General features: G+C 38.0%; 8 protein-coding genes across 10 annotated transcripts; 4 read left to right on the top strand and 4 right to left on the bottom strand.

The window, feature by feature from the left end:
• The first annotated feature begins 59,375 nt into the window (after positions 1–59,375).
• On the top strand, positions 59,376–62,221 carry LOC124416750 (26S proteasome non-ATPase regulatory subunit 7). The gene is made up of 5 exons (XM_046898045.1): positions 59,376–59,641; positions 59,791–59,883; positions 60,786–60,964; positions 61,344–61,547; positions 61,636–62,221. Exons 1-5 carry the CDS (start codon positions 59,467–59,469, stop codon positions 61,939–61,941), a joined length of 957 nt encoding a protein of 318 aa, XP_046754001.1. The 5' UTR covers positions 59,376–59,466; the 3' UTR covers positions 61,942–62,221.
• A 755-nt stretch (positions 62,222–62,976) lies between these two features.
• On the bottom strand, positions 62,977–72,056 carry LOC124416749 (protein artichoke). Its single transcript, XM_046898044.1, has 10 exons — positions 71,704–72,056; positions 69,189–69,407; positions 67,918–69,085; positions 67,139–67,845; positions 66,410–66,734; positions 66,059–66,325; positions 65,388–65,541; positions 64,896–65,090; positions 63,606–64,817; positions 62,977–63,534 (listed from the first exon to the last, which is right to left on the bottom strand). Exons 2-10 carry the CDS (start codon positions 69,359–69,361, stop codon positions 63,014–63,016), a joined length of 4,722 nt encoding a protein of 1,573 aa, XP_046754000.1. The 5' UTR covers positions 69,362–69,407; positions 71,704–72,056; the 3' UTR covers positions 62,977–63,013.
• Positions 72,057–74,330: 2,274 nt separating this feature from the next.
• LOC124404891 (L-threonine 3-dehydrogenase, mitochondrial) lies at positions 74,331–78,086 on the top strand. Its single transcript, XM_046879374.1, has 6 exons — positions 74,331–74,537; positions 75,410–75,558; positions 75,678–75,941; positions 76,098–76,358; positions 76,813–77,079; positions 77,764–78,086. The coding sequence occupies exons 2-6, from the start codon at positions 75,429–75,431 to the stop codon at positions 77,922–77,924; spliced, it is 1,083 nt and encodes a 360-aa protein (XP_046735330.1). The 5' UTR covers positions 74,331–74,537; positions 75,410–75,428; the 3' UTR covers positions 77,925–78,086.
• On the bottom strand, positions 77,864–80,764 carry LOC124404892 (DNA primase large subunit-like). Its single transcript, XM_046879375.1, has 8 exons — positions 80,621–80,764; positions 80,316–80,472; positions 79,757–80,094; positions 79,354–79,587; positions 79,142–79,279; positions 78,614–78,992; positions 78,349–78,519; positions 77,864–78,246 (listed from the first exon to the last, which is right to left on the bottom strand). The coding sequence occupies exons 2-8, from the start codon at positions 80,464–80,466 to the stop codon at positions 78,140–78,142; spliced, it is 1,518 nt and encodes a 505-aa protein (XP_046735331.1). The 5' UTR covers positions 80,467–80,472; positions 80,621–80,764; the 3' UTR covers positions 77,864–78,139.
• A 1,592-nt stretch (positions 80,765–82,356) lies between these two features.
• Positions 82,357–93,030, top strand: LOC124404889 (beta-1,3-galactosyltransferase 1-like). 2 transcript variants are annotated; one of them, XM_046879372.1, is made up of 6 exons: positions 82,357–82,539; positions 86,657–86,798; positions 87,040–87,244; positions 90,818–91,080; positions 91,380–91,654; positions 92,491–93,030. In XM_046879372.1, exons 2-6 carry the CDS (start codon positions 86,775–86,777, stop codon positions 92,924–92,926), a joined length of 1,203 nt encoding a protein of 400 aa, XP_046735328.1. In that variant the 5' UTR covers positions 82,357–82,539; positions 86,657–86,774; the 3' UTR covers positions 92,927–93,030. The 2 variants fall into 2 exon arrangements, with proteins under 2 accessions (XP_046735328.1, XP_046735327.1); XM_046879371.1 differs by having other exon boundaries at positions 87,040–87,298.
• Positions 93,031–101,292: 8,262 nt separating this feature from the next.
• Positions 101,293–108,139, top strand: LOC124404890 (beta-1,3-galactosyltransferase 1-like). The gene is made up of 4 exons (XM_046879373.1): positions 101,293–101,540; positions 105,047–105,309; positions 105,609–105,883; positions 107,457–108,139. Exons 1-4 carry the CDS (start codon positions 101,300–101,302, stop codon positions 107,890–107,892), a joined length of 1,215 nt encoding a protein of 404 aa, XP_046735329.1. The 5' UTR covers positions 101,293–101,299; the 3' UTR covers positions 107,893–108,139.
• A 2,068-nt stretch (positions 108,140–110,207) lies between these two features.
• On the bottom strand, positions 110,208–116,384 carry LOC124404132 (tax1-binding protein 1 homolog). 2 transcript variants are annotated; one of them, XM_046878020.1, is made up of 8 exons: positions 116,127–116,384; positions 114,970–115,158; positions 113,795–114,037; positions 113,305–113,457; positions 112,815–113,223; positions 111,411–112,147; positions 111,115–111,329; positions 110,208–111,037 (listed from the first exon to the last, which is right to left on the bottom strand). In XM_046878020.1, the coding sequence occupies exons 2-8, from the start codon at positions 115,150–115,152 to the stop codon at positions 110,374–110,376; spliced, it is 2,604 nt and encodes an 867-aa protein (XP_046733976.1). In that variant the 5' UTR covers positions 115,153–115,158; positions 116,127–116,384; the 3' UTR covers positions 110,208–110,373. The 2 variants fall into 2 exon arrangements, with proteins under 2 accessions (XP_046733976.1, XP_046733978.1); XM_046878022.1 differs by lacking the exon at positions 116,127–116,384 and having other exon boundaries at positions 114,970–115,167.
• A 2,919-nt stretch (positions 116,385–119,303) lies between these two features.
• LOC124404133 (diuretic hormone 44) lies at positions 119,304–134,911 on the bottom strand. The gene is made up of 4 exons (XM_046878023.1): positions 134,547–134,911; positions 122,389–122,565; positions 120,923–121,369; positions 119,304–120,391 (listed from the first exon to the last, which is right to left on the bottom strand). The coding sequence occupies exons 2-4, from the start codon at positions 122,524–122,526 to the stop codon at positions 120,365–120,367; spliced, it is 612 nt and encodes a 203-aa protein (XP_046733979.1). The 5' UTR covers positions 122,527–122,565; positions 134,547–134,911; the 3' UTR covers positions 119,304–120,364.
• Between the last annotated feature and the right edge of the window lie 9,268 nt (positions 134,912–144,179).

Genomic DNA, 144,179 nt, shown 5'->3' with positions numbered 1-144,179 from the left:
AAAGTTACAGCCAAAAAACTGCAGAATCTCGTCGTCATTTCTCTGTTGATGATCCTACCCTTTTTTTTATGTGATTTTCGAGTTCCTGGGGTTCCAATCAGCCAAGAAACGGTCATACAAATCAATTCGGAGACCAGAAATTTTTGGCTCAAAAAATAGCAAAAAAAAGTAAGGCTAACCCCTTTGAATTTTTGGCGAAAATTTCGACGACTTTGAAAAGTGCTGCAATTAATTCGTTAGGGCACTATTCCGACGTAATTTTGCGAGAGAAATCGATTAAGCGCAGTCTCAATACGCTGCGAGCAACAGATCAAAAGTTACAGCCAAAAAACTGCAGAATCTCGTCGTCATTTCTCTGTTGATGATCCTACCCTTTTTTTTATGTGATTTTCGAGTTCCTGTGGTTCCAATTAGCCAAGAAACGGTCATACAAATCAATTCGGAGACCAGAAATTTTTGGCTCAAAAAATAGCAAAAAAAAGTAAGGCTAACCCCTTTGAATTTTTGGCGAAAATTTCGACGACTTTGAAAAGTGCTGCAATTAATTCGTTAGGGCACTATTTCGACGTAATTTTGCGAGAGAAATCGATTAAGCGCAGTCCCAATACGCTGCGAGCAACAGATCAAAAGTTACAGCCAAGAAACTGCAGAATCTCGTCGTCATTTCTCTGTTGATGGTCCTACGCTTTTTTTTATGTGATTTTCGAGTTCCTGGGGTTCCAATTGGCCAAGAAACGGTCATACAAATCAATTCGGAGACCAGAAATTTTCGGCTCCAAAAATAGCAAAAAAAGTAAGGCTAACCCCTTTGAATTTTTGGCGAAAATTTCGACGACTTTGAAAAGTGCTGCAATTAATCCGTTGGGGCACTATTCCGACGTAATTTTGCGAGAGAAATCGATTAAGCGCAGTCCCAATACGCTGCGAGCAACACATCAAAAGTTACAGCCAAAAAACTGCAGAATCTCGTCGTCATTTCTCTGTTGATGATCCTACGCTTTTTTTTATGTGATTTTCGAGTTCCTGGGGTTCTAATTGGCCAAGAAACGGTCATTCAAATCAATTCGGAGACCAGAAATTTTCAGCTCCAGAAATCGCAAAAAAAGTAAGGCTAACCCCTTTGAATTTTTGGCGAAAATTTCGACGACTTTGAAAAGTGCTGCAATTAATTCGTTAGGGCACTATTCCGACGTAATTTTGCGAGAGAAATCGATTAAGCGCAGTCCCAATACGCTGCGAGCAACACATCAAGAGTTACAGCCAAAAAACTGCAGAATCTCGTCGTCATTTCTCTGTTGATGATCCTACCCTTTTTTTTATGTGATTTTCGAGTTCCTGGGGTTCCAATTAGCCAAGAAACGGTCATACAAAACAATTCGGAGACCAGAAATTTTCGGCTCCAAAAATCGCAAAAGAAGTAAGGCTAACCCCTTTGAATTTTTGGCGAAAATTTCGACGACTTTGAAAAGTGCTGCAATTAATCCGTTAGGGCACTATTCCGACGTAATTTTGCGAGAGAAATCGATTAAGCGCAGTCTCAATACGCTGCGAGCAACAGATCAAAAGTTACAGCCAAAAAACTGCAGAATCTCGTCGTCATTTCTCTGTTGATGATCCTACCCTTTTTTTTATGTGATTTTCGAGTTCCTGGGGTTCCAATCAGCCAAGAAACGGTCATACAAATCAATTCGGAGACCAGAAATTTTTTGCTCAAAAAATAGCAAAAAAAAGTAAGGCTAACCCCTTTGAATTTTTGGCGAAAATTTCGACGACTTTGAAAAGTGCTGCAATTAATTCGTTAGGGCACTATTCCGACGTAATTTTGCGAGAGAAATCGATTAAGCGCAGTCTCAATACGCTGCGAGCAACAGATCAAAAGTTACAGCCAAAAAACTGCAGAATCTCGTCGTCATTTCTCTGTTGATGATCCTACCCTTTTTTTTATGTGATTTTCGAGTTCCTGGGGTTCCAATCAGCCAAGAAACGGTCATACAAATCAATTCGGAGACCAGAAATTTTTGGCTCAAAAAATAGCAAAAAAAAGTAAGGCTAACCCCTTTGAATTTTTGGCGAAAATTTCGACGACTTTGAAAAGTGCTGCAATTAATTCGTTAGGGCACTATTCCGACGTAATTTCGCGAGAGAAATCGATTAAGCGCAGTCTCAATACGCTGCGAGCAACAGATCAAAAGTTACAGCCAAAAAACTGCAGAATCTCGTCGTCATTTCTCTGTTGATGATCCTACCCTTTTTTTTATGTGATTTTCGAGTTCCTGGGGTTCCAATTAGCCAAGAAACGGTCATTTAAATCAATTCGGAGACCAGAAATTTTTGTCTCAAAAAATAGCAAAAAAAAAGTAAGGCTAACCCCTTTGAATTTTTGGCGAAAATTTCGACGACTTTGAAAAGTGCTGCAATTAATTCGTTAGGGCACTATTCCGACGTAATTTTGCGAGAGAAATCGATTAAGCGCAGTCTCAATACGCTGCGAGCAACAGATCAAAAGTTACAGCCAAAAAACTGCAGAATCTCGTCGTCATTTCTCTGTTGATGATCCTACCCTTTTTTTTATGTGATTTTCGAGTTCCTGGGGTTCCAATCAGCCAAGAAACGGTCATACAAATCAATTCGGAGACCAGAAATTTTTGGCTCAAAAAATAGCAAAAAAAAGTAAGGCTAACCCCTTTGAATTTTTGGCGAAAATTTCGACGACTTTGAAAAGTGCTGCAATTAATTCGTTAGGGCACTATTCCGACGTAATTTTGCGAGAGAAATCGATTAAGCGCAGTCTCAATACGCTGCGAGCAACAGATCAAAAGTTACAGCCAAAAAACTGCAGAATCTCGTCGTCATTTCTCTGTTGATGATCCTACCCTTTTTTTTATGTGATTTTCGAGTTTCTGGGGTTCCAATCAGCCAAGAAACGGTCATACAAATCAATTCGGAGACCAGAAATTTTTGGCTCAAAAAATAGCAAAAAAAAGTAAGGCTAACCCCTTTGAATTTTTGGCGAAAATTTCGACGACTTTGAAAAGTGCTGCAATTAATTCGTTCGGGCACTATTCCGACGTAATTTTGCGAAAGAAATCGATTAAGCGCAGTCTCAATACGCTGCGAGCAACAGATCAAAAGTTACAGCCAAAAAACTGCAGAATCTCGTCGTCATTTCTCTGTTGATGATCCTACCCTTTTTTTTATGTGATTTTCGAGTTCCTGGGGATCCAATCAGCCAAGAAACGGTCATACAAATCAATTCGGAGACCAGAAATTTTTGGCTCAAAAAATAGCAAAAAAAAGTAAGGCTAACCCCTTTGAATTTTTGGCGAAAATTTCGACGACTTTGAAAAGTGCTGCAATTAATTCGTTAGGGCACTATTCCGACGTAATTTTGCGAGAGAAATCGATTAAGCGCAGTCTCAATACGCTGCGAGCAACAGATCAAAAGTTACAGCCAAAAAACTGCAGAATCTCGTCGTCATTCCTCTGTTGATGATCCTACCCTTTTTTTTATGTGATTTTCGAGTTCCTGGGGTTCCAATTAGCCAAGAAGCGGTCATACAAATCAATTCGGAGACCAGAAATTTTTGGCTCAAAAAATAGCAAAAAAAAGTGAGGCTAACCCCTTTGAATTTTTGGCGAAAATTTCGACGACTTTGAAATGTGCTGCAATTAATTCGTTAGGGCACTATTCCGACGTAATTTTGCGAGAGAAATCGATTAAGCGCAGTCCCAATACGCTGCGAGCAACAGATCAAAAGTTACAGCCAAAAAACTGCAGAATCTCGTCGTCATTTCTCTGTTGATGGTCCTACGCTTTTTTTTATGTGATTTTCGAGTTCCTGGGGTTCCAATTGGCCAAGAAACGGTCATACAAATCAATTCGGAGACCAGAAATTTTCGGCTCCAAAAATACGAAAAAAAGGAAGGCTAACCCCTTTGAATTTTTGGCGAAAATTTCGACGACTTTGAAAAGTGCTGCAATTAATTCGTTGGGGCACTATTCCGACGTAATTTTGCGAGAGAAATCGATTAAGCGCAGTCCCAATACGCTGCGAGCAACACATCAAAAGTTACAGCCAAAAAACTGCAGAATCTCGTCGTCATTTCTCTGTTGATGATCCTACGCTTTTTTTTATGTGATTTTCGAGTTCCTGGGGTTCCAATTGGCCAAGAAACGGTCATACAAATCAATTCGGAGACCAGAAATTTTCGGCTCCAAAAATCGCAAAAAAAGTAAGGCTAACCCCTGTGAATTTTTGGCGAAAATTTCGACGACTTTGAAAAGTGCTGCAATTAATTCGTTGGGGCACCATTCCGACGTAATTTTGCGAGAGAAATCGATTCAGCGCAGTCCAAATACGCTGCGAGCAACACATCAAAAGTTACAGCCAAAAAACTGCAGAATCTCGTCGTCATTTCTCTGTTGATGATCCTACGCTTTTTTCATGTGATTCTCGAGTTCCTGGGGTTCCAATTGGCCAAGAAACGGTCATACAAATCAATTCGGAGACCAGAAATTTTCGGCTCCAAAAATCGCAAAAAAAGTAAGGCTAACCCCTTTGAATTTTTGGCGAAAATTTCGACGACTTTGAAAAGTGCTGCAATTGATTCGTTAGGGCACTATTCCGACGTAATTTTGCGAGAGAAATCGATTAAGCGCAGTCCCAATACGCTGCGAGCAACACATCAAGAGTTACAGCCAAAAAACTGCAGAATCTCGTCGTCATTTCTCTGTTGATGATCCAACCCTTTTTTTTATGTGATTTTCGAGTTCCTGGGGTTCCAATTAGCCAAGAAACGGTCATACAAATCAATTCGGAGACCAGAAATTTTCGGCTCCAAAAATCGCAAAAAAAGTAAGGCTAACCCCTTTGAATTTTTGGCGAAAATTTCGACGACTTTGAAAAGTGCTGCAATTAATTCGTTAGGGCACTATTCCGACGTAATTTTGCGAGAGAAATCGATTAAGCGCAGTCTCAATACGCTGCGAGCAACAGATCAAAAGTTACAGCCAAAAAACTGCAAAATCTCGTCGTCATTTCTCTGTTGATGATCCTACCCTTTTTTTTATGTGATTTTCAAGTTCCTGGGGTTCCAATCAGCCAAGAAACGGTCATACAAATCAATTCGGAGACCAGAAATTTTTGGCTCAAAAAATAGCAAAAAAAAGTAAGGCTAACCCCTTTGAATTTTTGGCGAAAATTTCGACGACTTTGAAAAGTGCTGCAATTAATTCGTTAGGGCACTATTCCGACGTAATTTTGCGAGAGAAATCGATTAAGCGCAGTCTCAATACGCTGCGAGCAACAGATCAAAAGTTACAGCCAAAAAACTGCAGAATCTCGTCGTCATTTCTCTGTTGATGATCCTACCCTTTTTTTTATGTGATTTTCGAGTTCCTGGGGTTCCAATCAGCCAAGAAACGGTCATACAAATCAATTCGGAGACCAGAAATTTTTGGCTCAAAAAATAGCAAAAAAAAGTAAGGCTAACCCCTTTGAATTTTTGGCGAAAATTTCGACGACTTTGAAAAGTGCTGCAATTAATTCGTTAGGGCACTATTCCGACGTAATTTTGCGAGAGAAATCGATTAAGCGCAGTCTCAATACGCTGCGAGCAACAGATCAAAAGTTACAGCCAAAAAACTGCAGAATCTCGTCGTCATTTCTCTGTTGATGATCCTACCCTTTTTTTTATGTGATTTTCGAGTTCCTGTGGTTCCAATTAGCCAAGAAACGGTCATACAAATCAATTCGGAGACCAGAAATTTTTGGCTCAAAAAATAGCAAAAAAAAGTAAGGCTAACCCCTTTGAATTTTTGGCGAAAATTTCGACGACTTTGAAAAGTGCTGCAATTAATTCGTTAGGGCACTATTTCGACGTAATTTTGCGAGAGAAATCGATTAAGCGCAGTCCCAATACGCTGCGAGCAACAGATCAAAAGTTACAGCCAAGAAACTGCAGAATCTCGTCGTCATTTCTCTGTTGATGGTCCTACGCTTTTTTTTATGTGATTTTCGAGTTCCTGGGGTTCCAATTGGCCAAGAAACGGTCATACAAATCAATTCGGAGACCAGAAATTTTCGGCTCCAAAAATAGCAAAAAAAGTAAGGCTAACCCCTTTGAATTTTTGGCGAAAATTTCGACGACTTTGAAAAGTGCTGCAATTAATCCGTTGGGGCACTATTCCGACGTAATTTTGCGAGAGAAATCGATTAAGCGCAGTCCCAATACGCTGCGAGCAACACATCAAAAGTTACAGCCAAAAAACTGCAGAATCTCGTCGTCATTTCTCTGTTGATGATCCTACGCTTTTTTTTATGTGATTTTCGAGTTCCTGGGGTTCTAATTGGCCAAGAAACGGTCATTCAAATCAATTCGGAGACCAGAAATTTTCAGCTCCAGAAATCGCAAAAAAAGTAAGGCTAACCCCTTTGAATTTTTGGCGAAAATTTCGACGACTTTGAAAAGTGCTGCAATTAATTCGTTAGGGCACTATTCCGACGTAATTTTGCGAGAGAAATCGATTAAGCGCAGTCCCAATACGCTGCGAGCAACACATCAAGAGTTACAGCCAAAAAACTGCAGAATCTCGTCGTCATTTCTCTGTTGATGATCCTACCCTTTTTTTTATGTGATTTTCGAGTTCCTGGGGTTCCAATTAGCCAAGAAACGGTCATACAAAACAATTCGGAGACCAGAAATTTTCGGCTCCAAAAATCGCAAAAGAAGTAAGGCTAACCCCTTTGAATTTTTGGCGAAAATTTCGACGACTTTGAAAAGTGCTGCAATTAATCCGTTAGGGCACTATTCCGACGTAATTTTGCGAGAGAAATCGATTAAGCGCAGTCTCAATACGCTGCGAGCAACAGATCAAAAGTTACAGCCAAAAAACTGCAGAATCTCGTCGTCATTTCTCTGTTGATGATCCTACCCTTTTTTTTATGTGATTTTCGAGTTCCTGGGGTTCCAATCAGCCAAGAAACGGTCATACAAATCAATTCGGAGACCAGAAATTTTTTGCTCAAAAAATAGCAAAAAAAAGTAAGGCTAACCCCTTTGAATTTTTGGCGAAAATTTCGACGACTTTGAAAAGTGCTGCAATTAATTCGTTAGGGCACTATTCCGACGTAATTTTGCGAGAGAAATCGATTAAGCGCAGTCTCAATACGCTGCGAGCAACAGATCAGAAGTTACAGCCAAAAAACTGCAGAATCTCGTCGTCATTTCTCTGTTGATGATCCTACCCTTTTTTTTATGTGATTTTCGAGTTCCTGGGGTTCCAATCAGCCAAGAAACGGTCATACAAATCAATTCGGAGACCAGAAATTTTTGGCTCAAAAAATAGCAAAAAAAAGTAAGGCTAACCCCTTTGAATTTTTGGCGAAAATTTCGACGACTTTGAAAAGTGCTGCAATTAATTCGTTAGGGCACTATTCCGACGTAATTTTGCGAGAGAAATCGATTAAGCGCAGTCTCAATACGCTGCGAGCAACAGATCAAAAGTTACAGCCAAAAAACTGCAGAATCTCGTCGTCATTTCTCTGTTGATGATCCTACCCTTTTTTTTATGTGATTTTCGAGTTCCTGGGGTTCCAATCAGCCAAGAAACGGTCATACAAATCAATTCGGAGACCAGAAATTTTTGGCTCAAAAAATAGCAAAAAAAAGTAAGGATAACCCCTTTGAATTTTTGGCGAAAATTTCGACGACTTTGAAAAGTGCTGCAATTAATTCGTTCGGGCACTATTCCGACGTAATTTTGCGAAAGAAATCGATTAAGCGCAGTCTCAATACGCTGCGAGCAACAGATCAAAAGTTACAGCCAAAAAACTGCAGAATCTCGTCGTCATTTCTCTGTTGATGATCCTACCCTTTTTTTTATGTGATTTTCGAGTTCCTGGGGATCCAATCAGCCAAGAAACGGTCATACAAATCAATTCGGAGACCAGAAATTTTTGGCTCAAAAAATAGCAAAAAAAAGTAAGGCTAACCCCTTTGAATTTTTGGCGAAAATTTCGACGACTTTGAAAAGTGCTGCAATTAATTCGTTAGGGCACTATTCCGACGTAATTTTGCGAGAGAAATCGATTAAGCGCAGTCTCAATACGCTGCGAGCAACAGATCAAAAGTTACAGCCAAAAAACTGCAGAATCTCGTCGTCATTTCTCTGTTGATGATCCTACCCTTTTTTTTATGTGATTTTCGAGTTCCTGGGGTTCCAATTAGCCAAGAAGCGGTCATACAAATCAATTCGGAGACCAGAAATTTTTGGCTCAAAAAATAGCAAAAAAAAGTGAGGCTAACCCCTTTGAATTTTTGGCGAAAATTTCGACGACTTTGAAATGTGCTGCAATTAATTCGTTAGGGCACTATTCCGACGTAATTTTGCGAGAGAAATCGATTAAGCGCAGTCCCAATACGCTGCGAGCAACAGATCAAAAGTTACAGCCAAAAAACTGCAGAATCTCGTCGTCATTTCTCTGTTGATGGTCCTACGCTTTTTTTTATGTGATTTTCGAGTTCCTGGGGTTCCAATTGGCCAAGAAACGGTCATACAAATCAATTCGGAGACCAGAAATTTTCGGCTCCAAAAATACGAAAAAAAGGAAGGCTAACCCCTTTGAATTTTTGGCGAAAATTTCGACGACTTTGAAAAGTGCTGCAATTAATTCGTTGGGGCACTATTCCGACGTAATTTTGCGAGAGAAATCGATTAAGCGCAGTCCCAATACGCTGCGAGCAACACATCAAAAGTTACAGCCAAAAAACTGCAGAATCTCGTCGTCATTTCTCTGTTGATGATCCTACGCTTTTTTTTATGTGATTTTCGAGTTCCTGGGGTTCCAATTGGCCAAGAAACGGTCATACAAATCAATTCGGAGACCAGAAATTTTCGGCTCCAAAAATCGCAAAAAAAGTAAGGCTAACCCCTTTGAATTTTTGGCGAAAATTTCGACGACTTTGAAAAGTGCTGCAATTAATTCGTTAGGGCACTATTCCGACGTAATTTTGCGAGAGAAATCGATTAAGCGCAGTCCCAATACGCTGCGAGCAACACATCAAGAGTTACAGCCAAAAAACTGCAGAATCTCGTCGTCATTTCTCTGTTGATGATCCTACCCTTTTTTTTATGTGATTTTCGAGTTCCTGGGGTTCCAATTAGCCAAGAAACGGTCATACAAATCAATTCGGAGACCAGAAATTTTCGGCTCCAAAAATCGCAAAAAAAGTAAGGCTAACCCCTTTAAATTTTTGGCGAAAATTTCGACGACTTTGAAAAGTGCTGCAATTAATTCGTTAGGGCACTATTCCGACGTAATTTTGCGAGAGAAATCGATTAAGCGCAGTCTCAATACGCTGCGAGCAACAGATCAAAAGTTACAGCCAAAAAACTGCAGAATCTCGTCGTCATTTCTCTGTTGATGATCCTACCCTTTTTTTTATGTGATTTTCGAGTTCCTGGGGTTCCAATCAGCCAAGAAACGGTCATACAAATCAATTCGGAGACCAGAAATTTTTGGCTCAAAAAATAGCAAAAAAAAGTAAGGCTAACCCCTTTGAATTTTTGGCGAAAATTTCGACGACTTTGAAAAGTGCTGCAATTAATTCGTTAGGGCACTATTCCGACGTAATTTTGCGAGAGAAATCGATTAAGCGCAGTCTCAATACGCTGCGAGCAACAGATCAGAAGTTACAGCCAAAAAACTGCAGAATCTCGTCGTCATTTCTCTGTTGATGATCCTACCCTTTTTTTTATGTGATTTTCGAGTTCCTGGGGTTCCAATCAGCCAAGAAACGGTCATACAAATCAATTCGGAGACCAGAAATTTTTGGCTCAAAAAATAGCAAAAAAAAGTAAGGCTAACCCCTTTGAATTTTTGGCGAAAATTTCGACGACTTTGAAAAGTGCTGCAATTAATTCGTTAGGGCACTATTCCGACGTAATTTTGCGAGAGAAATCGATTAAGCGCAGTCTCAATACGCTGCGAGCAACAGATCAAAAGTTACAGCCAAAAAACTGCAGAATCTCGTCGTCATTTCTCTGTTGATGATCCTACCCTTTTTTTTATGTGATTTTCGAGTTCCTGGGGTTTCAATCAGCCAAGAAACGGTCATACAAATCAATTCGGAGACCAGAAATTTTCGGCTCCAAAAATCGCAAAAAAAGTAAGGCTAACCCCTTTGAATTTTTGGCGAAAATTTCGACGACTTTGAAAAGTGCTGCAATTAATTCGTTAGGGCACTATTCCGACGTAATTTTGCGAGAGAAATCGATTAAGCGCAGTCCCAATACGCTGCGAGCAACACATCAAGAGTTACAGCCAAAAAACTGCAGAATCTCGTCGTCATTTCTCTGTTGATGATCCTACCCTTTTTTTTATGTGATTTTCGAGTTCCTGGGGATCCAATCAGCCAAGAAACGGTCATACAAATCAATTCGGAGACCAGAAATTTTTGGCTCAAAAAATAGCAAAAAAAAGTAAGGCTAACCCCTTTGAATTTTTGGCGAAAATTTCGACGACTTTGAAAAGTGCTGCAATTAATTCGTTAGGGCACTATTCCGACGTAATTTTGCGAGAGAAATCGATTAAGCGCAGTCTCAATACGCTGCGAGCAACAGATCAAAAGTTACAGCCAAAAAACTGCAGAATCTCGTCGTCATTTCTCTGTTGATGATCCTACCCTTTTTTTTATGTGATTTTCGAGTTCCTGGGGTTCCAATTAGCCAAGAAGCGGTCATACAAATCAATTCGGAGACCAGAAATTTTTGGCTCAAAAAATAGCAAAAAAAAGTAAGGCTAACCCCTTTGAATTTTTGGCGAAAATTTCGACGACTTTGAAAAGTGCTGCAATTAATTCGTTAGGGCACTATTCCGACGTAATTTTGCGAGAGAAATCGATTAAGCGCAGTCTCAATACGCTGCGAGCAACAGATCAAAAGTTACAGCCAAAAAACTGCAGAATCTCGTCGTCATTTCTCTGTTGATGGTCCTACGCTTTTTTTTATGTGATTTTCGAGTTCCTGGGGTTCCAATTGGCCAAGAAACGGTCATACAAATCAATTCGGAGACCAGAAATTTTCGGCTCCAAAAATACGAAAAAAAGGGTGGCTAACCCCTTTGAATTTTTGGCGAAAATTTCGACGACTTTGAAAAGTGCTGCAATTAATTCGTTGGGGCACTATTCCGACGTAATTTTGCGAGAGAAATCGATTAAGCGCAGTCCCAATACGCTGCGAGCAACACATCAAAAGTTACAGCCAAAAAACTGCAGAATCTCGTCGTCATTTCTCTGTTGATGATCCTACGCTTTTTTTTATGTGATTTTCGAGTTCCTGGGGTTCCAATTGGCCAAGAAACGGTCATACAAATCAATTCGGAGACCAGAAATTTTCGGCTCCAAAAATCGCAAAAAAAGTAAGGCTAACCCCTTTGAATTTTTGGCGAAAATTTCGACGACTTTGAAAAGTGCTGCAATTAATTCGTTAGGGCACTATTCCGACGTAATTTTGCGAGAGAAATCGATTAAGCGCAGTCCCAATACGCTGCGAGCAACACATCAAGAGTTACAGCCAAAAAACTGCAGAATCTCGTCGTCATTTCTCTGTTGATGATCCTACCCTTTTTTTTATGTGATTTTCGAGTTCCTGGGGTTGCAATTAGCCAAGAAACGGTCATACAAATCAATTCGGAGACCAGAAATTTTCGGCTCCAAAAATCGCAAAAAAAGTAAGGCTAACCCCTTTAAATTTTTGGCGAAAATTTCGACGACTTTGAAAAGTGCTGCAATTAATTCGTTAGGGCACTATTCCGACGTAATTTTGCGAGAGAAATCGATTAAGCGCAGTCTCAATACGCTGCGAGCAACAGATCAAAAGTTACAGCCAAAAAACTGCAGAATCTCGTCGTCATTTCTCTGTTGATGGTCCTACGCTTTTTTTTATGTGATTTTCGAGTTCCTGGGGTTCCAATTGGCCAAGAAACGGTCATACAAATCAATTCGGAGACCAGAAATTTTCGGCTCCAAAAATAGCAAAAAAAGTAAGGCTAACCCCTGTGAATTTTTGGCGAAAATTTCGACGACTTTGAAAAGTGCTGCAATTAATTCGTTGGGGCACCATTCCGACGTAATTTTGCGAGAGAAATCGATTCAGCGCAGTCCAAATACGCTGCGAGCAACACATCAAAAGTTACAGCCAAAAAACTGCAGAATCTCGTCGTCATTTCTCTGTTGATGATCCTACGCTTTTTTCATGTGATTCTCGAGTTCCTGGGGTTCCAATTGGCCAAGAAACGGTCATACAAATCAATTCGGAGACCAGAAATTTTCGGCTCCAAAAATCGCAAAAAAAGTAAGGCTAACCCCTTTGAATTTTTGGCGAAAATTTCGACGACTTTGAAAAGTGCTGCAATTGATTCGTTAGGGCACTATTCCGACGTAATTTTGCGAGAGAAATCGATTAAGCGCAGTCCCAATACGCTGCGAGCAACACATCAAGAGTTACAGCCAAAAAACTGCAGAATCTCGTCGTCATTTCTCTGTTGATGATCCAACCCTTTTTTTTATGTGATTTTCGAGTTCCTGGGGTTCCAATTAGCCAAGAAACGGTCATACAAATCAATTCGGAGACCAGAAATTTTCGGCTCCAAAAATCGCAAAAAAAGTAAGGCTAACCCCTTTGAATTTTTGGCGAAAATTTCGACGACTTTGAAAAGTGCTGCAATTAATTCGTTAGGGCACTATTCCGACGTAATTTTGCGAGAGAAATCGATTAAGCGCAGTCTCAATACGCTGCGAGCAACAGATCAAAAGTTACAGCCAAAAAACTGCAAAATCTCGTCGTCATTTCTCTGTTGATGATCCTACCCTTTTTTTTATGTGATTTTCAAGTTCCTGGGGTTCCAATCAGCCAAGAAACGGTCATACAAATCAATTCGGAGACCAGAAATTTTTGGCTCAAAAAATAGCAAAAAAAAGTAAGGCTAACCCCTTTGAATTTTTGGCGAAAATTTCGACGACTTTGAAAAGTGCTGCAATTAATTCGTTAGGGCACTATTCCGACGTAATTTTGCGAGAGAAATCGATTAAGCGCAGTCTCAATACGCTGCGAGCAACAGATCAAAAGTTACAGCCAAAAAACTGCAGAATCTCGTCGTCATTTCTCTGTTGATGATCCTACCCTTTTTTTTATGTGATTTTCGAGTTCCTGGGGTTCCAATCAGCCAAGAAACGGTCATACAAATCAATTCGGAGACCAGAAATTTTTGGCTCAAAAAATAGCAAAAAAAAGTAAGGCTAACCCCTTTGAATTTTTGGCGAAAATTTCGACGACTTTGAAAAGTGCTGCAATTAATTCGTTAGGGCACTATTCCGACGTAATTTTGCGAGAGAAATCGATTAAGCGCAGTCTCAATACGCTGCGAGCAACAGATCAAAAGTTACAGCCAAAAAACTGCAGAATCTCGTCGTCATTTCTCTGTTGATGATCCTACCCTTTTTTTTATGTGATTTTCGAGTTCCTGTGGTTCCAATTAGCCAAGAAACGGTCATACAAATCAATTCGGAGACCAGAAATTTTTGGCTCAAAAAATAGCAAAAAAAAGTAAGGCTAACCCCTTTGAATTTTTGGCGAAAATTTCGACGACTTTGAAAAGTGCTGCAATTAATTCGTTAGGGCACTATTTCGACGTAATTTTGCGAGAGAAATCGATTAAGCGCAGTCCCAATACGCTGCGAGCAACAGATCAAAAGTTACAGCCAAGAAACTGCAGAATCTCGTCGTCATTTCTCTGTTGATGGTCCTACGCTTTTTTTTATGTGATTTTCGAGTTCCTGGGGTTCCAATTGGCCAAGAAACGGTCATACAAATCAATTCGGAGACCAGAAATTTTCGGCTCCAAAAATAGCAAAAAAAGTAAGGCTAACCCCTTTGAATTTTTGGCGAAAATTTCGACGACTTTGAAAAGTGCTGCAATTAATCCGTTGGGGCACTATTCCGACGTAATTTTGCGAGAGAAATCGATTAAGCGCAGTCCCAATACGCTGCGAGCAACACATCAAAAGTTACAGCCAAAAAACTGCAGAATCTCGTCGTCATTTCTCTGTTGATGATCCTACGCTTTTTTTTATGTGATTTTCGAGTTCCTGGGGTTCTAATTGGCCAAGAAACGGTCATTCAAATCAATTCGGAGACCAGAAATTTTCAGCTCCAGAAATCGCAAAAAAAGTAAGGCTAACCCCTTTGAATTTTTGGCGAAAATTTCGACGACTTTGAAAAGTGCTGCAATTAATTCGTTAGGGCACTATTCCGACGTAATTTTGCGAGAGAAATCGATTAAGCGCAGTCCCAATACGCTGCGAGCAACACATCAAGAGTTACAGCCAAAAAACTGCAGAATCTCGTCGTCATTTCTCTGTTGATGATCCTACCCTTTTTTTTATGTGATTTTCGAGTTCCTGGGGTTCCAATTAGCCAAGAAACGGTCATACAAAACAATTCGGAGACCAGAAATTTTCGGCTCCAAAAATCGCAAAAGAAGTAAGGCTAACCCCTTTGAATTTTTGGCGAAAATTTCGACGACTTTGAAAAGTGCTGCAATTAATCCGTTAGGGCACTATTCCGACGTAATTTTGCGAGAGAAATCGATTAAGCGCAGTCTCAATACGCTGCGAGCAACAGATCAAAAGTTACAGCCAAAAAACTGCAGAATCTCGTCGTCATTTCTCTGTTGATGATCCTACCCTTTTTTTTATGTGATTTTCGAGTTCCTGGGGTTCCAATCAGCCAAGAAACGGTCATACAAATCAATTCGGAGACCAGAAATTTTTTGCTCAAAAAATAGCAAAAAAAAGTAAGGCTAACCCCTTTGAATTTTTGGCGAAAATTTCGACGACTTTGAAAAGTGCTGCAATTAATTCGTTAGGGCACTATTCCGACGTAATTTTGCGAGAGAAATCGATTAAGCGCAGTCTCAATACGCTGCGAGCAACAGATCAAAAGTTACAGCCAAAAAACTGCAGAATCTCGTCGTCATTTCTCTGTTGATGATCCTACCCTTTTTTTTATGTGATTTTCGAGTTCCTGGGGTTCCAATCAGCCAAGAAACGGTCATACAAATCAATTCGGAGACCAGAAATTTTTGGCTCAAAAAATAGCAAAAAAAAGTAAGGCTAACCCCTTTGAATTTTTGGCGAAAATTTCGACGACTTTGAAAAGTGCTGCAATTAATTCGTTAGGGCACTATTCCGACGTAATTTCGCGAGAGAAATCGATTAAGCGCAGTCTCAATACGCTGCGAGCAACAGATCAAAAGTTACAGCCAAAAAACTGCAGAATCTCGTCGTCATTTCTCTGTTGATGATCCTACCCTTTTTTTTATGTGATTTTCGAGTTCCTGGGGTTCCAATTAGCCAAGAAACGGTCATTTAAATCAATTCGGAGACCAGAAATTTTTGTCTCAAAAAATAGCAAAAAAAAAGTAAGGCTAACCCCTTTGAATTTTTGGCGAAAATTTCGACGACTTTGAAAAGTGCTGCAATTAATTCGTTAGGGCACTATTCCGACGTAATTTTGCGAGAGAAATCGATTAAGCGCAGTCTCAATACGCTGCGAGCAACAGATCAAAAGTTACAGCCAAAAAACTGCAGAATCTCGTCGTCATTTCTCTGTTGATGATCCTACCCTTTTTTTTATGTGATTTTCGAGTTCCTGGGGTTCCAATCAGCCAAGAAACGGTCATACAAATCAATTCGGAGACCAGAAATTTTTGGCTCAAAAAATAGCAAAAAAAAGTAAGGCTAACCCCTTTGAATTTTTGGCGAAAATTTCGACGACTTTGAAAAGTGCTGCAATTAATTCGTTAGGGCACTATTCCGACGTAATTTTGCGAGAGAAATCGATTAAGCGCAGTCTCAATACGCTGCGAGCAACAGATCAAAAGTTACAGCCAAAAAACTGCAGAATCTCGTCGTCATTTCTCTGTTGATGATCCTACCCTTTTTTTTATGTGATTTTCGAGTTTCTGGGGTTCCAATCAGCCAAGAAACGGTCATACAAATCAATTCGGAGACCAGAAATTTTTGGCTCAAAAAATAGCAAAAAAAAGTAAGGCTAACCCCTTTGAATTTTTGGCGAAAATTTCGACGACTTTGAAAAGTGCTGCAATTAATTCGTTCGGGCACTATTCCGACGTAATTTTGCGAAAGAAATCGATTAAGCGCAGTCTCAATACGCTGCGAGCAACAGATCAAAAGTTACAGCCAAAAAACTGCAGAATCTCGTCGTCATTTCTCTGTTGATGATCCTACCCTTTTTTTTATGTGATTTTCGAGTTCCTGGGGATCCAATCAGCCAAGAAACGGTCATACAAATCAATTCGGAGACCAGAAATTTTTGGCTCAAAAAATAGCAAAAAAAAGTAAGGCTAACCCCTTTGAATTTTTGGCGAAAATTTCGACGACTTTGAAAAGTGCTGCAATTAATTCGTTAGGGCACTATTCCGACGTAATTTTGCGAGAGAAATCGATTAAGCGCAGTCTCAATACGCTGCGAGCAACAGATCAAAAGTTACAGCCAAAAAACTGCAGAATCTCGTCGTCATTCCTCTGTTGATGATCCTACCCTTTTTTTTATGTGATTTTCGAGTTCCTGGGGTTCCAATTAGCCAAGAAGCGGTCATACAAATCAATTCGGAGACCAGAAATTTTTGGCTCAAAAAATAGCAAAAAAAAGTGAGGCTAACCCCTTTGAATTTTTGGCGAAAATTTCGACGACTTTGAAATGTGCTGCAATTAATTCGTTAGGGCACTATTCCGACGTAATTTTGCGAGAGAAATCGATTAAGCGCAGTCCCAATACGCTGCGAGCAACAGATCAAAAGTTACAGCCAAAAAACTGCAGAATCTCGTCGTCATTTCTCTGTTGATGGTCCTACGCTTTTTTTTATGTGATTTTCGAGTTCCTGGGGTTCCAATTGGCCAAGAAACGGTCATACAAATCAATTCGGAGACCAGAAATTTTCGGCTCCAAAAATACGAAAAAAAGGAAGGCTAACCCCTTTGAATTTTTGGCGAAAATTTCGACGACTTTGAAAAGTGCTGCAATTAATTCGTTGGGGCACTATTCCGACGTAATTTTGCGAGAGAAATCGATTAAGCGCAGTCCCAATACGCTGCGAGCAACACATCAAAAGTTACAGCCAAAAAACTGCAGAATCTCGTCGTCATTTCTCTGTTGATGATCCTACGCTTTTTTTTATGTGATTTTCGAGTTCCTGGGGTTCCAATTGGCCAAGAAACGGTCATACAAATCAATTCGGAGACCAGAAATTTTCGGCTCCAAAAATCGCAAAAAAAGTAAGGCTAACCCCTGTGAATTTTTGGCGAAAATTTCGACGACTTTGAAAAGTGCTGCAATTAATTCGTTGGGGCACCATTCCGACGTAATTTTGCGAGAGAAATCGATTCAGCGCAGTCCAAATACGCTGCGAGCAACACATCAAAAGTTACAGCCAAAAAACTGCAGAATCTCGTCGTCATTTCTCTGTTGATGATCCTACGCTTTTTTCATGTGATTCTCGAGTTCCTGGGGTTCCAATTGGCCAAGAAACGGTCATACAAATCAATTCGGAGACCAGAAATTTTCGGCTCCAAAAATCGCAAAAAAAGTAAGGCTAACCCCTTTGAATTTTTGGCGAAAATTTCGACGACTTTGAAAAGTGCTGCAATTGATTCGTTAGGGCACTATTCCGACGTAATTTTGCGAGAGAAATCGATTAAGCGCAGTCCCAATACGCTGCGAGCAACACATCAAGAGTTACAGCCAAAAAACTGCAGAATCTCGTCGTCATTTCTCTGTTGATGATCCAACCCTTTTTTTTATGTGATTTTCGAGTTCCTGGGGTTCCAATTAGCCAAGAAACGGTCATACAAATCAATTCGGAGACCAGAAATTTTCGGCTCCAAAAATCGCAAAAAAAGTAAGGCTAACCCCTTTGAATTTTTGGCGAAAATTTCGACGACTTTGAAAAGTGCTGCAATTAATTCGTTAGGGCACTATTCCGACGTAATTTTGCGAGAGAAATCGATTAAGCGCAGTCTCAATACGCTGCGAGCAACAGATCAAAAGTTACAGCCAAAAAACTGCAAAATCTCGTCGTCATTTCTCTGTTGATGATCCTACCCTTTTTTTTATGTGATTTTCAAGTTCCTGGGGTTCCAATCAGCCAAGAAACGGTCATACAAATCAATTCGGAGACCAGAAATTTTTGGCTCAAAAAATAGCAAAAAAAAGTAAGGCTAACCCCTTTGAATTTTTGGCGAAAATTTCGACGACTTTGAAAAGTGCTGCAATTAATTCGTTAGGGCACTATTCCGACGTAATTTTGCGAGAGAAATCGATTAAGCGCAGTCTCAATACGCTGCGAGCAACAGATCAAAAGTTACAGCCAAAAAACTGCAGAATCTCGTCGTCATTTCTCTGTTGATGATCCTACCCTTTTTTTTATGTGATTTTCGAGTTCCTGGGGTTCCAATCAGCCAAGAAACGGTCATACAAATCAATTCGGAGACCAGAAATTTTTGGCTCAAAAAATAGCAAAAAAAAGTAAGGCTAACCCCTTTGAATTTTTGGCGAAAATTTCGACGACTTTGAAAAGTGCTGCAATTAATTCGTTAGGGCACTATTCCGACGTAATTTTGCGAGAGAAATCGATTAAGCGCAGTCTCAATACGCTGCGAGCAACAGATCAAAAGTTACAGCCAAAAAACTGCAGAATCTCGTCGTCATTTCTCTGTTGATGATCCTACCCTTTTTTTTATGTGATTTTCGAGTTCCTGTGGTTCCAATTAGCCAAGAAACGGTCATACAAATCAATTCGGAGACCAGAAATTTTTGGCTCAAAAAATAGCAAAAAAAAGTAAGGCTAACCCCTTTGAATTTTTGGCGAAAATTTCGACGACTCTGAAAAGTGCTGCAATTAATTCGTTAGGGCACTATTTCGACGTAATTTTGCGAGAGAAATCGATTAAGCGCAGTCCCAATACGCTGCGAGCAACAGATCAAAAGTTACAGCCAAGAAACTGCAGAATCTCGTCGTCATTTCTCTGTTGATGGTCCTACGCTTTTTTTTATGTGATTTTCGAGTTCCTGGGGTTCCAATTGGCCAAGAAACGGTCATACAAATCAATTCGGAGACCAGAAATTTTCGGCTCCAAAAATAGCAAAAAAAGTAAGGCTAACCCCTTTGAATTTTTGGCGAAAATTTCGACGACTTTGAAAAGTGCTGCAATTAATCCGTTGGGGCACTATTCCGACGTAATTTTGCGAGAGAAATCGATTAAGCGCAGTCCCAATACGCTGCGAGCAACACATCAAAAGTTACAGCCAAAAAACTGCAGAATCTCGTCGTCATTTCTCTGTTGATGATCCTACGCTTTTTTTTATGTGATTTTCGAGTTCCTGGGGTTCTAATTGGCCAAGAAACGGTCATTCAAATCAATTCGGAGACCAGAAATTTTCAGCTCCAGAAATCGCAAAAAAAGTAAGGCTAACCCCTTTGAATTTTTGGCGAAAATTTCGACGACTTTGAAAAGTGCTGCAATTAATTCGTTAGGGCACTATTCCGACGTAATTTTGCGAGAGAAATCGATTAAGCGCAGTCCCAATACGCTGCGAGCAACACATCAAGAGTTACAGCCAAAAAACTGCAGAATCTCGTCGTCATTTCTCTGTTGATGATCCTACCCTTTTTTTTATGTGATTTTCGAGTTCCTGGGGTTCCAATTAGCCAAGAAACGGTCATACAAAACAATTCGGAGACCAGAAATTTTCGGCTCCAAAAATCGCAAAAGAAGTAAGGCTAACCCCTTTGAATTTTTGGCGAAAATTTCGACGACTTTGAAAAGTGCTGCAATTAATCCGTTAGGGCACTATTCCGACGTAATTTTGCGAGAGAAATCGATTAAGCGCAGTCTCAATACGCTGCGAGCAACAGATCAAAAGTTACAGCCAAAAAACTGCAGAATCTCGTCGTCATTTCTCTGTTGATGATCCTACCCTTTTTTTTATGTGATTTTCGAGTTCCTGGGGTTCCAATCAGCCAAGAAACGGTCATACAAATCAATTCGGAGACCAGAAATTTTTTGCTCAAAAAATAGCAAAAAAAAGTAAGGCTAACCCCTTTGAATTTTTGGCGAAAATTTCGACGACTTTGAAAAGTGCTGCAATTAATTCGTTAGGGCACTATTCCGACGTAATTTTGCGAGAGAAATCGATTAAGCGCAGTCTCAATACGCTGCGAGCAACAGATCAAAAGTTACAGCCAAAAAACTGCAGAATCTCGTCGTCATTTCTCTGTTGATGATCCTACCCTTTTTTTTATGTGATTTTCGAGTTCCTGGGGTTCCAATCAGCCAAGAAACGGTCATACAAATCAATTCGGAGACCAGAAATTTTTGGCTCAAAAAATAGCAAAAAAAAGTAAGGCTAACCCCTTTGAATTTTTGGCGAAAATTTCGACGACTTTGAAAAGTGCTGCAATTAATTCGTTAGGGCACTATTCCGACGTAATTTTGCGAGAGAAATCGATTAAGCGCAGTCTCAATACGCTGCGAGCAACAGATCAAAAGTTACAGCCAAAAAACTGCAGAATCTCGTCGTCATTTCTCTGTTGATGATCCTACCCTTTTTTTTATGTGATTTTCGAGTTTCTGGGGTTCCAATCAGCCAAGAAACGGTCATACAAATCAATTCGGAGACCAGAAATTTTTGGCTCAAAAAATAGCAAAAAAAAGTAAGGCTAACCCCTTTGAATTTTTGGCGAAAATTTCGACGACTTTGAAAAGTGCTGCAATTAATTCGTTCGGGCACTATTCCGACGTAATTTTGCGAAAGAAATCGATTAAGCGCAGTCTCAATACGCTGCGAGCAACAGATCAAAAGTTACAGCCAAAAAACTGCAGAATCTCGTCGTCATTTCTCTGTTGATGATCCTACCCTTTTTTTTATGTGATTTTCGAGTTCCTGGGGATCCAATCAGCCAAGAAACGGTCATACAAATCAATTCGGAGACCAGAAATTTTTGGCTCAAAAAATAGCAAAAAAAAGTAAGGCTAACCCCTTTGAATTTTTGGCGAAAATTTCGACGACTTTGAAAAGTGCTGCAATTAATTCGTTAGGGCACTATTCCGACGTAATTTTGCGAGAGAAATCGATTAAGCGCAGTCTCAATACGCTGCGAGCAACAGATCAAAAGTTACAGCCAAAAAACTGCAGAATCTCGTCGTCATTTCTCTGTTGATGATCCTACCCTTTTTTTTATGTGATTTTCGAGTTCCTGGGGTTCCAATTAGCCAAGAAGCGGTCATACAAATCAATTCGGAGACCAGAAATTTTTGGCTCAAAAAATAGCAAAAAAAAGTGAGGCTAACCCCTTTGAATTTTTGGCGAAAATTTCGACGACTTTGAAATGTGCTGCAATTAATTCGTTAGGGCACTATTCCGACGTAAATTTGCGAGAGAAATCGATTAAGCGCAGTCCCAATACGCTGCGAGCAACAGATCAAAAGTTACAGCCAAAAAACTGCAGAATCTCGTCGTCATTTCTCTGTTGATGGTCCTACGCTTTTTTTTATGTGATTTTCGAGTTCCTGGGGTTCCAATTGGCCAAGAAACGGTCATACAAATCAATTCGGAGACCAGAAATTTTCGGCTCCAAAAATACGAAAAAAAGGAAGGCTAACCCCTTTGAATTTTTGGCGAAAATTTCGACGACTTTGAAAAGTGCTGCAATTAATTCGTTGGGGCACTATTCCGACGTAATTTTGCGAGAGAAATCGATTAAGCGCAGTCCCAATACGCTGCGAGCAACACATCAAAAGTTACAGCCAAAAAACTGCAGAATCTCGTCGTCATTTCTCTGTTGATGATCCTACGCTTTTTTTTATGTGATTTTCGAGTTCCTGGGGTTCCAATTGGCCAAGAAACGGTCATACAAATCAATTCGGAGACCAGAAATTTTCGGCTCCAAAAATCGCAAAAAAAGTAAGGCTAACCCCTTTGAATTTTTGGCGAAAATTTCGACGACTTTGAAAAGTGCTGCAATTAATTCGTTAGGGCACTATTCCGACGTAATTTTGCGAGAGAAATCGATTAAGCGCAGTCCCAATACGCTGCGAGCAACACATCAAGAGTTACAGCCAAAAAACTGCAGAATCTCGTCGTCATTTCTCTGTTGATGATCCTACCCTTTTTTTTATGTGATTTTCGAGTTCCTGGGGTTCCAATTAGCCAAGAAACGGTCATACAAATCAATTCGGAGACCAGAAATTTTCGGCTCCAAAAATCGCAAAAAAAGTAAGGCTAACCCCTTTAAATTTTTGGCGAAAATTTCGACGACTTTGAAAAGTGCTGCAATTAATTCGTTAGGGCACTATTCCGACGTAATTTTGCGAGAGAAATCGATTAAGCGCAGTCTCAATACGCTGCGAGCAACAGATCAAAAGTTACAGCCAAAAAACTGCAGAATCTCGTCGTCATTTCTCTGTTGATGATCCTACCCTTTTTTTTATGTGATTTTCGAGTTCCTGGGGTTCCAATCAGCCAAGAAACGGTCATACAAATCAATTCGGAGACCAGAAATTTTTGGCTCAAAAAATAGCAAAAAAAAGTAAGGCTAACCCCTTTGAATTTTTGGCGAAAATTTCGACGACTTTGAAAAGTGCTGCAATTAATTCGTTAGGGCACTATTCCGACGTAATTTTGCGAGAGAAATCGATTAAGCGCAGTCTCAATACGCTGCGAGCAACAGATCAGAAGTTACAGCCAAAAAACTGCAGAATCTCGTCGTCATTTCTCTGTTGATGATCCTACCCTTTTTTTTATGTGATTTTCGAGTTCCTGGGGTTCCAATCAGCCAAGAAACGGTCATACAAATCAATTCGGAGACCAGAAATTTTTGGCTCAAAAAATAGCAAAAAAAAGTAAGGCTAACCCCTTTGAATTTTTGGCGAAAATTTCGACGACTTTGAAAAGTGCTGCAATTAATTCGTTAGGGCACTATTCCGACGTAATTTTGCGAGAGAAATCGATTAAGCGCAGTCTCAATACGCTGCGAGCAACAGATCAAAAGTTACAGCCAAAAAACTGCAGAATCTCGTCGTCATTTCTCTGTTGATGATCCTACCCTTTTTTTTATGTGATTTTCGAGTTCCTGGGGTTTCAATCAGCCAAGAAACGGTCATACAAATCAATTCGGAGACCAGAAATTTTCGGCTCCAAAAATCGCAAAAAAAGTAAGGCTAACCCCTTTGAATTTTTGGCGAAAATTTCGACGACTTTGAAAAGTGCTGCAATTAATTCGTTAGGGCACTATTCCGACGTAATTTTGCGAGAGAAATCGATTAAGCGCAGTCTCAATACGCTGCGAGCAACAGATCAAAAGTTACAGCCAAAAAACTGCAGAATCTCCTCGTCATTTCTCTGTTGATGATCCTACCCTTTTTTTTATGTGATTTTCGAGTTCCTGGGGTTCCAATCAGCCAAGAAACGGTCATACAAATCAATTCGGAGACCAGAAATTTTCGGCTCCAAAAATCGCAAAAAAAGTGAGGCTAACCCCTTTGAATTTTTGGCGAAAATTTCGACGACTTTGAAAAGTGCTGCAATTAATTCGTTGGGGCACTATTCCGACGTAATTTTGCGAGAGAAATCGATTAAGCGCAGTCTCAATACGCTGCGAGCAACAGATCAAAAGTTACAGCCAAAAAACTGCAGAATCTCGTCGTCATTTCTCTGTTGATGATCCTACCCTTTCTTTTATGTGATTTTCGAGTTCCTGGGGTTCCAATCAGCCAAGAAACGGTCATACAAATCAATTCGGAGACCAGAAATTTTTGGCTCAAAAAATAGCAAAAAAAAGTAAGGATAACCCCTTTGAATTTTTGGCGAAAATTTCGACGACTTTGAAAAGTGCTGCAATTAATTCGTTAGGGCACTATTCCGACGTAATTTTGCGAGAGAAATCGATTAAGCGCAGTCTCAATACGCTGCGAGCAACAGATCAAAAGTTACAGCCAAAAAACTGCAGAATCTCGTCGTCATTTCTCTGTTGATGATCCTACCCTTTTTTTTTTCGTGATTTTCGAGTTCCTGGGGTTCCAATTAGCCAAGAAGCGGTCATACAAATCAATTCGGAGACCAGAAATTTTTGGCTCAAAAAATAGCAAAAAAAAGTAAGGCTAACCCCTTTGAATTTTTGGCGAAAATTTCGACGACTTTGAAAAGTGCTGCAATTAATTCGTTAGGGCACTATTCCGACGTAATTTTGCGAGAGAAATCGATTAAGCGCAGTCTCAATACGCTGCGAGCAACAGATCAAAAGTTACAGCCAAAAAACTGCAGAATCTCGTCGTCATTTCTCTGTTGATGGTCCTACGCTTTTTTTTATGTGATTTTCGAGTTCCTGGGGTTCCAATTGGCCAAGAAACGGTCATACAAATCAATTCGGAGACCAGAAATTTTCGGCTCCAAAAATACGAAAAAAAGGGTGGCTAACCCCTTTGAATTTTTGGCGAAAATTTCGACGACTTTGAAAAGTGCTGCAATTAATTCGTTGGGGCACTATTCCGACGTAATTTTGCGAGAGAAATCGATTAAGCGCAGTCCCAATACGCTGCGAGCAACACATCAAAAGTTACAGCCAAAAAACTGCAGAATCTCGTCGTCATTTCTCTGTTGATGATCCTACGCTTTTTTTTATGTGATTTTCGAGTTCCTGGGGTTCCAATTGGCCAAGAAACGGTCATACAAATCAATTCGGAGACCAGAAATTTTCGGCTCCAAAAATCGCAAAAAAAGTAAGGCTAACCCCTTTGAATTTTTGGCGAAAATTTCGACGACTTTGAAAAGTGCTGCAATTAATTCGTTAGGGCACTATTCCGACGTAATTTTGCGAGAGAAATCGATTAAGCGCAGTCCCAATACGCTGCGAGCAACACATCAAGAGTTACAGCCAAAAAACTGCAGAATCTCGTCGTCATTTCTCTGTTGATGATCCTACCCTTTTTTTTATGTGATTTTCGAGTTCCTGGGGTTGCAATTAGCCAAGAAACGGTCATACAAATCAATTCGGAGACCAGAAATTTTCGGCTCCAAAAATCGCAAAAAAAGTAAGGCTAACCCCTTTAAATTTTTGGCGAAAATTTCGACGACTTTGAAAAGTGCTGCAATTAATTCGTTAGGGCACTATTCCGACGTAATTTTGCGAGAGAAATCGATTAAGCGCAGTCTCAATACGCTGCGAGCAACAGATCAAAAGTTACAGCCAAAAAACTGCAGAATCTCGTCGTCATTTCTCTGTTGATGATCCTACCCTTTTTTTTATGTGATTTTCGAGTTCCTGGGGTTCCAATCAGCCAAGAAACGGTCATACAAATCAATTCGGAGACCAGAAATTTTTGGCTCAAAAAATAGCAAAAAAAAGTAAGGCTAACCCCTTTGAATTTTTGGCGAAAATTTCGACGACTTTGAAAAGTGCTGCAATTAATTCGTTAGGGCACTATTCCGACGTAATTTTGCGAGAGAAATCGATTAAGCGCAGTCTCAATACGCTGCGAGCAACAGATCAGAAGTTACAGCCAAAAAACTGCAGAATCTCGTCGTCATTTCTCTGTTGATGATCCTACCCGTTTTTTTATGTGATTTTCGAGTTCCTGGGGTTCCAATCAGCCAAGAAACGGTCATACAAATCAATTCGGAGACCAGAAATTTTTGGCTCAAAAAATAGCAAAAAAAAGTAAGGCTAACCCCTTTGAATTTTTGGCGAAAATTTCGACGACTTTGAAAAGTGCTGCAATTAATTCGTTAGGGCACTATTCCGACGTAATTTTGCGAGAGAAATCGATTAAGCGCAGTCTCAATACGCTGCGAGCAACAGATCAAAAGTTACAGCCAAAAAACTGCAGAATCTTGTCGTCATTTCTCTGTTGATGATCCTACCCTTTTTTTTATGTGATTTTCGAGTTCCTGGGGTTCCAATCAGCCAAGAAACGGTCATACAAATCAATTCGGAGACCAGAAATTTTTGGCTCAAAAAATAGCAAAAAAAAGTAAGGCTAACCCCTTTGAATTTCTGGCGAAAATTTCGACGACTTTGAAAAGTGCTGCAATTAATTCGTTAGGGCACTATTCCGACGTAATTTTGCGAGAGAAATCGATTAAGCGCAGTCGCAATACGCTGCGAGCAACAGATCAAAAGTTACAGCCAAAAAACTGCAGAATCTCGTCGTCATTTCTCTGTTGATGATCCTACCCTTTTTTTCATGTGATTTTCGAGTTCCTGGGGTTCCAATTAGCCAAGAAACGGTCATACAAATCAATTCGGAGACCAGAAATTTTTGGCTCAAAAAATAGCAAAAAAAAGTGAGGCTAACCCCTTTGAATTTTTGGCGAAAATTTCGACGACTTTGAAAAGTGCTGCAATTAATTCGTTAGGGCACTATTCCGACGTAATTTTGCGAGAGAAATCGATTAAGCGCAGTCTCAATACGCTGCGAGCAACAGATCAAAAGTTACAGCCAAAAAACTGCAGAATCTCGTCGTCATTTCTCTGTTGATGATCCTACCCTTTTTTTTATGTGATTTTCGAGTTCCTGGGGTTTCAATCAGCCAAGAAACGGTCATACAAATCAATTCGGAGACCAGAAATTTTCGGCTCCAAAAATCGCAAAGAAAGTAAGGCTAACCCCTTTGAATTTTTGGCGAAAATTTCGACGACTTTGAAAAGTGCTGCAATTAATTCGTTAGGGCACTATTCCGACGTAATTTTGCGAGAGAAATCGATTAAGCGCAGTCTCAATACGCTGCGAGCAACAGATCAAAAGTTACAGCCAAAAAACTGCAGAATCTCCTCGTCATTTTTCTGTTGATGATCCTACCCTTTTTTTTATGTGATTTTTGAGTTCCTGGGGTTCCAATCAGCCAAGAAACGGTCATACAAATCAATTCGGAGACCAGAAATTTTCGGCTCCAAAAATCGCAAAAAAAGTGAGGCTAACCCCTTTGAATTTTTGGCGAAAATTTCGACGACTTTGAAAAGTGCTGCAATTAATTCGTTAGGGCACTATTCCGACGTAATTTTGCGAGAGAAATCGATTAAGCGCAGTCTCAATACGCTGCGAGCAACAGATCAAAAGTTACAGCCAAAAAACTGCAGAATCTCGTCGTCATTTCTCTGTTGATGATCCTACCCTTTTTTTTATGTGATTTTCGAGTTCCTGGGGTTCCAATCAGCCAAGAAACGGTCATACAAATCAATTCGGAGACCAGAAATTTTTGGCTCAAAAAATAGCAAAAAAAAGTAAGGATAACCCCTTTGAATTTTTGGCGAAAATTTCGACGACTTTGAAAAGTGCTGCAATTAATTCGTTAGGGCACTATTCCGACGTAATTTTGCGAGAGAAATCGATTAAGCGCAGTCTCAATACGCTGCGAGCAACAGATCAAAAGTTACAGCCAAAAAACTGCAGAATCTCGTCGTCATTTCTCTGTTGATGATCCTACCCTTTTTTTTTTCGTGATTTTCGAGTTCCTGGGGTTCCAATCAGCCAAGAAGCGGTCATACAAATCAATTCGGAGACCAGAAATTTTTGGCTCAAAAAATAGCAAAAAAAAGTAAGGCTAACCCCTTTGAATTTTTGGCGAAAATTTCGACGACTTTGAAAAGTGCTGCAATTAATTCGTTAGGGCACTATTCCGACGTAATTTTGCGAGAGAAATCGATTAAGCGCAGTCTCAATACGCTGCGAGCAACAGATCAAAAGTTACAGCCAAAAAACTGCAGAATCTCGTCGTCATTTCTCTGTTGATGATCCTACCCTTTTTTTTATGTGATTTTCGAGTTCCTGGGGTTCCAATCAGCCAAGAAACGGTCATACAAATCAATTCGGAGACCAGAAATTTTTGGCTCAAAAAATAGCAAAAAAAAGTAAGGCTAACCCCTTTGAATTTTTGGCGAAAATTTCGACGACTTTGAAAAGTGCTGCAATTAATTCGTTAGGGCACTATTCCGACGTAATTTTGCGAGAGAAATCGATTAAGCGCAGTCTCAATACGCTGCGAGCAACAGATCAGAAGTTACAGCCAAAAAACTGCAGAATCTCGTCGTCATTTCTCTGTTGATGATCCTACCCGTTTTTTTATGTGATTTTCGAGTTCCTGGGGTTCCAATCAGCCAAGAAACGGTCATACAAATCAATTCGGAGACCAGAAATTTTTGGCTCAAAAAATAGCAAAAAAAAGTAAGGCTAACCCCTTTGAATTTTTGGCGAAAATTTCGACGACTTTGAAAAGTGCTGCAATTAATTCGTTAGGGCACTATTCCGACGTAATTTTGCGAGAGAAATCGATTAAGCGCAGTCTCAATACGCTGCGAGCAACAGATCAAAAGTTACAGCCAAAAAACTGCAGAATCTCGTCGTCATTTCTCTGTTGATGATCCTACCCTTTTTTTTATGTGATTTTCGAGTTCCTGGGGTTCCAATCAGCCAAGAAACGGTCATACAAATCAATTCGGAGACCAGAAATTTTTGGCTCAAAAAATAGCAAAAAAAAGTAAGGCTAACCCCTTTGAATTTCTGGCGAAAATTTCGACGACTTTGAAAAGTGCTGCAATTAATTCGTTAGGGCACTATTCCGACGTAATTTTGCGAGAGAAATCGATTAAGCGCAGTCTCAATACGCTGCGAGCAACAGATCAAAAGTTACAGCCAAAAAACTGCAGAATCTCGTCGTCATTTCTCTGTTGATGATCCTACCCTTTTTTTTATGTGATTTTCGAGTTCCTGGGGTTCCAATTAGCCAAGAAACGGTCATACAAATCAATTCGGAGACCAGAAATTTTTGGCTCAAAAAATAGCAAAAAAAAGTGAGGCTAACCCCTTTGAATTTTTGGCGAAAATTTCGACGACTTTGAAAAGTGCTGCAATTAATTCGTTAGGGCACTATTCCGACGTAATTTTGCGAGAGAAATCGATTAAGCGCAGTCTCAATACGCTGCGAGCAACAGATCAAAAGTTACAGCCAAAAAACTGCAGAATCTCGTCGTCATTTCTCTGTTGATGATCCTACCCTTTTTTTTATGTGATTTTCGAGTTCCTGGGGTTTCAATCAGCCAAGAAACGGTCATACAAATCAATTCGGAGACCAGAAATTTTCGGCTCCAAAAATCGCAAAAAAAGTAAGGCTAACCCCTTTGAATTTTTGGCGAAAATTTCGACGACTTTGAAAAGTGCTGCAATTAATTCGTTAGGGCACTATTCCGACGTAATTTTGCGAGAGAAATCGATTAAGCGCAGTCTCAATACGCTGCGAGCAACAGATCAAAAGTTACAGCCAAAAAACTGCAGAATCTCCTCGTCATTTTTCTGTTGATGATCCTACCCTTTTTTTTATGTGATTTTCGAGTTCCTGGGGTTCCAATCAGCCAAGAAACGGTCATACAAATCAATTCGGAGACCAGAAATTTTCGGCTCCAAAAATCGCAAAAAAAGTGAGGCTAACCCCTTTGAATTTTTGGCGAAAATTTCGACGACTTTGAAAAGTGCTGCAATTAATTCGTTAGGGCACTATTCCGACGTAATTTTGCGAGAGAAATCGATTAAGCGCAGTCTCAATACGCTGCGAGCAACAGATCAAAAGTTACAGCCAAAAAACTGCAGAATCTCGTCGTCATTTCTCTGTTGATGATCCTACCCTTTTTTTTATGTGATTTTCGAGTTCCTGGGGTTCCAATCAGCCAAGAAACGGTCATACAAATCAATTCGGAGACCAGAAATTTTTGGCTCAAAAAATAGCGAAAAAAAGTAAGGATAACCCCTTTGAATTTTTGGCGAAAATTTCGACGACTTTGAAAAGTGCTGCAATTAATTCGTTAGGGCACTATTCCGACGTAATTTTGCGAGAGAAATCGATTAAGCGCAGTCTCAATACGCTGCGAGCAACAGATCAAAAGTTACAGCCAAAAAACTGCAGAATCTCGTCGTCATTTCTCTGTTGATGATCCTACCCTTTTTTTTTTCGTGATTTTCGAGTTCCTGGGGTTCCAATCAGCCAAGAAGCGGTCATACAAATCAATTCGGAGACCAGAAATTTTTGGCTCAAAAAATAGCAAAAAAAAGTAAGGCTAACCCCTTTGAATTTTTGGCGAAAATTTCGACGACTTTGAAAAGTGCTGCAATTATCTTGTTAGGGCACTATTCCGACGTAATTTTGCGAGAGAAATCGATTAAGCGCAGTCTCAATACGCTGCGAGCAACAGATCAAAAGTTACAGCCAAAAAACTGCAGAATCTCGTCGTCATTTCTCTGTTGATGATCCTACCCTTTTTTCTATGTGATTTTCGAGTTCCTGGGGTTCCAATTAGCCAAGAAGCGGTCATACAAATCAATTCGGAGACCAGAAATTTTTGGCTCAAAAAATAGCAAAAAAAAGTAAGGCTAACCCCTTTGAATTTTTGGCGAAAATTTCGACGACTTTGAAAAGTGCTGCAATTAATTCGTTAGGGCACTATTCCGACGTAATTTTGCGAGAGAAATCGATTAAGCGCAGTCTCAATACGCTGCGAGCAACAGATCAAAAGTTACAGCCAAAAAACTGCAGAATCTCGTCGTCATTTCTCTGTTGATGATCCTACCCTTTTTTTTATGTGATTTTCGAGTTCCTGGGGTTCCAATTAGCCAAGAAGCGGTCATACAAATCAATTCGGAGACCAGAAATTTTTGGCTCAAAAAATAGCAAAAAAAAGTAAGGCTAACCCCTTTGAATTTTTGGCGAAAATTTCGACGACTTTGAAATGTGCTGCAATTAATTCGTTAGGGCACTATTCCGACGTAATTTTGCGAGAGAAATCGATTAAGCGCAGTCCCAATACGCTGCGAGCAACAGATCAAAAGTTACAGCCAAAAAACTGCAGAATCTCGTCGTCATTTCTCTGTTGATGGTCCTACGCTTTTTTTTATGTGATTTTCGAGTTCCTGGGGTTCCAATTGGCCAAGAAACGGTCATACAAATCAATTCGGAGACCAGAAATTTTCGGCTCCAAAATACGAAAAAAAGGGTGGCTAACCCCTTTGAATTTTTGGCGAAAATTTCGACGACTTTGAAAAGTGCTGCAACTAATTCGTTGGGGCACTATTCCGACGTAATTTTGCGAGAGAAATCGATTAAGCGCAGTCCCAATACGCTGCGAGCAACACATCAAAAGTTACAGCCAAAAAACTGCAGAATCTCGTCGTCATTTCTCTGTTGATGATCCTACGCTTTTTTTTATGTGATTTTCGAAATCCTGGGGTTCCAATTGGCCAAGAAACGGTCATACAAATCAATTCGGAGACCAGAAATTTTCGGCTCCAAAAATCGCAAAAAAAGTAAGGCTAACCCCTTTGAATTTTTGGCGAAAATTTCGACGACTTTGAAAAGTGCTGCAATTAATTCGTTAGGGCACTATTCCGACGTAATTTTGCGAGAGAAATCGATTAAGCGCAGTCCCAATACGCTGCGAGCAACACATCAAGAGTTACAGCCAAAAAACTGCAGAATCTCGTCGTCATTTCTCTGTTGATGATCCTACCCTTTTTTTTATGTGATTTTCGAGTTCCTGGGGATCCAATCAGCCAAGAAACGGTCATACAAATCAATTCGGAGACCAGAAATTTTTGGCTCAAAAAATAGCAAAAAAAAGTAAGGCTAACCCCTTTGAATTTTTGGCGAAAATTTCGACGACTTTGAAAAGTGCTGCAATTAATTCGTTAGGGCACTATTCCGACGTAATTTTGCGAGAGAAATCGATTAAGCGCAGTCTCAATACGCTGCGAGCAACAGATCAAAAGTTACAGCCAAAAAACTGCAGAATCTCGTCGTCATTTCTCTGTTGATGATCCTACCCTTTTTTTTTTCGTGATTTTCGAGTTCCTGGGGTTCCAATTAGCCAAGAAGCGGTCATACAAATCAATTCGGAGACCAGAAATTTTTGGCTCAAAAAATAGCAAAAAAAAGTAAGGCTAACCCCTTTGAATTTTTGGCGAAAATTTCGACGACTTTGAAAAGTGCTGCAATTAATTCGTTAGGGCACTATTCCGACGTAATTTTGCGAGAGAAATCGATTAAGCGCAGTCTCAATACGCTGCGAGCAACAGATCAAAAGTTACAGCCAAAAAACTGCAGAATCTCGTCGTCATTTCTCTGTTGATGATCCTACCCTTTTTTTTATGTGATTTTCGAGTTCCTGGGGTTCCAATTAGCCAAGAAGCGGTCATACAAATCAATTCGGAGACCAGAAATTTTTGGCTCAAAAAATAGCAAAAAAAAGTAAGGCTAACCCCTTTGAATTTTTGGCGAAAATTTCGACGACTTTGAAAAGTGCTGCAATTAATTCGTTAGGGCACTATTCCGACGTAATTTTGCGAGAGAAATCGATTAAGCGCAGTCTCAATACGCTGCGAGCAACAGATCAAAAGTTACAGCCAAAAAACTGCAGAATCTCGTCGTCATTTCTCTGTTGATGGTCCTACGCTTTTTTTTATGTGATTTTCGAGTTCCTGGGGTTCCAATTGGCCAAGAAACGGTCATACAAATCAATTCGGAGACCAGAAATTTTCGGCTCCAAAAATACGAAAAAAAGGGTGGCTAACCCCTTTGAATTTTTGGCGAAAATTTCGACGACTTTGAAAAGTGCTGCAATTAATTCGTTGGGGCACTATTCCGACGTAATTTTGCGAGAGAAATCGATTAAGCGCAGTCCCAATACGCTGCGAGCAACACATCAAAAGTTACAGCCAAAAAACTGCAGAATCTCGTCGTCATTTCTCTGTTGATGATCCTACGCTTTTTTTTATGTGATTTTCGAGTTCCTGGGGTTCCAATTGGCCAAGAAACGGTCATACAAATCAATTCGGAGACCAGAAATTTTCGGCTCCAAAAATCGCAAAAAAAGTAAGGCTAACCCCTTTGAATTTTTGGCGAAAATTTCGACGACTTTGAAAAGTGCTGCAATTAATTCGTTAGGGCACTATTCCGACGTAATTTTGCGAGAGAAATCGATTAAGCGCAGTCCCAATACGCTGCGAGCAACACATCAAGAGTTACAGCCAAAAAACTGCAGAATCTCGTCGTCATTTCTCTGTTGATGATCCTACCCTTTTTTTTATGTGATTTTCGAGTTCCTGGGGTTGCAATTAGCCAAGAAACGGTCATACAAATCAATTCGGAGACCAGAAATTTTCGGCTCCAAAAATCGCAAAAAAAGTAAGGCTAACCCCTTTAAATTTTTGGCGAAAATTTCGACGACTTTGAAAAGTGCTGCAATTAATTCGTTAGGGCACTATTCCGACGTAATTTTGCGAGAGAAATCGATTAAGCGCAGTCTCAATACGCTGCGAGCAACAGATCAAAAGTTACAGCCAAAAAACTGCAGAATCTCGTCGTCATTTCTCTGTTGATGGTCCTACGCTTTTTTTTATGTGATTTTCGAGTTCCTGGGGTTCCAATTGGCCAAGAAACGGTCATACAAATCAATTCGGAGACCAGAAATTTTCGGCTCCAAAAATAGCAAAAAAAGTAAGGCTAACCCCTGTGAATTTTTGGCGAAAATTTCGACGACATTGAAAAGTGCTGCAATTAATTCGTTGGGGCACCATTCCGACGTAATTTTGCGAGAGAAATCGATTCAGCGCAGTCCAAATACGCTGCGAGCAACACATCAAAAGTTACAGCCAAAAAACTGCAGAATCTCGTCGTCATTTCTCTGTTGATGATCCTACGCTTTTTTCATGTGATTCTCGAGTTCCTGGGGTTCCAATTGGCCAAGAAACGGTCATACAAATCAATTCGGAGACCAGAAATTTTCGGCTCCAAAAATCGCAAAAAAAGTAAGGCTAACCCCTTTGAATTTTTGGCGAAAATTTCGACGACTTTGAAAAGTGCTGCAATTGATTCGTTAGGGCACTATTCCGACGTAATTTTGCGAGAGAAATCGATTAAGCGCAGTCCCAATACGCTGCGAGCAACACATCAAGAGTTACAGCCAAAAAACTGCAGAATCTCGTCGTCATTTCTCTGTTGATGATCCAACCCTTTTTTTTATGTGATTTTCGAGTTCCTGGGGTTCCAATTAGCCAAGAAACGGTCATACAAATCAATTCGGAGACCAGAAATTTTCGGCTCCAAAAATCGCAAAAAAAGTAAGGCTAACCCCTTTGAATTTTTGGCGAAAATTTCGACGACTTTGAAAAGTGCTGCAATTAATTCGTTAGGACACTATTCCGACGTAATTTTGCGAGAGAAATCGATTAAGCGCAGTCTCAATACGCTGCGAGCAACAGATCAAAAGTTACAGCCAAAAAACTGCAAAATCTCGTCGTCATTTCTCTGTTGATGATCCTACCCTTTTTTTTATGTGATTTTCAAGTTCCTGGGGTTCCAATCAGCCAAGAAACGGTCATACAAATCAATTCGGAGACCAGAAATTTTTGGCTCAAAAAATAGCAAAAAAAAGTAAGGCTAACCCCTTTGAATTTTTGGCGAAAATTTCGACGACTTTGAAAAGTGCTGCAATTAATTCGTTAGGGCACTATTCCGACGTAATTTTGCGAGAGAAATCGATTAAGCGCAGTCTCAATACGCTGCGAGCAACAGATCAAAAGTTACAGCCAAAAAACTGCAGAATCTCGTCGTCATTTCTCTGTTGATGATCCTACCCTTTTTTTTATGTGATTTTCGAGTTCCTGGGGTTCCAATCAGCCAAGAAACGGTCATACAAATCAATTCGGAGACCAGAAATTTTTGGCTCAAAAAATAGCAAAAAAAAGTAAGGCTAACCCCTTTGAATTTTTGGCGAAAATTTCGACGATTTTGAAAAGTGCTGCAATTAATTCGTTAGGGCACTATTCCGACGTAATTTTGCGAGAGAAATCGATTAAGCGCAGTCTCAATACGCTGCGAGCAACAGATCAAAAGTTACAGCCAAAAAACTGCAGAATCTCGTCGTCATTTCTCTGTTGATGATCCTACCCTTTTTTTTATGTGATTTTCGAGTTCCTGTGGTTCCAATTAGCCAAGAAACGGTCATACAAATCAATTCGGAGACCAGAAATTTTTGGCTCAAAAAATAGCAAAAAAAAGTAAGGCTAACCCCTTTGAATTTTTGGCGAAAATTTCGACGACTTTGAAAAGTGCTGCAATTAATTCGTTAGGGCACTATTTCGACGTAATTTTGCGAGAGAAATCGATTAAGCGCAGTCCCAATACGCTGCGAGCAACAGATCAAAAGTTACAGCCAAGAAACTGCAGAATCTCGTCGTCATTTCTCTGTTGATGGTCCTACGCTTTTTTTTATGTGATTTTCGAGTTCCTGGGGTTCCAATTGGCCAAGAAACGGTCATACAAATCAATTCGGAGACCAGAAATTTTCGGCTCCAAAAATAGCAAAAAAAGTAAGGCTAACCCCTTTGAATTTTTGGCGAAAATTTCGACGACTTTGAAAAGTGCTGCAATTAATCCGTTGGGGCACTATTCCGACGTAATTTTGCGAGAGAAATCGATTAAGCGCAGTCCCAATACGCTGCGAGCAACACATCAAAAGTTACAGCCAAAAAACTGCAGAATCTCGTCGTCATTTCTCTGTTGATGATCCTACGCTTTTTTTTATGTGATTTTCGAGTTCCTGGGGTTCTAATTGGCCAAGAAACGGTCATTCAAATCAATTCGGAGACCAGAAATTTTCAGCTCCAGAAATCGCAAAAAAAGTAAGGCTAACCCCTTTGAATTTTTGGCGAAAATTTCGACGACTTTGAAAAGTGCTGCAATTAATTCGTTAGGGCACTATTCCGACGTAATTTTGCGAGAGAAATCGATTAAGCGCAGTCCCAATACGCTGCGAGCAACACATCAAGAGTTACAGCCAAAAAACTGCAGAATCTCGTCGTCATTTCTCTGTTGATGATCCTACCCTTTTTTTTATGTGATTTTCGAGTTCCTGGGGTTCCAATTAGCCAAGAAACGGTCATACAAAACAATTCGGAGACCAGAAATTTTCGGCTCCAAAAATCGCAAAAGAAGTAAGGCTAACCCCTTTGAATTTTTGGCGAAAATTTCGACGACTTTGAAAAGTGCTGCAATTAATCCGTTAGGGCACTATTCCGACGTAATTTTGCGAGAGAAATCGATTAAGCGCAGTCTCAATACGCTGCGAGCAACAGATCAAAAGTTACAGCCAAAAAACTGCAGAATCTCGTCGTCATTTCTCTGTTGATGATCCTACCCTTTTTTTTATGTGATTTTCGAGTTCCTGGGGTTCCAATCAGCCAAGAAACGGTCATACAAATCAATTCGGAGACCAGAAATTTTTTGCTCAAAAAATAGCAAAAAAAAGTAAGGCTAACCCCTTTGAATTTTTGGCGAAAATTTCGACGACTTTGAAAAGTGCTGCAATTAATTCGTTAGGGCACTATTCCGACGTAATTTTGCGAGAGAAATCGATTAAGCGCAGTCTCAATACGCTGCGAGCAACAGATCAAAAGTTACAGCCAAAAAACTGCAGAATCTCGTCGTCATTTCTCTGTTGATGATCCTACCCTTTTTTTTATGTGATTTTCGAGTTCCTGGGGTTCCAATCAGCCAAGAAACGGTCATACAAATCAATTCGGAGACCAGAAATTTTTGGCTCAAAAAATAGCAAAAAAAAGTAAGGCTAACCCCTTTGAATTTTTGGCGAAAATTTCGACGACTTTGAAAAGTGCTGCAATTAATTCGTTAGGGCACTATTCCGACGTAATTTTGCGAGAGAAATCGATTAAGCGCAGTCTCAATACGCTGCGAGCAACAGATCAAAAGTTACAGCCAAAAAACTGCAGAATCTCGTCGTCATTTCTCTGTTGATGATCCTACCCTTTTTTTTATGTGATTTTCGAGTTCCTGGGGTTCCAATTAGCCAAGAAACGGTCATTTAAATCAATTCGGAGACCAGAAATTTTTGGCTCAAAAAATAGCAAAAAAAAAGTAAGGCTAACCCCTTTGAATTTTTGGCGAAAATTTCGACGACTTTGAAAAGTGCTGCAATTAATTCGTTAGGGCACTATTCCGACGTAATTTTGCGAGAGAAATCGATTAAGCGCAGTCTCAATACGCTGCGAGCAACAGATCAAAAGTTACAGCCAAAAAACTGCAGAATCTCGTCGTCATTTCTCTGTTGATGATCCTACCCTTTTTTTTATGTGATTTTCGAGTTCCTGGGGTTCCAATCAGCCAAGAAACGGTCATACAAATCAATTCGGAGACCAGAAATTTTTGGCTCAAAAAATAGCAAAAAAAAGTAAGGCTAACCCCTTTGAATTTTTGGCGAAAATTTCGACGACTTTGAAAAGTGCTGCAATTAATTCGTTAGGGCACTATTCCGACGTAATTTTGCGAGAGAAATTGATTAAGCGCAGTCTCAATACGCTGCGAGCAACAGATCAAAAGTTACAGCCAAAAAACTGCAGAATCTCGTCGTCATTTCTCTGTTGATGATCCTACCCTTTTTTTATGTGATTTTCGAGTTTCTGGGGTTCCAATCAGCCAAGAAACGGTCATACAAATCAATTCGGAGACCAGAAATTTTTGGCTCAAAAAATAGCAAAAAAAAGTAAGGCTAACCCCTTTGAATTTTTGGCGAAAATTTCGACGACTTTGAAAAGTGCTGCAATTAATTCGTTAGGGCACTATTCCGACGTAATTTTGCGAGAGAAATCGATTAAGCGCAGTCTCAATACGCTGCGAGCAACAGATCAAAAGTTACAGCCAAAAAACTGCAGAATCTCGTCGTCATTTCTCTGTTGACGATCCTACGCTTTTTTTTATGTGATTTTCGAGTTCCTGGGGTTCCAATTGGCCAAGAAACGGTCATACAAATCAATTCGGAGACCAGAAATTTTCGGCTCCAAAAATCGCAAAAAAAGTAAGGCTAACCCCTTTGAATTTTTGGCGAAAATTTCGACGACTTTGAAAAGTGCTGCAATTAATTCGTTAGGGCACTATTCCGACGTAATTTTGCGAGAGAAATCGATTAAGCGCAGTCCCAATACGCTGCGAGCAACACATCAAGAGTTACAGCCAAAAAACTGCAGAATCTCGTCGTCATTTCTCTGTTGATGATCCTACCCTTTTTTTTATGTGATTTTCGAGTTCCTGGGGTTCCAATTAGCCAAGAAACGGTCATACAAATCAATTCGGAGACCAGAAATTTTCGGCTCCAAAAATCGCAAAAAAAGTAAGGCTAACCTCTTTGAATTTCTGGCAAAAATTTCGACGACTTTGAAAAGTGCTGCAATTAATTTGTTAGGGCACTATTCCGACGTAATTTTGCGAGAGAAATCGATTAAGCGCAGTCTCAATACGCTGCGAGCAACAGATCAAAAGTTACAGCCAAAAAACTGCAGAATCTCGTCGTCATTTCTCTGTTGATGATCCTACCCTTTTTTTTATGTGATTTTCGAGTTTCTGGGGTTCCAATCAGCCAAGAAACGGTCATACAAATCAATTCGGAGACCAGAAATTTTTGGCTCAAAAAATAGCAAAAAAAAGTAAGGCTAACCCCTTTGAATTTTTGGCGAAAATTTCGACGACTCTGAAAAGTGCTGCAATTAATTCGTTAGGGCACTATTCCGACGTAATTTTGCGAGAGAAATCGATTAAGCGCAGTCTCAATACGCTGCGAGCAACAGATCAAAAGTTACAGCCAAAAAACTGCAGAATCTCGTCGTCATTTCTCTGTTGATGATCCTACCCTTTTTTTTATGTGATTTTCGAGTTCCTGGGGTTCCGATCAGCCATGGAACGGTCATGCAAATCAATTCGGAGACCAGAAATTTTCGGCTCCAAAAATCGCAAAAAAGTAAGGCTAACCCCTTTGGATTTTTGCTGAAAATTTCGACAACTCTGAAAAGTGCTGCGATAAATTCTTTGGGGCACTATGCCGACGTAATTTTGCGAGAGAAATCGATTAAGCGCAGTCCCAATACGCTGCGAGCAACTGATCAAAAGTTACAGCCAAAAAACTGCGGAATTTCATCGTCATTTCTCTGCTGTTGGTCCTACGCTTTTTTTTATGTGTTTTTTGAGTTCCTGGGGTTCCAATCAGCCTAGAAACGGTCATACAAATCAATTCGGAGACCACAAATTTTCTACTTCAAAAGTCGCAAAAAAAGTAAGGCTAACCCCTTTGAATTTTCGGCAAAAATTTCGACGACTTTGAAAAGTGCTGCAATTAATTCGTTGTGGCACTAATCCGACGTAACTTTGCGAGAGAAATCGATTAAGCGCAGTCTCAATACGCTGCGAGCAACAGATCAAAAGTTACAGCCAAAAAACTGCAGAATCTCGTCGTCATTTCTCTGTTGATGATCCTACCCTTTTTTTAATGTGATTTTCGAGTTCCTGGGGTTCCAATTAGCCAAGAAACGGTCATACAAATCAATTCGGAGACCAGAAATTTTTGGCTCAAAAAATAGCAAAAAAAAGTAAGGCTAACCCCTTTGAATTTTTGGCGAAAATTTCGACGACTTTGAAAAGTGCTGCAATTAATTCGTTAGGGCACTATTCCGACGTAGTTTTGCGAGAGAAATCGATTAAGCGCAGTCCCAATACGCTGCGAGCAACAGATCAAAAGTTACAGCCAAAAAACTGCAGAATCTCGTCGTCATTTCTCTGTTGATGGTCCTACGCTTTTTTCCATGTGATTTTCGAGTTCCTGGGGTTCCAATTGGCCAAGAAACGGTCATACAAATCAATTCGGAGACCAGAAATTTTCGGCTCCAACAATAGCAAAAAAAGTAAGGCTAACCCCTTTGAATTTTTGGCGAAAATTTCGACGACTTTGAAAAGTGCTGCAATTAATTCGTTGGGGCACTATTCCGACGTAATTTTGCGAGAGAAATCGATTCAGCGCAGTCCCAATACGCTGCGAGCAACACATCAAAAGTTACAGCCAAAAAACTGCAGAATCTCGTCGTCATTTCTCTGTTGATGATCCTACGCTTTTTTTTATGTGATTTTCGAGTTCCTGGGGTTCCAATTGGCCAAGAAACGGTCATACAAATCAATTCGGAGAACAGAAATTTTCGGCTCCAAAAATCGCAAAAAAAGTAAGGCTAACCCCTTTGAATTTTTGGCGAAAATTTCGACGACTTTGAAAAGTGCTGCAATTAATTCGTTGGGGCACTATTCCGACGTAATTTTGCGAGAGAAATCGATTAAGCGCAGTCCCAATACGCTGCGAGCAACACATCAAGAGTTACAGCCAAAAAACTGCAGAATCTCGTCGTCATTTCTCTGTTGATGATCCTACCCTTTTTTTTATGTGATTTCCGAGTTCCTGGGGTTCCAATTAGCCAAGAAACGGTCATACAAATCAATTCGGAGACCAGAAATTTCCGGCTCCAAAAATCGCAAAAGAAGTAAGGCTAACCCCTTTGAATTTTTGGCGAAAATTTCGACGACTTCGAAAAGTGCTGCAATTAATTCGTTAGGGCACTATTCCGACGTAATTTTGCGAGAGAAATCGATTAAGCGCAGTCTCAATACGCTGCGAGCAACAGATCAAAAGTTACAGCCAAAAAACTGCAGAATCTCGTCGTCATTTCTCTGTTGATGATCCTACCCTTTTTTTTATGTGATTTTCGAGTTCCTGGGGTTCCAATCAGCCAAGAAACGGTCATACAAATCAATTCGGAGACCAGAAATTTTTGGCTCAAAAAATAGCAAAAAAAAGTAAGGCTAACCCCTTTGAATTTTTGGCGAAAATTTCGACGACTTTGAAAAGTGCTGCAATTAATTTGTGAGGGCACTATTCCGACGTAATTTTGCGAGAGAAATCGATTAAGCGCAGTCTCAATACGCTGCGAGCAACAGATCAAAAGTTACAGCCAAAAAACTGCAGAATCTCGTCGTCATTTCTCTGTTGATGATCCTACCCTTTTTTTTATGTGATTTTCGAGTTCCTGGGGTTCCAATCAGCCAAGAAACGGTCATACAAATCAATTCGGAGACCAGAAATTTTCGGCTCCAAAAATAGCAAAAAAAGTAAGGCTAACCCCTTTGAATTTTTGGCGAAAATTTCGACGACTTTGAAAAGTGCTGCAATTAAATCGTTGGGGCACTATTCCGACGTAATTTTGCGAGAGAAATCGATTAAGCGCAGTCTCAATACGCTGCGAGCAACAGATCAAAAGTTACAGCCAAAAAACTGCAGAATCTCGTCGTCATTTCTCTGTTGATGGTCCTACGCTTTTTTTTATGTGATTTTCGAGTTCCTGGGGTTCCAATTGGCCAAGAAACGGTCATACAAATCAATTCGGAGACCAGAAATTTTCGGCTCTAAAAATAGCAAAAAAAGTAAGGCTAACCCCTTTGAATTTTTGGCGAAAATTTCGACGACTTTGAAAAGTGCTGCAATTAATTCGTTGGGGCACCATTCCGACGTAATTTTGCGAGAGAAATCGATTCAGCGCAGTCCAAATACGCTGCGAGCAACACATCAAAAGTTACAGCCAAAAAACTGCAGAATCTCGTCGTCATTTCTCTGTTGATGATCCTACGCTTTTTTCATGTGATTCTCGAGTTCCTGGGGTTCCAATTGGCCAAGAAACGGTCATACAAATCAATTCGGAGACCAGAAATTTTCGGCTCCAAAAATCGCAAAAAAAGTAAGGCTAACCCCTTTGAATTTTTGGCGAAAATTTCGACGACTTTGAAAAGTGCTGCAATTGATTCGTTAGGGCACTATTCCGACGTAATTTTGCGAGAGAAATCGATTAAGCGCAGTCCCAATACGCTGCGAGCAACACATCAAGAGTTACAGCCAAAAAACTGCAGAATCTCGTCGTCATTTCTCTGTTGATGATCCAACCCTTTTTTTTATGTGATTTTCGAGTTCCTGGGGTTCCAATTAGCCAAGAAACGGTCATACAAATCAATTCGGAGACCAGAAATTTTCGGCTCCAAAAATCGCAAAAAAAGTAAGGCTAACCCCTTTGAATTTTTGGCGAAAATTTCGACGACTTTGAAAAGTGCTGCAATTAATTCGTTAGGGCACTATTCCGACGTAATTTTGCGAGAGAAATCGATTAAGCGCAGTCTCAATACGCTGCGAGCAACAGATCAAAAGTTACAGCCAAAAAACTGCAAAATCTCGTCGTCATTTCTCTGTTGATGATCCTACCCTTTTTTTTATGTGATTTTCAAGTTCCTGGGGTTCCAATCAGCCAAGAAACGGTCATACAAATCAATTCGGAGACCAGAAATTTTTGGCTCAAAAAATAGCAAAAAAAAGTAAGGCTAACCCCTTTGAATTTTTGGCGAAAATTTCGACGACTTTGAAAAGTGCTGCAATTAATTCGTTAGGGCACTATTCCGACGTAATTTTGCGAGAGAAATCGATTAAGCGCAGTCTCAATACGCTGCGAGCAACAGATCAAAAGTTACAGCCAAAAAACTGCAGAATCTCGTCGTCATTTCTCTGTTGATGATCCTACCCTTTTTTTTATGTGATTTTCGAGTTCCTGGGGTTCCAATCAGCCAAGAAACGGTCATACAAATCAATTCGGAGACCAGAAATTTTTGGCTCAAAAAATAGCAAAAAAAAGTAAGGCTAACCCCTTTGAATTTTTGGCGAAAATTTCGACGACTTTGAAAAGTGCTGCAATTAATTCGTTAGGGCACTATTCCGACGTAATTTTGCGAGAGAAATCGATTAAGCGCAGTCTCAATACGCTGCGAGCAACAGATCAAAAGTTACAGCCAAAAAACTGCAGAATCTCGTCGTCATTTCTCTGTTGATGATCCTACCCTTTTTTTTATGTGATTTTCGAGTTCCTGTGGTTCCAATTAGCCAAGAAACGGTCATACAAATCAATTCGGAGACCAGAAATTTTTGGCTCAAAAAATAGCAAAAAAAAGTAAGGCTAACCCCTTTGAATTTTTGGCGAAAATTTCGACGACTTTGAAAAGTGCTGCAATTAATTCGTTAGGGCACTATTTCGACGTAATTTTGCGAGAGAAATCGATTAAGCGCAGTCCCAATACGCTGCGAGCAACAGATCAAAAGTTACAGCCAAGAAACTGCAGAATCTCGTCGTCATTTCTCTGTTGATGGTCCTACGCTTTTTTTTATGTGATTTTCGAGTTCCTGGGGTTCCAATTGGCCAAGAAACGGTCATACAAATCAATTCGGAGACCAGAAATTTTCGGCTCCAAAAATAGCAAAAAAAGTAAGGCTAACCCCTTTGAATTTTTGGCGAAAATTTCGACGACTTTGAAAAGTGCTGCAATTAATCCGTTGGGGCACTATTCCGACGTAATTTTGCGAGAGAAATCGATTAAGCGCAGTCCCAATACGCTGCGAGCAACACATCAAAAGTTACAGCCAAAAAACTGCAGAATCTCGTCGTCATTTCTCTGTTGATGATCCTACGCTTTTTTTTATGTGATTTTCGAGTTCCTGGGGTTCTAATTGGCCAAGAAACGGTCATTCAAATCAATTCGGAGACCAGAAATTTTCAGCTCCAGAAATCGCAAAAAAAGTAAGGCTAACCCCTTTGAATTTTTGGCGAAAATTTCGACGACTTTGAAAAATGCTGCAATTAATTCGTTAGGGCACTATTCCGACGTAATTTTGCGAGAGAAATCGATTAAGCGCAGTCCCAATACGCTGCGAGCAACACATCAAGAGTTACAGCCAAAAAACTGCAGAATCTCGTCGTCATTTCTCTGTTGATGATCCTACCCTTTTTTTTATGTGATTTTCGAGTTCCTGGGGTTCCAATTAGCCAAGAAACGGTCATACAAATCAATTCGGAGACCAGAAATTTTCGGCTCCAAAAATCGCAAAAGAAGTAAGGCTAACCCCTTTGAATTTTTGGCGAAAATTTCGACGACTTTGAAAAGTGCTGCAATTAATCCGTTAGGGCACTATTCCCACGTAATTTTGCGAGAGAAATCGATTAAGCGCAGTCTCAATACGCTGCGAGCAACAGATCAAAAGTTACAGCCAAAAAACTGCAGAATCTCGTCGTCATTTCTCTGTTGATGATCCTACCCTTTTTTTTATGTGATTTTCGAGTTCCTGGGGTTCCAATCAGCCAAGAAACGGTCATACAAATCAATTCGGAGACCAGAAATTTTTTGCTCAAAAAATAGCAAAAAAAAGTAAGGCTAACCCCTTTGAATTTTTGGCGAAAATTTCGACGACTTTGAAAAGTGCTGCAATTAATTCGTTAGGGCACTATTCCGACGTAATTTTGCGAGAGAAATCGATTAAGCGCAGTCTCAATACGCTGCGAGCAACAGATCAAAAGTTACAGCCAAAAAACTGCAGAATCTCGTCGTCATTTCTCTGTTGATGATCCTACCCTTTTTTTTATGTGATTTTCGAGTTCCTGGGGTTCCAATCAGCCAAGAAACGGTCATACAAATCAATTCGGAGACCAGAAATTTTTGGCTCAAAAAATAGCAAAAAAAAGTAAGGCTAACCCCTTTGAATTTTTGGCGAAAATTTCGACGACTTTGAAAAGTGCTGCAATTAATTCGTTAGGGCACTATTCCGACGTAATTTTGCGAGAGAAATCGATTAAGCGCAGTCTCAATACGCTGCGAGCAACAGATCAAAAGTTACAGCCAAAAAACTGCAGAATCTCGTCGTCATTTCTCTGTTGATGATCCTACCCTTTTTTTTATGTGATTTTCGAGTTCCTGGGGTTCCAATTAGCCAAGAAACGGTCATTTAAATCAATTCGGAGACCAGAAATTTTTGGCTCAAAAAATAGCAAAAAAAAAGTAAGGCTAACCCCTTTGAATTTTTGGCGAAAATTTCGACGACTTTGAAAAGTGCTGCAATTAATTCGTTAGGGCACTATTCCGACGTAATTTTGCGAGAGAAATCGATTAAGCGCAGTCTCAATACGCTGCGAGCAACAGATCAAAAGTTACAGCCAAAAAACTGCAGAATCTCGTCGTCATTTCTCTGTTGATGATCCTACCCTTTTTTTTATGTGATTTTCGAGTTCCTGGGGTTCCAATCAGCCAAGAAACGGTCATACAAATCAATTCGGAGACCAGAAATTTTTGGCTCAAAAAATAGCAAAAAAAAGTAAGGCTAACCCCTTTGAATTTTTGGCGAAAATTTCGACGACTTTGAAAAGTGCTGCAATTAATTCGTTAGGGCACTATTCCGACGTAATTTTGCGAGAGAAATCGATTAAGCGCAGTCTCAATACGCTGCGAGCAACAGATCAAAAGTTACAGCCAAAAAACTGCAGAATCTCGTCGTCATTTCTCTGTTGATGATCCTATCCTTTTTTTTATGTGATTTTCGAGTTTCTGGGGTTCCAATCAGCCAAGAAACGGTCATACAAATCAATTCGGAGACCAGAAATTTTTGGCTCAAAAAATAGCAAAAAAAAGTAAGGCTAACCCCTTCGAATTTTTGGCGAAAATTTCGACGACTTTGAAAAGTGCTGCAATTAATTCGTTAGGGCACTATTCCGACGTAATTTTGCGAGAGAAATCGATTAAGCGCAGTCTCAATACGCTGCGAGCAACAGATCAAAAGTTACAGCCAAAAAACTGCAGAATCTCGTCGTCATTTCTCTGTTGACGATCCTACGCTTTTTTTTATGTGATTTTCGAGTTCCTGGGGTTCCAATTGGCCAAGAAACGGTCATACAAATCAATTCGGAGACCAGAAATTTTCGGCTCCAAAAATCGCAAAAAAAGTAAGGCTAACCCCTTTGAATTTTTGGCGAAAATTTCGACGACTTTGAAAAGTGCTGCAATTAATTCGTTAGGGCACTATTCCGACGTAATTTTGCGAGAGAAATCGATTAAGCGCAGTCCCAATACGCTGCGAGCAACACATCAAGAGTTACAGCCAAAAAACTGCAGAATCTCGTCGTCATTTCTCTGTTGATGATCCTACCCTTTTTTTTATGTGATTTTCGAGTTCCTGGGGTTCCAATTAGCCAAGAAACGGTCATACAAATCAATTCGGAGACCAGAAATTTTCGGCTCCAAAAATCGCAAAAAAAGTAAGGCTAACCTCTTTGAATTTCTGGCAAAAATTTCGACGACTTTGAAAAGTGCTGCAATTAATTTGTTAGGGCACTATTCCGACGTAATTTTGCGAGAGAAATCGATTAAGCGCAGTCTCAATACGCTGCGAGCAACAGATCAAAAGTTACAGCCAAAAAACTGCAGAATCTCGTCGTCATTTCTCTGTTGATGATCCTACCCTTTTTTTTATGTGATTTTCGAGTTTCTGGGGTTCCAATCAGCCAAGAAACGGTCATACAAATCAATTCGGAGACCAGAAATTTTTGGCTCAAAAAATAGCAAAAAAAAGTAAGGCTAACCCCTTTGAATTTTTGGCGAAAATTTCGACGACTCTGAAAAGTGCTGCAATTAATTCGTTAGGGCACTATTCCGACGTAATTTTGCGAGAGAAATCGATTAAGCGCAGTCTCAATACGCTGCGAGCAACAGATCAAAAGTTACAGCCAAAAAACTGCAGAATCTCGTCGTCATTTCTCTGTTGATGATCCTACCCTTTTTTTTATGTGATTTTCGAGTTCCTGGGGTTCCAATCAGCCAAGAAACGGTCATACAAATCAATTCGGAGACCAGAAATTTTTTGCTCAAAAAATAGCAAAAAAAAGTAAGGCTAACCCCTTTGAATTTTTGGCGAAAATTTCGACGACTTTGAAAAGTGCTGCAATTAATTCGTTAGGGCACTATTCCGACGTAATTTTGCGAGAGAAATCGATTAAGCGCAGTCTCAATACGCTGCGAGCAACAGATCAAAAGTTACAGCCAAAAAACTGCAGAATCTCGTCGTCATTTCTCTGTTGATGATCCTACCCTTTTTTTTATGTGATTTTCGAGTTCCTGGGGTTCCAATCAGCCAAGAAACGGTCATACAAATCAATTCGGAGACCAGAAATTTTTGGCTCAAAAAATAGCAAAAAAAAGTAAGGCTAACCCCTTTGAATTTTTGGCGAAAATTTCGACGACTTTGAAAAGTGCTGCAATTAATTCGTTAGGGCACTATTCCGACGTAATTTTGCGAGAGAAATCGATTAAGCGCAGTCTCAATACGCTGCGAGCAACAGATCAAAAGTTACAGCCAAAAAACTGCAGAATCTCGTCGTCATTTCTCTGTTGATGATCCTACCCTTTTTTTTATGTGATTTTCGAGTTCCTGTGGTTCCAATTAGCCAAGAAACGGTCATACAAATCAATTCGGAGACCAGAAATTTTTGGCTCAAAAAATAGCAAAAAAAAGTAAGGCTAACCCCTTTGAATTTTTGGCGAAAATTTCGACGACTTTGAAAAGTGCTGCAATTAATTCGTTAGGGCACTATTTCGACGTAATTTTGCGAGAGAAATCGATTAAGCGCAGTCCCAATACGCTGCGAGCAACAGATCAAAAGTTACAGCCAAGAAACTGCAGAATCTCGTCGTCATTTCTCTGTTGATGGTCCTACGCTTTTTTTTATGTGATTTTCGAGTTCCTGGGGTTCCAATTGGCCAAGAAACGGTCATACAAATCAATTCGGAGACCAGAAATTTTCGGCTCCAAAAATAGCAAAAAAAGTAAGGCTAACCCCTTTGAATTTTTGGCGAAAATTTCGACGACTTTGAAAAGTGCTGCAATTAATCCGTTGGGGCACTATTCCGACGTAATTTTGCGAGAGAAATCGATTAAGCGCAGTCCCAATACGCTGCGAGCAACACATCAAAAGTTACAGCCAAAAAACTGCAGAATCTCGTCGTCATTTCTCTGTTGATGATCCTACGCTTTTTTTTATGTGATTTTCGAGTTCCTGGGGTTCTAATTGGCCAAGAAACGGTCATTCAAATCAATTCGGAGACCAGAAATTTTCAGCTCCAGAAATCGCAAAAAAAGTAAGGCTAACCCCTTTGAATTTTTGGCGAAAATTTCGACGACTTTGAAAAGTGCTGCAATTAATTCGTTAGGGCACTATTCCGACGTAATTTTGCGAGAGAAATCGATTAAGCGCAGTCCCAATACGCTGCGAGCAACACATCAAGAGTTACAGCCAAAAAACTGCAGAATCTCGTCGTCATTTCTCTGTTGATGATCCTACCCTTTTTTTTATGTGATTTTCGAGTTCCTGGGGTTCCAATTAGCCAAGAAACGGTCATACAAATCAATTCGGAGACCAGAAATTTTCGGCTCCAAAAATCGCAAAAGAAGTAAGGCTAACCCCTTTGAATTTTTGGCGAAAATTTCGACGACTTTGAAAAGTGCTGCAATTAATCCGTTAGGGCACTATTCCCACGTAATTTTGCGAGAGAAATCGATTAAGCGCAGTCTCAATACGCTGCGAGCAACAGATCAAAAGTTACAGCCAAAAAACTGCAGAATCTCGTCGTCATTTCTCTGTTGATGATCCTACCCTTTTTTTTATGTGATTTTCGAGTTCCTGGGGTTCCAATCAGCCAAGAAACGGTCATACAAATCAATTCGGAGACCAGAAATTTTTTGCTCAAAAAATAGCAAAAAAAAGTAAGGCTAACCCCTTTGAATTTTTGGCGAAAATTTCGACGACTTTGAAAAGTGCTGCAATTAATTCGTTAGGGCACTATTCCGACGTAATTTTGCGAGAGAAATCGATTAAGCGCAGTCTCAATACGCTGCGAGCAACAGATCAAAAGTTACAGCCAAAAAACTGCAGAATCTCGTCGTCATTTCTCTGTTGATGATCCTACCCTTTTTTTTATGTGATTTTCGAGTTCCTGGGGTTCCAATCAGCCAAGAAACGGTCATACAAATCAATTCGGAGACCAGAAATTTTTGGCTCAAAAAATAGCAAAAAAAAGTAAGGCTAACCCCTTTGAATTTTTGGCGAAAATTTCGACGACTTTGAAAAGTGCTGCAATTAATTCGTTAGGGCACTATTCCGACGTAATTTTGCGAGAGAAATCGATTAAGCGCAGTCTCAATACGCTGCGAGCAACAGATCAAAAGTTACAGCCAAAAAACTGCAGAATCTCGTCGTCATTTCTCTGTTGATGATCCTACCCTTTTTTTTATGTGATTTTCGAGTTCCTGGGGTTCCAATTAGCCAAGAAACGGTCATTTAAATCAATTCGGAGACCAGAAATTTTTGGCTCAAAAAATAGCAAAAAAAAAGTAAGGCTAACCCCTTTGAATTTTTGGCGAAAATTTCGACGACTTTGAAAAGTGCTGCAATTAATTCGTTAGGGCACTATTCCGACGTAATTTTGCGAGAGAAATCGATTAAGCGCAGTCTCAATACGCTGCGAGCAACAGATCAAAAGTTACAGCCAAAAAACTGCAGAATCTCGTCGTCATTTCTCTGTTGATGATCCTACCCTTTTTTTTATGTGATTTTCGAGTTCCTGGGGTTCCAATCAGCCAAGAAACGGTCATACAAATCAATTCGGAGACCAGAAATTTTTGGCTCAAAAAATAGCAAAAAAAAGTAAGGCTAACCCCTTTGAATTTTTGGCGAAAATTTCGACGACTTTGAAAAGTGCTGCAATTAATTCGTTAGGGCACTATTCCGACGTAATTTTGCGAGAGAAATCGATTAAGCGCAGTCTCAATACGCTGCGAGCAACAGATCAAAAGTTACAGCCAAAAAACTGCAGAATCTCGTCGTCATTTCTCTGTTGATGATCCTATCCTTTTTTTTATGTGATTTTCGAGTTTCTGGGGTTCCAATCAGCCAAGAAACGGTCATACAAATCAATTCGGAGACCAGAAATTTTTGGCTCAAAAAATAGCAAAAAAAAGTAAGGCTAACCCCTTCGAATTTTTGGCGAAAATTTCGACGACTTTGAAAAGTGCTGCAATTAATTCGTTAGGGCACTATTCCGACGTAATTTTGCGAGAGAAATCGATTAAGCGCAGTCTCAATACGCTGCGAGCAACAGATCAAAAGTTACAGCCAAAAAACTGCAGAATCTCGTCGTCATTTCTCTGTTGACGATCCTACGCTTTTTTTTATGTGATTTTCGAGTTCCTGGGGTTCCAATTGGCCAAGAAACGGTCATACAAATCAATTCGGAGACCAGAAATTTTCGGCTCCAAAAATCGCAAAAAAAGTAAGGCTAACCCCTTTGAATTTTTGGCGAAAATTTCGACGACTTTGAAAAGTGCTGCAATTAATTCGTTAGGGCACTATTCCGACGTAATTTTGCGAGAGAAATCGATTAAGCGCAGTCCCAATACGCTGCGAGCAACACATCAAGAGTTACAGCCAAAAAACTGCAGAATCTCGTCGTCATTTCTCTGTTGATGATCCTACCCTTTTTTTTATGTGATTTTCGAGTTCCTGGGGTTCCAATTAGCCAAGAAACGGTCATACAAATCAATTCGGAGACCAGAAATTTTCGGCTCCAAAAATCGCAAAAAAAGTAAGGCTAACCTCTTTGAATTTCTGGCAAAAATTTCGACGACTTTGAAAAGTGCTGCAATTAATTTGTTAGGGCACTATTCCGACGTAATTTTGCGAGAGAAATCGATTAAGCGCAGTCTCAATACGCTGCGAGCAACAGATCAAAAGTTACAGCCAAAAAACTGCAGAATCTCGTCGTCATTTCTCTGTTGATGATCCTACCCTTTTTTTTATGTGATTTTCGAGTTTCTGGGGTTCCAATCAGCCAAGAAACGGTCATACAAATCAATTCGGAGACCAGAAATTTTTGGCTCAAAAAATAGCAAAAAAAAGTAAGGCTAACCCCTTTGAATTTTTGGCGAAAATTTCGACGACTCTGAAAAGTGCTGCAATTAATTCGTTAGGGCACTATTCCGACGTAATTTTGCGAGAGAAATCGATTAAGCGCAGTCTCAATACGCTGCGAGCAACAGATCAAAAGTTACAGCCAAAAAACTGCAGAATCTCGTCGTCATTTCTCTGTTGATGATCCTACCCTTTTTTTTATGTGATTTTCGAGTTCCTGGGGTTCCAATCAGCCAAGAAACGGTCATACAAATCAATTCGGAGACCAGAAATTTTTTGCTCAAAAAATAGCAAAAAAAAGTAAGGCTAACCCCTTTGAATTTTTGGCGAAAATTTCGACGACTTTGAAAAGTGCTGCAATTAATTCGTTAGGGCACTATTCCGACGTAATTTTGCGAGAGAAATCGATTAAGCGCAGTCTCAATACGCTGCGAGCAACAGATCAAAAGTTACAGCCAAAAAACTGCAGAATCTCGTCGTCATTTCTCTGTTGATGATCCTACCCTTTTTTTTATGTGATTTTCGAGTTCCTGGGGTTCCAATCAGCCAAGAAACGGTCATACAAATCAATTCGGAGACCAGAAATTTTTGGCTCAAAAAATAGCAAAAAAAAGTAAGGCTAACCCCTTTGAATTTTTGGCGAAAATTTCGACGACTTTGAAAAGTGCTGCAATTAATTCGTTAGGGCACTATTCCGACGTAATTTTGCGAGAGAAATCGATTAAGCGCAGTCTCAATACGCTGCGAGCAACAGATCAAAAGTTACAGCCAAAAAACTGCAGAATCTCGTCGTCATTTCTCTGTTGATGATCCTACCCTTTTTTTTATGTGATTTTCGAGTTCCTGGGGTTCCAATTAGCCAAGAAACGGTCATTTAAATCAATTCGGAGACCAGAAATTTTTGGCTCAAAAAATAGCAAAAAAAAAGTAAGGCTAACCCCTTTGAATTTTTGGCGAAAATTTCGACGACTTTGAAAAGTGCTGCAATTAATTCGTTAGGGCACTATTCCGACGTAATTTTGCGAGAGAAATCGATTAAGCGCAGTCTCAATACGCTGCGAGCAACAGATCAAAAGTTACAGCCAAAAAACTGCAGAATCTCGTCGTCATTTCTCTGTTGATGATCCTACCCTTTTTTTTATGTGATTTTCGAGTTCCTGGGGTTCCAATCAGCCAAGAAACGGTCATACAAATCAATTCGGAGACCAGAAATTTTTGGCTCAAAAAATAGCAAAAAAAAGTAAGGCTAACCCCTTTGAATTTTTGGCGAAAATTTCGACGACTTTGAAAAGTGCTGCAATTAATTCGTTAGGGCACTATTCCGACGTAATTTTGCGAGAGAAATCGATTAAGCGCAGTCTCAATACGCTGCGAGCAACAGATCAAAAGTTACAGCCAAAAAACTGCAGAATCTCGTCGTCATTTCTCTGTTGATGATCCTATCCTTTTTTTTATGTGATTTTCGAGTTTCTGGGGTTCCAATCAGCCAAGAAACGGTCATACAAATCAATTCGGAGACCAGAAATTTTTGGCTCAAAAAATAGCAAAAAAAAGTAAGGCTAACCCCTTCGAATTTTTGGCGAAAATTTCGACGACTTTGAAAAGTGCTGCAATTAATTCGTTAGGGCACTATTCCGACGTAATTTTGCGAGAGAAATCGATTAAGCGCAGTCTCAATACGCTGCGAGCAACAGATCAAAAGTTACAGCCAAAAAACTGCAGAATCTCGTCGTCATTTCTCTGTTGACGATCCTACGCTTTTTTTTATGTGATTTTCGAGTTCCTGGGGTTCCAATTGGCCAAGAAACGGTCATACAAATCAATTCGGAGACCAGAAATTTTCGGCTCCAAAAATCGCAAAAAAAGTAAGGCTAACCCCTTTGAATTTTTGGCGAAAATTTCGACGACTTTGAAAAGTGCTGCAATTAATTCGTTAGGGCACTATTCCGACGTAATTTTGCGAGAGAAATCGATTAAGCGCAGTCCCAATACGCTGCGAGCAACACATCAAGAGTTACAGCCAAAAAACTGCAGAATCTCGTCGTCATTTCTCTGTTGATGATCCTACCCTTTTTTTTATGTGATTTTCGAGTTCCTGGGGTTCCAATTAGCCAAGAAACGGTCATACAAATCAATTCGGAGACCAGAAATTTTCGGCTCCAAAAATCGCAAAAAAAGTAAGGCTAACCTCTTTGAATTTCTGGCAAAAATTTCGACGACTTTGAAAAGTGCTGCAATTAATTTGTTAGGGCACTATTCCGACGTAATTTTGCGAGAGAAATCGATTAAGCGCAGTCTCAATACGCTGCGAGCAACAGATCAAAAGTTACAGCCAAAAAACTGCAGAATCTCGTCGTCATTTCTCTGTTGATGATCCTACCCTTTTTTTTATGTGATTTTCGAGTTTCTGGGGTTCCAATCAGCCAAGAAACGGTCATACAAATCAATTCGGAGACCAGAAATTTTTGGCTCAAAAAATAGCAAAAAAAAGTAAGGCTAACCCCTTTGAATTTTTGGCGAAAATTTCGACGACTCTGAAAAGTGCTGCAATTAATTCGTTAGGGCACTATTCCGACGTAATTTTGCGAGAGAAATCGATTAAGCGCAGTCTCAATACGCTGCGAGCAACAGATCAAAAGTTACAGCCAAAAAACTGCAGAATCTCGTCGTCATTTCTCTGTTGATGATCCTACCCTTTTTTTTATGTGATTTTCGAGTTCCTGGGGTTCCGATCAGCCATGGAACGGTCATGCAAATCAATTCGGAGACCAGAAATTTTCGGCTCCAAAAATCGCAAAAAAGTAAGGCTAACCCCTTTGGATTTTTGCTGAAAATTTCGACAACTCTGAAAAGTGCTGCGATAAATTCTTTGGGGCACTATGCCGACGTAATTTTGCGAGAGAAATCGATTAAGCGCAGTCCCAATACGCTGCGAGCAACTGATCAAAAGTTACAGCCAAAAAACTGCGGAATTTCATCGTCATTTCTCTGCTGTTGGTCCTACGCTTTTTTTTATGTGTTTTTTGAGTTCCTGGGGTTCCAATCAGCCTAGAAACGGTCATACAAATCAATTCGGAGACCACAAATTTTCTACTTCAAAAGTCGCAAAAAAAGTAAGGCTAACCCCTTTGAATTTTCGGCAAAAATTTCGACGACTTTGAAAAGTGCTGCAATTAATTCGTTGTGGCACTAATCCGACGTAACTTTGCGAGAGAAATCGATTAAGCGCAGTCTCAATACGCTGCGAGCAACAGATCAAAAGTTACAGCCAAAAAACTGCAGAATCTCGTCGTCATTTCTCTGTTGATGATCCTACCCTTTTTTTAATGTGATTTTCGAGTTCCTGGGGTTCCAATTAGCCAAGAAACGGTCATACAAATCAATTCGGAGACCAGAAATTTTCGGCTCAAAAAATAGCAAAAAAAAGTAAGGCTAACCCCTTTGAATTTTTGGCGAAAATTTCGACGACTTTGAAAAGTGCTGCAATTAATTCGTTAGGGCACTATTCCGACGTAATTTTGCTAGAGAAATCGATTAAGCGCAGTCCCAATACGCTGCGAGCGACAGATCAAAAGTTACAGCCAAAAAACTGCAGAATCTCGTCGTCATTTCTCTGTTGATGATCCTACGCTTTTTTTTATGTGATTTTCGAGTTCCTGGGGTTCCAATTAGCCAAGAAACGGTCATACAAATCAATTCGGAGACCAGAAATTTTTGGCTCTAAAAATAGCAAAAAAAAGTAAGGCTAACCCCTTTGAATTTTTGGCGAAAATTTCGACGACTTGGAAAAATGCTGCAATTAATTCGTTGGGGCACTATTCCGACGTAATTTTGCGAGAGAAATCGATTAAGCGCAGTCCCAATACGCTGCGAGCAACAGATCAAAAGTTACAGCCAAAAAACTGCAGAATATCGTCGTCATTTCTCTGTTGATGATCCTACGCTTTTTTTTATGTGATTTTCGAGTTCCTGGGGTTCCAATTAGCCAAGAAACGGTCATACAAATTAATTCGGAGACCAGAAATCTTCAACTCCAAAAATCGCAAAAAAGGTAAGGCTAACACCTTTGGATTTTTGCTGAAAATTTCGACGACTTTGAAAAGTGCTGCAATCAATTCTATGGGGCTCTTTTCCGACGTAATTTTGCGAGAGAAATCGATTAAGCGCAGTCCCAATACGCTGCGAGCAACAGATCAAAAGTGACAGCCAAAAAACTGCAGAATCTCGTCGTCATTTCTCTGTTGATGATCCTACGCATTTTTTTATGTGATTCTCGAGTTCCTGGGGTTCCAATTAGCCAAGAAACGTTCATACAAATCAATTCGGAGACCAGAAATTTTCGGCTCCAAAAATAGCAAAAAAAGTAAGGCTAACCCCTTTGAATTTTTGGCGAAAATTTCGACGACTTTGAAAAGTGCTGCAATTAATTCGTTGGGGCACTATTCCGACGTAATTTTGCGAGAGAAATCGATTAAGCGCAGTCCCAATACGCTGCGAGCAACAGATCAAAAGTTACAGCCAAAAAACTGCAGAATATCGTCGTCATTTCTCTGTTGATGATCCTACGCTTTTTTTTATGTGATTTTCGAGTTCCTGGGGTTCCAATTAGCCAAGAAACGGTCATACAAATTAATTCGGAGACCAGAAATCTTCAACTCCAAAAATCGCAAAAAAGGTAAGGCTAACACCTTTGGATTTTTGCTGAAAATTTCAACGACTTTGAAAAGTGCTGCAATCAATTCTATGGGGCACTTTTCCGACGTAATTTTGCGAGAGAAATCGATTAAGCGCAGTCCCAATACGCTGCGAGCAACAGATCAAAAGTGACAGCCAAAAAACTGCAGAATCTCGTCGTCATTTCTCTGTTGATGATCCTACGCATTTTTTTATGTGATTCTCGAGTTCCTGGGGTTCCAATTAGCCAAGAAACGGTCATACAAATCAATTCGGAGACCAGAAATTTTCGGCTCCAAAAATAGCAAAAAAAGTAAGGCTAACCCCTTTGAATTTTTGGCGAAAATTTTGACGACTTTGAAAAGTGCTGCAAATAATTCGTTGGGGCACTATTCCGACGTAATTTTGCGAGAGAAATCGATTAAGCGCAGTCCCAATACGCTGCGAGCAACAGATCAAAAGTTACAGCCAAAAAACTGCAGAATCTCGTCGTCATTTCTCTGTTGATGATCACACGCTTTTTTTTATGTGATTTTCGAGTTCCTGGGGTCCCAATTGGCCAAGTAACGGTCATACAAATCAATTCGGAGACCAGAAATTTTCGGCTCCAAAAATCGCAAAAAGAGTAAGGCTAACACCTTTGAATTTTTGGCGAACATTTCGACGACTTTGAAAAGTGCTGCAATTAATTCGTTGGGGCACTATTCCCACGTAATTTTGCGAGAGAAATCGATTAAGCGCAGTCCCAATACGCTGCGCGCAACTGATCAAAAGTTACAGCCAAAAAACTGCAGAATTTCATCGTCATTTCTCTGCTGTTGGTCCTACGCTTTTTTTTATGTGTTTTTTGAGTTCCTGGGGTTCCAATTAGCCAAGGAACGGTCATACAAATCAATTCGGAGACCAGAAATTTTCGGCCCCAAAAATCAGGAAAAAGTAAGGATAAACCCTTTGGATTTTCGGCAAAAATTTCGACAATTTTGAAAAGTGCTGCAATCAATTCTTCGGGGCACTATTCCGACGTAATTTTGCGAGAGAAATCGATTGAGCGCAGTCTCAATACGCTGCGAGCAACTGATCAAAAGTTACAGCCAAAAAACTGCAGAATCTCGTCGTCATTTCTCTGTTGATGGTCCTACGCTTTTTTTGATGTGATTCTCGAGTTCTTGGGGTTCCAATTAGCCAAGGAACGGTCATGCGAATCAATTCGGAGACCAGAAATTTTCAGCTCTAAAAATCGCAAAAAAGTAAGGCTAACCCCTTTGAATTTTTGGCGCAAATTTCGACGACTTTGAAAAGTGCTGCAATCAATTTTTTGGGGCACCATTCTGACGTAATTTTGCGAGAGACATCGATTGATCGCAGTCCGAATGCGCTCCGAGCAACGGATCAAAACTTACAGACAAAAAACGAAAGACGCATTTACTTAATTTCTCTCCTGTTGGTCATACGCTTTTTTCCTTGTGTATTCTGAGTTCCTGGGGGTCGAATTACTCCAGAGATGGTCATACAAATCGATTCCGAGACGAGAAATGTTCGGCTTCAAAAATGACTGAAAAAGTCAGTCTATCCCCTTTGGATTTCTCGCGAAAATTTTGACGATTCCGAAAAGTGCTGCAGTGAATTCTTCCAGGCACTATTCCGACGTAATTTTGCGAGAGAATTCGACTGACCGCAGTCTTAACACGCTGCAAGCAACGGATCGAGAGTTACAGCCGCAAAACAAAGGAATTTTTTAGTATTCTCACAGCTGGTGGTCCCCTGATATCTACCAATTTTACATTAGGAACCGTCCGATTTGTTTTTAAAAATCGCAATACTAGGTAGTTTTACTTCATGATCATTGGATCCTAAGTTACGGCTGAAATACATGAAATATGCTACAGATTCTGGAAACGGTGGGAAATCTAAATCATGAACTCACAGCTCAAGGTTCCAATTTATTTAATATGCACCTATCGTAGTACAAGTTATTGGGTCATAGTGTGTAGTCATTCAACAAATTGACAAATAGAATCAGAGTTCAAGACACAAGACATTAAAAATGTTATTTAACATTTCATTAGAAGTCGAATTATCATAAGTACAAATTAGTGTGCAGTATACATTGTCTTGAACAGAATACGAACCATACATATCCTCAGTCAACGCATACTACATTAGCTAGTTATTCTATCTTAGTCTTAAAACGTAGCTTAAGGTTTGGCGATCGTCTTCAGGGTACGATATATGATGTACGATATTGTATTGTCTGTATTTTACGTAACCTGTATTACAATAAATAAAAACATCATTTTTACTGAATTTTTTTTCTCTGCATTTCCTGAACTGTTGTTTCTCCGAAGTGTCCAAATAGTCTGGAAATGATCATACAAATCGATATCAGTCAAAAAAGTCAGGCGAACCCTTCCGGATTTATGCTAAAGTCTGAACGGTTTCGGATAATGCTAAAATCTATTTCCTGATGCATCATACCGATGTAATTTTGCGTTTCCTATAATTCCGACTAAAAAATATGGTCAAAATTCGCTAGGTGTCCACGAATCACCAGTGAGTATGGGGCTTCTTGATACAAAAAGTTTCTTGATGATAGCATAGTTATCTATCGCAAAACCACATTCCAGGCATTTAAATTACTACACAATTTTATCCTCCGGGTAATATTCTCATTGGGGATTACTGGAAAAGTGCTTATATTCCGGGTAAAAGAGTATCGACTTTGTCAGGAATATATATTCTCAAACTTGAAATTCCCAATAGTGAACACGAAAACTACCTCAGGTGCACAATAAAGAAGAGAAATATGAGTAATTCTTTGTGCCATTTAGCAATAAATTTTTTAACAATCTTGTATTTGAAGGTCAGTAACCGATTTCTCCATTCAATCAAGTGATAGTGTAGGCGAAAAAACAGCCTCATTATTTTGAAAATTGTTTTTCTATCAATTTGGTGATAATGATTGCCGAATGTTCTCCGGGTTTTGTTGCAACATGGACTCAAGTATTGAAACCAATCGTGCATTATTTTAATTTCAAACACATATGTGCAAATACTACTTTCGTGTGAAAAAGCCTCAGTTGGCCGATAAAAATGCACCGGCGTTAAATAAGCGTCGAAAATTTAACACAAATTGAAGCATGAAAAATTGATTTTCTGTATCAGCCCCCTTTTTACTGGCTATGAAAATATTAGTCAAGTATCTTAGACTTATAAGTACACAAATTACACGTAAGTACCACCATTTAATTTTATTCTTTTGTTATATCAACTCCTTCTGCTATTTTCGTATTATTTACATCAAGAAATAACATTATTTTTGTCGATATGACTGAGATGCAGTTGCTTAAGATTAACGTTGCTGAATTTGGCTGAAATGAATAGTCTCAAATAAATTTGCAGAGGTGTGGAGGGTAGACAGTGTCTATGCGGCCATAGACGAAAATTCAAATCAGTGGTCATTTCATAGTCATAATAATATCCGTCACTTAACTATCTATCTGGCTACTTGGGATGGTAGCATTAGTACTTGTCGTCTTTATGTACCCATTGTTTACCGAATTGAGTTGCGCGACGCAGAGGGTGCCGTTTCACGATACATTTTCGGTTACGGAAAGCGTTGATGACACACAGTACGTTTCTGTTCTAGGGGTTCTAGGGAAAATGAGAACATGAAGCAACAAATGAGGCACTTGCAACTCGGTTCGGAATGCGGCCATTATTCTCAATTCAGCAAGCACTCTCTGATATTGGCTTCCAGTGCTGTTAACAATCTTTTATCCTTCTTCCGCTGCCGAGTTCGTGACTAGCTCTGCCTCTGTCCTAGGGAGTTTTTACCGCTGTCAACTAATTTCAGAACGCACGGTTAATCACACTCTCGCCCACTCTCGCCGTTCTATGTCACCTGTGGTCTGTGTTGACTGTCGAGTGCAAGCGGCGAATTCATCTATTTTCGACGTTTAAGAAATAGCTGGTCAAAAAATGCCGAGTCAAGAGGTCTCCACAGCAAAAGTAGTGGTTCATCCACTAGTTTTATTGAGTGTAGTTGATCATTTTAATCGCATGGGAAAAATTGGTAATCAGAAAAGAGTCGTCGGCGTATTATTGGGCTGTTGGAGAGCCAAGGGAGTATTGGACGTGTCCAACAGTTTTGCAGGTTAGATTTTATCCTTCAGTCATATATATTATTTTACTGCGTCAGGCTGCTCAAGCAGCTGAACAAAATACTCCGCAACGTGTTATTGAACTCATTTTGGAGCAGTTTTTGTAATGTAATGTATATATATAATGTTTTGCATCTTCTAGTCCCATTTGACGAGGATGACAAGGATAAATCTGTGTGGTTCCTCGACCATGACTATCTGGAAAACATGTACAGCATGTTCAAAAAAGTTAATGGTAAAGATTTTTATTGAACATAATTCATATCCCTTTTGATTTGATCGAACAAAGAATTATCATCAATCTCTAGTGATATGGGTGAATAGTCACCAATGAGAAAAGTGAGCGTTGCCAAGTCTCATACTATGGAGTAGTGATATTTGCAGGATCAATAGACTGCTTATTATAAAATTAATTTAAAAAAAACATGGATTCTATAGAATATTTATATGATAAGTATTCATTATTCTTTTTCTGCAAGTTTATACAATGGATGTTGCAACAACGTTGTGCCAAAAAAAATACACCTTTTCATAGTATTTTTAACACCACTAAGTATTATGATTATTGATTGTTACGAATAGTATCTGACTAATATAAACTGCAGTCACAATATTCTACCGATGAGGATGCAGTAATGGTGCATTTCCCATCTCCAACATTCCAAACAAGCAGAATTGATTTCTTGTCTGATCCACAGACATTGACATAAAACTGAAAATCTGTTTATGTTAGTGATAAACGAGTGCCAAGTGTTCTTGCCATAAATTTCTAATTCTTGAAACACTATATCTATGAATACTTTTCTTTGTGAAAGCAATTATGGCTGCTCCAAAGTCACTTATTGTTAGATAATGGATTTGGCAGTGGCAACACCAAAAAACGGTATACTGCCATATTTTTGCAATAATTTAGACTATTCTGACATAGTTTCGCAAGAATAATCAATTGCGCAAGTCACTGGAGGGCAAAAATTTTATAAATACTGATACTTATTTGAATCGCCTTTTAAGCGTTATTGATGTCTTTGTTCGATTAAAAACAATTTGGCTAGAGTCCCATTGATTATGGGATGCATTCGAAAGATAACCCCACATCGCCATACAACGTGTACCCAACAATATTTTAATTTATTTCAGCTCGTGAAAAAGTGGTGGGCTGGTATCATACAGGGCCAAAATTACATCAAAACGACGTCGCGATCAACGAATTGATTCGTAGGTATTGTCCCAACTCAGTACTGGTCATCATCGACGCCAAACCCAAGGACTTGGGTCTTCCCACAGAGGCGTATCAAGCCGTTGAAGAAGTCCATGACGTAAGTGCCTTACTCTAGATATATCATAATTTATGATTTTCTTAAATCTTCGTCACTTATAGATTTTCCTACATCAACTGAACCAACACTGTCTATAGTCGTAGCTACTTTTACTGTGACCAAAAGTTTCTTATAGCGCTTTCAAAGAAAGTAATCTGTCATTACTTTGTATGCAGCAATAACGAAATATTTTGTATCCAAGATTTATATTGTCATTTACCACCACTGTCAAAAGTCTCAATACAACTACCAATTCACTGTGAAATATACTGAATTTTGCAAACCACATGGTATGAACGTAAATGAAAGGTGGCTCAGTTGATGTAAAGGCCTAATATAAATGAAAAACTTAATTATACATGCTGTTTGCTTAAACCAGGATGGATCACCAACTTCCAAAACCTTTGAACATATTCCAAGTGAAATCGGAGCAGAGGAAGCTGAAGAAGTTGGAGTCGAACATTTGCTCAGGGACATCAAAGACACCACTGTCGGTACACTCAGTCAAAGAATAACGAACCAATTACTTGGATTAAAAGGACTTCATGCCCAAATTCGAGAAATTAGGGATTACCTTATCCAGGTTCGTTCGATCTATGTTTCTACTACATTTTCCTGACGCATAGCTCATAGCCAATAACGCCCGATTATATCTTCATTGCAAATAACAGGTTGGCAATGGAAAACTACCGATCAATCATCAAATCGTTTATCAGCTACAAGATATCTTCAACTTGTTACCTGATATGTCACAAAACACATTTGTGGATTCACTCTACGTCAAAACAAATGATCAAATGCTGGTAGTTTACTTAGCTGCTCTCGTCAGGTCAATCGTAGCACTGCACAATTTGATAAACAACAAATTAACGAATCGTGATGCAGAGAAAAAGGAGACTGATAAGAAAGAGACGAAAAAAGATGAAAAGAAAGAAGATGAGAAGAAGGATGAGAAGGAGAAGGCAAAAGTTAAATGATTTATAGATAATACATGGTGTTGAATACTGATAAATTATTTCACTGATATACAATGAGCAATTTGATTTCGTCGCCTACTTTATTTTAAACCAAGCCGAACTCATTCACGACCTAGACGGAATGACGCCACAACTTAATCTATTTTCAATATTAATATTATTACTTTCCTTGTCGCGATGAAAGTGATCAAAATGAGATGATGGGACATTGTAATTTCTTGCAGAAATACGCTCGTAATATTACATCGTTAGACTCTGATGTATTTAGAACAGCGATTACCCAGAAGGTGTAAACAGAACTTGTTTTTTCCTTTGTTTCTCGAACTAAATGTACTAGTATCTATGAGAGTAACTTCAAACTCGAGGATTCTCGAACGCTTTGAAATTTATGCAGAAGAAATATCAAATTTTACTAATTGTACTTTTATTACTACTAGTTTGAAATAAACCTAAATGTTCATTATACGCTTAGTTCATGTACATATTCCTCCTGATCCGCGAATTACTTTACTTAATTATCGAATGATTTATACACTTTGATTCTAAAAGCCTTTAAACATTCTTTAGCAGTATTGTAACAAGAATAAATAGAACGATACCATCCATATAACCGTACTGTTGTGACTCACAACCAGTACACATGCCCTACGAAAAAAAGCATTTACAGTTTTACCCTCATTAAAAATGCTTTTCCACTGAAACGCAAGCGGACCTTGACTAACTTTGTATTTTATAATAAACCTAACTTTCTTGAAAAATCCATTATTTTTCTATCATTTCCTTCTCCGAATCCAAGGTGATACGCATTTCTTAACCTCATATTCGTTAAGAAAGACATGAAAATTAAATTGCAGCAGACATAACTCCTCGAAGAAAGTTATACCGTTATGGCAGACTCATACCAATCTTGCTACTTTAGCCAAGCAATCCATTGACTGACTCATAAATTGTACGCACGGAATATGTATTTCAATGCTAAATATAACATTTATGAGAGTATAAACGTGATGTCAAAACAGGATTCCGGCAAAAGTCTGCAGTTGCCGTTAAAATATGTTCCGTAATAATACACTCACACTAATCTACATATTATTAAATAAGTTACAGGTGACAATGTGATAAAGATTTTACCGTGGTCAGCACCACTGTCGACTAATCCTAAATAGGGTTCCAAATTCGTGTCATTGTAGTGTTGAAAATACCAATTGAAAGAACTGTCCTCTATTATTCTTACATTATCGTCCTTGCTACTGATTTGTTCCATCAACTTTGGCGCCGTGTCGTCTTTCGACAATTTATCTCTGTCGGTTTCCTTCTCGTTATTGTTGAGCAAAAATTCTGGTAATAGTTTTCCAAGATCTGGTGACATTTGATTATTTTGATACTGTTCCGCTATAGGAGTGAGGCTGGGCGAGGAAACTTTGGTGATTGTCGATCGGCCAAACGGTCGATAAGGTGGTATTTGTCCACCAGGTACCAATAACGCAGACAAAGGTGATGCTTCTTTGTCTCGAGTGATAGAAGTCATGTACGGCATTTCGGGATCGATCGTTGTCAGGATTGACACATGTTCAGTTGTAGTTACCAGAGAACCTGTGAAGTAACATTTGATGTAGAAGGTCATGAGATTAACGACAGATTTTTATTAACTATGTTAGACTAACCGGTGGCTGCAAGATCGTCAGGCATAACGGTGGTTGCCAGACCAGATTGCACAGGTTGCTTGGGTTTCAACCAATCACGGAAATTCCAGAAGCTGCTTTTATCCCTAATGCTGGCAATGGATGCTCGAACCGTAGTCGGTGCTTTATCTTCCGCGGAAGATATATTCAGTAACTGGGTTGTATTGGAACTTGGAGTGGTCCAGACTATCTTACTGGCGACTTCACCGTTGGCAGCATTTTCGTTAGTCATTGAGTGTAGATTTTCCTCTTCGTTGGTTTCCGACGGTACCGACGATTGATCGATTTTCAATTTCTTCGTAATTTTTTCAGAAGAAGATGTTACGTTTACATCCTTCGTAACATTGACCGAAAATCCTCTAAAGTCCTTTGACGTCAATAAGGAGGGAGACGTTACATTTGATTGTTCTTTAACGGAAAGCGTGAGACCCTGTACCTTCGGCGTATTTTTTTCACTCCTGTTCCGATCAGGTAATTTCTCCGTTCGATTCTGTGGTCGATAAAATTCATCTGACGAGGTCGAATAGTTCGCCGTCTGCGTTTGCGACAATTGACTGCCGCTATTCTGACTCACTTTTTGTACGGTAACATTTTTATTCGAGAAATACGAGGACCTGTTCGTTTCCATCTGATACCTCAGCTGTGGGTCAACTATGGGAATAAATCCGCTCTGACCGCGAGGCAACGGGACGAAGCCGCCTCTGTGTATTTCCGGTTCGGTCGGCGGAAATAAGTGTATACGACCTCTCCCAGGCTGGTTGAAGGAGTCGCTTTTTCTGTCTGCTTTTCTTCCCGAATTCCCCCACAGATTAAAGCTCAGACTGGGTAGCGGCACACCAAAGAACGTGAATCCAGAACTACTCGGCGACGGGGGCACATCTTTGGTTGGAATAAGTGTCGTTTTGTTGATTATATTTCCGGGACCAGAACCAGTGGCTGCGTATATCGTTGGCGTTCCACCGGTGACCACAGAAGGCGTTTCGGAGGTCATTTGAAGACTTGCCATGTCCTCTGCCGACGCAGTGGTTGTCACAGTATCAGAGGAATTGTCTGGGGTCATGGTACTAGCGTTTTCATATGGATAATCCACGTATTCGTCGTAGAAATATTCTGACTCGTTGGGAAGAGGGTGCAGCGGTGTCGTACTGTCCTGTAGGTTCATCCAGGCAGAATTAACCTGTGACGTCCCAAACACTGTGGCAAGAAAACTGGTTTAAAAAGTGTTACGTTATGAACTTTATAATCAGGAGACGACAATCACGATTCACTCACACGAGGTGGCATCAATCATTTCGGCTTCACATCCGGGCACCGTAGGTTCGATTTGTCTCTCCCTCTGGCAATCTTGTCGGGATAATCTGACCTCTCTGAAGAGTGATCCATCAGCACACCGCGGCCCTTCAGCTGATGCTTGCTGCAGCCACCCTCTCAGCCACAACATTCCACAAGCGCAAGACAATGGGTTACCTGTATGTTGGATGAAAATTGTTTTAGCCAACCATATCAGGCATCGTGAGGAATACTACCGGACGAAATTAATTCTATATGGACAGAGAAAGGATTAGTTGAAGCCACCATATATAGAGAATTAGATGTTTTTTCGGTTCAAGCAAATGCTAATTACCTCAACGAAAATGAGATTAGAACAAGCATTTGTGTTATCAAGTGAAACCACATTTATTTGAATTAAGAGAACATTTCTATCGCCATATTTGATAAATTCAACCGTTTTATTGTTGCGTGTAGCATCAATTGTAACCATACCATCGATGTCTAGAACGGCGATATTAGATCTCAATCGTTTGAATGCACTTTCCGCCACAGAAGCCATCCTATTATGACGAAGACTAAGCACCCGCAATCGTGGCATGTCATCGAAAGGTGAACCTTGAATGGCACAAATCCTATTGTTGTCGATCTGCAATTCGAAAATCAAAACCTATCAGTAGGTGATTCGATGCGTGGAAATGACGATGGCTATCATTCACGTGCTGTAAAGTATTTTTAATCAGCGGAAATAAAGTAATCAATCATTGTGTACTTTATTATGTAGTTCTCGAAAGCTGATTAGTACGAAAACGAAAACGCATTAGTCGAATTGAAAATATAAAAGGTTTGGAATAGATATCTAAAACTGCAACTACATGAGGAATATTAAAAGGATCATTTCAGACTCGCGTCGTTAACAATCTCGATACTGCTTGATTCACTCTAATTGTAAGTACTTTCAAGAACTCAGTCGTCAAACGTCGGAAAACACGACTGTATACTCCGTGACATTTCTCCGTATTTGGAAACTGTTCGACTCATTCTCTTTGAGGCGGTGGCAACGTCTGGACATCGTTAACAAGCATAGTAAGAAGCTGCTATTAAAATAATGAATTATAATTGCATATTGAAACAGTCCGGGATTGTGAAAGTATACTTAAACACACCTTCAGTTCAACCAACCATTCCATGGCTGCTAAACTCTTACTCGATACACGTGCCACACGATTATGACTGAGGTCCAACACTTCTAATGAGTTTAGGTTTTCTAGCCCTGAATTTTCAAGACTAGGTAGCAAGTTGTGGCTTAAATTGAGGAACAACAGTTGAGGAACATTGATGAATGCATTGTCAGATATCTCTTCGATGCGATTTTCTTGGAGCTCGGCACTTTGAAGTCGAGGTAGTTCCACAAAAGCACCGTTTGGTATCATCTGCAAATTATTTTAGTTTTCATAGAATCGTGACCATGTGAAGATAATAGTAATAATTATTGATTGAGGTATGTGACTCAATACCTGGAGACGATTTTGTCCCAATCGCAATGCTATGAGCTCCGGAAGAGCCCTTATGGCGTTTCTCTCGACAATCTGCAAGTCATTGTTCTCCAGGTCGATAAGAGACAGTCTCGGAAGTCTGTTGAACGCACCTTCCCTCAACTCTTGAATTTTATTCTTTACCAACCGCAGTTCAAGCAATGAAGTCAGACTGCTGAGAGTTTCCGGTGATAGAATGTTCAACTTGTTGAAACTCAAGTCCAGGACTTGGAGGGCTGTCAACCCGTGCAGCGACCTTGGGAGTTCTGTCAGTGCGTTGTGCGAAGCGTACACCTCACGAAGGTCTCTGCAAATTAATTTCAGAGTTAACAGCTGAGTACGAATTCATGTAGGCCGGGCGTAAAGCTGACTTGAGACCCTCTTCAATATGCGAAGTAGCTTCGAATACCGAGCAGAAAATTTCTTTATCTCAGTCATGGTTCGGTTACGCACCTGTAAAGAAGGCGTCACGCCACCTGCCCCTCGAGGAGGTAGCGTCGCGACGCACAACTCGCTCCACACTTTCTAGGTGCTGAATTTTCAGTGACGTAACCTTCCCACTCGGTTAAGTTGTGAGTGAAACCAATTTTCTACCATTACGAATTACTAGAATGCCTTGACCGCAGCTTTTTCAAATAGCTACTGTTTCTCGAGTGAAAGCTTAAAACTATTTCAATTCACCTAATAAAAATATTAGTCAGTCCCACCTACCGAGTATTAGCAAATGCCGTATGAGGTATTTGCGCCAATTTGTTCCTGGTGAGATCCAACCGCTGCAGGCGAACATTACTTTCAAATAAATCCGGTCTGATTAATTCTAGTCGATTGCCTCTCAAGTTCAAGTCAACCAACATTCTCAGACCTCGCAGGCAACCACCGTGCAGAGAAACCAGCCGGTTGTCCCTCAAGTCCAACTGTTCCATCCGTGAGAGACCATTGAAAGCTCCGTCCTCCACGTGTTGAAGAGCATTATAGCCGAGCTTCAGTCTCTTCAGATTAGGCAAGGTACTCAGCGAGCCTGGCGGTAATCTCTTTATGCCGTTGGCACTGAGGTCCAGTAATCTCAGGGCAGGAAGTGCCAAGTATGGAGACGGCGGAATCGGCAGGTTCAAAATTTGGTTCATAGGCATGTAAAGGTACTCGAGATTACGTGGCAGCCCTGGTACCACTTCAAATAATCTATTCCAACCCAAGTCCAACTCGTACAAATTAACAAGGTGGCCAAAAGTCCGAGGGTGAATCGTCACCAGGGCATTACCAGAGAGGTTGACATGCTCGAGGGCTGGATTAGCGAGGAAAGAAGCTGGGTCGACAATACCGATGGCGTTTCCGCTGATATCTAGCCGTCGCAGACTTGGTAGATTGGCCAACAACCGTGGCTCCAACATTCGGAAATAGTTATCGGCCAAATCCAAGCCCTGAAAATAATTTTGAGGGTGACAATGGTATATATTGATTGCGTACATTCTTTCTCAGAAAGGGTATTTCACCTTCAAGGCTGGTAAGTTCCAAAGAGGTCCTTCTAGCATATTAGACAACGAATTGTTGCGCAATCTGAGCTCCCGTAGAGCTGGCAGAGCAACAAACGCCTCCATTTGAACCATGTTGATTCTGTTGTGATCCAAGTGCAATCTCTCGAGAGTAGAATGTCCTCTGATAGCCCCAAACGGAATTTCTTCAAGCTGGTTGTAGCTCATATCCAAGAACTTTAGACTTGGTAATGAATCCAAAATTGTACGCAGCTCAGTGATATGGCCCAAATCGTTGTTTATAAGCCAAAGCTCTTCTAAACCACCGTTTCTCTGGATGAAAAACTCAGGGTGGATTCTGTGAATCGCATTGTGATTCAGGTCAATGGTCCGCAGCATCGGGACTCTATGGAAAGCCCCAGGGAATATTTCTGATATCCTGTTTCTAGATAGGTACAGCTCACTAAGTGTCGGTAACTCGACAAAGGAAGCCTCGCCCAAACGACTGATGTGATTTCGGTCTAATCGCAAAATGGATAACCTCGGCAAATCTATTATTGTGCGTCCAACCATCGTAGCATCCGCGATGGCGTTGCCGACTAAGGAAATTTCCTTCAATTCCGGAAGTCCTATCACTGCTCTCGGGTGGATCCAGTTTATTGCACATTCGCTTATATTCACCAAACTCAAACTTTGTAGACCCTGCAGCAATCCAGACTCCAGTCTAGTCAACCGTTGACTTCCGAATATGTGAAGCTGTTCAAGATTTGGTAAATTTCTAAAGTACCCTGGCGTCAGTTCCGCCAGAGATGGGGAATTAATTTGCAAGTATCTTAGCTTCGGGAGTCCCGAGAATTTTGGCAGCCTTTTCATCGACCTGCTTTGCAATGTTATGGCCTCAAGACCACTCAAATTATCGAGACTGTCGACCGGTAGCGATCTTAAGTCTGGTTCGACGATGAACAGCTCGAGAAGAGAGTCGTGCAGGCCGTCGAGCCAGCCCGAAGAAACTCTCTCAAGTCTATTATTTCGTAACATTAACCGTAGGACTCGTAAATTGGCAAAAACTTTCCCTGGCAGGCTTGGCAAGTTGTTGTTTTCTAAGATAATCTCGTCGATTGGCCGCGCCACGTAATGACTGACAGCATCCAGGCCTTCAAGAACTTTGGGCAACTCGCTGTGACTGCACCTACAAATCGACCGAGTAATCTTTGTAGATTGTCAATTAAATGTGTTTTATAACAGCGTTTCTGTTAAGATTCATGTTAAAAAATAATTCAAGCCATGTATACCATATCTGAAACTCCATATCCCTCGTCGAACACCTACAAGGCAAGATTTTTTCTTGGGGAGGACAACCATATTCGCTATCCAATAATTGTCCGATCGTGCCAGTCGATCCCAGACCCAGAAAACACACCACGAGTAGGAATTGATATTTCCTTTTCTCCGGAGGTTTGCCCATCGTTCATATGGATGGTCACCTCACCCTGGTTTGAGGACCCATTAATCTACAAAATCAAACGACTTCATGCCATCAGAGCTATTTTGGCACACTGCACCCAAGATTTGGAGAACCGTACAAATTCATTTTGTTACACGCCTTCGTCCATAGTAAAATATTACACATCTTAGGATTAATGCAATAACGTGGCCCTCGAGTGTCACAGGATTGTAAAGCATATTGCGTCACGGTCACAAGCGACAAAATTGTCGCTGGATACCGGAAGGCCCGACTTGGAGCGAAACATGGACCGCTACGACAATCTTCTTACCGCAATTATTATCACGCGTGCTTGCTTGCCACGATGTTATTTCGACATCGTTACACCTATTTCGCTTTGAATATCCCACACACTACCACAGGTATGATTGAATTTACCCTGAAAGCTAACACTCTTCATTAAGATAATTACGAAGATTAACGGTTGAAGGATGCGCCGTCAAACAGCCTCTTCAATTTACAATTTCTCATAACACAATGTCGTCTTTTTCCATCGTCCAGACAAGCTTTGATTAAAAAACAAAGTAAACTTTTATAACTTTAGCTACCAACTACCTCGCCTTATTATGCCACATTGTAATTGATTCCCGTTTATTGCATATAACTGAATAATATTGACAGATCAAAAATTTCCAAAATCTGTGATTATCAATATTCAACTAAGTAAATTGTATTGATACCACAGTGATTCCAACTTTCTAAGGTGGGAATAAATGGATTTCGTAACACCGTCGCCGAGCCCTAAGGTGAGCCGGCCTCAAAACGCAACCGAACGTAAAAAGTTCCGGGCTCCGAGTAGCTGAGAGTTACAATAAGACTCCTCCGATGTGTTCCTATCTCAGATCTATTTCGCGATGAAATTTATCCGGTAGGTACCAAAGTATCTATACTGCATACAGTCTCCGGTTTGGCAATATACAGCATCGGCGACTTTCCCGGAAATGATATATACGCACGGTTGATCGTTGATCAGTGCGAAAATCCCAATTAGAATACCACGCGGAGAATGTGGTGCAAAAATTTCACCAATAGTGACACGTGACATTGGGCCCAAAACAAAAAATTCCCTTTCACAGGAACTGATGCTTTCATCCTGTAGAGTGCACTGTGTTATTCGCGGTAGGTAATTCCATGTATCAGTTAACCTCATTAATAGCCATTTTTTTTTTCGAAATTGAGTTTGAAATAAACAAAGTATTTTTATAATTGGATAAAATTTTCGAACTTTCATATTTCTTTTTAGTAATCACGTCTCATATCCATTAATTCGTGTTCTTCAACATTATCGTATAACTCATCAGATTACTGTACAGTTTTAGCAACCCAGAAGACGACGCATTATTTGAGCAAAAATTGTCGTATTTTTGGATTGTATTAAATGTATTATTGATGACGCTTAGAATATTTTATATGTTATTATCGTAACTATATATTGCAATTTATTTTTTATTTTACGGTCTTCTCTCCCCCCGGTCACCCATAATGGCGCGAAAACTTGCAGATAGAAAATATATTTTTTTTTTAATCAAAGTAGATCCAATTTCAAATAATCCGTTGTTTATTGAGATGAATATTAAAATTATAATAAATATGTATCGCAGATCATCCATCGTTGTCTACTTCTTTTTAATACATAATTATAGACACCAGTCGGAAATATTTCTGGGCTCACGATTTTAACTAAACTTCATTTTATTTCAATTTTTTTGTTAGATACTCACAATCATCGTATACCTACTTGCGTACGATATTGTGACGCGATTGTACATCGTATGTTAACATGTAACTGTCGTAGTTGAACGATACTTATCTGCATGGTTGAAATATCATTGTTCAATTGTTTTTTGCCAGCGAAACGTGTATACGAATCATGATTGCCAACATTAAATTATAAACGAACAATATACACAAATAATTCTTTATTTCAGTACCGATAAGGGAGTTTGAAGGACCTAAGAATGGCGCTTGAATTACTCCAGTCGTAACTTGCTATATGTAACGGTTTTGCAGCATGTCACATGAGTATATGTTATATATGCATTTATAATGATGATGATACATACAATATAGTTTTGACTGAAAATTTCTATTCGTAAAAATTGTCACAATTCTTTGAAACAACTGACACAAGCTAGTAGAGTGACTTTTTTTAGAAACCTCTGTGCTGTATAGGCATTTGGACACACTCCTTAATTTTCTCTGAAAATCTTTCAACCACATAAATAATCGGAATTTCTCTACAAATTTCTTTCGGCTATCAAACCAACCAGAAATATTGTTCATTTGGATAATTCAGGGTTTACCTGTGTGCCTGAAGAGTGTATCCAACGTCAGATTGTATTTAACGGGGATGAAGCCTCAGCACAACTGTAGGAATCCTCGTTAGATCAGATTCTTCGTGAATTATTGCAGAACGCGAAACACAATGTCACTGTGAAATTGACCCAAGTAACGAGAGACGTTCTGACGCGTGCTTCTCGAGTTAAACTAGTGCGAAATAGAAATACGGTAAAGAAAAAAGAACACCGAGTGTAGTAGGCGGAGGAGGAGAAGGATTGCGAAGTGGATATGCATCCACCGTAAAGAGACGCTTCCAGGAAATCTTCCCTTTCTCTAAAAGCATCGTTTAGGTTGTTAAGAACCTAAATCTAGTTATTTTTCTTCCATCGTTTGACGATAGACTCTTATCTCGATCGTTACAGAAGGGTGAATTGTCAGGTAACGCAGCTAATAATTGACACTCCAGAAATATTTTGAAATTACTATTTTGTAACACGCGCATAGATGACACCACTATCGCTCATGTTTATTCCCAACTTCTCACAAAGCGCTGACATCAACCATGTTTCGATGTGCAGTTACACATCGTTGCACCCTTAATATTCATAGAATAAATTTGTATAATCTACTTCTGAAATCTAAGTATTTCAGCCGAAGAATATTGACGAGACATGACAGTTACACGTTCTCGTAAAATGTAACCAACTGACTAGTGGAGAGGGGGCGGGCAACACGGGGGGGGGGGGTACCATTAAAATTTTATAAAAAAAATCTCGTTCTTCAAAATGTTTTTTAAATGGTCAAAAATGACTTGGATAAACATTATTGAGCAATCCCTTTGAATTTTCAAAAAGTTTCAAAAATTTTTTATCCCCTGAGATCTGAAAATTGTTTTTATTTTCTTTGCTTATAATAAAAAAAAATATATATTTAGCGTATTTGAGTCCTGGAAAACTAAGTATTTCCTTAAGTACCCCGTTTTGCCCCTCCCTCCCCTACATGCAAGTGTTGATATAGTTATGATGATGAGTTATTTCTGGAACATTTCTATAAATTTTATCCTGGAATATTGGTAACATATTGGTAGAGTATTTCTTTACTTCTCTTTATTGTATTCACCGATAATAAAATGGATTATGGGTTCTAAGAATGTACCAGCATTGTTATGGGTGTTTTGATATTATGATAAATTACGCCACAAAAAAAATCTGATACTCAGGCACAAACAGTTCTGTGTTTACGTAAGACTGTTATGTTGTTATGTTACATATACAATGGCTCTCCAGGCAATACATGATATCCTTGAGAGTTTGAGACTTTTGCAAAGCGGCACAGCTGTGCCTATGATAAGTTTTTACGTCGAGTTCCTTTCACTTGTCTGAATTAAAAGTGGTGCGTACTTATATACACAAGGCCCATTCAATCGTATGAGTTCAACCAACCAATCAGGCATCATTCGCAGATTAATGCTTTCGTCGAGCCTCCGCCGAGCCTCCGGATTAACGATATGAGACTATTTTTCTCCTCTGGATACCGCGTAGCTATTCGATCAACATAATCATTAGAAAATGTGCGTCACAACGTTTAGCTAGACATATTATTTATTTTCATCACCGATTGAATTTGGAACGCAATTTCTAACCGCCAACAAGGAGAGGGTAAAATATTATAATGCAAAAGCGAACGGCGGAAAACACACTCTATTACCTTAGAACTGTCACAGCCGTTTGGTAAACAACGTGATAGATGTTGATTCTTTGATCAACAAACGGTTGCAAGGATGAATCAATCTACTTGAAAATTCATAATGAAAATATCAATATATTCCCGGAAGCACATGTAATATAATGTGATTCAGCAGATCAATATTGATTAGACTGAAGCTGTTTTGTATAATTTCGCACATGAGTAGCTTTTATTTACCATTATGCAAAAAACTCCAAGGTCTCATGGAGATTGGGTTTTTATAGTATGCATTTACTATTTATAAACATTATTCTTGATTAACATTGGAAATTCCAAGATCATAAATTTTGTGGACTAACTACGAAATTTTGCAGGATATTTTTTTTTTTTTTTTTTTACAACTATAAGTACCAGCAGATGCGATTCTCAGAACTATGATCATAAAATTGAACGCCTCCTATTCACTAATTATGTTAACGTCAACCAACATAACTCGAAAAAATAAACAACACATCAAAAAATTCAAATTATCCCACTTCTCTTTTTCTGCTAACCAATCACGAGATGTGTACGAATTCATTATTTAAACGAGTATCTTACATTCCCTACCACCAATCTGACCTATAAGCCTATGTCGAAGCGATGTGAGCTACCCGGCAATGGCATGCGCGCATGTAATTCATACTTGTGCCAAACCGGTCCCTCCGTCAGCCAACTCACATAAAACATAATCCTGAATACAGTTACCTGCTTGTTTAGTATTGCGAAAAATTGAAATTATCAGTTGCGCTTAAGAGAGCGTCGAAGTCGGTTCACCCTTTCCGCTGCATTGACTCGAGTTAAACATCTCGGGATACACGCAAATTTTTCTACCTCGTTCGTTGTAATCCATCACTCAACACGCCTATTGCGAAGTGAATACAGGACACGACAGCTCTACTGTCATAAGACGTTGAAGCATCCTGTTGAGAGTGTTGTTAAAAAAGAGGTTTCGCATAATTCACTTTGCTTATCATATGCAACTCAGGGCACTGCGAAACATACAATGAAGAGATAATGGTTACATATAAATTTTATATCGTGCTGTTGTAATATAGTTTTGCAAATATTCCTATAACGGGTTACCTACCTGTCTTCGCTCGGTTGAATTTTAAGATTCACTTGTTTGAAGGTATATTGAAACTGACGGTGTGTATACTGTACAAGTTTAGAACGTTGCAGTACCTGAGATCTGGGCAAAGTGGGGCCCTTAAGGGGTTGCATGGGCTTCCAAGGTTAAAAAACAGTACATTTTTGCTCATTTTTTTAAAAACATAATGAAAGAATTATTTGAATCAAACTTTAGGCATTTGAAAGAATAATATTTGAGACATTTCACAAAATTTTCATCCTAAAATTTCAAAAGTTCAGCCGTTTAGAACTGGTTTTCACAAAGCCAATGTTTTTGCGGTGGACACGATAGGTGATGCTAGTTTTATCTGATATCAAACAACCAAATGTTTTTTGTGAGTACGTGAATATAGCTAGCACCTGGACGAAGGATTAGAAAAAAAATTGAAATTTGAATTTTTAGCAGCGTTGTATGCAAATAAGTAGAATTTTAAGATAAATTGTGATCGAAGAAAAAAAAAAAAACCTTCGTCCAAGTACTAGTTAACTCCAACTAGAAGAAGTGCATTTACCTGCGACGCTGGCATTTACCGGCGGCTGGTCGAGTCCAACGAGTGGAAGTTCTCTCTCTCCTAGATTTTTACTCCAATTGTCTTGAAACTTTGGAAAATATTCTTGGCATGTTGTACTATTAGATAAAAAAAAAATTTAAAAAAAAAGTTTTTATTCAAATTTCCAAACCCATGTAACCCCTTATGAAAAGAATAATGTTAGAGCAATTTTGACACAACAATTTTTTTTTGTCTTTGGCTTAAAAATACATTTCAGACGCTATCGACATTTTTTTAAATGCCATTCGATTGTACAGTGGGCCCACTATGCCCGGCTCGCCCCCACATTATAAGGTTAATGCAATATTTTAATCTTTAGTAGTATTCAGATCTTGGAAAAAATGTACGTTGGGCAATTGCTGACCCTGCAAGCCCGCAAGATCGCCCTCAGGAGCTTCAGTACAACCTCGAAGCTGAAGCAAATTGGAAGCTACCAAAACCATAACAAAATACCGAAGATTCTTATTACTGGTAAGTTGATTCGAACCATCGCTTAGCGAAAATAGATAAAGTGCTGATACATGACCTTCAGCACGGCGTTTTTGGTATCTACCACTCCAATGTGTTCAATCATGGAATTTATATTCTAGGTGGATTAGGTCAGCTCGGCAGTGACTGTGCGAAACTCTTGCGCAGCAAGTACGGAAGTGAAAATGTAATACTTTCCGACATCATCAAACCCACTGACGAGGGTCTACGGAATGGGCCCTTTATTTTCGCCGACATACTTGACTTCAAGGGTCTTCAAAAAATAATAGTTAATAATCGGATAGACTGGCTTATACATTTCAGCGCGCTTCTCAGTGCCGTTGGGGAGCAGAACGTACCCTTGGCTGTCAGAGTTAACATAGAAGGTGAGAGGTCCATTACAAAAAAAATCGGAAAGCTTGGATGTGCCCCAGCATGATATTTCTCTAATATAACCCGATTAATTTTCTGCTACTCATTATAGTACAACAATTAAGATATCATTTCATAAGAACGTTACAATTTTTTGTGCTCTACTGCAGGAATGCACAATGTCATCGAACTAGCGAGACAGTACAACCTTCGGATATTCGTTCCTTCAACTATTGGCGCCTTTGGGCCGGATTCTCCGCGCAACCCGACACCGAACGTTACAATTCAGCGTCCACGAACCATCTACGGAGTAAGCAAAGTTCACGCAGAACTCCTTGGGGAATATTATCATCATAGGTTTGGCCTTGACTTCCGATGTCTCAGGTTCCCGGGCGTAATCAGCAGCGACCTTCCCAGCGGCGGCACCACAGGTAAATAACATTGCTTTTCCAAGACTTAATAATCTGCATTACTATAGTCAATTTGAGAATTTCATTTAGAAGACGTCGATTTTGCATGACCTGTATACAGTAACAGTACAAATTAGAATTCATCCGTATAGTAATGGGTAGGCACATAGATAATCAAGTGCTCATCTATGATTTACAATAATTCGTTGTAAAATACATAATAGTGCTTTTATTCCGTTGTATAGCAGCAACTTGACGGTCCTTTTCTTAGCAACTAGACCGCGTACAAGTAAACTATGCGGTTATACTCTAATGAGGTATAATGCGTTGGGGATTTGAGCGGAAAATCTGAATAAATATAGGTCGAAGAATCCCATCGCGACGTGATGAATAAGCATCAATTTACAAGCAGAAAGTAATTTAATACGACGATCTCCGATAATAATTGAAGATTTGACTGTTGCGATATTTTCAGATTATGCAATATCGGTCTTTCACGAGGGTATGCGTCACGGAAAGTACGAATGTTATCTTGAACCCCACACAAGGATGCCTATGATGTACATCGAGGACTGTCTCAATGCACTCTTTCAGTTCTTAAACGCACCAAACGAAGCCTTAGGCAGACGAGTTTATAATGTGACTGCAATGAGCTTTACTCCGGAAGAACTCTTCGCAGAGATAAAGAATTACATTCCTGATTTACAGATCACCTATAAGCCAGACAGTCGGCAGCTCATCGGTAAGTTAGACAAGGAAAAATCCTTCCATGATCAAAGGACACGTTTCAAAGTTTCATAGGACATGTCTAGGGGCCATTCAATCGGAAATCAAATGAATCATTCCAAATCATTAACAATGAGCCAAAATGATTTTTACCGGTTTCTACCTTATCTACCTTGTGATTTTCGTAGATTCCCAGTGTAACAAGTCATTTTCATTGATTTCCAATAGACCCTTGATTTCCGAGCGTTTAGGCGATTGTCAGTGATTTTCGATTCGGATGGAATCAAATGATATCGCAATCAATCATCTAGAACGCTGGGAGATCATCGGAAATCATTTGATAAATTCGAAATCAGCAAAAGCACATGCCTAAAGATGGAGCCAATAGAATGTTAATGAATTAAAATCATTTGGCGTTTACCGCAAGGCTAATTATAATGATTTCTATTTTTTGAACGCTTGTCGCGCGATTTCTTCAGCGCCATCGTGATTTCAAGCGATTCGCAATAATTTCAGCTATCTCGATTGAATCCTCGTTATCTCAAGGAATACTCAAGTCATTAAAGTTTTTATGATTCACAATTTCTTGCATTTCCAACAGTTAAATTTATTACTGCCCTGAGTGAATTACCCTTGGGATGTTTTAATGGAGTTGATGCGAAAGCAAAATATTTATGACGAATGCTACATCATGTTTTAGCCGATGCCTGGCCCCAAGTCTTTGACGACAGCGAGGCACGACGCGATTGGGGATGGAAACACAAATACGGTATGGAGGGCCTCGTTGCTGCCATGATCAGAGACGTGAACGAAAATTTACTACTTAAAAATACCCAGCAACAAGTGAATAGCTACGTATAACCAATCCAGTACTCAAATTTGAAAGTCTTCATTAGTGTAACTGCCCTTGTGTTCGAGTCATACACTGCAACAGCGGTATGAAAAACAGAAACTCTGTTACACTGGTTGAACTTTTTGGAAAGGTGGTATAAGTTTTCAAAGATGCCTATTTATGTTTGTTGTGAAAAAGTAATTATAAGTGTGTTAGTTTTGATATAAGAAACATCGATGAATGATTATAATATGGCTGTGCTAAGCACAATATCCATGTCATCTGCATCATCCATCACTGGGTCAGGTTTCGTTTGTTTCCCTTCGTTCTTTTCACCATTCATTGACTGTCCTGAAAGAGAAGAATAAAAAGGAATAAAAAAAAATAATTTTTGGGAATTGAACACAACATCTGGCTCAAGAAATTATAAACATGATTTTTCGCTACACCAACCTGTCCCGATTGACGAGTTTCCATTTGTCAGTACACTTTGGCTGTCTCTAAAGTAGACGTTTGGATGTACTACCGCGTGTGGTGGTGGGCATTTGTGCACAGCCTCAAAATACTTTCCACAAGCTATTTGATAATGGCCACTTTCAACGTATCCTACGATATTGTGGATAGCTGGAAAATTAGATCACGATGCTACATGATACTATTTACCGAAACTGTAAAGTACAAGTCAGAATCAAATGCTAAAAAGAATTAGTTACCATACCAGTAGAATTTAGACCATAGCTCAACATTTTTTGCTTGAGAATCTTTATGTCTGTCTCTTTGAATGCGCAACCATGGATTTGTTCAGGGCCAACATTAGACTGGATGATTTTCAGACAACCGTAAGGGGTGTAATTTGTACGTTTTCCCGCCTTCCCGTAGTTGTGTTTTATATTGTATAAGTGGTTCTTTTCGAATTTCTCAGGTTCCATTTTTTGACAAAATTCTTCACGCCAGAAACGAACTGCGTCATCGTATAACACACCAATTCCTTTGAGGAATAGCCCGTACTGCTGTCGACCATCATGCTTCAAATGATGTTTCGCCCTCAGTGCGTCGTGCATGAATCTCATACATAGCGGGTATGAGGACTTTGAAAGCTGAGAAACATGTTTTCCAATTATTTGACTGTTAACCGTACACCATTTTCATTGCAAATATCTTTGTGAATATATTATTCGAAGGTTACGCAGCCAAGTACTATACTTGTCATTAGTTGTATGTAGGTATGTGCAAAAAATATTCTTACCGCATCTAAACTTTCAATGGGAACAGCTGCACCATCTGAAATGGTAAAGTCGTCACCAGTATAAGTATTGTGAAGGCTGTTCAATAAAGTGAAAAGTCTATCATCTGTGTTTAAAATTGGCATTCCGCGTTTGGTGTACTAAACAGAAAAATATTCATACTGTTATTTAAATAATTGTGGTGCACATAGCATTTTCATACTTTCGTACTTACTGCCAATGCTGAAGCCAGCTGCATTCTCAAAATTGTTACAAATACGGATATGAGCTCTTTGTCTGGAATATAAGCAAAGCCAGAGTGGACGTAAACTCTTCTATTTCTGACTAAATCGGTCACCTTGCAAAATGATACTTTATAAAAATCGTGAACCTCTATGTAAGTATCTGAGTATCCAAATGTTGATTGAGTGAGGTATTCTTTGATTGCTTCTTTCTCATTCTGCGATATCTAATTAAAAGTAAAGTCATTTCGATAAGTGACTGTTATTTTAAAAATGAAAAAGAACATAATACTAGGAGGAATATTAAAAATTTCAAAAATAAATACATCAGAGAACTATTATCGAACTTTTAAGCTTTGATAAATGGAACTAGGTATGAAATCAGACTATACTTACAGGCACGAAATTCATATTACTTATTTTTAGGAATTGCTGTAGACCCTCAGAATTTAAGCTACTGTATCGTAACTTGAATAGTTCAATTTCTCTACTGATGAACCATTTTTTCAACTCATCACTTGAACAGTATGCCAGCTGTAATATGAAGTGGGAAATATGATCCTTTCTTCTCGCTTTCAAATCCGATTCACTGTGAGTACTGCATCCAGTCCCCTGCAGAAGTTTAATGTAGTATGACAAACTATTGTCATCTCTCAATTCACTCAATACTGTTGATAGACGCTTATCTGGCTCTATTTCAGTTTGGACATATACAGACTCAACTATCCGCAGAACTGCAACAGATATAACATTCGCCTCAGCACTTAATATTTTGCCTGCAGCGACAAATAATATTATCATGTCAACCTGAGCCTTAACCGAAATACCAACTTTAGCATAGCATTACGTGAAACATCTGGGTAATTTGTTTTTACCAAGTTATAGTCTCATTGAGCCGAATAAATTTATAAGATTCTCAGAGTGCATGCGACTCTGCTCAAAACTTCATAATTACCTTTCAATCTTTCGAGTGCTAGTTCTTGAAACTCAGCCAAGCTAATATCACCAGAAGGTGGTGTACAGTATAATTGTAGATCATGTGGATAGGTTTCCTTGAGGCTGGACACCTCAGGTTTGATTCGTGATATTCTCCTTACATAGTCCATTTTCCACTTGAAAAAGATAAATAGATTCAGAGTATTACACAGGTACAAATTGCAAATCAGCTGCTACAGACTGAAGTTTCACGACATGAGTGTGCAACAGCGTACGATTAACTTTTCCCGCTAAAACTGAATAAGTATAACCTGTTCAACATACCACTAAACGTCAAACCCGCCGATAGATACAAAGATAATTCAGCTTGGTATCATTAATCAGCCGAAACTGCCTTTCTGAATAGTAACAAAAAGTATACACTCGGTTAGAAAACAAGGATAAATATTTTAAGTATTAATATTTTAAGTATATTTAAGTAAAGCCATCCTTCCTACAACATTGGGTGCGTTCCGAAATACGTTCCGAATTCTGTCGACGATCTCTTATCTCTTTTGAACTGCCTAATTCATGGGTAGCTTTGCCTCTGTTCTAGGGACTCTGAACAATGCCAGCTAGTTTCGGAACGCAGGGAAGAGCTAGTCACAAACTCGGTAGCGCGAAATAGATAAGAGATTGCTGATAGCACTATCGGACATCGATATTTGGGAGGAAATCCCAATTTCTAGTTGATAGTGACTGGCGTCGCCAAAAATAACGCGCAAGATCTACATCTTAAGCGGGCGCGTTTTACCCCGTTTCATACCGTTCGTATGAAAGCTGTCTTAAAAATACAGAACGCTGTATACAATAGCCTTATAGAAATAGACTGCGCAGTCCATACACCAAGCTGAAGCCTTAATTAAAAAGAAGCAACAGCGGGAGCCTGACCTCTCACTTTAATCAATGACTTGGCGGGGGATAAATTTAACTTCACAAGTGTACTTCCCCGCCTGCCTTATTGCTTTCCGCGGCTGACGCTGTTTCCCACTTTTTCAACCGTGCAACAAGAGTTCAGATTCCGGCTGTTGATTTCTCTTTTTACATGGGTATAATAGATATACAATTGGTTATTAATATTTCAGTATTATAATATAGAAAAGAAATATTCATGGATGTATATATAATTATAATATAAGCATTCAATGTATGTATAATACTCGCGGGTATAGATGCTGGTCGTGTCTACGGTGTCGTTACCTGCAGAACTACTCTGTGTCAAGTGGAGTTGCTTATAATGCGGCGTTAGTCTCAGAAAACCTCCTTTCGGGTTTTCAGATGATTCTAATATATAGATCAGTGTGAATGATACTAGAATGGGTTAGATATTGAAACGTTGGTGCGTTTCGTAAGGTATTTTAGAGTTCGTGAGTCTAATGGCTAGAAATCAAAGGCGACACAAACGCAAGAAAATGTTGAGAAAAAGGCTTTTAATGAGAAATATTCGTGTGCTTCAGTTAGAGTCCGAAACAAGACTGCGTTTTACAACAATATCTGTCTACACAGCAACCTTATTCTTTTTTTAACATCTAAGGGTTCCAAGATGCTGGCTACTAGATCATTACAAAAGGGGGGTAGAGCGGGTCATTTCACCCTTTGTAACAATATAATTGTGGTGATACTAAAAATTCTGTACAGAGGATCTCACTACTTCACAGCTTCTCAATTAGTGATACAGGTAATACAAATAACTAATTGTTATAGTATAGTAACTTTCGGTTTATCGCAAGATTCTCGTACTGAAGTTACGCGCGGTTAGTCGGGGCTATGAAATAGAAAGGAGATAAATGTTGCAAGGAGATAAATATAGTGGGTGGATCGGGTGTTACACTGTTCCATGCGGAAGGCAGGCTAGTCATATCTGCGGAAGGTCCCTAGGCTAGCAGTTTTCAATCTTATACATTTTATACATTTTCAGTCAACGGCTGCAGTGCTTCTTATAGGAGCGTTCAGTCTGTTTTATGAGTCTGTTACTGTCTCACGTCTTGAATCTATGATTTGCACATCCCATGCCAGATCACGTTTAGGTTGAGTTGACAACACGGAGTAGTAAATTTCCATCATTCAAGGCGTGTGTGTTCCACCTTATCGTAATGCGGATGGTGGCCGTGGCCGTGGTCCGTGGATGGTGACAAATGGCAGTTCTTCGAGTGCCAGATGATCCGTGTTGATAACAGTGCAGATCAAACGCCGAACAAATGAAGGTAAATTAAAGTGCGATCCGCAGAATCCAAAGATGCATCGTCAACAGGTATCCCGAAAAAGCACCTCAGGTGTATAACTCTTGCGCCAAGTACATTAAAGTGAAAAGCATCAACAAAAATTTACTTTACAACATAGAAACCACCAAAATGACAATGTACATTCAAATGAGTATCAGCAACAATACCTTTACTTACAAAAAATATTTAAATCAAAATTTTCACTGTCAGGTATGTAACTACTACGCAATAATAAGAAATATATTCTTCAGTCAATATAAAAAATCAACATGAAAAATAAAAAATTAAGGACAAAATGAAAATTTTGGAGCTAGTTGAACTTGGCTATAGGTCAACGAGCTCGATCATAACTTCAGTGCGAGTAAACCGTTGAACTTGCTACAATATAGTTTTTAAATTGGAATATTTTCACCATTGCTTGCTGAATACATTTGAAGTTGAGCGCCAAAATTAGATTCGATATCATAAAACCACTTTCCACATTATACCAAAAACAAGATTGGTACGGCAAAAGGCTCCCAAGTTTTCATTATATTACTCGTGTCAGCGTAGTATTTAAGCGAGTTGCTTGTGCGAAAACTAATAATTACTATTTGGTCACTATTTAAATCTTACATCTTTTACAAATGGAATAATTTTTTTGCCATACAGGCCATAGGCTTCTCTTCACAGTAAAAAAAAGGTATTGGCTTGCGCGCAAGTTTTTTCTTTTGGTTCTTTGTTGAATGTATTTGAAATCAGACTTAATGAGTCTCTTGATCAACCATTTGCATTGCATTACCCATTAGGGGGTTACGTGAGTTTTAAACTTTCCAAAAATCCATTGTTTCTGCATTTTTTTTCAATAAAATAAAATAATTATTTTGAACAAACTTAAGGTATATGAGAAAACAATATTTGAACTACATTTTGTGAAATTTCTATCCAAAAATGTTGAAAATTCAGTTGTTCCGAACTAGTTTTTGGAAACGCAGTGTTTCCGGGGTAGACGCAATAACTCCTGCCAGCTTCATCCGACATCAAAAAACTAAATATCTTCTATTAGTAGGTGAGTATAGCTACTGAATGAACGAAGGATTTTTTTTTTCTTTTATCACAACTTATTTTACAAGGCATTACCTGGTGGAAAGTGTACCGAAAATCATACTTTTTTGCAAAAAGCTCTGCCAAAAAATTTAAATTACAATTAAAAAAAAAATCCTTCGTTCCTTCATTAGCTATACTAGTCTACTAACAGCAAATATTTGATTTTTTGATTTCAGATGAAGCTAGCTAGAGTTATCGTGTCTACCGTGGAAATTCTGGGTCTCTGAAAACCAGTTCAGAACAACTGAATTTACGACATATCGGGATAAAAATTTTACGAAATAAAGTTCAAATATTGTTTTCTCGTATACCTTAAGTTTGATTAAAATAATTTCATTATTACAATATAAGAAAAATTGAAGAAAAAATGGATTTTTTGAAAGTTCAAGATCCACGTAACTTCTTTAGTCATGCTTGCATGTTTTTTAGTCAAACATATTACGCTCATACTCTGTGATATTCTAGCTAGTGGAAATATTTCTATACGAGTACGTGTCTTTATACATCAACAATAAGATGAAAAATACGTGTGTTTGTGACCATTTATGCTTTTGCTGACGAATACAATACCACCATGTGTTTTGCTTTTTTATCTTGTACGATTCATTCGATACATAGTTAGAGCCAAGACGGATGGTGATAAATTTTTCTTAAAATGAAAAAACAGTTTTGTGGAATTGTAGGCATAAAACACACGTTGATTTTCAGCATCAGATAATTTGAGCAATGAAGATTCGTGTCTCTTAGTTCTGTCATTTCCGGCATGAGCACATAATTACACAGATTATGGTAACGATTCTAATGCATACCATCCGGCACTTTTCAGCAAGCATCTGCAAGTACAGGAGAATCTCGATTAGCCGCACCTCCCTTATCCGAACTATCTTGTTTGAGTTAAACATTCTATTCTCCAAAATAAGGGCCAAGATTTTTAAATAAACGAACATGCTGTTTAAAAAAATATATGTGAGAAGAACCGTTCACAATCATATTTTACAATTAACGATATTTTAATTTACCTGTAAAGATAGTTAGAATGATGTGTCGTATGTTGAAGCTGCACGTTATATGTGTGAAAACGATATAAAAATATATGAGAGATATGTTTTGAATATTCTTTATCATGCAGTATCAATTCATCTATCATGAGAGTTCCATTATCCAAACTTTTGCTAATTCGATTTAGGTCTGGTCCCAATTGATTGGGATAATCGAGATTCTACTGTACATGCGTATCCAATGTCCATACATACCAAAGTGGCAGATGCAGCAAATGTGACTTGCAGTAATTATACTATTCTGGTTATACAACCTGGAAGTTTAATGGCAGACATTCGGGAAAAAAATTACGACAGTGCACTTTCAACAAACATTTTTCATTGTGTTGAATTTGTTGTCAACGGTTCTCTTGAACTGCCGTCTGGCGTTGCATGAAACGTATTATTTCGTTAGCAGTAATAATTGGCTGCTTTTCGTAATTGAGACACTACAATCTGCGTATACCTAGAGAAACCACAAAACAGTTACAGTTACATTTCTGCTAATTACTATTCGACATCGTAATACGCTAAATACTAATGTTTTTGACATGTAAATTTTGTTCTACTTCAGGATTGACTAGAATTTTGAAAGAAACCTGAAAGTATTGAGAATTTCACGTGATGCATAGTTGAGATTGAGATTCGTAATGTTAACGCGACAATGAATTTTTAGAAAAATTGTCATTTCGTGACTCTGTGGTTGTTTGAAGTTCAGTAACCCGTAATGAGGCAAAACACTGATATTTTGGAAACTTAACTCCTTTCAAGGTATACCAAAATTACAAAAAAATGGTTTTTGTTTCGGTGTTTACGTTGTGTTCACGTTTGTTCTAATAACCCTTCTAGATAAATTTGGTCAGAAAATTGATGTTAATTTTGTTGGAGAAGCCGATATTAATTGAGTGTTTTAAAGAAAAACTTGAAACAGTAAAAAACATTAACGAATGCCAAAGTCTCTTTAAGAAAGTCATATTCCAAACGTAAACATCTGTTGAATGTGATAGGCAATAGCTCATAAGTTGAGAATCAGTGTAATACAAAATCTACAAGGTCTTTTTTTTTTTTTTTTTTGAAGGTGGACAGTATGTAACAAGAATTAAAAATTGTTTAGCGATATCCTGAAATAATCTGAGATGATTGTTTGGGTGCAAATCCGTTTCTTTTTTTCTTTTTCTAAGACATAGCCAAATCTAAGACTTACACTAATTCGCAGTTACGCCATCGGGCCCTCCCTCCTCCGCTTCTCTTGTGTCCATAATTTACGTATTATTTAAATATTTTGTTTAAAAAGAAAAAAACAATATATATATATTATAGATTCTTCCTCGTGAGGTTTTCTGAATAGAAGGTATATGATTATTTCTGATGAGTATTTAATAAATGTGCATATTATACAATTATGTAAAACGTGTACCCCAACTTACGTTTTTTCGACTTACGCCGTCAATGCTGGAACGACTCATGGCGTAACTTCGGGGTATTACTGTAAAGAAGTTTAGAGAGTAAGTAAATTATTAGGAAACTTCACACGTTTCACTCCAAACAATCAGACATGGATTCGTTGCATACTTATTTGTGTCATGAACAGAAAGGTATATTGGAATGGACAGCTATGACCTTGAACGATTAGTAAAAGTTTTTTTCTTCATTCTACCTTACGATTAGTAATAGCCTCCAAACTGCATTTTGCGGTAGATAAGACTTTTCATTTGAGACTTGCAATTAGCAATTCGGAAGGTTGATACCTACTAATTCAGCGTGATTTTATCATTTTAATTGATAATTCTCGTTATCATTTTGATTGATAATGAAAAAGATGTTAGAATAATAAAACTAATAACTATGGTCAACAAATTTTGAAATAACTACAACAAAATTCTCTAGGAGTGATTACAAAAAACATTGTGGTTTCACATATTTCGGTTTAGCACTCTAGTTCGACCAGCATTTTTGATCTTGGTGAAATGTTACAGGTTCTGGAAAAAACGTAAAGTTTCGGAAACTCCAATCTTATGTCTCTGGTTTCTTCTTTCAATTACACACAAATATTGAAGGATGCTCTAGCAGCGTGAATGGATTACCAATACAAAAATGATGTATTGTGTTGAAAGAAGGGTAAGACTGTACTGTTAATTTCTCACATCTGTTTTCTATTATGAATCAAAGTCATTTTGTAGAAAGGACCGTTTTTTTCTTTTGCTTCCTTTAACATAACTCACGGTTTTCATTATTCCAAATTAAGGTGCCTATTGGGCTGAAACACTGAGAAAAATTTTATTCGAATAACATACCAACATTGAGCGAAACTGAAAATTATCATTCCGACGTGTAAAATGTTAATCATTCCATTTCTTAGTGGGCTCTTGATAGGCAGATGGACAGAGAATATTTGATGCCATTGAAGCTGCCGTCGGCAAGTAGCATAAACAGTCATGGATCAAAAAAGGGAAGGTCAACATTTCTCAAACGCTTGTTCCTGGTCTTTGCTGCAATTCTAACGTTACTGGCCTTGTTGTACGTCCCGGTTTATCACTCCGCCCAAGGGCCCCTCCAAGGCGTAGGTGAGATTCCTATTCCGAGCTCTGCTGGGGGCTCGAAGTCCGTGACCTCCGTAGGTATGCATCTGCTTACTCATGCATGCTCAAATTAAATAACTAACTGTAATCGAAAATGGTGGGAATACTTTGGACGAATTCGTAAAAAGCCAGGTGAAAAATCTACTTTTTTGGTAGATCGAGTATGATTTGCTTAATTAGAAATGAATTTACTGGATTGCTAATAATGAATAATACAATATTCAATCAGAATCCCACTATTTTGTACCTTCAAATAGCGAACTGTGGTTCATTCGCTTATCAAAAATTCATCATCCATACCCAAGATTAGTGACAACTGAAGTTTTTATGTTAGTTAGATCGATCAGGCCTTCATTTACAGCGTATGTAATCCCTCCTTCGTTCAGTCTCTTATTAAGACCAATACTGAACTCAAGTATTATTTGTGAAAATCTGGAGGAAAAATTCTCAAGTAAAAAGCATCTCAGAAGGATAAAACAGGTTGGCAATAATCCGGGAAATCAGGAGATTACGTTGTTCCACGAAGAAATGCATTATCTTCCTGTTTTTTCCCCCCAATCATTTAGGAACTCTAATTGTTCTTCCCGAATACAACCAACCTTGCTTTTGAAAATAATACTGTTCAAGATTCGTGCTCTTCCCTTCTGTACACAATATAAGGTGCCAGTGATCACAAAAGCTAGTCCGCATTTTGTAAATTAGGAAATACTGAAATTTTTTGCGTGAAAAATTGGAAAATAATCAGAAAATATTATTTACCAATAAGGAGAATTCTTGCCGTTCTGTCAAGTATTTTCATGGTTTTTTATTTATCGCATGACCTAGGTTGGATAAAAAAAAGCTGAAATGAAATAGCCCACCAAAGTGTTCAAAGACCAACCATAGATGTTGTGTACATACGACATGTTCTCAGCAAATATTATGAAATAACGCTGTTGCGTATGTTAATTGAAGAAATAAATATTTATAAAATTAAATTTTAATGGTCCATTTACTGTATTCCGTCTAATTATCGGTCCATCACAATATGTTGTAATGGGTAGTTACAACGAGGTTGGAGTTAGTGATGTTAACTGAACGACACGTTAGCATCAAAATCATTATTTCGCAATTTTAAAATGACTGCAAAGAATTTAGGTGTCTAAATATAATGATCGCACAAATATTGTGAGCTCATTAATCCAGTTTTCAAATTAAGACTGTGAAGCCAACGAACGGCAGGCGAGAGACTTAATTCGGAATTATTCCAAATCAATATCAATTACGTTCTCATATTGTGTGGATAAGAACCTGAAAGCGTTTGTTTCTATTCCAATCGGAAATCGATGTTCAGAATTTCTCATGAAAACTTCCCACTGATCATATCATAACTATATCATTGAGTTTGCTTTTAATACGAAATTAACGAGGTGATTCTCCAAGGAAGCAGAACTCGCAATTCAAGGTACAACAAAAACATGCAACTTACCGCTTATGCTACAAGTCTGGATTATTATTGTTAATTAACAATTTTTCTACTTTCCTCACTGCTGCTATTACACTGTTCTGCAACGAAATCCTCCTTCAAACAAAAATATGATCGAAATGAAAGTATAGAAGTGCCGAATCTAGATCAGCTTTTCATTTTATGCTATTACGTATATATTACGTGATATGATTGTTTTTTTTTTTTTATCGAAAACTTAGGATTTCCCACATTTAGGAGATTCTTTTGAAGAAGATGAAAACGCTTAAATCAATTCGCGTTCGAAGGCTTTATTATTTATAGTTTCAGAAAGATTTTCAAAAATTTTCATTTTAAAATTAATGACAAAATGGCGGCATGACGGATACAAGTAGCAAACGATATGCGCCATTTCCGCCATTTTGTCATTAACTTCAATGAAAATCTTTGAAAATGTTCCTCAAACTATAAATAATAAAGCCCTTGAACTAGAATTGCTTTAAGCGTTTTTATTGACTTCAAAAAAAAATCTCCTAAAAATGACAAATTCTGAATCTTGAACAATAAAAAAAAATCATATTACGTTATACATACGTGATGACATAAAATGGAAATCTGATCTAGATTTGGCAATTCTATACCTTCATTTCTGTTGTATTTTGGTTTGAAGGAGGATTTCGTTGCAGAATAGTGTTATCTTTCACTGACATTTGATATATGTCATAAACTCATTGTCACCTCACACTCAGATCTGAGTAGCAGTGTTCTACTGAAAACTCTCTCGCTTAAAGATAGAGTCAAACGCATTCTTCGTCTCACAATATAGAATCCTTCATAAATGAACTATACATGAAATATTTTACTCAATAAATATTGATAAACCAACCATACGGTTGGCCAATCTACTGTTACACAAGGATTTTCACCTCCATTTCGATAACAATCTTGTACTTCAATCATTCCTCACAATGGTTTTTTCGTAAGTTGTTGTCTGATTTCTTCCTCTTTTGCAATGTTGATTTCTTTTGAGAGTGACAATCTCGTTACCGTTACAGTTTGACGACGATCTGCTTTTCTTCTGACTTGACTTTTCATAACAGTTTTTCTACTTTTCTGATAATTTACAATTTTCGAAGTTTATTATGATTTTTGATGATAAATCATGTGGTTGCTGTAAGTATTAGGATTGCAAATTTTTTTCTTGTATAATTTATATCTTTATAAGAATATTATTAGCTTTAGAGGGCTCCCCTCAAGGGCCAAATCGTCCAGTAATTGGCAGTATTTCATTTGGATCTAAGTCACTGAGGACTTTCATTCACATATATTGGATAAAGTGGGAAAAACACATGAAAAATTGCTTTCAATCCTCACTTTCTAATTGCTATCATATTGACATTCTGAAATTTAGTTTACTGAGCTAAAAGCTTTTAGTCATTTGCCAAATCTAAGTATAAAGATAATTAGTTTTTGATTTCCTGCAATTCAGAGCTTGTACCAAAGTTGATCCTTGTGTTAGGAATGCGAATCTTGTGTTACTGAATGACATTACAAAGAAAATATAGCTTGGCATGAAATGCATTTAAGAAGGATCACCGGCTTGTACTCCGTTTATTTCTCATAAAAACTTCCATTTTATTTATCAGAAGTTTCATTTTTGACAATCACTTCTCCGAGCTTCAAATATTTTCAAATAAAAAACATAATTTATTCAATCGTTCATCACGATGCCTTTGACTCTTTGACGACTGACCACATTCGTAACGTAAAATATGAATGTTTTTTTATAAGCATTTTTAAGACAAGCATGTTAATTTTTAGAGAATGCTTATACACCGAAGCAGAGTTCAAACTTTTTACAATCATTGGGTAATGATATCAGAATTCACCTTGACTGTTTTTAAATATTAATACAATCATAATAATGTAACATGTTTGTACCGAACTGGCATTGTATGCATTGGAACTAACTTTTGGTAGAAAAATCTCACTCAATTTGAAGCGAAATATTTCGGATTTCACAACGCAGTTTTGAGTTATAAATTTTTTCAATATTTTCAATAAACAATATTTAGCAACAGGTTCTAATATTGATAAGAGGTGTTATATTTTAGCTCAACTTTCGGGCTGGGCAGACAATATTACAAGAGACGTACGTATCTACGTGCAGCCAGAAAATAATACGACAATAATTTCTCCTGTCGAAATCTGCTCCACTCCCCCAATTCTAATCATAGTTGTCTGCTCGTCAATATCGAATCAGAAAGCACGGGACGCTATAAGGGATACTTGGGCAAACAAAACTAATTTAGAGAATTATAACGCAACGGTAGAAGTAGCATTTCTTGTGGGAGAAAGCAGCAACGACACTTTAAACGTAAGTTGAGCTTTAATTTTTCTATATGGGATCTTTTTTGCCGCTCATTCATTCTTCTAGATTCAAGAATACAAAAAGTTTTCCTCATAGATACCTGATAAAGCAGTTGTGTAAGTTGCTCAGCTTCATAGAAATTCTCAAATTTTAAGCTGGTGTCTATTCGTGAATTTCTTTTATATCTTTGATAAATGAAATAGCATATTTACATCACTATAATCATCGCGGATCTGCCCATATGATTAACCAATCTCTACCGATGAATATCAATACCAATAATATGCCTTAATATTTTGTTTCAGGAGAATATAGAAAATGAAAGCTTGCAATACAAAGATATAATCCAGGAAAAATTCCTCGACACTTACAATAATTTAACAATAAAATCGATCATGATGTTGAAGTGGGTTACGTCGAATTGTGGACAGGCACAATATCTCATGAAAACTGACGACGACATGTTTGTCAACGTACCGGTATTAATAAAACTCTTGCAAGCGAGACCTAAGGCCAACGGAGCTCTGATAGGATCTCTGATTTGCCATGCCAAGCCTATTACTGATCCGAAGAACAAGTGGTGAGCATTTGTTATACTGACATGACGTCATTTCTCACTCACCACATAACCTAAGTTCTTAATTTTAACCGAGAAAAACCGTAATCATTTATGTCACAAAATAATTATGTCACATAAATTAATTAAATATAAGCAATGATATACCTCTGCTGCCATCCACACGCGGAAAAAATACGGTTCACGATCAGATGTCTGCCTGCTTGCATTAGTTACATTTTTTTCCACCAGATGATTTTTTTTTTCACCAGATGACGCATTGCAAAGTGACAACCCCAATAATTGACAATTTCTCGTCATTAGCAATTCACTCTGTGTATTTTCAGTCAATAATAATTATTTCATAGCTGGTATTGCGTTGCTGGAAATACAAATGCATGCACATTAGGCTATTTAGTTATCTGTATAACAGGTTGACTGACGGTAGGCATGAAGAATGCCCCAATCTACATTGGACGGGGTGATTGTCGACTACTAATTTTGCATCTTGTTTCTCCAACAATATCAATCCACTACAAACATTTTGCAACCTATGAGTCGAGTATTATATTGTGTACACTCATATTTTTTTCTGGACATCTAGGTTGCCTGAGGTGTAAAATATCTTTAAAACGTGAAGCAGTGGAAAATACGATTTGCATGCTTAAAGAAAATTTTCAGAAAAATAGAACAATCTTCAGCGTGTGTCCAAACTTTTGATGAATGAAATTGAGCACTTCTATTGCGCAATCAATTATTACAAATAAAAAAACTGAAATAGTAAAATTATTTTCCTCCTTGACATGTAGTCAGGAGTAACAATGCAGATCACAAGTACAATTTACTATGTTACCAAACAGGTTCATGCCAAAATATATGTATGCCGAAAGAACATATCCAAACTATCTTTCTGGTACTGGATACGTAATGAGCTTGGATGTGGCTTCCAAGCTGTATGCGACTGCATTGGATACACAATTGATATATTTGGAGGACGTTTACCTGACTGGAATTTGCGCGAGGCGCGCCAAGTTACAGCCAACTAATCATCCGGGGTTCAGCTTTGTCGCCAGGAAGCTAGATCCTTGTGTGTTTCGCGATGTTATTACTGCACACAGGGTTTCGGCATCGAATTTGTACGCTATGTGGAAACGTGTGAATAACTCGACTTTGAAATGCGTAGCCCCAACAGCCTCATCAGCCTCTGTTAAAAAGCAACCTCGTTTGAGTAGAAAAGAAAGAATTGCTAGGTATAATCTCAATCATGGCAGATCAGTGGTGGCTAAATGCGTTTGACTAACGATAAGTTAAACTCATGATCAGTTTTGATTTTAAGTTAATTATTGATGGATATTCATTGTTCATCATTCGGGTGTTTACAACATTAATATCGTAAAATGAACATTTATTCAACGAACACATCACGAATGATATTCAATTATCATACTTTAATATTCCTTTTTTTATTTATTAAGCAACTCTAGTGATTTTATATTTATTGGCCTACTAATTGGCCTGCTACATGATCGAAAACTATAATATTTCTTCATAAATACTGCTTTGACTCTGAATTGAACTCGATTCTAAGTAATTTTAGACCTTTCAAGGGACTCTTAAATCTTCTCAACAACATTCAGCGTTATTTAACAACAAATAACAAGGATATTTGACTATCAACAGTATTAGAACCTGGACATATTAGTATCCCATTAAAGAAAATTTCTAGCTTTGGCTAAGTGAGACTGGTGACACTGAATTGATGTGTTTTTGTTAAAGGAGAGTGTTCAATATATATATGTATATAAGTATGCATATTTACGTATCTTTTCAAGGCATTTCATGCCAAATAGATTGTCTAAGCAAGTTCCTTTTCTTATCTTCAGCATTAGTCCAAGCAAGGATAATGTCGACTCAAAAGTTGGTTAATTTAGTGTGGAGTGACCTATATGAGAGCCATTCCATGGAAAATCAATTAATATTCAAGTCGCCATTTTTGATTTTGTAAAAATTTTTACAGATATTAGTAGCATTTCTAAGCCCCGTGATTTATTTATTTTTTACCAATTTCCCGCTAATCTGTTTTCAGATAAACAAGTGATTCTGAAAAGTTATTATAATCACCCTGCAAATTCAAAATTTAGTTTCTACCAGAACTTTACGTTCTGAGATCTAGCGAATCACATATAATTCAAATAATATCTTAAGAGCAGATTATCAGATTTTTGTGATTTCGATCTCAATCGAAGCACTACTTTAAATTTAGAACTGATTATATTTCGAATATTATCGGCCCGGTAAGTTTCGAGTTATTTGGATAACAAAATGAAATGAAAAAAAATCCAAATGCCGTCTAGATAACGAATCAGATAAGATTAAGCATATTAAAAAATATAAATATAGAAAATTAAACCCTTCAGGAGGTTAAACGTAAATTAATTGAAATAGAGAATATAATTTCTATGAAGATTAAAAACATTTGAATACAATGTTATTGTTTTTAAACAAACTCCTTTGTAATTTTGATAAAAATCAGTAAAAAAAAGTAATTTCACATTGTACGTAATTTCAATGTGCTTGTCATAGAGTGAAAAATGTTAAACGTCGGTTTTAATAGTTCCAAAATTTTTAGTGGTGAAAAAAAAAAAAAAAAAAATGCGTTCATTCGTGAGACCAATCATAAAATCGTCAGAACAGAAATTAAAATAATTGAAAATCTTTTGAAAATATTAAAAAAGGTCGAAAGTGTTATACTATTTCTAACCGAAAGCAACGACATTGAAAAAGAAAATAAATGAATGAATGGTAAGCTGTAAAAATGCTAACTAATGCTACCCAAAAATTTTTTTAACAAAATTAAGAATGTTGAGGATAAAAATTGTTTGATAAGTAAAAACCAGTGATCTTTCAAAATACGTTTGTTAGGTAATTTTTAATATAGACAAACGATACAAATGATTGCATATAGATACGTAATCAAACGTGAATTGGAAACATGACGAGAAAAAAAAAAAAATTTATATGAAATATATCATAATTTATATGATACGTTTATTAAAGTTCTAGGGCCAACGGATTGGAATGCAAGTGCCGTTGTTGGCACTCAGCGTTGTGAACTCAATCCGAATGCCGTTAATCAAAGTTCCGCTGTATTATATAACAAGACATTTCATTTATAGAAATGAAATTGTATTTTTCCATTGAGATTAGGCATTGAAGTATAGTCAATTGGAAAAATTTTATTTTGAATATCTTTTACCCGGTGTGTTTATAGCGTCAATTTTATAGAATTAATTTTTGTCAGATTTAATTTGCGTTGATCGAGATTTTGAGTCAAGACATAAAATTTTGGAATCTCAGAACGAACATTGAAATCGTATGACTTTAGATATGAGGTACCAAAAATGTATAATATTCTTATCGGTGTTAAATCAAATATTTGACATTAAAAATATCACAAACCCTGGCCATTAATAACTTCTTGTATAAAAACGTATAATTTAGAAATGAACCACAAACATTGTACGCACATTATTCCATTATACATACTCTGTAACAGATTACGATTTCCTTGTGTTACTGCAGTGCTTTTTCATGTGCACACATATTAATGACAGTGTTGATGATATCCATCATTGCTGCAGCAATGCAATGGAATCGAGTCTGCCGGCCTCTGCATTCATACACACCTCAGGAAAGGATTGACAGGAGACTATCAATTATAGACATCGAGGGCAGTCAAAATTATTAACTCTGATTCCCGACAGTAGGGATGTCTCATATATTCTGCATACATTTCTTAATAATCGTTAAGTTGATATATAGTACCTTCCGTTCTCGACTGCTTTGTATAAGTGCTTTTATGAGCACTTGTGCTTATAAAAGCTACACAATATCTGCGCATCTAAGAATTTTCTGTGCACCTACTAGAAAATAACTATTAAATGTATGTATGATAACCATTAGAACGTTTCAGGACGTAAGTACATTTATTGTAAATAAGCATGAAACCAATTGTGGTTCCTATGTAATATAGGTGTGTACATTATTTTTAGGATGATCTATTTTTTTCAAATACCCTAGGTGCGAGGAGATATTTATTTATTCATTTATAGGACGATGAGTTGTGGTTATCTTTTTCCGAATTCCGATTATAAATTCAAAGATTTAGAAAGTTTTAACTGAAGCAAAGCTTTTATATTATACAAAGATATCAGTTTTATACTTTATGTATTTTATTTTTGTGAATTGGCGATTCATTCTATTTATAAGCTGGTGAAAAAGGTAATGAGATATAATTTTATATTTACAGAAGTAACGATTCATCTATTCTCATGCAGTTCCATAGGTGCCAGTTTCGTTTACTGATTGTTTGCGCTTTGCACAGGCCCTATGTCACAGAAATGAACTTGTGGCATTTACATTTCAACGCGGTTTTGCCATGAACAGTATTCTCATATTGAACCCATAAACCCTAGTGGCCTTAGAAAATTAATTTTAGCCCGTCGAAATAAAAAAGTGTATGGCGAATTGCAAATTATGGTCATGACATTTCACAAAAGAATTCGCAAGTCGGTGCTATTATAAAAATTATGTATAGGATTACTCTGATAGATTAAAAAAAGATTTAAATATTAATCAAAGTCTCAATATAGATTATACGACTTCAATGTAAAAAAGTTATTCGATTTAAGTAACGCGATTTAGGCACTGTGTGAAATAAAATATGCCTATAAAAAAACTACTCCAACACTGTGTAACGAATCTTCTAAGCAAGCAAAATAACATTAAAAATAATTGTTAACGATCCTGCAGTGTAGATACAAGAATATCATTGCATGTTGACTGATATTTGTAATTTCTTTACATACTTTGGTATTGCCTGAGATGATGAAAATAATAAAATATATTATTTTGAAGATCAGTATTTTTTATTATACCATTTAGATTTTCAAAAATTAACATGTTCCAAAACTCTAGGAGTAATTCGACTTTCGTATACGGCACGAATTAAAAAACTGCGCGTAACCCACTACGCCCAGAAGAAACGGTAAGTCCACGGGAAACGGCGAAATTTGGCAGATTGAGTGCTTTGTAGGATTTTCATACAGGCTAGCCGCCTCACGATCTAACCGGCGTTGTTCTTGGTGTTCCTGCAACAAACTAAAAAGCTGCTGCTGTTGTTGAGCAGCCGCTTCTTGTTGATCTTGTAAGATTTTTAGCAGGTTTGCGGCGAAGACAGTGGTTGCATGAGATGTTACGACGGGGGTCTCCGGAGGCTTGTGGAGCTGCAAGAACTCCCGGGAGCTCGGCATCACCGCTGCTCTCTCGCCGACGAGAGCGGGTGCAACGGCTCACGCTCATTTTCAAACGGTCGCGCACTGATTCTAAACCGTCAAACTCAAAGATCACACTTCTGACGCTACTGAAACGTTGGTGTGTTTCGTGAGGTATTAGAATTCGTGAGTCTAATGGCTAGAAATCAAAGGCGACACGAATGCGAGAAAATGTTGAGAAAAAGGCTTTTAATGAGAAATATTCGTGTTCTTCAGTTACAGTCCGAAACAAGACTGCGTTTTACAACAATATCTGTCTACACAGCAACCTTATTCTTTTTTTAACATCTGAGGGTTCCAAGATGCTGGCTACTAGATCATTACAAAAGGGGGGTAGAGCGGGTCATTTCACCCTTTGTAACAATATAATTGTGGTGATACTAAAAATTCTGTACAGAGGATCTCACTATTTCACAGCTTCTCAATTAGTGATACAGGTGATACATAATAACTAATTGTTATAGTATAGTAAGTTTCGGTTTATCGCAAGATTCTCGTACTGAAGTTACGCGCGGTTAGTCGGGGCTATGAAATAGAAAGGAGATAAATGTTGCAAGGAGATAAATGTAGTGGGTGGATCGGGTGTTACACTGTTCCATGCGGAAGGCAGGCTAGTCATATCTGCGGAAGGTCCCTAGGCTAGCAGTATTCAATCTTATACATTTTATAGATTTTCAGTTGACAACACGGAGTAGTAAATTTCCATCATTCAAGGCGTGTGTGTTCCACCTTATCGTAATGCGGATGGTGGCCGTGGCCGTGGTCCGTGGATGGTGACAAATGGCAGTTCTTCGAGTGCCAGATGATCCGTGTTGATAACAGTGCAGATCAAACGCCGAACAAATGAAGGTAAATTAAAGTGCGATCCGCAGAATCCAAAGATGCATCGTCAACAGGTATCCCGAAAAAGCACCTCAGGTGTATAACTCTTGCGCCAAGTACATTAAAGTGAAAAGCATCAACAAAAATTTACTTTACAACATAGAAACCACCAAAATGACAATGTACATTCAAATGAGTATCAGCAACAATACCTTTACTTACAAAAAATATTTAAATCAAAATTTTCACTGTCAGGTATGTAACTACTACGCAATAATAAGAAATATATTCTTCAGTCAATATAAAAAATCAACATGAAAAATGAAAAATTAAGGACAAAATGAAAATTTCGGAGCTAATTGAACTTGGCTATAGGTCAACGAGGTCGATCATAACTGCAGTGCGAGTAAGCCGTTGAACTTGCTATAATATAGTTTTTAAATTAGAATATTTTCACCATTGCTTCCTGAATACATTTGAAGATAGGCGCCAAGGATAGATTCGATATCATAAAGCTACTTTCCATTATATTAAAAACAAGATTGGTACGGCAGAAGGCTCCAAAGTTTTCATTATATTACTCGTGTCAGCGTAGTATTTAAGCGAGTCGCTTGTGCGAAAACTAATAATAATTAATATTTGGCCACTATTTAAATCTTACATCTCGTACAAATGGAACAATTTTTTCACCATACAGGCTACAGGCTTCTATTCACAGTAAAAAAAATGTGTTGGCTTGTGTGCACTAGTTTTCGGAGACGCAGTGTTTCCGGGATAGATACGATAACTCCTGCCAGCTTCATCCGGCATCAAAAAACTAAATATCTTCTGTTAGTAGGTGAGTATCACTACTGAATGAACGAAGGATTTTTTTTTCTTTTATCACAACTTATTTTACAAGGCAATACCTGGTGTAAAGTGTACCGGAAATCATACTTTTTTGCAAAAAGCTCTGCCAAAAAATTCAAGTCACAATTAAAAAAAAAACCCTCCCTTCATTCATTAGCTATACTAATCTTCTAACAGCAAATATTTGGCTTTTTGATTTCAGATGAAGCTAGCTAGAGTTATCGTGTCTACCGTGGAAATGCTGGGTCTCTGAAAACCAGTTCAGAACAACTGAATTTTCGACATATGGGGATGAAAATTTTACGAAGTATATTTCGAATATTGTTTTCTCATATACCTAAAGTTTGATTAAAATATTTTCATTATTACAATATAAGAAAAATTATACAAAAAATGGATTTTTTGAAAGTTCAAGATCCACCTAACTCCTTAAGTCAAGCCTGCATGTTTTTAATAAAACATATTACGCTCATACTCTGTGATATTCCAGCTAGTGTAAATATTTCTGCACGAGTACGTGTCTTTATACAGCAACAGTAAGATAAAAAATACGTGTGTTTGTGACCATTTATGCTTTTGCTGACGAATACAATACCACCATGTGTTTTGCTTTTTTATCTTGTACGATTCATTCGATACATAGTTAGAGCCAAGACAGATGGTGATAAATATTTCTTAAAATGAAATAACAGTTTTGTGGAATTGTAGGCATAAAACACACGTTGGATTTCATCATCAGAATTTGAGCTGAGGATTCGTGTCTTTTAGTTCTGTCATTTCCGGCATGAGCACATAATTACACAGATTACGGTAAAGATTCTAATGCATACCGTCCGGCAGTTTTCAGCAAGCATCTGCAAGTACAGGAGAATCTCGATTAGCCGCACCTCCCTTATCCGAACTATCTTGTTTGAGTTAAACATTCTATTCTCCAAAATAAGGGCCAAGATTTTTAAATAAACGAACATGCTGTTTAAAAAAATATATGTGAGAAGAACCGTTCACAATCATATTTTACAATTAACGATATTTTAATTTACCTGTAAAGATAGTTAGAATGATGTGTCGTATGTTGAAGCTGCACGTTATATGTGTGAAAACGATATAAAAATATATGAGAGATATGTTTTGAATATTCTTTATCATGCAGTATCAATTCATCTATCATGAGAGTTCCATTATCCAAACTTTTGCTAATTCGATTTAGGTCTGGTCCCAATTGATTGGGATAATCGAGATTCTACTGTACATGCGTATCCAATGTCCATACATACCAAAGTGGCAGATGCAGCAAATGTGACTTGCAGTAATTATACTATTCTGGTTATACAACCTGGAAGTTTAATGGCAGACATTCGGGAAAAAAATTACAACAGTGCACTTTCAACAAACATTTTTCATTGTGTTGAATTTGGTATCAACGGTTCTCTTGAACTGCCGACTCTAGCGTTGCACGAATCGTATTATTTCGTTGGCAGTATTCATTGGCTGCTTTTTGTAATTGAGACACCACAATCTGCGTATACCTAGAGAAACCACAAAACAGTTAGTTACATCTCTGCTAATTACTATTCGACATCGTAATATGCTAAATACTAATGTTTTTGACATGTAAATTTTATTCTACTTCAGGATTGACTAGAATTTTGAAAGAAACCTGAAAGTATTGAGAATTTCACGTGATGCATAGTTGAGATTGAGATTCGTAATGTTAACGCGACAATGAATTTTTAGAAAAATTGTCATTTCGTGACTCTGTGGTTGTTTGAAGTTCAGTAACCCGTAATGAGGCAAAGCACTCACATTTTGGAAACTTGACTCCTTTCAAGGTATACCAGAATTATAAAAAAGTGGTTTTTGTTTCGATGTTTACGTTGTGTTCACGTTTCTTCTAACAACTGTTCTAAATAAATTTGGTCAGAAAATTGATGTTAATTTCGTTGGAGAAGCCGATATTAATTGAGTGTTTTAAATAAAAACTTGAAACAGTAAAAAACATTAACGAATGCCAAAGCCTCTTTCAGAAAATCATATTCCAAACGTAAACATCTGTTGAATGTAATAGGCAATAGCTCATAAGTTGAGAATCAGTGTAATACAAAATCTATCAGGTCCATTTCTTTTTTTGAAGGTGGACAGTATGTGACAAGAATTTGAAAATTGTTTAGCGATATCCTGAAATAAGCTGAGATGATTGATTGGGTGCTAATCCGTTTTTTTCTTCTCTTTCTGAGGCATAGCCAAATCTAAGACTTACGCCAATTCGCAGTTACGCCATCGGGCCCTGCCTCTTCCGCTTCTCTTGTGTCTCTGGTTTCTTCTTTCAATTACCACGGATATTGAAGGATGCTCTAGCTGCATGAATGGATTATCAATACAAAAACGATGTATTGTGTTGAAAAAAGAGTAAGACTGTACTGTTTATTTCTCGCATATGTTTTCTCTTATGAATCAAAGTCATTTTGTAGAAAGAACCGTTTTTTTCTTTTGCCCATTTTAACATACCTCACGGTTTTCATTATTCCAAATTGAGGTGCCTATTGGGCTGAAACACTAAGAAAAATTTTATTAGAATAACGTACCCACATTTAGCGAAACTGAAAATTATCATTCCGACGCGTAAAATGTTAATCATTCCATTTCTTAGTGGGATCTTGATAGGCAGATGGACAGAGAATATTTGATGCCATTGAAGCTGCCGTCGGCAAGTAGCATAAACAGTCATGGATCAAAAAAGGGGAGGTCAACATTTTTCAAACGCTTGTGCCTAGTCTTTGCTGCAGTTCCAACGTTACTGGCCTTGTTGTACGTCCCGGTTTATCACTCCGCCCAAGGGCCCTTCCAAAGCGTATGTGAGATTCCTATCCCGAGCTCTACTGGGGGCTCGAAGTCCGTGACCTCCGTAGGTATGCATCTGCTTACTCATGCATGCTCAAATTAAATAACTAACTGTAATCGAAAATGGTGGGAATACTTTGGACGAATTTGTAAAAAGCAAGTTGAAAAATCTACTTTTTTGGTAGATCGAGTATGTTTTGCTTCATTAGAAATGAATTTACTGGATTGCTAATAATGAATAATACAATATTCAATCAGAATCCCACTATTTTGTACCTTCAAATAGCGAACTGCGGTTCATTCGCTTATCAAAAATTCATTGTCCATACCCAAGATTAGTGACAACTGAAGTCTTTATGTTAGTTAGATCGATCAGGCCTTCATTTACAGTGCATGTAATCCCTCCTTCGTTCAGTTTCTTATCAAGACCAATACTGAACTCAAGTATTATTTGTGAAAATCTGGAGAAAAAATTTTCAAGTAAAAAGCATCTCAGAAGGATAAAACAGGTTGGCAACAATCCGGGAAGTCAGAGAATTACATTGTTCCACGGAGAAATGCATGATCTTCTTGTTTTTTGCCCGAATCATTGAGGAACTCTAATTGTTCTTCCCGAATTCAACCAACCTTGCTTTTGAAAATAATACTGTTCAAGATTCGTGCTCTTCCTTTCTGTACACAATTTAAGGTGCCAGTGATCACAAAAGCTACTCTGCATTTTGTAAATGATGAATTGTGAAATTTTTTGCGTGAAAAATTGGAAAATAATCAGAAAATATTATTTACCAATAAGGAGAATTCTTGCCGTTCTGTCAAGTATTTTCATGGTTTTTCATTTATCGCATGACCTAGGTTGGATAAAAAAAAAGCTGAAATGAAATAGCCCACCAAAGTGTTCAAAGACCAACCATAGATGTTGTGTACATACGACATGTTCTCAGCAAATATTATGAAATAACGCTGTTGCGTATGTTAATTGAAGAGATAAATATTCATAAAATTAAATGGTCCATTTACTGTATACCGTCTAATTATCGGTCCATCACAATATGTTGTAATGGGTAGTTACAACGAGGTTGGAGTTAGTAATGTTAACTGAACGACACATTAGCATTAAAATCACTATTTCGCAATTTTAAAATGACTGCAAAGAATTTAGGTGTCTAAATATAATGATCGCACAAATATTGTGAGCTCATTAATCCAGTTTTCAAATTGAGACTGTGAAGCCAACGAACGGCAGGCGAGAGACTTAATTCGGAATTATTCCAAATCAATATCAATTACGTTCTCATATTGTGTGGATAAGAACCTGAAAGCGTTTGTTTCTATTCCAATCGGAAATCGATGTTCAGAATTTCTCATGAAAACTTCCCACTGATCATATCATAACTATATCATTGAGTTTGCTTTTAATACGAAATTAACGAGGTGATTCTCCAAGGAAGCAGAACTCGCAATTCAAGGTACAACAAAAACATGCAACTTACCGCTTATGCTACAAGTCTGGATTATTATTGTTAATTAACAATTTTTCTACTTTCCTCACTGCTGCTATTACACTGTTCTGCAACGAAATCCTCCTTCACACAATAATATTATCGAAATGAAAGTATAGAAGTGCCGAATCTAGATCAGCTTTTCATTTATGCTATTACGTATATATTACATGATATGATAGTTTTTTTTTGTCGAAAACCTAGGATTTCCCACATTTAGGAGATTCTTTTGAAGAAGATGAAAACGCTTAAATCAATTCGCGTTCAAAGGCTTTATTATTTATAGTTTCAGAAAGATTTTCAAAAATTTTCGTTTTAAAATTAATGACAAAATGGCGGCATGACGGATACAAGTAGCAAACGATATGCGCCATTTCCGCCATTTTGTCATTAACTTCAATGAAAATCTTTGAAAATGTTCCTCAAACTATAAATAATAAAGCCCTTGAACTAGAATTGCTTTAAGCGTTTTCATTGTCTTCAAAAAAAAATCTCTTAAAAATGACAAATTCTGAATCTTGAACAATAAAAAAAATCATATTACGTTATACATACGTGATGACATAAAATGGAAATCTGATTTAGATTCGGCAATTCTATACCTTCATTTCTGTTGTATTTTTGTTCGAAGGAGGATTTCGTTGCAGAACAGTGTTATCTTTCACTGACATTTGATATATGTCATAAACTCATTGTCACCTCACACTCAGATCTGAGTAGCAGTGTTCTACTGAAAACTCTCTCGCTTAAAGATAGAGTCAAACGCATTCTTCGTCTCACAATATAGAATCCTTTATAAATGAACTATACATAAAATGTTTTACTCAATAAATATTGATTAACCAACCATACGGTTGGCCAATCTACTGATACACAAGGATTTTCACCTCCATTTCGATAACAATCTTGTACTTCAATCATTCCTCACAATGATTTTTTCGTAAGTTGTTGTCTGATTTCTTCCTCCTTTGCAATGTTGATTTCTCTTGAGAGTGACAATCTCGTTGACGTTACAGTTTGACGACGATCTGCTCTTCTTCTGACTTGACTTTTCATAACAGTTTTTCTACTTTTCTGATAATTTAGAATATTCGAAGTTTATTATGATTTTCGATGATGAATCATGTATTTGCTGTAAGTATTAGGATTGCAAATTTTTTTCTTGTATAATTTATATCTTTATAAGAATATTATTAGCTTTAGAGGGCTCCCCTCAAGGGCCAAATCGTCCAGTAATTGGCAGTATTTCATTTGGATCTAAGTCACTGAGGACTTTCATTCACATATATTGGATAAAGTGGGAAAAACACATGAAAAATTGCTTTCAATCCTCACTTTCTAATTGCTATCATATTGACATTCTGAAATTTAGTTTACTGAGCTAAAAGCTTTTAGGCATTTGCCAAATCTAAGTATAAAGATAATTAGTTTTTGATTTCCTGCAATTCAGAGCTTGTACCAAAGTTGATCCTTGTGTTAGGAATGCGAATCTTGTGTTACTGAATGACATTACAAAGAAAATATAGCTTGGCATGAAATGCATTTACGAAGGATCACCGGCTTGTACTCCGTTTATTTCTCATAAAAACTTCCATTTTATTTATCAGAAGTTTCATTTTTGACAATCACTTCTCCGAGCTTCAAATATTTTCAAATAAAAAACATAATTTATTCAATCGTTCATCACGATGCCTTTGACTCTTTGACGACTGACCACATTCGTAACGTAAAATATGAATGTTTTTTTACAAGCATTTTTAAGACAAGCATGTTAATTTTTAGAGAATGCTTATACACCGAAGCAGAGTTCAAACTTTTTACAATCATTGGGTAATGATATCAGAATTCACCTTGACTGTTTTTAAATATTAATACAATCATAATAATGTAACATGTTTGTACCAAACTGGCATTGTATGCATTAGAACTAACTTTTGGTAGAAAAATCTCACTCAATTTGAAGCGAAATATTTCGGATTTCACAACGCAGTTTTGAGTTATAAATTTTTTCAATATTTTCAATAAACAATATTTAGCAACAGGTTCTAATATTGATGAGAGGTGTTATATTTTAGCTCAACTTTCGGGCTGGGCAGACAATATTACAAGAGACGTACGTATCTACGTGCAGCCAGAAAATAATACGACAATAATTTCTCCTGTCGAAATCTGCTCCACTCCCCCAATTCTAATCATAGTTGTCTGCTCGTCAATATCGAATCAGAAAGCACGGGACGCTATAAGGGATACTTGGGCAAACAAAACTAATTTAGAGAATTATAACGCAACGGTAGAAGTAGCATTTCTTGTGGGAGAAAGCAGCAACGACACTTTAAACGTAAGTTGAGCTTTAATTTTTCTATATGGGATCTTTTTTGCCGCTCATTCATTCTTCTAGATTCAAGAATACAAAAAGTTTTCCTCATAGATACCTGATAAAGCAGTTGTGTAAGTTGCTCAGCTTCATAGAAATTCTCAAATTTTAAGCTGGTGTCTATTCGTGAATTTCTTTTATATCTTTGATAAATGAAATAGCATATTTACATCACTATAATCATCGCGGATCTGCCCATATGATTAACCAATCTCTACCGATGAATATCAATACCAATAATATGCCTTAATATTTTGTTTCAGGAGAATATAGAAAATGAAAGCTTGCAATACAAAGATATAATCCAGGAAAAATTCCTCGACACTTACAATAATTTAACAATAAAATCGATCATGATGTTGAAGTGGGTTACGTCGAATTGTGGACAGGCACAATATCTCATGAAAACTGACGACGACATGTTTGTCAACGTACCGGTATTAATAAAACTCTTGCAAGCGAGACCTAAGGCCAACGGAGCTCTGATAGGATCTCTGATTTGCCATGCCAAGCCTATTACTGATCCGAAGAACAAGTGGTGAGCATTTGTTATATTGACAAGGCGAGGACATGTAATAGGAGTGGAAATTTTGGCACACTCTTTGGCAAAAATAAAAAGACTTGAGTTTCAGTGACCTACGGAACGGGCATTTTTTTACAAAGAAAAAAATATTGAAAACTTGTCTTTGATGTGTTCTAAAATACGTTCCATTTTTAGAAATTTGTTTCAAATCATTCTGGTCATTTTTTCTACTACCTCATATTTTTCAAGTATTTTACACCCAAAGTAATGAAGGTATTCAAGGCGTTATGACTGTAAAACCTATAATACCTATAACCTTAGAGGTGACGAAGTTTTCATTTCACAGTAACATTGTTCAAAACAAAAGTACAAAATTACTTTTATGCACAGATAATTCCAATCAATTTGGATTTTAACATTTTTACGGGCTTAACGGTAAGAAATGGTAGGATGTATTGCGTATGCGTAAATTTTGTACCTTTAATAGTTTGTCGGTGCGGATTTGCCGTATTATGAAAAGCACTGCATTATCTGCAAATTTAAGTTTGTAGCGAATTCGACTCCCAGAAAAAATCCGCACTGAGTGTAGATACTTTAGTCTTCGGCCAATAGGAAGGCCAGAAAACTGGGAAAACTGCACTTATTATCGTTGCGCATTTGGTCGAAAAAGTCGAATGAGGTGCAGTTTATGCAGTGGTTCTCATGGTAATGCAAAATCATACTGAAAACAATTGAGGATACAAAATTTGCGCATGCGCAATATTGGAAAATGTTCTCATGACGTCATTTCTCACTCACCACATAACCTAAGTTCTTAATTTCAACCGAGAAAAACCGTAATTATTGGGGTTTCAAATTACTCATGTCACATAAATTAATTAAATATAAGCAATGATATACCTCTTCTGCCATTCACACACGGAAAAAATACGGTCAACGGTCAGATGTCTGCTTGGTTGCATTAGTTTCATTTTTTTCCACCAGATTATTTTTCTTCACCTGACGACGCATTGCAAAGTGACAACCCCAATAATTGACAATTTCTCGTCGATAGCAATTCACTCTGTGTATTTTCAGTCAATGATAATTATTTCATAGCTGGTATTTTGTTGGTCGAAATACAAATGCATGCACATTAGGATATTTAGTTATCTGTATAACAGGTTGACTGACGGTAGGCATGAAGAATGCCCCAATCTACATTGGACAGGGTGATTGTCGACTATTAATTTTGCATCTTGTTTTTTCAACAATATCAATCCACTACAAACATTTTGCCACCTATAAATCGAGTATTATATTGTGTACACTCATATTTTTTTCTGAAAATCTAGGTTGCCTGAGGTGTAAAATATCTTTAAAACGTGAAGTAGTGGAAAATACGATTTGTATGCTTGAAGAAAATTTTTAGAAAAATAGAACAATCTTCAGTGTGTCCAAACTTTTGATGAATGAAATTGAGCAGTTCTATTGCGCAACCAGTTATTACAAATAAAAAAACTGAAATAGTAAAATTATTTTCCTCCTTGACTTGTAGTCAGGAGTAACAATGCAGATCACAAGTACAATTTACTATGTTACCAAACAGGTTCATGCCAAAATATATGTATGCCGAAAGAACATATCCAAACTATCTTTCTGGTACTGGATACGTAATGAGCTTGGATGTGGCTTCCAAGCTGTATGCGACTGCATTGGATACACAATTGATATATTTGGAGGACGTTTACCTGACTGGAATTTGCGCGAAACGCGCCAAGTTACAGCCAACTAATCATCCGGGGTTCAGCTTTGTCGCCAGGAAGCTAAATCCTTGTGTGTTTCGCGATGTCATTACCGCGCACAGGGTTTCGGCATCAAATTTGTACGCTATGTGGAAACGTGTAAATAACTCGACTTTGAAATGCGTAGCCCCAACAGCCTCATCAGCCTCTGTCAAAAAGCAACCTCGTTTGAGTAAAAAAGAAACAATTGCTAGGTATAATCTCAATCACGGCAGATCAGTGGCCCAGAAGAAAGGATAAGTCCATGGGAAACGGCGAAGTTTGGCAGATTGTAGGATTTTCATGCAGGCCAGCCGCCTCAAGCTTTAGTTTGTTAAGTTACTGATAAGTGGTATCAAGCTATCATAACAACATTATAATTTCAGTTCGACACTCGACGCCACAATCTGCCATATCATGCTACGTCCTAAGTAATTTGGCTTCCATGCCTTGTAGAAAAAATATTATCACGATACGATCTTGCCACTCAATAGAGTTTTGATTGATTTAAGCATGTGAGATCGGTCATTCGTTGTTAGTCGGCTGACAATTTTTATTCTCTTGATATATTTCTGATAACATTGTGTAACACCGTGGTGATGTAAAATCGATTTTGATTGCATTAATGTTGTGAGACTATAAATAATGAATACCTAGCCGAGTCTTTTATATATAGTTTTATTAAAAAATAAACTTCGATATCATACTATCAACATATTATTTCATTACTATCGGTGCATAATAATTTTACTTTTGTCAAGTAAAAATTTGAAATGTAGAATAAACACTTCGTGTACTTTTATAGTATCGTTTTGAGATAACGATTCTTGTCATTGAAGCAGCAGCCTAACGTCCGCAAAAGTTAAATAAAAGTCCAAATCACAGATATTGCTTTTATAATCCATATCACAAAATCGAAATTACGTAAAGTATGAGAACGTAAAATAAATACAAAAATGAAAGTCAGGAAATAGGCCTCAATGGCTTCTCTTATAGTAGAAGAAAGCATTGATGATACCTATATACCCAATTGACCAAATACGAACGCATTGTTTAATAAGCTTCCAGCATTCCTCTGAAAATTTGCGATTGAAAGTAAAAAATATGATCTTTAACGAACTGCTGCCTTTTTTATCTTGATATGGTTCTAGAAAAACCCGCATAGGTATACATATATATATGTATATATACTAGACTGTATAAAAAAAAAGACTATTTTTTTTTCAAACTTCAAGTCGAAAATATTGTACGAAATAACGAAAAAAAGATGCTGTCCAATTTTCAGCTCTTAATATTAACATTTAGAGGTGCCTCATCGTGATTTTCTATTTCCCATTTAAATAATATGAGAAACTTTTTTTTCCAAACTTTGGAATATTATAATTCGTTAACGTATTAGTGTAATGATATGACCAGAACGTATTTTTGTAGGGAATTGAACGCTCTATAAAAAAAGTCTGTTATGATAAACCTACTCTAAACTTTATGATAAATCTACTCTTTCAAAAGTTATTTAAGGTCCTTTGTTGACCTTTGACCTTAAATAACTTTTGAAAGAGTAGATTTATCTGAAACGATAAGCAGACTTTTTTGTAGAGCGTTCAATTCCCTACAAAAATACGTTCTGGTCTTATCAGTAGACCAATGCGTTGACGAGTTATAAAATGCCAAAATGTAAAAAAAAAGTTTCCCCACGTTATTTAAATGGGAAATAGAAAATCGCGATAAGACACCTCTAAATATTAATATTAAGAGCTGAAACTTGGGCAGCATCTTTTTTTTGTCGTATCCAACAATATTTAAGATTTGAAATTTGAAAAAAAAAGTAGTCTATATTTTCGATATAGTCTAATACATTTATACAATATATATTAAGGTGATCTTTATGTGGGGCTTTGAAAAATTTTCTTCAGGACACCCTCCAAATCTGTTCCAAATCATCAAAAAAAATCAATGTTAAGTTTTAAGCCGCTACGTCAACTGGAACACGTGCCTTCTAAATTCTGAAAATTTTAAATGCAAGGATTTACATGTAGTTTATATAACCAGTTATTTCGTTTTGTCTGGCTTTGGTATAAATTGAGGTATGAACTTGGAACTTGGAAGAGTTGTTGCTTATAATGATAGGAACAAACCGGACATTTCAAAATTTAATCATAATTTTATAATACATTTCTATCTATATATAAGCCTATTATCATCTATTTTATTAGGCTTATATATAAGGGAACAATGATTATAAAATTTTCAATTGTCAGGGTTGGTTTCCTATCATTATAAGTAACAACTCAGCCAAGTTTCAAATCTGTGCCTTAATTTATACCAGTCATACAAAATGAAATAATTGGTTATAAAAACTACGCGTAGAGGCATTTGTTTCAGTTGATGTAGACTTAAGATTACTTTTTTTTTTTTTTTTTTTTTTTTTTTTGAACACATCTAGGGGGCATTCCGATGAAAATCTTACCGACTCCCAAATAAGGGCCACCCTTGTGTGTGTGTGTGTGTGTGTGTGTGCCAGCACGTGGGTGCCTGCGTACGTATATACATACTTCAACTACTGATATATTACATTATTTACCATTTCTTGAAAATGTTTTAATTGCATTAATTATTTCTTTTCAGGCTGCTCAGCAGTACTTTTTGTCATTATGAATAAATACCGTAGTTCGTTGGTAAACAGTAATTCAGATTTTACGAATTAAACCCTCAATGTCATCTAAATTTCAACTTTTATACATTTTAGATTGTTGACAAAGTGGAATCATTAGTTTTTGCGGGTGCTTTCTTGGGTTTGCATTTTGCTTTCAAGTCATAATACTTCGTTCGGTAATTTATCATAATTCTGTGAAGTTTTTCGTATTCCTCCTTAGCCAACATTAATCTGTGCCTCAAATCATCGGCTTCTAGCGTAGAGCGTTTGACCTTCTCTGCATCACTATAGTTAGCTAGCTTTTCAATAGCCGAGAGCACATTCTGTACGTTTTGGCTGATTTGTTTTAATTCCGGATCCGAACAGTAATTGTGACGGGACTTACAATCCTGTGATTTGCTGTCGGAACGGGTCAGCCTCTGCAAGAGCATTTCATTTTGTTCACCAAGTACCGAACATTTGCTTTCGGTCAAAATTTTTATTTTTTTTATCGATTCTAATTCGTTTCTAATACATTCCTGCTTTTCTTTGTACTCTTCCAGCTCTAGTGCCACTGCTTTTTCTCGTTTCCAAGTAGCGTTCAATTCATCATATGTGGATTCAAGTTGCTCTTTCAAGTGCGCATTTTCGATCTCTAAAGCTGAATTTATATGACTCGGGTTTATTTCCGTATTCGTAGTTAAATCGTTTTTGCTGCTGTGAATCCTCTCCATCAGTGAGGTGTTCTGAACCAATAACTCTTCGTTCATGAATCTGCGTGAAAATAATCAGATAGTGAAAATCAAATACATTTGAGATTTAAATTTTGGCTGTAGCCAAAGATTACTCACTTCATCTTCTGCATTTCATCCCTTAATACTCCAGATTGTATCTCCTGGTGAGTGAGAAAAGTGTTTTTAGATATAAGATTAGCAATCTCTAGCTGGAGTTCCTTCTCGACAACAGAGAAATCATTTTTCAACATTTCCATTTCACTGTGTGAATCATTAATTTTTTCGTCTTTCTCAATCAACAGCTGTTGCAGTTTTTCATTACTACCCTTCAACTGAAAATGATTAAATTTTGCGATATTCGTGGATTTTCGCAACCATAACACCAATTTTTGTCAGTAAACATTCATACTTACTGCGAGTATCTCTGAATCGTATGAGTAACTATCAGTATTACTGGCGTTCTGATGGGAAACAACGATACGATTTTCAAGTTTTCTATCAGACGAGGGTAATTTGGACTCTAAGAATTCGTTCATCAGTCGTAACGCCGCGTTTTCTTGTAGACGTAATTCATTTTCTTTCAACGAATCATCTAACAACTTCGACAATGTGATAATTTGTGTTTCTGAATCTAAAGATTGACCAGCACTGCTGCAACTTTGCTTGGTTTCAGGTGTTTCTTTCTTATTCAACATTTCGTCGAGGCGATACTGCAGTTGAGCTACCTCCTTCTCCAAGTTACAGTGTTCCGAGCAAGTGTCTTTTTGTGCATTAAACGTGTCCTCTAATACTTGCTCAAAGACAGATATTTCATGTTCCAAGGTTGATATCCTCATTTGCATGTCTTCCGTTACCCTTTGCAGCCGTGAATTTTCAGTTAGTAGTTTTCCTTTATCCATATCGTGTCTATACATGTCAAAATGAATTTTAGACTCCTTTTCGGTCTGCAACTCTTTCTTAAGCTTGGTATTTTCATCAGAAACATCGTCGAATTCTGCTTTAAGTTTTAAATTCTCCACCTGAGTATAGTTCAGGTTGAACTTACACACTTTCAGTTCATTTTCGAGGGCAAAAATTTTATCTACCAAACTTGTCGCATGCTCTTCACTTTTTTCAAGTTTTTTACATACGAGGACAACCTCGATTGCAGCTGGAAACAAAGTTACAAAGTCTTAGTATGGTGAATATTAAGAGTAAATTTCAAGATGAGTTAAATTATCACTTCACCTCGCGTTATTTGAACCTCTAGTTTCCATCCAGAAACTAATAGTTTGAAAACAATGTCAAACTATTTTTGATCACATGTTGTTTATCGGGTGGGGGTCGACGCTTAGTAGGGTCATTATTTCGAATGGCTGATATATCGAAATTTCAAACACGTGCAAATAAAATATCTAGAGATGAATTGTTCAAAATATTGATTTTTGAAATGTCACTGATTAGTAATCATTCTAATCAGGGACACTTTCGAAAATTAAGTTTTGACCCCCACTCTGTTTGTCAACTCAATTGACAAGTTCCGGTTTTCGTTTCAATTCTCATAATTATGTTCAAATTGAACAAATTGAAGAGGAAGAAGCAATAGAGGTAAGCTTGAAAGCTTTTGTTTCACTGATGATTATTATAAACCTACTCAAGTTCAACGCTAATGGAATTATACAAGAAACACAGTAGAGGGTTGATAATTAGCCTGATAGAAGTTGAGCGGTTATCAAAACTATGATCAAATTAGTACCATAATAAGCATTGAATGAAGATCATAGTTTAGTTTGAATAATGTTTGACGAGTCAAAAGTGAAATTCAATTTTATTCTTACATTTTTCTTGTTCCATTTGCAAACTTTCGATTTTCTCATTAGCTGCAATTAATGCATGATCCAAGTCTTTGACCTTTATTTCGAGATGATTAATTTCCACCTTGTATTTTTCTACAGCAGTCTTTAGTGCTTCAATATCATCCTGCATATTCATTTTATCACACTCTGCGTCTTTCAGCTTAATTTCCGCTTCCTCGAATTGCTTCTTTACACACAACAATTCATCGATGTTATTCGACAAACAGGCATTTTCTGTTTTCAAGTCTTCATTGAGTGTTTCGGATGTAGACAAAGTGTCTTGCAGCTGATCTAAACGTCTCAAAGTTATATTGTGTTTATCTTCCAAAGATCGAAGTTGCTTTTCAAGATTTACTTTTTTTTTATTCAGATTCTCCTGATCTAACTGAGCCTAATAAGAGAATAAAAATTAATCAGTAATATCTCAAAATCTAAATATAAGACATATGTACTATATTATACCTTAACTCACCTTCAAGAGTTTATCTTGTGCAACTGCTGTTGAGGATCGTACAACAACCATATCTTCCTCAAGGTCACAAGTTAACTCTTCGTTGTTAGGAATGCGCACTTGAAATGGTACACTTGCACCACAAACTGCACCCTCGTTACTGACATAGCAAACCTGGTTGAGAGTAAATAGAATTCGAAAATGCACAATACTCACGATTCTATTTACATTAAGTATTTCAAGATCCAACATATTGGGTACGGCTAAGCAATATGGCGTTGGAAAACTTTATGTTTTCGTCTCGTCATCTAGAGTTGATTGGTAGTTAAGAGGGAGGTATAGGAAAAAACTCGAATAAACTATGACTATTTTCAAGTTGTGTTGTACGTTCCTGCCAAAGAATGGCAGAAATGTTCTGATATGTTGAATTCCAGTAAGAGGATTAAATTCTTCAAATCTATAATATATCAGAAAAAGTAAGATTTAATACACTCAGTGAATGCGAACAAACCTGGTAGAATTCATTCACATCCTTGGGCAGGTCAATAGCTTTAAATACTACTGTCAGGTCTCTTTCGTCTCTCGCAGGTACCGGAGCCCATTCAAATACAATGTAATCTTTGATCGAAGACCACCCAACAGCAAATAATACTATTCGATCCCCAGGTGTTGCTTCCACGCCGTCAGTCAAAGAGTATCGACACAATATATCACTGTCTGTAGGGTAAGTATCAGCAACTCCGTGAAAGACAACCTTGAAGACAAGAGAGCAGTGATGAGTAACTTTTATACTACGAGGAATTGGTGAAGCATGTCCTTTGCATTTGTAATTGCACATTTCATCTCAAGTAAATATGTGAATGTGCTTGCCGATGATTCATATCAACATTTTTCATACAAAAATTTATTTGTTCAGAGATATGTATTGAGAAGTCACACCACGCTGAGAGAATCAAATAGAAGTCAGCATTCATGAATTTTTTGGAGCTAAACTGATGCATACTTTATATTTTCATCTAATACACTTTTAATATACCTATACTTTATTTTTTATACAATATATTTTTCATATAATTATCTACAGCGTTACGTTACAGGGTTTCATTTTTAAATCGTTTTTATTCGATCAATGTTAGACGGCAAAATTTTTGTACAAATAAAAATAAATTTATGCGGTACATTTGATCACATTAATTGAATTGGTTTGTAAGGTGATAAAAAGTACCACAAATAATAATATTTTTACAGTTTATAATCCGTTTTATAGTAATTTGAATGATCTTTCAAATCAACGTCGTATAAACTGTGTAGGAGTACATCGAATTTTTTTTTATTGCTAAGTTTCCCAGATGATTGAGGGAATTTATCGGGACAGGTAGACAGACTGACAAACCAACGGGTCAATAGTCAGACCGACATTTTTTCCCATGTTTTTCGGATACTAGAGGTCTGACAATGTAAAGATTCATTGAAATTAGAAAACGTCATTCTCAGTAAAAACCAATACATGTCCTATATCACTGTGGGTGATGCAAAGTGAAAATATGCGTCAATTTAGTTTTGGCGAATTATAGCTTTGATTTTAGCTTCTCAAAGTGGTGGAAACCCATTAAACTAAGTAAGTTGTGAGTATGCCATGGATATTTCATTCAGAATGTGTCTTTATCTTTATTAACATAGTATTACCAATGCGTATTGAGATCGTGTCAAAGAACTCTGTTGATCTTTAGAACTATGAGTTAGTTCAAAAAATGTAGGTAGACTGTAGGTAGACAAGATACCGTCATCGTCGCTATCTACAAGATTCAGATTTTCTGTTTCCGAATGAATAGCTGCTTCAAGTTCTACCTCTTTTGTACTGGCCGCCATAATTTACTGCAACAATATTAACAAGCATTAACATGTATACTAATAAGAAATGTATAGATAGTTGTTTTCCGATTCGCAATTGAATTTTTCAGTGTCGTTGAATACATTGTGAATTGAATTGCGATTTCTTCTGTTAAAGCTATCAACGAAATGTGATAATAGTGGTGCGCTAATAGTTAAAGAATACTGTTTGTATAAAAAGTTACCAACATGCACGCATAGTGGCCACTGCAGAATGTGTAATATCTATACACATTGTCAAACTCTGATTTTATAAGATGTGTTTCGTACACTTTATACAAAAACAAATCATTCTTCAAAGTAAAATGGCAGAAAAGGCTCTATTAGTCCAATCATTCAACATTCAACGTTGTTCGAACTTCCACTTTTCCATTACTCTGATTTTCGCAGTGTAGTAACATAAAATGACTCGGCAAATCATACTGCGAATGAAATACAGGAAAACTTCTGCAACGGAAACCTTTACAATAGATATACTCCGCGGCGGAATGATGCCAACAACTGATTGGAGGCAAAGATATAAAATGCGAGGTTGCCAAATCGGGACACAATACAGACTTGTTTAACGATATGGTTTCACTGGAATCTAAGTGGAAGGAGAAGCTGTGGTTGCAGAAATCAAATAACAGCAATACGCTGCGAGTGGCGCGGTATATGATAAGAAAAGGTCAGATGTTTGTATCGTTCGACTCTGATTACTCTTCGCTATAATCTTTGTGGTTTAAGTTATTTGCCATACGTGAATTCCAACTCTTCTGCAACTTTCAAACCGTCAGCAATGTAGGAAATTATAAGGAAATTATAAATTAAAACTTAATTGAGGCTAGTTTACTTATTCTACCACCGTATATAGTATGATTAGTATCATTAAGTATGATAGTATATGAAATAGTTAATAGAGGTCTGGAGAAATAGCGAGCCTGAAATGAAGTTTATAAATATTTTCGTCTTACTTGTTTTCAAGTAATGCTGCAAGATTTGCTGATGAAGCCGAAATTTCCACGCGTTAATTGTCTGGTATCTCTATTTTTTTCAAGACTCACATATTTTCATTCAAGAAAATATGGCTGTCGATGTAACGCCTACGGTCTAGACTTTGCCAATTAAGTTCATGAAAATGAAAACAATTGCTGAGTTTGTCGATGAACGGTTGATGAGCTGTAGGCTGTATCTTTAGCAAAGAACAGTTCTTTTCCTATGACAATTACATAAATAAATAATAAACTGCGTACCACACTGTGACGTCGGAGCGGCAGTTCCCAAAAGTTCCAAAAGTTAGCCACTGGAATTCATCGATGAAAATACAAATAGACGCAGTTTTAAAATAAAATAATAAAATATACAAGCGTTCTGGTCGGATGTTACATGGATGTTAAACGACAGTTGCACTCATCATCCCGTGGCCTTTTAATGATTGAAAACAAGATTATCAGCCCCTTTGTTGGTGTAGGCCAATGCAATTGGTCGAATGCTTTTCCCAAAGCACTCTGACGCCGCTTGGAGCGCTCGAATGCCAACGTGGAACGAACCTCATATAGGTATAGGCAGAACAGCGTGACGGAGTTCATTCACAACCGGCCTGACTACACTTCCATCTGCTGGTAATTCCCCGCTGGTATATTCTACACGTATACAGCAGAGGCACATTTTTTGTGTCACATGCTATCGAGAAATCCGCTAGAATGCGCAGCACCTGTGAGGACCTCCATTCCATGAAGGGATGACCATGGCCTGCGAACAGGCGGCTAAAATGGGCGCCAATATACTCAAAATATTTGTACCCAAACGCACTTCGAAGCACATTGATTTTGAAATTGTAAACATGCTAATAAGGCGAGAAGCGTTTGCTTCTCGGAATTGGCCCGTGACCGCTCAACTCTTTTTTTCTACGATTTATCTATGTATATAAGTACATGATGGGCATATCCATCCCGATATTTCTGTTTTTGTTCCGTGTTTTATTGGATCAAGCCTAAGCTGAAAAATTTGTCTAGATGTATAAATGAAAAATAACCTGAGGATGACTCCAATCAGTGAGTCGAAACGTTGACATCAGAATTATTGTTGTTGATGAATGACCTTCATATCCAAGATCCTTCTGCAATATTTAAAGAATCTAAGACTTAAAAACCAACTGAATACTGCATATCGCTCGGGCGTAAAAAAGCTCACGGAGCAGAGAGAAAAGCCCGAACAAGCCACATAGTGAAAACAACTTTATTGAACAGCAAACGCATCAGACCACCTGAAGTCAATCTTAATTTATAGATAAATTATTACTACCTAAGAGAGCTCTGTTACTTTAGTCTAATTAACGTGAGACGGACGGTCTTAATAGTAAGGAAAACGAGACTTTGATCAATCTGTATAGTATTGTGGAAAGTACACCTCACCTAACCCGACGTCTCAGGGCCTCCATCATGTTGCAGGATGTGGACACCAGGTCGTATTAGAGGTATACCCCGGAGGTGATCTCAGGATCACCTCCCACGAGCACATCATGTGACTCGTCCAGGTGACGTCCCCTGACTAGCTTGATGAGCTAGTCGAACAATTGGCTAGTAGCTCTAAGAGACAAGCTCTTGTGCTAATGCAGCCTGGCACATGAAACACCATAATAGAGAGTGGACCCAATATAGGGAGGCCTGATCGAGTGTACGATTGGTTTGAAACACCCGATAAGACGCGCTCGTCCGCACTCGCTCACTGCCGAAACTTATCTGCCCAAATTCGCGCGCTCGCGATTATCGGGCATCAACCGGCACCCGCCTGCCCCCTGGTGCTTAGCGCTGAAACTATATTCTAACCATGCACGGCGTCTAACCACAGAGATCGCCAAGGGCGCGAACACTCAGAATTATAGGTGGAAATTTAAAAAAAAATGCGTTGTCGCATTTGACGGAAGCTGCAGTCAGGGTGCATCCGATTTGACATCCGACAAGAATAGTTACGTTTTTCTACTTCTTGCTCTTTGAAAAAATAAATATAAGAAAGTTCAGTAGGTTGGAGTTCGAAACATAACTAACGTTGCGAGGTTAAAAAATCTCCAGTAATTCGATTAATCAATTTTTTTCTGATTCATACTATAGTAGTACAGGGATTAGTAGTTTGGTAATATTTTTTTCACTACACCCGCACGAAAAGTACAACTTTCGGCCCCTCGCATAAACGGGAAGTTGTACTTTTCGATGCAGGGGGGTAGTGAAAAATAAAATACGTCACACGGGAGTGAAAAAAGGCTATCCCAGAACTGCGTTCTTGCCACCCTCACCTTTGGCTCGGGTGTCAATCTTGCACGCAGTTTGGGATAGCCTACTTTCGCTCTCTAGGTGCGTAATATACTATTCTTTGTCTATGTAGTACAAAGTTAAACATAACAACAAGTAGAAGTATCCATGCTAAATCAAATCTAGATAGAGCGTTTAACAGTTAAATTTAATTGCATTCAATTTTTTTTAATTATCGATTTTATTTGACATAAAAAAATGCAACCCATTTGAATTATTTCTAAGTACTCTCGTCTGTAAGCACATAAGATAGGTGGAATATTTTTCGAAGAAACTTTCCCGTTCGAACTTTCGTACAAAAAAAACTATATCATACAACGACAGAACTTGGCAACTTCACGACAATCATGGAAGTCCAATTAACGCACTGAGCATTATTCTCCAAATTTGTATGTTCTTGTTTTCGATAGGTATCAGAAATTATGCGCATGATTTCCCGCTCGTTCGCCAAGCGTGAATGACGTACGTCACCGACGTCGAATCAAACAGTTGGGAGACGTTCCGATTTCTACTACTGGTGGCGCTTCCGTACAATTTTCATAACTCACCATGTATGTATGCACCGCGATAATCCAAGTACTCGCTTCAACGCTCGCTTTTTCTACTCAAATTTTTTTGAGCTTTGCGCATTCCTTATTGGAGATTGTAGGCTGTAGACACTAGGTAGCAGCAGACTCTACGTCGTTTGGTGCAACTATGGATCAGTCGTTCAAAGTATTAGTGTATAAACTATACAGTCACTAAATTATGTAAAAATTGATTCTGCCTTCGTTACTTACCTCGTTAAACTCGTCTATAGATATGTTTGAAAGCAATTATAGGGGGCTGGGGCTATTTGGGCATAGATATTATCATAGTTTTATTCTAAAACAAAATTTATTACAAATAAATTCATTTTGATTGGATTTAGTAAATAGGTACTGGAAATCAATGATCTTTACATATGTATAACAAAAAATAAAGCGTTCGTTCTTGGCGAAAAATAAATAGTTGATATCTCTAAAATAAATAGTATAAATATTCCTAAATAATTCAGATATATACGTACATAACATACATTTTTGTGTCTCTCTGCGCATTCTTATGCGTATGTCGTCGTTTTTGGATGTGCGTATGTACGTGTGTCCGTTTTGTGTCAACATATGCGAAGCTTCAGTAATATATGTATATATATATATCTGTTATACATGTTTATTATACATGGAAGGAAATAAAGGTTCTAAAATTGATACTCTATTCTTATTGGCACAAGTACTGCTCGTAATATGTGGTAGACAAGGTTTAATAATTATTATGTCTCTCGTATATTATAATGTATTTCATATTTCTCATGATGTGTCTTCTTGTGTTTCATATCATATATGTCCTATATATCACTAACATCGATGCACAAATAGTGTCTCATAAGCATTTTCAAATTTCTCAGTGATTCTCTTTCTATAATAAGTAGTGCGACTGAATAATCTGTTCTTACGTTTCCCTACAATACACTTGGATCGGAAAATTCGTTTAGAAAAATCTCAATGCATAATACTGTTTGTTTGTCCCATCACTAATATTTTATAATTGAAGACAATAAATGTATAAATAAATAAATAAATAAATAAATAAATGAATAAATAAATAAATACGTAAATATGGCACTTACCACACAATAAGTATGACATGTATAATCTTTTACATACTTCAGGGACGATTAATTGTATATAACTTATTATCTTTATATTATTTTGTACTGAAAGAGTAACTGGCAAACATGTAACTCTATATTTTTCTATATAGATTAATGGAATATTATAAATGATACTACGTTAATGGCAACATCTAAACTGTACCGAGTGAGAGCTACATAAAAAGCGAAGCTGTCATTCAGTTATCTTTCTTCGAGATTGTGGAATAAATGATTACAACAGGCTCAATTCACTGCCCATCTGGAATAGAAAAATCCAGCATAAGTTTCATTTCATGTTTATTGCATCACACACATAGAACTTATGGAAACTCAATGGCCATACGTACTGAGAGGAAATGATGTAACTTAGCCGATTGAGCGTCTAACTGCGCGTGCGCGAGTTCTGTTACCTTTTTATGCAGGCTGGCCATCTGAAATTTTAGGTAACTAACGCGGCTTACGAAAACTATATAGACGATGCGAATGTCTTTAGGCTAGACAGATCACAAAGAGTTCATATAGTTACTCGGGAAGGCTTGGCGAACCTTACATGTCGACCAATTAATTTATGGTAACTGCTGAAGATAATTTCAGTCTGCCCTTTAAGGCAGGTGAGTTTGACATCTCATGCCCCGTTTCGAATAAGTTGCCTCTCCTGCCTCGCAGACGAGAATATTGCCGCATTACGATCTCGTTGACTAATAAAGTATAATTATTTTGCGCACGCACAGGCGTTCAATTAGTCTGCTAAAATTTACCGTTTCCTCTCTGTGTATCATCCAGCACTTACTCTTCGCGTTTGGTCAGATTCTGCTTCCTGCAAGGCCGAGTATTCGCCGAGATTGTCCCAAGCCTGTTGCCTTTCTGTGCCTCTGTCGGAGGTGAGATGCTGCCGATGTTGCTGACCTGAGCGATCTTCGGGTGCGAGATCAGTTTCAGGAACGCGGTAGGAGTAGAGAAAATCATTTGCCTTTGAGGTCATGAAGCCGGTCGGGTCGGAGTCTTCGTTCGAGTTCAGTTGGACTGAGTCGGTGATCGCGCGTTTTCCAATCGACTGCATAATTCGTCTATTCGCGTCGACCTGTTTCTGGTTCTGGCGCATCTTCCTGCGCGTCAATTCGAGGATTACACGCTCTCTCAGAACGTCCAGAGGATTCACTATCGACAAGGAACCCAGCCTCTTGATGCGCGTTGCTCCGATACTTCGTCCTGAATCCGATTCTCCCAAATCCGCCTCCTGAAACGTTTGTCAATGATCTTATAGCTTAATGCTGTCTATTTCCCCTCGACTTGCGTTAGATGCACCATTTGGGGCCGTCTTTACAATATTCTAAATTTATCACACTGACTTTTAACCTCTTTAATTATACTCGATTCGTAACTTAAATGTGAGTTTCAGCTACTTTTTAATACTTTGTACAGTATGATATTTGAAAATGAGTGTTCATGAAATCAGAACACTTCTATACCATTTGTAGCTATAAGCTCAGATTACGTAATGTATGTGGCCACAAATCCATTAAACGATGGCCACAACTGGTACGAAGGTGGCCAAAGCCGGTAGGTATACCCTAGTTGTTTGTAAACTGATATTGCTGGAATAGAGTTAATTACTAATTGGTATGAGAGAGATTGATGGTGTTTTCCCGATTTTTTGCTTTAGTGACTCGGTTAAATGTTGAGGATAATTTTTATTCTCTTTGTTGTCAACGAGAATGTGATATGTATGTAGTATTCAATATCACTTTTGTGCAGAATCGAGTTTGTAACATCAACAAGTGCAAATCTTCACTTCCGCGATTAGCAGAGGATCAAGAGATCACATCCTCAGGACATAGATGTCGCATGTAATGGCAGTCAAACCAGATTTTGTGACCGCAATACCAGCTACAAACGTTACTAGCTACGCTGCCTCTACTAGGAAAAGCTGTCTTATCAATCCTTGGGATTGGTAATCGAGAAGAAGGAGGCAATCTATGCGCTTAATATTGTTTGCTTTACATCAATCTGGATTGTTTCTTCCGTTTTGTTGTTCTTCATACGACATAATGTTATCGGCGTATCAATGATCCCGTTAAGCAAATGGATGATACTGTATCCGTTAGGCTATATACATGAGTAAATTGAACGTAAAAATCGATTCTTCGGGTTTGATTGTATTAGGTTTGCTCGGTTTTCCGTTTAGGTCATAAAGACATTACAATTGAGTGACGCTTTCGGCTCCTTGCCGACTCGGCTGCCGTTACTTCGGCTTACCTCAAGTCCGTGGATTTGGTTAAAGAGAAGCAATTCTGGACGATCGGCCAATTGGTCTCTTCTTCGATACGACGATGTTGGGGCAGATTGCACGATGCCGATCACAGAGGCTGCCGCAAGAAAGTTGACTAGAAGCATTTTCTGTGTTGGATGATCGCAAACGCCGGAACGGTTAGTCTGCAATAATGAAATTAAAAAATTGGTTTCCTCAAACTTGTCTCAAGTACTGTTGTAGTATTTACTCAGCATATACAGCATAGCGAAATTTTTCTTCAGACAATTAAATATGGACGACGCTTTTTTCACATTTGGCTGACAATATTTGGATATACGCATACAATTACGTTTGCGAGAACTTTCACAGCAATAAATATCTGTCAGTTTTTCTTCCATCGATTCCCCATTACTATTCGATTGCTGGGCCTAAGTGACAACTAATAGCCGCTGCAGGAGCAAAACACCAATACCTTCCTCTCTCGCTTCTGCGCTCTCTCTATCCCACTCTGTCTTCCTGTGTATACCTTCTCTCTAGTTGCCATGCACCGTTTATTTTCCGCAGGTCTCGCACTACAGGAATTGCATATGACGATTTGTAACAGTACAAGTTAAGTTATTAGTTAGCCCTCCTCTGTGATGCATAAGAATTTATTTCTTTGGAAATGTTTCAATGCCATTTGAATCTAAAAAAATCGTCAAGCCTTCAAACCCAAGAGACGAAATCGCGACAATGGGTTGAAAAACATGCAATACTGGGCAATTGTTGAAAAATTTGGTCAAATTCAGAGTATGACGAGTCGATAACGTGATGAAATAAATATAAAAAGAGCTCTAACTTTTGGGGAACGTTACCGTGACATACTAACATCGCAAAAATCGAACATCGATTACGGACATTTCAGGTTATGAGGTTCTCTTGAGCGTAGAAACTCCTTAATCTCGTATCAGGTACTTTCGCGAAGTACTAAAAGAAAATCGAAATGAAAATGGTGGAAAACGTTATTGGCTTGTCATGCGTAGAGGTATAACAGTGTGTGAAGAGTGCAGGATAATTTTTCGAAAAATTTTACTAGCATCGCACCTGTAGGCGTGGGGTCGATGTTCATTCCTGGCAAAAAAAGAAAATCAGAAGCTTATAAACAAGAAAGTATAAACGAGCAACAACGATTTCAACATGAAATTGGAGCGAAGAGCAGCTGGAGTGTAGGAGGCGGATCTTCGTGCTTCTGCGGGGATGAGGCGCAGGTTGAAGACGGCCGGAGAGTGGCGTTTCTGAAATGACGTTATTCAAATATCGCAGGTGGTCGAGATTTCGAGGCTCTCGTGATTCTCAGGAAATCTCTCACCCTGCAGGCCCACCCGTCCGCCTGTTTAGTGCCCTTCGTTCATCCACATCCATCACGCCCCCCCGCAAGATGAGCAGACTCACAATCAGCACGCCATAGCGCAATTCTCCCTCCTCGAGTCCACCACAACTATGTCTACAATCTTTGTGCCCACCTCAACTTCATTAGTCTCAAGTTTCGTGGGCACTTTCATCACTGACAGGAAACCCTGACGATGTACATTAGACTTTATGTTTGATATTTGGATTTGTAGTTCACATTATACTATGTAATGAATGTAATATTTCGCATTATTCCATTAACTTACACGTAATTCGATTTATTCAAATTATTTGGATAAAACGAAGAAGTCTCCATTTTTTATTTCTTGATTCAAAAGTACCTATATAGTCAATTGAAAGGTGTGGCTGTGAAAATTATATTTCATGGGAAATTTATTTCAATTTTTTTTTTATTAATAAGAAAAGTTTAAGTTGAAAAATAAATAAATGCGAATTTGATCGAAGAAGTTCAGATATAAGAGAAACTGTAGTAAAATAAAAATTGGGTGTAGAAAAAAAAAACGTAGAAATGCTGCATATATGACGTTTCAACCAAATTGTTTGTAAAATAAGAATAGAAGATTCGCAGTTTCGAGCAAACGATTCAAACAATTTGCATAATTTAATACGAGTCAAATTGTTGTTAGTTTCGAATGATTCGCAGATCCCTAATTTGAATGGAAATTCGGTCTATTTCACACGGTATTTCAGATAACCGTGGATCGATCTTTTCACGAAGCTCGCTGTTTTTGGTATAGCTTGCAAATTCGGTTCTTGAAAGCGCAATAACTTGGTAGGGCTCCGTGGGTAAAACGAAATTCATCATACCTATATCATCGTTGAATTACTCGACGAAAATTAGTGCCATAAACTTCTGTCCGTTTTTCAATTAGCGTTTTACCACGCTTTAGGACAATTATATTTCGGTCCTACATAGGTTTATTGTATACGTATACATAATATAGGTATACGACTACCGGCGAGAATTCGATGTTGAACTAATTAATGAATGCCATAACAAACAACACGATGAAGTGGTACTTAGTCTTAAATTTGTGTTAGTATTATATACATCGATGTGACTTCGATGGCGTTAAGTAAAACTTGGGCAAACCTGAAAATTTATACGTCAATCGCACGACAAGACTCACGAAGGGTTGAATCAAAATAAAAATTTCTTCATCACGTAAATTGTAAATTCTGTCACGGAAATCCCGATCAAAGTGTACCGGAAAGCTATAAAATCATGCAGATCTTGCAAATAAAAATACAAATCATCAGTGTGAAATGTTAGGATTCTTTATCGACAAACAATTTCAGCCTTTGCAGATCGGACGCCTCCTCCGAGTATGTAATGTGCTGCTTCTTGGAGTAGAACCGAGAATCACTGGAATTTTGTCCAACGAGCCCAAGAACGCCTTTGACGCTGTTGTCGGAGATGCGGGATACATTTACTGTTCCTAGAGTGGAGCGATGAAATTTCAAAATTCCCAAAATTTTGCACCATATCCTCGGGGTTGGCGTCGTTAAAGGCACCTACGTTCCACCACCAACTTGTTACCACTTTGATCTCGACGCCACGCTGCCACGAAAAGGTTGTCTGAGAAATTCCATGACTATAATCAGCCGTTTTCAGGAAGAAACTAAATTTTGTTATCATTCGTTTCTTTCATCATTATGCAAGCTGATCCGCGCGTGCGTTTATTCGTTCGAATTTCATCACCAGACTACATCGAACAAACGGATAACCACCTCGATTACCGCAACACAGTTTTCCATCTATTAAAAAAATTTATTACGAGTTTTGTAATTCCTCTTGTTCGGACTCAACTAAACTTATCATCGGTTAACCATTCCGCATAAGCCTCGAGTATTTCGTTGACTGAGTGATGCTTCAATGAAGTAGCACGTGTGAAGTCGTCTGTGTTACACTTCGGTTTGGGGTCCATGAACGCGGTGCAGATGAAGAGGAGTAAAAATCAAATGAAACGAAGAATCACCCTGCGATGTATGTAGATACGTAAATAAATGCACTGGCATCCATACAAACGTAATTGACAAGTGTACCGTGACGAAGCGAAAAAAATGAAAAAAAAAAAGAAGAAAAAAAGAAATTGCACCGTTATTCAAATTCGTGTGAATAACGAGTCCATGGTACTGCACTTGTTCGTGTTATTAGGTGTAAAATATAACTAAAATGAACCGAGTCGTTGCTCTGAGTTGTTATTTATACCAGTTCTTGGCCTGTAGGGTCAATGTGTGCATTTGCACTCCGAGTGGCACCGTCGCTTTAATCCAGGGGGAATATATTTTCATGGAGGGTGGAGATGCGACGTTCGGCTTAATTTACCTTAAAGCATTGCACCGGCGCGTCGCGTCAAATCTTGCACCAAATGGTTCGTCCTTTAAAACATTTCGAATGTTTCAATCACCGGGGGTTCCGAAATAATTCGGACATCAAAGCAGCTTCAGTTTGGATTATCAATTCTCACATACATGTACCCAACTCAATTAGAGTTGATTGTTAAGCTTATGGCAGTTTGTCACCGTGTTCCGTGTTTCAGCAAAATTTCAAACCACTGGCTGACCCCTTTTTCTCCGCATATGACACGTTCTGCTATTTTTCGAATCAGATCACGGGAGAAAATATTCCCACACTTTCGTATTGCGGTTCACCGCGATTAATTGGGAACGCTCGATCATACCATGAATCCATCCGACAACTGCAGCAAACTGCTCGGTTGTATGAAATATGGTTGAATATTTTTTTTAATCTACGAGTAAAAAAATTCTCAATTTAACTAAAAACTAAAACACATCGGTATTCGCAGGTATGAATATTTTCTGTGAAATTGTAAACTTTGTTACTGCTAAGAAAGTTACGTCAACTTGTGGAGAAAAACTGTAGCTATAATTCATTATTCTGTTTACTGCAGACTACGCACTCAGAAATTGGGAATGTAGCAGTGGTTAACAAGTTTTCTCGACCAAAGTTGCAAGTCAGAGTTGCCGCATCCAAGAATGGAGAGATATTAGAATGACGTACTATTCCAAGGCTGCACAGGAACATCTTGGCGCGTCAGGAGTTTTCAGTTCGTTAGAGTATACTTTAATTATCCGTATAATTGCGCGCCGAGAAATCAGGGCGAAAAGTCGCGCGTTGCCCACTTTAAGGTTATACATCCGGCGGGTTTACGGGCTTTCGTTTCCACGTACATTCTGCCTCAGTTCAGAGGATAAAATGTGCATATAACGTATTCGTGCAAGATTGAACTCAGGCAATAAAGGAACAAAGTCCCTTTTAATACACCGTAGTTACGCAGAGTATCAAAGCTGTGTGAATTACGTGTCCGGATAATCCAAAGTCGTCGACGTCAGACGGCCAATTCTCGCTTAAACCTGTAGAGATGGTTATTTTTGTCTGATTTTCTTTTTCCAGCTTGTTATATCAGCCAATATAATAAGTATGATAATGTTTACACTGCAACGCTGGACACGAGAACGGATTTCTTTACACGGAACAAACTCTGCAGTTATTCTGTCCTCCTTCATTCCACTCTGTCAATATGTATATGCTGCGTCGTAACTTCAGAGACGTTATACTTGTGCATATTTTTGTCATACGTGTATCGACTGACGACAAGCCAAGGGCTTGCAATCGACGATGAAAGACTTGCGCGCAACTTCTGTGCCTCTTGCAATCACCGCGAGATGCTGCCTTTCTCGCGACGAAAGTGACCCTAAGAATCACTCATGTGTGATCCCGCACCTTACAGTATCACGATGTGTTATATAAATGACCGGAAGATACGACAGCTTGAATCATGGAAAGTCAAACTTTCGGACCACAAGGCAATAAATAAAATAGTCAAACATACTCTTAAGTAAAAATAAAAACTCTTAATAAAGTACAACTTGTAACTAAGTAGTTATAAGGTAGTTTTTAAGGTATGTTACAAAAGTAATTGGGTTATCGTAAGACATTTGCTCAGATAATCAATGTATCATATAATACTTTGAATACTTATAAACAAAACGAGCAATACTTACTTTAACAAATATTACCATACTTACAAGAATTGAGTCAAGTCCAAAGGACAGGCCTCAAAATGATGTAGAACTCGTTTGTAAAACAACCGAAATTTTAGAACAATAAAAAAAACTTTGAACCTGAACCTACATACGCCAGTTGGGCATTCATTTACAGTCTAGCCAACCCCGGAGAGAAATATGTCTAGATCTGAAGAAATACGGATTCGTTCAAGCTTTTTACGACGCAGATGTCGGTTGAAAGTAAAAATTTGCACAACGTTTCCTTGGGTCAAAGCAAGTAATTTGAAAAATTATTACTTCGAGAGAATTCAGTTTTTCAATAATTGTAGCTGAAAAAAGAAATTTTGTACGAACGATTTTCTGGTCCGGAGACAAAATCTTATAAAAATATTGAAATATTTTTTATTAAAATCGATAAACACAATAAAACAAAATCCATTATCCTAACGTGCCTAATACGGCACACAAAGCAACGAAACCGTTCCGTAAAACTAAGTAACCAGATCTAATGCAATCGTGAAAAATGGAACTAAACGTCAACAATTTATTGCGCGTTTAAGAACAGCTACTACCTATCAGGTGGAGATTGCATTCTTCAAATGCTCTTATCTACGCTCATCGTCAAAATGGTGGTAGATGATACAGTAACACGGTACGCTAATTTTAACGGTTGAGTGGTCCGCATGTTTAACTAATCTTATCAATAATGGTGCGGGGAAAGACATTTAAAATTTTCATCTAATTTTTGCCAGGCTATTTTCTCCTGCAAGACCCAAAGTGCTCGGTATATTTACGAACCGTACAAACTAATCAAAAAATGAATTCACATTTGCGATTTGTACTAGTTATGTGAGCAACAGTAAATATCGATTTTGCAAAAATAGACTATTTCATTCTTGCACACGTTTGTTCACCATCATCTCCACCAATGTAATAATCCACAAGTCAACTAGTATTCTTATTATGCAACTGAAATGTTTCTAAACGTTTTCCTAAATCATCAGGCAACGGGAACAGTGAACTGTTTTCTAGCACAGAAATAAAAAAAATTCTTTTATACAGGAATCGACGGAGGCAAAGAATTGACATTTTTCGAGTGGCATTCACCCAATTTGTGGGTTATTTGATTCTACGATAGTCAATGCTTTGAAGAACCGAGTATTATTCGATAAATTGCACGTAAAAAAAAACCGACTACACAAAAAGCGCGAAAGAATTCCGCATGCGTCGCAAACCAAAGTTGTCCATGACACACAGTCAGGGATTATTAAATTATTAATGCAGATGTTGAATGTGGCGTTGTACTGGTATAAGAATCGAAAAGCCTCGACTATCAAGCAAGATTGGATCACTGTTGTGCGAGAAGAGTTTCCGCACAACTCACAAATACTGGGGAACATTTACCAGCATATATGGAGTAAAGTAAGCAAGCACGTCTGCATAGGTATAAAGGTATATCAATATTGAACTCGCATTTATAACGCATCGGTTTGCTTCCATCATTTTCCCGCATTATTGTGTTGCATTGCGTCATGCACGGAGAGCTCACAGGGAATAATAAAAATACTTCTTCCTGTATGTATATATTGTATTCACATAGCGGAAATACATTCGTATCTCTTATCCTCGAGAAATAAGCTTTGCTCTTCGTTCACGTGGACGTATTGCTTGAAACTGGAAAAATTTTCCCGTTTTAAAAAGATAAAAATTCTTTTATTAGGAGCAAATTTTCTTCTCCGCGTTTAGTAACAAAATGCTCGAAAAACATATTTTTATGTTCTGTATTGATGAGTCATATCTATGAAAATGATTTTTACTGAAATTGCGGAATTGTTGAAACGAAAATAATTTAAAAAAAGAGGAGAAAATACGATACATTCAAAGGCATATAACGTGATCTATACGGCTGAATCACATCTCTGCAGTCGAACGGTGACTGCAATATGACAATAAATTGATAAAATATATTAGGTGAAATTAAATGAAAAAATAGTGAAAAAAATTGGAGTCAAAATGTTAGATTAAGAGTTAATTTCTTTTTTTAATCTAATATTAATGTACGTGATGTGATGTATATTTATTTTTTACGAATAAAGAATCGAACAGTTACATATAAATAACGTGCCATGTATATGAGTAGCTCCGTATCAAAATAAATCAATTTGTTCGTTGGACGTACAATTCCTGGTTTATCCTGCTAACTTGATCGACGAACTAATAAAATGAATCAAGCTACGTATTCCTCGTCAATTGGCTTTCAATGCGATTTGAAATTCGACGTACTAAAAGCCCCTTTGAAAGTAAAGGTGAATTACCAATTCAAGCTGCCCACCAAGAGAAAAAGATTGAGTTTGAACAAATAAATTAAGAATATCCGCGGGCGAATAATTTTCTTGGAAGGAAATACTGTAATGGCCAGTGTTGTTTAGTTAGAATCAGCAAAAGTATTCAACTGAATTACATCAAATGAATCACTCAAGGTAATTAAATTTTGATTTTAATTAATGAGCCCACAGCTGGAATTTCTTTCACTTTCTCAAACAGACCGACTTCATTGAACATTTTCGTTCTGCGCAAAGATTGTGAACAAATAAATATTTGAATTTCACGGAAATGAGGACCTTTGTTAGAGTTTTGAAAATTTATTCATATATTCCTGCAGGAAAGAAATTATTATAATTGACTCCTAGGGAACGAACAAATGTTAAAGAAAACCAGGTTTTCGTTGATTTTGGAAAAACAACAACAAAAGATAGAAATTTTTGTTAAATTTTGGGTAAATATTTCCCTCAAAATTCCAATACCTGCCAACGCGACAGGCCGGGGTATTGTCGCAGGTGGGATTTATTATTTGAGAACTTGATGGAAGGTCGGATTAGCATCGTATCAGGAATTAACCGGATGTGAGTGTAGTGCAGTAGGGAAGAAATTGTTTCCATTATCACGCCACGTGCGATATAGCATATATAACCCAAAGTAATCAATTATTCAAAAATCCCGCCATAATATTGTTTGCAATTATCAACCCATCCGTTTTTGCTCTTGAGCTGAGCCTGACGTTTAATAATTAAAATTCCCGCCGCGTCAAAGTCGAGGAGCCGTGATGTAACAATTTCTGTCCGGAAATCTGTTACGATCGCTAAACGACAGTGTTGCATGACGGCTTTGATCATTCCCATAAAGCACATTGGCGACGCGATGTGATTGAATCGAGAAGAGCGAGAGAGAGAGAGAGAGAGCTCGACCCTTCGGGGAATTTTTTTTCCTTCCATATTCGATATTCTACCGATGTTCAATCACCGTTCTGCAGCTACGCTGCATAATTCTCAATCACGTTATATTTGTCAATTTCCGGTTACTGTATTATACGCGATTAATCAAGCAGATAGGTTAAATCGGTATAATGTATACATGAATAAAGAATAGCTAGTCGTAACAGAGGCTGGCCATACGCAGATGTGCGGGGGTGTCGGATATAAGTAAATCCATGAAGTAATAAATTTTTTCATCACGTGGATAACATCCTTACATATTATATAGGCCAATAAATTTTGTCATATATCACGTATACATCGGCGTATATACATATATATACACATATAGCTTCCGTGATGATAGTGATTTCGTTGATAAGAGTCGCGATGGAGAATTACGATAGAGGGATTATCGAAATTTAATAGGTACACACACGGTAGTCGTAATTGCAGTAATATAAGATTATAGTGTGACATGAGAAGCAACGCTTTCCACTCTGTTGTACAGCTAATTCAAGATGGAAATCGAATATCCCGCAAGCTGCGCCGGCGAGCGTTCAAACGATGCTACGTTTTATTTGATCGGAAAATTTCCTCACTCCAACGGTACACGATTTAGATTTCATTTTCTTGATTTCCCTTTACGCGACGCGAGGTATTCTTCAAACGACGGAAATCCCTGCGGGTCAACGGAGCATAGAGCGTGAAAATCGAGGGTGAACATTATAATGGTAACATTTTTATCAAACCTGATCTCCTTGGTATACGACTGAAGAAATTGAAATTCTACCGCCTTCAACTCTGTATTTTCTAATCAGCGGTGAATCTTTCGAATTTTATTTTTTTTCCCCAAGTCCTGAGAAAACCAAAAAGAGGCAACGCTTTTTTTATGGCGTAGGCATTGTTAAGTATTTGAGTTGACATTAATGGAAATATTGAATTGACTATTCAAAAACAAATTTGCTTCAGTGACTTTGTAAAACATAATCTTCTGGATAACACGAACTATAGTAGAGCGAAATCGAAGGAATCTACTAAATTTTCAACCATTTACAAACGATTTGAAATCAAGCATAGATATTTGAGCTTTTGATTGTAATTCCAATATTTCCGATTTTTGTAATTCGATGAAGACTCCATGTATAACAATTTTGTAAAAAAATTAACGAAAAGAGTTGTTTTTTTGCTAACCAAAGACCAGAGTAGTGATCTGACCCTACGATATATATAATTACTGAACGTTTAATGTTCCGCTAAGGCGACAGGAATATTGCGAGACAATAGTTTCACAATTCGAATGTCGAAATAATTCCACAAGTCAGCGAGTTTTTCAGTGCCATGCCGTTATTCCAATTGCCCTGAAATGAATTGCCTAATCTGTAATAGGATTCTGTGAACGATTGGAGATAAGTTGTACAAAAAATTGACGCTGATGTATTTTGTATCATCCATCCTGTAGGTACGGGTTAAAAATGAGGGTGGATACGATGGCGGAATATGCAAAACAAGGAATATTAAATGAATTTTGTAATTACGTGAATTGTATAACAGTTTAGGATGGACCCGAGTGTAAACTAACTCTGCTGATTTTCTCACGAGTTTTTATACAGCGAGTGTAAATATTTGAATACCGTAAAATATATTAAGGAGAAGATCTCTTGGTGAAAATGCAAAGGTGTAAAAATACGATACGAAAATCATCCGTCAAGCTGTCCGCCAAAGAGAAAACATCTCAAGCTGAAACGCTGCTCGTGAGTATGAGAAAATTTCCCCTTGAATGATAGAGAGAGAGAGAGAGAGAAAGAGAGAAAATTGAAGCAAATAAACAAAATGCATTATCATATATCAAGATGAAAACAGTGTTGCAATTTCGATATAAAGACAAGAACGCGTTGCTCGAAGTTATCGTGCGAAATTCACAAGGGAACAAATGAAAATGAATGGAAATTCGTGACTGAGTTGACAAGGAGCGAGACTAGCGAAGTCTAACAGCTCGAAAGCGACTCATGTTTAAGTTTCAAAACTGTAGAAGCTTTGAACGTCTGCTTTCCTGAGATTTACCTACTTATCTTCGCAACAACTTTGGGATTCTCTTCATTGTCCATTTAGTCCACACAGGTATAACAAACAATCAAACGAACCAAGTCTTCGAGTTGAAATGACTAAACGCAGAGTTATTTTGATAATAATAAGCATTGAAGTGAGCGTACAATTATAACTTCAATTTACTTTGAACAAGAATTAGACAGGCCAATCAATGCTAAACAAGTTCCGAATGGAATTTGGACTGCTCTTGTGACCCAAGTTGCTGGAGGCTGGTAGAATTTCCAAACAACTTTTCTTGTGAGCGCGATGTGTGCCGTGCGACATTTGGCGGCCATTCGCTGTACTAGCAAAGCCACATATTTCGTGCTGCATCAATTGCATGACAAATGAGTGATATTTCTACAGTCTACATCCATGACAAGGGTTCAAAACCGAAATCATTTATCGTGTGCACTTGGGTAAAGTAAAATGCAAACAAAACGAATTAATGTTCGATAATGATGAGGGCCTGCTCTGCCCGCAAGGTTATTAATTTCGACGTGACGCTGTGGTTAGGGATTCCATCGTCCGTGAAATACGTTTGCTTCTTGTAATTCAGTCGGTTCGAAAAGGGAATTCAATCTAAGCGTGCCAGAAATTTTTTCCAATCAAGGAGTCAACATTGTTTAGTCGAAAAAATCAATTCAACTGATTACTCAAAAATTTAATTACCTACGTCAAGTATAACCAGTACTATAAAGTGAATGTTTTAGTATCACCTTCAACAAGGGTAGGGAATTTTCTTAAATTGGCAGGACATCAGTTCTCTACAAGTTCACAACCCAGGTTTCGAAAAGGAATGAGAAATCACAAAAACTGTTTTAACATATTTCCTCAGATTGGCATCAAATGAATCCGGCACCCAGAATTACTTGGATACCGAGTTAATCAGACCTCCTCACGTCGTGGAATTTCCAAGTGAATATAATTAACGCTGTCGGGGATTCTTTGCACGTACTGAGCTTTGGTAAAACCCTTATTAAGCTTCCAGACCCGAAGGCGTCAAATGTTAATGAGATACCGATGAATGGCTGAAAACCGCCAATCCTCTCGTTTCCCTGTCCCCCCTCCGTTTCCGAAATTGGGCAACGCAGAATTAGTTACCGCGAGTTATCGACATCGTCTGAGGCGGTTCAATTAGCCGTTTCCAATTCCAATTCAAGTAATAAGGTGTTCGCACATGGTGGTTACATACGGTAACTCCGGGAAGTGCTATACGTCTAACCGTGAATAGAAGTTGACTTGAGTGTAAAGTGGTGAGTTCGGTTCATAAACTATAATACAAAGTTAGAGAGCCATATACAAATATACATATATATATATATATATATATATATATATAATATTGCATACTCGTTTATCGAATATCGATGTTTACTTACCTCGAATTGATACTACCTCGTGTATTTCTTCCTTAAAAAAGTTTCTTGGAGCAGGTACACTAAACCGGCAGCGGGAAGTGTGTGCAAGTTCTTTTCTTCCGTACGTCAAGTTGAACAGGAAAACGGAAAGGGGAAAAAAATTAGTTATTGAAAAAAAAAAACTAACAACTATAATCACTGAACGTCGAAACTTGATGTGAAATATACTTCAAGGGATTCTACAGCAGGGTGTCTCTGTCACGCTTCGATTAAATCCTTCTTAAACGCGTCTTCTGACACATACGATTCGAGTTCTGCACCGTTGAATGTACTACCGGCGTATGACGTTCTCGGGGCACCGACGGTGAGCTTTTATAGCCAGGTTGAATCTACGCTACACGCCGGTACGCACTACGGGCTAAATATCCCCCTGATCAGAGTTGCCTACAGGGTGGGGGTACCGTGGGGTTTGCTCTACTCCGCGTGCTCCACTCCTCCCCCAACCCCAACCCCGGACCCCCGCCCCCACCTCCGCCCCCGCCCCCGCCCCGCCGCCGCCCCTGACGATTGTTTTTTCTCCGTAGATTCCACCTTTTATGACGTGTTCTGGATATGTAAACGTTATACATATAGGTTTACGTATGGACATTATGGGTAAGCGCTAACAGAATTGGTTCACCCTGGTGTCATCAACGTCGCTCGCTAATTGCCGCACCTGCACGAAGCTACTCGTTTGCACTCGATTTTTTCTCTACCGTATAACAGTCGATGATATTTTAGGTAGTTGTTACCCTTTCAGAAAATCATCAAGCAGACATTATTTATCACAAACTAGATGTATTTATAGGTATGTATAGCTAATGAAGGGTGTAAGGAATAATTAATGAGTACTGAAACTTAAATTTTATAACATAGCCACCGTAAGTACTTAAAATTAATTACGAATGGTAATTTATCGACACTTTTGGTCTCACGGTAAATGTTTGAATGCACTCAAGGGGTGTATATATCTTTGATTCAGTGATAAAATAATTTACGGTTTTTTGGTATGACATTTTTATACCGCGGGGAACAGAAAAATGCGAGAATTCAGGAAAGAATAACACGCAGTACTTGGGGGAGAACCGTTCAACGATCGTTACCATAACCTCAACAACCTCAGATGATGGATATTCGTTGGCGGGGTGTCGATACACACACACGTACACACAAATATTTATATATATATATATATATATATATATATATATATATATATATATATATATATATATATACATATGTATATGATGAAAAAAAAAAATGGAAAAATGGAGACTAAATAATTTTTTATGAACGACGACAGGTACGTAGAAGCTATGATATAATTTAGGGTGAACGGATATATGGTGAAGCACAAAACGTGAAATTGAGTATAACAATGTTAAATTGTTAATTAATCACGCCACTTGTTATTGTAAAGGTAGACCAGTATAAATTTAAATAAATTTATCAGCAGAGTTGGGTAGATATATTCAGTACAACATGTATAACTCGTCCGTTATACAAGTTTAATAATTCGGTTGAAACCAATTATAAAGCGGCGAGATTTAATAGAAATGAAACGAAAATGACGACACATGTTCGAGTTTCAAATTAGTTGCATTTATTGGAGTGTTACAACGTACACCAGGCTCTCATTATAAGCGACATATGCGTGTTGGGAGCGAGGAGAGTGAGTCGACAGCGTTGCTTATCATATCTTCGACGAGGTGGAAACAGCCGGAAATTTACACCGTCTAGCGTCTCTGCCATGCCTCGTCCAGCTTTGCGACGTTAAAATACTGAATGACCCAGAGCGTAGGTAACCACTTTTTCCACGACGTGTACAGTCGATGAGTTTCAATCTGACCAATTTTATTACCTGGCACAGTCAAACGATAATACGAGTCGCAGAGCTCAATGTTTATTGGTTACGTAATAGATTAACGTCTTTTTCCGCGTGACGTAATTTCGATCATCGAAAAGCTAAACGAGCAAATATTGAAACGTGTGATGAACAGATTTATTTTGTATTCTATGGAATCATGAAAACTATCCCACAGATAAAGTAATTTCTGAAATCTGAGGTAGTAAAAACATTCAAAAGTTGAAAAATTCCAAGTAATAACTATGGAACATTATTGAATATAAGCTAGAGAAATTTGCGGATACTCTGAAAATAATGGCCGAGTTTTTGTCTTTGGAACAGCTACAAAAAATAATGTCGAGGTTATGTTACCTCGGCCGATAGAATGCCTTAACTATTTCCAGGTACTATCTATCCTAAAAACATTGAGCTCTAGCAATTATACAAATTCTCATTGTATTGCAAGTGATAAGATCTTATTGTTGTAATTACGCCCCATGAGAGTTCACGAATTGCAAGGTTGGTAAGACCTTTATTGGTAAATTACACGCACCAACGCAGTCGAAGAGAACCGGTTAAGGTTTGCCCAAATAACGATCTTTATTAAATAGGACAAAAATCATAACCTCAAAAGTCTGACGATCCGTCATGGTGGACGTCGCCATGCTCCCAAACCTGAAGTGAGTCAAATTGTCCAATTAGGGGGGTCAGAATAAACTTTGTCGGGTGTACCACGGGTGTAGATTCAAGTCTTGGCCTAATGCGCTCTTGTTTATACAATGGAGCAGAGGATTTCGCTGTTCCCTGATTATGAACTGACAAATATGTTGGTAATACAGGACAAATATTTGGATGATGTGTGTGAGAGGCCAAAGAAGAAAACGCGAACGAACGAACGAATAGAGAATATCGTGAGAAGCTGACACATGTCGGTAGGTATATATATATATGCATACGTATACGTTTGAAGGCGAGGGGGTTAAGGTTAACAAAGATCAGCAGTCCATTGCGGTAGGCAGTGTCGAATTTCCCAACCTGATGAAATGATTATACGTTTCCTCCGAGGTCTTTGATAAATAGATCCGCGTATGTTGCGCGTACAAATTGTCGTTCCACATTGGTTGTATTGTTGTTAGTATTCTTTCATTACTCCGATTAAAACGCAAGATAATGTTCTTACCATATAAAAAGACATGAAACCCGACCCACAAATTATTATTAATTTACGGTGGAGTACCTGTGCAAAAATTCTCTCGGTTGTTTTCCTTGGAAGAGTCAACGCTTCGAGTATGATGAGAGATGAGAAAAGTATGTACACTACCGTCCATAATTATCACCGGACCACTTGTATGTATTCCATCGTAACGTTGGTATCGAAAATAAAACACATCTAAGCCTTTACTAGAAAAAAAAGAGAGAGCACGGCTCAACGCGCACGGAATCATTTTAAGAATTTTGCATCGAATATATGTTGTATAAGAATCTTGACGCGAAGGCTTTTAGGTCGATCAAAGCTTGTACATCGGTCAGAAATTCATATGTGCTTGAGGGGATTTCGGGATGCATACAAAGTGAGCAAATCGTATTTTACAATTCTCTACTCTCGAGGGTAACGGAATCGTATAAAAGTTTGGGATATGATATTCTTTGCAATTGTGATTGTGTCAGCTAACCTAAAAAAAAAAAATCGGAAATTTATGTAAAAATACGTAAAACGTAGAATCCTGACATCAGCAGTCTACCATAAACTCAATGCGAGTAAGAATCTGTTGCGAGAGTGTTCATTGTTTTTATCATTTTTTTTTCTTCTTTCTTGAGCAAAGACGGAAGCAAAATTATTGTACCACTATCATATCTTAAACTTTTAAACGATTTTGTTATACTGCAGACGAGAGCATTGTAAAATACGATTTGCTCACTTGGTCGGCTCTCTGATCTCCCCTTAAGAGTTTGCGACTGTACTTGACGTCTCACATTCAAACTCGTTAACACGCGTCAAAGAAAATTGATATTGCATGAAAACAAATCTGAAATATGGACGTGTCGGTTCTGCAAATCGTACTTCTCATGCCTTTCGCTCGAGACGAGAAAAGAATTGCTACGTTTGATATCAAATGAAACACTCGTCGCAGCTTTAAAGTTTTGCATTCGAATTTCAAATGATGTACCACCTAATATGGTGGAATAATACTGAAAAATGTTACGCTTTGACCGAGATAAAAGTAAAGAGAAAAGTTATGAGCCATTCTTCAATAAAAATGAAATTATATATGATGTTGCAATTGCGAAGATGAAAACACACTAATTGGATGCAAGCAAATGTCTCCACGTTCTTCTCTGATCCTTTTCCAGATTGACATTGATACGTTTTCAGAATAACCCCGACATGCATCGTGAATCAAAAAATGGAAATGCGAAAAGGAGAAAAGAAAATGGAGACAGCCCCAAACGCTTTTGAGTACCTTATACGTTCGGATTACCAGCGTTATATCTTTTGACTCGATGGGTTGAAAGCTTTTGTTGATGGATTCATTCGAGGTAAAATTTAACAAGCCTTCTGATGCTGCCTAACGAAGTTTCGGACATTTTCTTGTGCCACGGCAGCCGACGGGAAAGATGGGCGCAATTTTTTTTCGAACGACAATAACCGGCGTCGCTAAGTAGGTCTGATAATTCTGGACGGTAGTGTACCTCGTACCACGAGTTTTATGAATAACAAATATCACACGATTACTCTATCGTCATCACATCAGACTCGCATGAGTTTGATCTACCTGACTAACCGACATTCTGTCCATTTTTAGGGTACAACGTCAGAATTGAGCTAACCGAAAGCCATGAATCACTCAGACATTTCGAGATTCTCATCATTCTGATTAAGATAACTTTTATAACTTGTGCGGACCCTTGGACTGATTGTGACACATTCAAGGCCACTGAGGTAGTCTGCTACCGTTCGTTTAACATGCGAAACAAACTCCAACGGTGGCTTTAATTCTGTCAGAATCAATCTAAGGCTCCGCATATGCGTTATCACATACGCATATGCGGCATAGAGATCCTGGAAATATATTGCAGAATTGGCAAAAGTTCACAAGCATTGGAAGCTTTTCATCCCAAGAGCAAAAAAGCATCTCCACTTAATCGAGGAAAATCGTCGAACATATGGTGCGATGCGATGTCTGGACTCATGTGATCAATTCAATCATAGCCAGTGTTGAATAGTTTGTTGCTCTATTGTCAATGTCACCGATTAACTAAAGGTAAAATCATTCGTTGATGTTGTATCTCACTTTCAAGATATGGTATTTTGAGATGCGTCACCGCTGACGATGAGTCCATATTGATCATTAGAGTATTGCAGTTTATCTCTACTGCATACACGACATTTCTACACCGCTGCAGTGCGGTGTACATGAGGTAAAATCGATGCGAAATCCGGAAGAAACTGCGTGCAGGCTGCAACCTCGCGGGGTGAAATCGATAGGTCAATCGAGGGGGCTAAACTTCCGGGTGGTGGTAATTGGACTAGAAACGGTTTGGCGACGGTGAAATAAAGTCTGATAGACACATTTGATTCTGCATGCATCTTCAGTCCGATAGACATCTGTGATGCCAAAGCAGCGGCAAACTTGCAACAATAACGTGCGAATTGAAATTGGGGCGGATTTATGCGTATCGCGAGAATAATACAAACCCCGCGGCGTAATCTTATAACAATGGTATTTTTTTAACTTGAGGCTTCGCAATTCTACACCTGGCCACGGGTACGGCATCTGTGGGGATTACAGATTGAATGAATTGTTCCAGATAAAAAAGACGGGCACACCGCCACCGCCTTTTTAATGTCTCTTTTCATAATTTTCACGAGTTTTATATTCATTTTGTCTCCAGTAAATCGTAGAAGTTTATCAGTTTTATACTTTATCTGGCTATACTCGTATATATTACTACTCAATAGACGGTTGAAGTAAAAATGAAAGCGAAAAATTACTCAAACTAAAAATACTTTACCTTTATTTTTAGGACTTAGGCCAAATATAATGAATACTTAGAATTATTTTAATAATTTGAGTAGTTCGAATTTTAAATTCTCAATATTCTTTTACCTGTTTCAAAGACACTTAGTCAAATGAAAAATTTCATTGTCAATGTTCAATCTTGAATTGAATTAGTAAAAAATATTAAGTAAATTTTGTGTTAAAAGATCACTAAATTCGAACGATTGTTCCATACTTCAAAAATAAAATAACCTGTAAAACAGAAATTGATTCCAAGCGAATAATTTGAATAATTTATGACTTATATGTAAAACAAGAATCGAAGATTCACGGTTTCGGCTGAACGATTAAAAAAATTCGAATTATTTGAACTCGAATCGAATTATTCGACTGGAATCATTCGCACACCCTTATAAAAAAATTCCTTTGCGTTTCATTGTTCCAACTAAGATACTTGCGCTATGATCATGGCACAGCATGGATATATATGTATAATCGCTTCAACTCGATTACGAGTTCAGAACTTAAGACTTTGGTGTACTAAATACTTTTGGGTATATATATATATACATCCCGTGGCTTATTTTGACATTACTTATGGTTAATTGAAACGCCCTATCTAATTTCCGAAAAGAATAATCGTTGGAAATAACACCGACTATAACCGAACCGTTAATTGAAAATAATCAGCAATAGAGGAAGATGGGTGCTCGGGGGGTAGATGAGTCGACAGCGTGTGACCCGAAGTTAATTCGACCCAACTGCCGATCGCAAGGTAAATAAATTATGCCGTGAATTTGCTCGACACCCCTTTGACCAAAGTAATTTGCACAACCTCCCTCTGACGCTGTTGTACGGAACAAACCGTAGGCTACCTATCACCGCACGGATTCACCTACACCTTCTCTGTATGTCATCGCAATCACACGCTTGTTGCGCCGTCTGTTATGTGCAGAGATCGACCAATCAATAATTACAAATCCGTAATTTGTTTACGCGTTAATGACCCCGTCACCGTGTCTGTTGACCATTGCAACCAAATGCTGCAGCTGCTCGCATGCATAGTAAAATTTTCTGATGGCATTATTGAGCAACAGCGATATATAGAATCATAGTTTTTCACCTTTGATATGACAAAAGTTCAGACGTGCAGAATTCCAAATTTAATCTCATCGAGTTTAAACGGAATGCACTTAGCGATTCGTGCGTTCTTTGTTTGTTTATAAACATACATAGACGTAACGATTGGATGTGAATGGAATTTTGTTCGGCCTGATCACTCGCACATTTCCTAAACAATACTAATCGATATCTGCCAACTGTAGACATTATGCTCTCACAAAAGCCGTCACGTGTTACGATTCCAGCGGAGCAAGTTGCACAATACAAACCTTTTCTGGTATAAAGTACACAAAGTTCTATAATGTGTTAGCTGTGCCATGTTAAAAGGATTATAGTCGTCAAAGCTTTAGGTACATACATCGTTGGCATGAAAACGTCGTAGCTAATACAATTCTAGATGCAATGTCGAACACAAAGAATCAAAGAACTTTCTTTTCTTTGATGGTAAAAATAAGTGACACTTTTACTCGGTCGGTAAGGACTGATTGATTGTAAACATCCTCTCAAATTGGAAGCGGAATATATTTCAATTCAAATGTATTAAAACTGATGATTATATCGTTCCATTATGTCCAAAACTTTGGACCAAGTCACCAATCAAACAATATTTGTGCTTTTGTAATTTATTATTCAATTTCTTACATATTTTGTCGAATTTACAAAATAAATGATGTAATAAATTACACCCTGAATTCTCTGAAACATGAACAAGACACATAAACATTTTCCGTAAGGCCTTTGAAGAACGGAAATTGTTATTAAATCCGTTTTAGATAAGTAATGTTAAATTAGTAAGAATTAATTACCCTTTTTTATGGTTGAAAATATATTAATTTAACTAATATCTGGGTCGTAATATTTAAAGAATTCTCGATGATGCCACCTTAAAACGGCATTTATTATACAGTGAATTTTCGATAATTTGTAATTTTTTTTATATTCATCCAACGAATCGGAACTTATTTGACAGCAGAGATTATTCAACTGGCGGCCATATTTTTTGTTTTAAAATCAAGCAAAACGTTTTCAAGTGGAAAAAATATTTGAGTTGAGGATTTCCTACCCAGAATTTTAATTATTTGATGAAATGTGTTTAGTTATTATCATACATTTAATCTCTGTATCTGACGATACGTCATGACCGAGCCAATTGCAGCCGGTGGAAAGAAAACGTTGGCTGTAAAGGGTTATACTCGTAACTTTGGACGTAAACCTCCTGGGTGGTAAAAGGGAGAATTTATTTTCACGTTAATTACTCTGATGCAATGAATGAACGAAACGAGCCACCCACCAGAGGACCGCAATGTACAATATAAACTTATAACCAGAGGAATCGACGCGTGCAATAATTAGCTCCGCGCCGAGCAATTATGTCTTAATTTGAGTATGCATGGAGTAAATAATGTTTTACATTTAGTCAGCAATGAGTGATTAAGAGAGCGAACTGTTTGGCTCTTCAAAACCCGGACAATTTACCATTATTCGTAGCTGATGAACGAATCAGTGATTCTGCTGGCTGATCTAGAATCGAATGAACTGGACGCGGCATAATATTCAAGAGGATTGTATTACCTAATTAAAATAATGTAATTCTGAAATCGACAAAGATTATTCTGTGCTACGTGTATTTTTTCAGAATTCGTCTCACTAAGGAGCATAACGACGAAGAAACTTTCAGAGAGAAAAGAGAGAGGGGTTGTCAGCGATAAGACGCTTCGATTAATCTCCTCTCTAGAGGACCAGACATTTTGATCCGGATGAAAAGTACGAGACAAATTCTCTAATCTCAGAAATAACCAAAAAAATCTCTCAGTCTTTCTCGTCACTATAAGACATTTACTGCGAAGAACGCAAGATGAAGTTGATGAAAATTATCTCAATCAGTCAAGATGTTGAATTTGTATCGCATGCAGCATTGGATTAATTCAAGTTCACTTTCACTAGTGAGTCATATATGCATGCTCAGAAGACACGATGGCAGCTACATCCAAGTATCGCACAAATGAATTTGAAGTTCGAAAAATGGTTTTTCAAATACTACGGAAATGTCTGATGCCTATATATTGATTTCGAATAAAGGCCAATATCGTACAAGAAAGTTATTAATATAATAATTACGAAATCGAGTCAGGTGCCTCTGGGGAGTACGATATTTACCAAACCGTGCAGATTGACTTGAAATTTTAACGGCGGTTTCATGTGCCACCAAAACCCCGACCCTTGTCGACCTCGACACTATTAAAAATGATTGTGTATTTACTACACATTTACTGTACGGAATATTTGTCAATTTAGGAAATCAGGTTGCAAATTTACAAATTCGGTGTAGCGACGTAAATTGCTATGTATTTTGTTTAAATTTATAATAAAAATTATGAATTTTAGTAAAATTTATATGGATAACACAAAAATGTAATTTGAATATTTAGTAAATTGTGTAGTAAATTTATTGTAGTTGTAAATCGAATAAAGAGTAAATTCGCTGTTCCGTATCCGAATAAAACTTCCAATACTGTGTAGGAAGTTGCATGCAAAATTTTTTAATAGTACAGCAATATATGTAATACCGCGCAAATATATTCTGAAGCATAGAATATTCTTGACTCAAATTTTTTTTTTGTCATTTTTTACACCGTTATACAG

Source organism: Diprion similis, chromosome 3 (assembly GCF_021155765.1).
Source record: "Diprion similis isolate iyDipSimi1 chromosome 3, iyDipSimi1.1, whole genome shotgun sequence".
Classification (NCBI taxonomy): domain Eukaryota; kingdom Metazoa; phylum Arthropoda; class Insecta; order Hymenoptera; family Diprionidae; genus Diprion; species Diprion similis.
Note: the sequence above shows the minus strand (reverse complement) of the source record. Positions and strands in the feature narration are given on the sequence as shown.

Excerpts from the sequence above, each read along its gene's own strand:
- LOC124404892 (XM_046879375.1), bottom strand. The coding sequence starts at position 80,466 with ATGGACTATGTAAGGAGAATATCACGAATCAAACCTGAGGTGTCCAGC. Across the intron at positions 80,095-80,315 it reads AGCACTCGAAAGATTGAAAG|TTCTGCGGATAGTTGAGTCT; the intron begins GTAATTATGAAG and ends TATCTGTTGCAG. Across the intron at positions 79,588-79,756 it reads GTAATATGAATTTCGTGCCT|ATATCGCAGAATGAGAAAGA; the intron begins GTAAGTATAGTC and ends ACTTTTAATTAG.
- LOC124404890 (XM_046879373.1), top strand. The coding sequence starts at position 101,300 with ATGGACAGAGAATATTTGATGCCATTGAAGCTGCCGTCGGCAAGTAGC. Across the intron at positions 101,541-105,046 it reads GAAGTCCGTGACCTCCGTAG|CTCAACTTTCGGGCTGGGCA; the intron begins GTATGCATCTGC and ends GTTATATTTTAG. Across the intron at positions 105,310-105,608 it reads GCAGCAACGACACTTTAAAC|GAGAATATAGAAAATGAAAG; the intron begins GTAAGTTGAGCT and ends ATTTTGTTTCAG.
- LOC124404132 (XM_046878020.1), bottom strand. The coding sequence starts at position 115,152 with ATGGCGGCCAGTACAAAAGAGGTAGAACTTGAAGCAGCTATTCATTCG. Across the intron at positions 113,458-113,794 it reads ATGTGAATGAATTCTACCAG|GTTTGCTATGTCAGTAACGA; the intron begins GTTTGTTCGCAT and ends ACTCTCAACCAG. Across the intron at positions 111,330-111,410 it reads ACGATTCAGAGATACTCGCA|TTGAAGGGTAGTAATGAAAA; the intron begins GTAAGTATGAAT and ends AATCATTTTCAG.
- LOC124404891 (XM_046879374.1), top strand. The coding sequence starts at position 75,429 with ATGTACGTTGGGCAATTGCTGACCCTGCAAGCCCGCAAGATCGCCCTC. Across the intron at positions 75,559-75,677 it reads ACCGAAGATTCTTATTACTG|GTGGATTAGGTCAGCTCGGC; the intron begins GTAAGTTGATTC and ends TTTATATTCTAG. Across the intron at positions 76,359-76,812 it reads TCCCAGCGGCGGCACCACAG|ATTATGCAATATCGGTCTTT; the intron begins GTAAATAACATT and ends CGATATTTTCAG.
- LOC124416750 (XM_046898045.1), top strand. The coding sequence starts at position 59,467 with ATGCCGAGTCAAGAGGTCTCCACAGCAAAAGTAGTGGTTCATCCACTA. Across the intron at positions 59,642-59,790 it reads CGTGTCCAACAGTTTTGCAG|TCCCATTTGACGAGGATGAC; the intron begins GTTAGATTTTAT and ends TGCATCTTCTAG. Across the intron at positions 60,965-61,343 it reads CCGTTGAAGAAGTCCATGAC|GATGGATCACCAACTTCCAA; the intron begins GTAAGTGCCTTA and ends TGCTTAAACCAG.
- LOC124404133 (XM_046878023.1), bottom strand. The coding sequence starts at position 122,526 with ATGCTTCTAGTCAACTTTCTTGCGGCAGCCTCTGTGATCGGCATCGTG. Across the intron at positions 121,370-122,388 it reads ACCAAATCCACGGACTTGAG|GAGGCGGATTTGGGAGAATC; the intron begins GTAAGCCGAAGT and ends CAAACGTTTCAG. Across the intron at positions 120,392-120,922 it reads AATCTGACCAAACGCGAAGA|ATGGGCAGTGAATTGAGCCT; the intron begins GTAAGTGCTGGA and ends TTTCTATTCCAG.
- LOC124416749 (XM_046898044.1), bottom strand. The coding sequence starts at position 69,361 with ATGGGCAAACCTCCGGAGAAAAGGAAATATCAATTCCTACTCGTGGTG. Across the intron at positions 65,091-65,387 it reads CGCCGTTCTAGACATCGATG|GTAACCCATTGTCTTGCGCT; the intron begins GTATGGTTACAA and ends TCCAACATACAG. Across the intron at positions 63,535-63,605 it reads TGACGATCTTGCAGCCACCG|GTTCTCTGGTAACTACAACT; the intron begins GTTAGTCTAACA and ends GTTACTTCACAG.
- LOC124404889 (XM_046879371.1), top strand. The coding sequence starts at position 86,775 with ATGATGTATTGTGTTGAAAGAAGG. Across the intron at positions 86,799-87,039 it reads TGTATTGTGTTGAAAGAAGG|TGGGCTCTTGATAGGCAGAT; the intron begins GTAAGACTGTAC and ends TCCATTTCTTAG. Across the intron at positions 91,081-91,379 it reads GCAGCAACGACACTTTAAAC|GAGAATATAGAAAATGAAAG; the intron begins GTAAGTTGAGCT and ends ATTTTGTTTCAG.